The 114,924-nt window shown below is 47.6% G+C and overlaps 3 protein-coding genes across 9 annotated transcripts; all 3 read right to left on the reverse strand.

Moving 5' to 3' along the window:
* Nucleotides 1-1,732: 1,732 nt before the first annotated feature.
* Nucleotides 1,733-30,692, reverse strand: TRIM25 (tripartite motif containing 25). The gene is made up of 9 exons (XM_003272287.4): nucleotides 30,015-30,692; nucleotides 22,114-22,209; nucleotides 17,765-17,998; nucleotides 14,956-15,115; nucleotides 12,686-12,751; nucleotides 9,517-9,543; nucleotides 9,007-9,090; nucleotides 8,831-8,929; nucleotides 1,733-5,440 (listed from the first exon to the last, which is right to left on the reverse strand). The coding sequence occupies exons 1-9, from the start codon at nucleotides 30,609-30,611 to the stop codon at nucleotides 4,911-4,913; spliced, it is 1,893 nt and encodes a 630-aa protein (XP_003272335.1). The 5' UTR covers nucleotides 30,612-30,692; the 3' UTR covers nucleotides 1,733-4,910.
* Nucleotides 30,693-40,905: 10,213 nt separating this feature from the next.
* Nucleotides 40,906-50,002, reverse strand: LOC115838323 (TBC1 domain family member 3G-like). Of its 7 annotated transcripts, none has more exons than XM_030827691.1 (13): nucleotides 49,933-50,002; nucleotides 49,688-49,770; nucleotides 48,357-48,396; nucleotides 47,803-47,883; nucleotides 47,251-47,358; nucleotides 46,810-46,919; nucleotides 45,512-45,560; nucleotides 44,866-44,986; nucleotides 44,057-44,151; nucleotides 43,037-43,136; nucleotides 42,515-42,667; nucleotides 41,097-41,535; nucleotides 40,906-41,056 (listed from the first exon to the last, which is right to left on the reverse strand). In XM_030827691.1, exons 1-13 carry the CDS (start codon nucleotides 49,999-50,001, stop codon nucleotides 40,918-40,920), a joined length of 1,587 nt encoding a protein of 528 aa, XP_030683551.1. In that variant the 5' UTR covers nucleotide 50,002; the 3' UTR covers nucleotides 40,906-40,917. The 7 variants fall into 7 exon arrangements, with proteins under 7 accessions (XP_030683551.1, XP_030683547.1, XP_030683544.1 ...); XM_030827687.1 differs by adding an exon at nucleotides 43,600-43,671 and having other exon boundaries at nucleotides 40,906-41,535; XM_030827684.1 differs by adding an exon at nucleotides 43,600-43,671 and having other exon boundaries at nucleotides 40,906-41,535; nucleotides 48,357-48,579.
* An 18,253-nt stretch (nucleotides 50,003-68,255) lies between these two features.
* On the reverse strand, nucleotides 68,256-90,263 carry COIL (coilin). Its single transcript, XM_003272288.4, has 7 exons — nucleotides 89,984-90,263; nucleotides 80,208-81,315; nucleotides 80,000-80,086; nucleotides 79,706-79,753; nucleotides 76,762-76,831; nucleotides 72,077-72,165; nucleotides 68,256-69,200 (listed from the first exon to the last, which is right to left on the reverse strand). The coding sequence occupies exons 1-7, from the start codon at nucleotides 90,226-90,228 to the stop codon at nucleotides 69,117-69,119; spliced, it is 1,731 nt and encodes a 576-aa protein (XP_003272336.1). The 5' UTR covers nucleotides 90,229-90,263; the 3' UTR covers nucleotides 68,256-69,116.
* Between the last annotated feature and the right edge of the window lie 24,661 nt (nucleotides 90,264-114,924).

The following is a 114,924-nucleotide window of genomic DNA, read 5'->3' on the forward strand; positions in this document are numbered from 1 at the left end:
TTATGTATTGGAATTGATCTACAATAAAATACAGGTAGACTGCAACTCCAAGGTCAATAACGGTTGGAGATCCATCGGTTATTCATGATGCTATGGCATTTCAAGACCGCCTGGGAACTGATGAGAAAACAGATGTAAAACCTATGAGCAAGTCCAAACTTAGCCCATGGGTCACTCCAGCAGACCACAAATGACTTAAAAACCACACACGCGTGCACACACACGCGTGCGCGCACACACACACACGCACACACTCCCAGCTTGCCTTTAGTAAGGAGTCACAAATTACCATCCTGAACTTTTTATTGGAAAAAAAAGTGTCCCCGGACAGTTGAAGAGTCATCTCTGAATAGAAGGACAAGTCTATTACTGACATACTGAGTATTTTTATGGTTACAGTGACAGTGAGGAAGAAAAAACTACAAGAGGGGTTGGGGATGAGAGAGAACAAAATTCAGGACAGTAAACCAAGGGGACTTCACACAGGTGAGAAGAAACTCGAGAGCCTCCTGTGAAGAGCAGTGTGTTTTGTCCCAACCGGCTGGTGGAGAAGGGCTTACTCAAGGTGTGCAGATCCCACCGCCTGTTCTGACACCACCTGGTGTACCGCACCACAATTCTAACAACGACCAGCAGAGTTAGATCAGATGCCACCAGCGAAGGGACATAGTCCCCAGTGGGGCCACCCTCACTTCAGACACCAGCCCCACGTGGGGATCCCAGGCCACCGGCGCTTGTGACCAACTGGCTACAATCCCAGGAGGGTACCATGACCTTCCTCAGGTTCAATGATTCACTAAAAATCACAGAACTCAGGACTATACTTATGATTAGTTTTATTATAAAGGATACAAATCAGCTCCACAAGCCAAGGAAGACACAGGGAAAGGTCTGGAAGAGTCTCGAACACAGCGCTCCCATGCCCCCTCTTCGTGGAATTAGGGCACACTGCCCAGCCAGCATAGCCACAGCTTCACCAACCAGGAAGCTATGCTGAGCTTTAGTGTCCAGAGATTTTATTAGGGTTTCATGATGTACTGATTAAAGCACTGGCCAGATGATTAAACTCGGCCTCCAGTCCCCCGCCCCATAGGTCAGGCTGACTCAAAAAGCCTCAACCCTCTAATCACACGGTCAGTCTTTCTGGTGACCAGCCCCAGCTCTGAGTCATCCCACCTTTTAGCATAAGCTCGGGTGTGATCCCATGGCCTCACAAATAACAAAGACACTCCTATTACCCTGGAAATGTCAAGGACTGAAAGTCTCCCTCCCAGGAAGCAGGGACAAAGCCCAGTCCAATTCTTTTTTTTCTTTTTTTGTTTTTTTTGAGACGGAGTCTTTCTCTGTCCCCCAGGCTGGAGTGCAGTGGCGCGATCTCGGCTCACCACAACCTCCACCTCCTGGGTTCACGCCATTCTCCTGCCTCAGCCTCCCAAGTAGCTGGGGCTACAGGCGCCCACCAACACGCCCGGCTAATTTTTTGTATTTTTAGTAGAGACGGGGTTTCACCGTGTTAACCAGGATGGTCTCGATCTCCTGACCTCGTGATCTGCCCGCCTTGGCCTCCCAAAGTGCTGGGATTACAGGCTTGAGCCACCACGCCCGGCCAGGCCAGTCCAATTCTTTAGACAACCTCCAATCCACACCTCCTGGAACTCCTACCCCAAATGAAACAAGGATAAAATCCACTGAACACGGAGGGCCCATTGCTGGCCTGAACTATTTCTGTTTCTTTTTTTTTAAAGCTTTTTACTATAGACATTTTCAAACATATACAACAGTAAAATGAATAATATAATGAACCCTCACACCTCCATCCCTAGTAACTGATTATCTGTGTGTGGCTTACTCTTTGATCCATACTCCCCCACTTTCCCCTAGCCCCCACAGTTAGACTGTCCCGCAGCAAAGCCCAGACAGACATCCTATCTATCGGTCTGAGAATTCCTTATCAAAAGCTTTCCGAAGAGGAACTCTATCTAGGGCAGAACTAAGTGTGCTGGCTATAGGTCTGCAGAAATCTCAACCCTTGGGAGCCCCTGGGTGGGGCCTGGGCAGGTCCCTGGGCAGTAGCCGTCTGTAGTGGGTGGCTCATCTGTTGACAACAGTATGACGAACAAATAGCATTTTCTACCTGCACTACAATGCGGGAGAACGCCACGCACCGCTTTATTGCATTCAAAGCTTCTAAGGCACGTCAGCCAGCCCTGGCCTTGTCTACAGCTGTGATTATCTCCTTAAAGAGTTAACTCTAAAAAAATATTAAGCTCAAGAAATAACAGTTCAAATACTCCTAATTAAAATCAATAGGGAGAGGCAGAATATGGTAAAAGATAACATATTAGTATTATTGATCGCAGATCGATTTCAGAGTACTTAAAACAGGAATAATCAGCTACCATATCTTGAAAAATACAAAGACTTGATCCTAACCTTTTATTTATCATGCCACACTGACTGAGACAGTCCCCAGTACCTGGGTCTAGGATAGTTATTTTATGATTGCGTTTCTAGGAATTTCCGATACTTCCCAGTGTATCAGAGTGTTCCCCTCACACATGCTAGCAGGCATCTCCTAATGGAACAGCAAGAGTGGTGAACAGAGTGATCCTCTACTTTCTCATCATATTCCGCAAAATGAGAAGTCAGATGGATACAAAGGTTCCTCCAACTCTAGGACTCCAGGGTTGTATGGTGGCCCTGCAAAGCTAGGTTATGTAAGGTCTTACCATTGCAAACAGAATGGTTCAAGACAGCAAGGATGCACTCCTCAATTTACAACTCCAAAGCACCTTGCACAGAGCTTGGCTTTGGTTACCTACTTGACTCTCCTTTAAACAGAGGGTCTCATGCTTCCCTATCCTGAGCTGCACATTGGTCAGGGAAGTGGCCTCACTGTTGCCCTCATTTCTGCAGAAGAGAGCCAGAGCAGGAGCCATGGATTTATCTCTGGCATTCTACCTCCAAGCCCAGCTGTTTCCCAAGTATTAATTGGTTTCAGACAAGGCTTTCGTTTCAGGAAATCAATGAAGATGCTTTTGATAATCTTCAAAAGCAGAGAAGAATCACCAAATAACTTTTCTTCCAAGTAGTAAAGGAAGAAAACTTCATATCACCTATTGCAGTGACGTCTTTCCTACAAAGATTATTGCTCTCCTGAGGAATTGAAAATCCTTGTTAGGAGATGACACCGATCAGGTATGTACCTGCATGTCAGGTGTGTACCTGTCAGGAATATCAAGTGTTCTGAGCCTGCCTAGAGTGCCCTAGAGTTCCAGCACGAGGCCTGAGATGCATTACATTCTCAAATATCCATATGAAAAGGTCTGGGGTCTCGCTTCCCCAATGGTGACTTCTTTTCATATTATAAGAAGCCTGACGGGAGCTCTCCTCTAAGCAAAGCCCAGAGTTGGACTCATTTCACTGTAAGAGGCTAAATTCCTCATACATCCTGACATCAGGCTATAAGGAGCTTGGGGAAAATCCAGCAATCCATTCACTCCCGCCCCTTAGTGAACTGGGTTATTTTCACCGCACAGAAACACTGCAGGGAAAATAGCCACTTGTGTGACCCTCTTTAGCTCTTTCTGTCCCTCCCTGACCAACGTGAGCTTATATAATTTGCTCAAATGAGGAAGGCAGTAGAAGGGGCTAGGGCCAGCCCCAGGCTCTGATTCACGCAAGGGCCAGTGCTGGGTGTGCAGCCTGTGGCCAGGGATGCACAGGAATGTTCCTGCTCCCCATGAGGTTTGCTGAAAGACCCTTTTGGTGGTAGGCTGATACCCCAGCAAGTGGCCTAGTGTGGTCCCTGAGGCAGCCACATAGCCTGTCTGCATGATAGCAGGCTTCAGGGATCCAGCTTAGCTGGTGGCTTGACTGTGCTAGCCTCAGTGGTACCTGCACTGTCATTCCATACGTCACGATCCAGGGGAGAGAGGCTATCACCGAGGAGAGCTGTCAGTAAGAAGGCAGGACACTCTAACACGAGCAAACCCACCAGGCTTCTGTTGACCCAGGGCAGCGTCCCCCTCGCCTGGCAGAGTTCCTTGCCCCACAGCCAAGGCTATGGGAAGCAAGGCCTCCAGCAAAGCTCATGGCTGCCACCAAAGCATCTCTGCCAAGATGCTTCTTATGATACTTAGGAAGGATTTCCACCCAAACTGCATCAGGGTCACCGTGACCTTGAATCACAAATACAACACAGGCTCATTCCAGTCATGGTTTGAAGCCTTAGCTGAAAAGTTTCCTGTTTGAAAACCATCAATGGAGGGGCGATGAGTGTGCAGGGTAGGAAGGGAATGCACTATTTTCCAGTGGAGGAAGAGGGCATGCCTCTTTAGGAAACTCTGTTCTGGGAAGAGACTGCTGTGGGTGTTTCCTCAAGCACAGATAATAACCAGGAGATCAAGCCCCAACATGCGGGTAATGGAGGTTATGTAATATTGAAATTCGGTGACTTTGGAATTTTAAAAACATCTATAGTGAGTAATCAAAACACCAAGACCTGAAGGCTACCCCAGAGAGCAAAGGGGCAGCCTTCAGATCCAAGTGGCACAAGACAGAACCTACAGTAGCTATGGATTTTCTCTAAGAGGAATCAGGCACTCATGACTTCACTCCCCAGAGCTCTACCCAGCTGCCCAGCAGCCTGGAGATTTCCAGAACAATGGGGAGTAGGTCACCCTGCCCTGATAGGCACCAGGGGGTGGAAATGCCTCCTCGCCCACAACACAATCACTCTCACCCCTTTCCTGGCTAAATCCCAAGTCCCACCCTCCCGCCAGCTCCGCTCCCACGCTCCCAATCCTTGGGACCTCTTGGGGAATTATCCAAGGAGAGTTCTGCCTGCTGTATTTTCACTAGGGTCTTGGGACTTCTGCAGGCAGTCAGCCCAAGTGTCTACAGCCTGCCTACTTGGGGGAGCAGATGGAGAGTGTGGCACCAGCAGAAAATACCCAGAAAGCCGGGTACAAAGCCTCAGTAAACTCCACCCTGAACTTATACATCAGGTGGACCTTGTCGGCAACAGCGAAGAAGATGACAAAGCCGTGGTCACAGTTGAGAAGCACGCCTACCCGCGTGGCCTTGGTGGAGGGCAGGGTTTTCTCCACGTTATTGTGCCAGACAGAGATCTTGGTGTTGAACCACTCCACGCACCAGGAGGCGCTGTTGCGGCCGAGCCTGCTCTCTGGGCCCTGCCGGTTCATGCTGCCGTAGCAGATGCCTACCCCACAGAAGTTGTTCTTCTGCAGCTCCACCTCCCAGTAGTGGATCCCCTTCTTGTAGCAGTGCAGGCCCAGCACCTGAGAGCAGTATGTGAACCTCTGGGGATGCGGCCGGTAGTTCTGAGGCATCTCAGCCACAGAAGCTACTGTATAGCACTCTGACAGAGCCACTTTATTGTGGGCGGTGTTGTAGTCCAGGATGACTTTAACGTAATCTGAGAAAACATCACCCCAAGGAATTAATTACAAGGGGCCCAAAGTGCTCTCACTTTTAGACCTTTGCCAAAGTGGTACTATTTATTCACTAGTTTTATACATCCATGCACCCATCTACCCACTGGTCCATCCATCCACTCATCTATCCGTCTGTCTGTCTATTCATCCATCTATCTGTCTATCCATGTATCCATCAATCCATCCATGTATCCATCCATCCATCTATCCATCTACCCGTGTATCCATATACCCATCTATCTACCTATCTATCCATTCTTCCATTCATCTATCTATCCACTTATCATCCATCCTTCTGCCTTTCCATTTATCCATTCATTCATTCATTAATCTATCCACTCATCTATCCATCTGTCCATTTATCCATCCACCCATCTATCCACCCATCCATTATTCATCAGCTCATCTATCCATCCATTCATCCATCCATTCTGTCCAGCCAGCCAGCCATCTATCATCTATCAGTCATCCATATGTCTGTCCATTCATCCATCCAAAACCATTTACCAGGCACCTGACTGACACCAGATTCTGGCACAAGATGCACAACCATGAACCAGAGAGACAAGGTGCCTGGCCTCATGGAGTTCACCCTCCAATGAGCAAGGCGAGTCCATCAGTAACGACACCATGAGACTCACACTCTGCCGAAAGGGTAGGCACACACTGTAGGGACACAGAGACAAGGCAACTGATGCTACAGTTGGGGAACATTTCACTGGCAGGCTGGAATTGGAGCCAAGTAACAGAAGATGAGAACTAGACAGAGGAGAACAGAGAGAGAAAAGCTGTTCCAGACAGAGGGAACGGTGAGGGTGAAGCCACGGAATGCCAAGAGGGTTGGCATGTGCCGGGATCGGGGAAGCTGGGTGGCTGGGAACACAGATGCAGCAGGAGAAGGGAAACATGTTGGGGCTAGAAACGGAAGGGCTCAGGAGTCTAGACTTTAACTGGTGCGCAGCAGGAAGCCGAGCGAGGTCTGTAAGCACAGACATGGCCTGACTATATTCTTGGTGTGACACTAGCATGCCCTCCCCACCCTTCCTGCCATTCACAAGCAGTTCCAGGACATCTGAGGATTAAGCTCCCCTTAGTGTCGTCCCCATACTCAATCTCCTCTGCCTCCGCCCTCAAAAGCGATCCTGGACCCATGGGAGACAGCTTACGGGGCAGCAAGGCAGACAGGGACAAACCCTAGCTTGGGAACTTGGGAACCAAGAGACTTGGGCTTTCACTCTAGTCTCTTTTGTCCCTACTCACTTGCTTGGTGGCTCGGGGCATGACACTTTTCACTGGAGCCCGAGTTTCCCCCCAGGCAAAATGAATAAGCTGGGGGTGGAAAGGCCCTAAGTTGATAGAACTTTACTTTCCCTGTTTATGCGGCTGCCACAGAGTGCACAGCAGCTCCTGAAACACGTGGCTCAGCACCGCCGCTAGCAGCTTGGGCAAGTTAGTTGCAGCCCAGGGCTGGTCTGGGCCTCTCATGGGGGGCAGGGACAGTGGAGGGTTACAAGAAGGCCAGCCCTGAGAAAGCAAGGGACCCACAGATCCCCACCAAGCCTGCTGCAGCTGCTTATGATAAAGGAAGGGCTGTATTTTTCAGTGATTGGCTCTGGCCACCACATGGAAGTGGGTACCACTGGCAGGTGCTGCCTGGAGTGTTGCACGTGGGTGCAGAGGAAACAAGACGACGGAAAGTGGGAGGGCCCTAGGCCTGGCCTTGACAACAGAACTCCACCCACTTCCAGGTTGGACGAGCTTGCAAAGGAGGGGTGGGTGGAAACCCAGGGGGGTATAGCGGCTCAAGCGGCAAGGGGAGAGAGTGTCAGAAGGAGCAGGAATGCCACTGACAGATGAAGCTAAATAAAAGCTGAAAGGCGTCCCTTGGATTTTGTGACACGGAGGACACTGAAGACCTCGGAGCTGCCTGGGTCAAGAGCAGGACAGAGGTCAGAATGGCAGTGGCATGAGGATTAGACTTCAGGCTCCCACCTCGGCCCCACATTGCAACCCTGGGCAGCCAAACACCAAGATTCTGAATGAACCAGTCTGGGGGACAGCCTGGGCATCGGGGATTTTAAAAAGCTCCCCAGGATTCCAACACACAGCCACAGTTGAGAGCCACCAATGCAGAAAACCTGCAGAGCTGCTTTTCCTCAACTGTCCTCAAAAGGATCGTGGAGGAAATGAGCTAAACATACAGCTTTCCGTGCTTGCCTGAGTCTGATCTTGTAGGACTAGAACAGGGCCCAGGAATTTGTTTTTTGGGGTTGTTTGTTTGTGTTTGTTTGTTTTTTAAGACAGAGTCTCGCTCTGTTGCCCAGACTGAAGTGCAGTGGCACAATCTCAGCTCACTACAACCTCCACCTCCCAAGTTCAAGTGATTCTCGTGCCTCAGCCTCCCAAGTAGCTGGGATTATAGGCATGTGCCACCACGCCCGGCTGATTTTTTGTATTTTTAGTAGAGATGGGGTTTTGCCATGTTGGCCAGGCTGGTCTTGAACTCCTGACCTCAGGTGATCCACCCGCCTCGGGCTCCCAAAGTGCTGGGATTACAGGCACGAGCCACCACACCCAGCTAGTAATTTGTATTTTTAACAAGCATTCAGGTGAAAGGGAGGCAGGAAACAGAGCTGCAGCTGAGACAGTTTTGCTGGGTTTGTTTTTGTGATTTGGAGAGATGTAAACATGCTACAGATAGGCAAGCCTAGGTAGAGACGCTGAGGGTGAACAGATGGGAATGGAAAGGCCTAAGAGAGAGCAGAAGATTCCAGAGAGCATGTGGGGAGCAGACTCCAGAGCCCAGGGCCAGGCATAGTCTTGGGAAAGGGGCCAGGAGGCAAGGAAGGGAGCATGGTAGATGCAGATGCGATGATAATAACAGAGCAGGGGGAGCCCCTTTTACAGTGTCTGTCTTTTCCGTCAAGCAGAAGGTGGGCAGGACAGGGAGAAGGCTGGAGCTATGGCCAGTGGGAAGTCTTGGGAATGGTGGCTCTGGAGAGTGGTGGGGAGGAGACAGGAGATGCAGGGCAGGCGTGCCGGCAACGGGACGCCCGGTGAAGGCCGGTGACCACGATCGCCCTGCCTTCTCTGCAGGGGACATGCAGGTGCCGACCCACAAAGAAAGGTGAGCTCAATTGGGCCAGACTAGATGGCAAAAGGGAGACACAAAGGACCGATTGTGAAATCTGAGCTGGTTAGGAAAAGTAAAGGCACTGATGACTGGGAGAAAATAAGGCAGCAACAAAGTAGAGGACAAGTGAAGGGGAGTGGCTGATATAGCCGGCCAGCTGGCCTCACAGAGAGCTGCACAGAGCGGCGCAGGAGAGACAGAACCAGCAGAACTGCACACCAGCCCCGAAGCTACTCACATTCCAGGAGCTCGGGTCTGGACTTGGCCAGGAAGGTCTCCAGCACCTTGGCCTTGAGAGATGCTGAGTTCGGATGCGAGCTGGTGGCTTTGGCTGCAGCTGGGAGAGGAAACAGAGCGATTTGCAGAACAAACTCAGAGTGGACACCCCAAAGCCCCTTGCCCACGATAACTTACCCTCCGAGCCAGCTTGTTTCAAATCCACTAACTGTTCCGGGGGTCCAAATGTGGGAAGCTTGCTGAGTGAGGCAGGGACAGGGGCTGGGGGTAAGGAAAGGGAAACATGATACAGAGCAACGGATGGCCTCTACTCCCTTTCACACTGATTAAGAGCCGGGAGGCGGAGCTTGCAGTGAGCCGAGGTCACGCCACTGTGCTCCAGCCTGGGTGACAGAGCGAGACCCTGTCTCAAAAAAAAAAAAAAAAAAAAAAAAAAAAGCTGCTTCTACAAACACATGCCTGAACAGCAGGGCAACACAGGGGACAACAGGCAAGGCTAAAGTCACCTTCTTCATCTCATTTATGCTTGTCCTCCCCTCCAGCCTCAGGCCTGCTGCCATTACAGAATGGAATCATATAGAACCCATCACAGAACCCTGATGAGAGAGGTCAACTCTTACTACCAGCATTTAGTTCTGTGCTCGGGCAGTCTCAAGAAACGAACAGTTGCAGAAATGCATAACTTACGAGGTTTCCTGGATTTCTTTTCCTCTTCTGCAAAAGAAAGTTTTCAGAATTAAGATCTTTTAAGGCACAACACAATGCCATTTTCAAAATAGTAACATTCATGTGCACGAATTTGACCCAGACAAATAAAAGGATGTTTTAATTTGAAAAACAGGAGTCAGCAGGCAAAATGAATTTACAGTGATAGAAACCAGCACGAGCGGTCGTGGGGGCAGGGACTGACTAATAAGGAGCACGAAGGCATTTTCTGGAGAAAGGGAAATTCTTTATCTTGATTTGGACAATGGTAACACATGTATGCATTTGTCAAAATAGATCTAACTGCACATTTAAGATGTACTGCAGGGAAAAAAGAGATTTACTGCAGGTAAATTATATCTTTCCATACAGGAAAAAACATAAATAAAAACCAAACAGAAAATCAGAAAAAAAAAAAAAAAAAGCTTGCCAAGGGCTGGGCGCACGGTGGCTCATGCCTGGAATCCCAGCACTTTGGGAGGCCGAGGCGCAGGAATCACTTGAGTTCAAGCGTTAGAAAGTAGCATGGGCAACATGGGGAAACCCCATCTCTACAAAATCAAAAAAAAAAAAAAAAAAATACTAGCCAGGCCTAGTGGCACGCACCTGTAGTCTCAGCTACTTGGGAGCTGAGGCAGGAGAATTGCTTGAGCCCAGGAGGATGAGGCTGCAGTGAGCTGTGTTCTCGCTACTGCACTCTAGCCTTGGCAACAAAATGAGACCCTGTCTCAAAAAAAAAAAAAAAAAAAAAAATGCTTGCCAAGTCTTTTAAAAATATCTGGAGTGTCTACCTACAGGAACTGAGTTTGGCTAAAATAGTCGTTCTCAAAGTCTGGTGCCCAAGCCAGCTGCAGTGGCATCACCGGAGAACCCCTAAGAAATGCAAATTATTGGTCAGGCACTGTTTACTCCTCTAATCCCAGCGATTTGGGAGGCTGAGGCAGGAGAATTGCTTGTGGCCAAGAGTTCAAGATCAGCCTGGACAACATATCAATATCCTGTCTCCTCTACACACATACATACAAAAATTGTTTTAATTAGCCTGGCTTGGTGGCACATACCTATAGTCCTAACTACTCAAGAGGCTAAGGCAGGAGGATCACTTGAGCCCAGGAGTTCAAGGCTGCAATGAGTTCTGTTCGCACCATTGCACTCCAGCCTAGGCAAAAGAGCGAGACTCTGTCTCGTAAAAAATAGTAAATGCAAATTCTTGGGCCCCAAGCCAGAGCCACTGAATCATAAAGGCTGGGGGTGAGACCCAGCAATCTGTGGTGTACAAGCCCTCCAGGTGAGTCCAAAGTCCACTCAAGTGGGCTAGAAGATCCCAGCTTCCTTCTTTGCCACCTTCCACAACACTGGAACAAAAAGGGGCATTTTTGAAATCATATCCCTGCCCACCTGCAGGACACCTGACATTACAGATAAGCCCCGCTCTCTCCTATTACCCTCTACCTCCCCCAGACCTCCGTCACACCATAAAGCCCCCTTGCTACCGCTTCTCCTACTTTGAAGTCACATCACTCACAGTCGCTCACTCTGTCCCATTTCCTCCCCTTCTGCCACTTTCCCACCCACTCCCTGTGGACCAGCATCTTGGGAGGCCCAGGCTGTGACATCAGTCTAGGGCACAGGCACCTCCCTCATCACCTACCCTTAGACATCTCTCTGCACTGGGACTAGTCCATCCCCCCTCCCCTATTTCCCCATTTCAGCCTAGAGGAGCCTCGATTCATTCCCAAACTTTATTCTCCAGGGTGTCATTCTGCTGTGACAGGAGGACCTCACCTCACCGGGGAATACACCTGCCTGCTGGCTGGCATCCCCACCTCATTCATACCAAGAAAGGAGCTTTCAGAGGAAGGTGACTGGGGAAGGACACAGGTCAACAGTACTTTTCCACTTGCTCTTTCACTTCCCTTTTCACACAAAGTACCCTTCGAGGTTTTCCAGCCCAGCTAAGGGCTCCCTCCTCCATCTGCACCAGGCATCCCAGCCCTGACTCTGTTCTATTCGGGCACCGATACCACACTCTGCCTGCTACAGGTGACCTGAACACTAAGCACAAGCAACAACAACGAAGAGCAAGCCCTGGTTCTCCCATCCCCCCAACACCAGCAGTGTGCAGCCAGCCCTCCTGAGTTCACACCGACTTTTCAGGGAAGCAATGACAGCTAACATTTCAGCGGCATATGGACATGTCAGCGGCATATGGACATGTCAGCGGCATATGGACATGTCAGCGGCATATGGACATGTCAGCGGTATATGGACATGTCAGCGGCATATGGACATGTCAGCGGCATATGGACATGTCAGCGGCATATGGACATGTCAGCGGTATATGGACATGTCAGCGGCATATGAACATGTCAGCGGTATATGGACATCTCAGTGGTATATGGCTCATAAAGAGCTCTCACAATCAGTGTCCCCTCATCACTCAGAATCATCCTGTGGCCTCGATATTGCTATTGTCCACATTTGCAGAACAGGACCACTCTTCTCCTCAACCCCCATGTCAATGGCAGGTGCCTGCCCAATGAGGGGGATAGTACCCCTAGGAGGGCAAAAATGGATCCTTGGGGGAAGGGGAGTAAAAAAGATTAATCTTTTTATGTGTGAAAGCACAGAACATAAACAGTTATGCAGTAGATGGGTGGTATTAAAATTTCATGGGTTGTAATTAGGAAAAAAAAATTTCTCAAATGGTTCTGGGGATGAAGCAGGAGGAGGGTAACAGTGAGAAACCAAAAAAAAAAGGTTGAGAAACATGGTAATAGCAGAAGCCCATTACAACCCAGAGGCTGAACACTGTTGAGATGCCAAGGAGGTTTAGCCTCCGCCCTTCCCGGACCGCCATCAGTCTCCTCACCCAAGGCTCTGCCCAAGGACTTGGGTATAGCAAATATTTCTCAAAACAAGCCAGCCTCAGGCATCTTGCTGTTCCAGGCAGCCCAAACATGCAATGCTGATGGACAGGGGAGCTTCTGCCACAGCCCTACAGCCCCCCATGGTGGGGACTGCTGCCAACTTCTTTCCCACTGAGGTCCAGGCCCCACAGTGACTCAGGATGGGCCGGAAGTGACTTGGCCAGAGCCCGGGGAGGCTACAGCCATGCTGTTGCCATGGAGACAAGGGTGGGGCTACTTACTGGAGACCTTCTTCACAGGGCGTGTGGATTTGTGTGTGGACGCTGGGTCATGCTCTGCAGGGTCACCTGTGTCAGAGAAGAAGGGCTCAGTGTGTGCGGCTCCTCTCACTGACCCTAGCAGCCAGCTTTGCCATGGGTCGGTGGGCAGGCAGAGGGTTTACACAGACAGCCATTTCCTCCGACCTTCCCCATCCCATCGTTTACAAGAGCTACAAACAAGGTGATCTAAGAACCAGTTTGGTGTGTTCCCTCTTTTCTCTGACTTAAAATGTAGCGAGGGTCAAGTCTTTTTTCCACGAGCACCCAGCTCTGTGGCCTCTGAGACTTCTCTGAGCTTTGGTTTCTTCGAGCACACAACGGGGATGACTTCACCTTGCTCATGGCTGATGTGACTCCTGAATGAGATCAAGGTCATGTAGCGGAGGCTGGGTCACTGTTCTTTCTCTCCCCTCCTCCCACATGCCAGCCACCTATAGCTTTGCGCCCACGCAGCACTTCCACAATGGGGCTGCCCCGCCACCGATTTCAGAAGCCCTTCTGCAAGGACACTCGGCAGGCCAAGCTGAGATTCAAGCCCAATCCTGGACTACACAACAGAGATTTACTATGGGCCAGGCTCTGTGCGAGGCACTAGGGAAATAGAAATCAGACAGGCCAGGCACAGTGGCTCAAGCCTGTAATCCCAATGATTTGGGAGGCCAAGGCAGGAGGATCACTTGAAGCCAGGAGTTCCAGATCAGTCTGGACAACTTAGCTCTACAAAAAAAATGTTTTAAGCTGGGCCCGGTGGCTCATGCCTGTAATCCCGGCACTCTGGGAGGCTGAGGCAGGCAAATTACTTGAGGTCGAGAGTTCGAGACCAGCCTGACCAAAATAGTGAAACCATGTCTCTATCAAAAATACAAAAATTAGCCAGGTGTGGTGGCACATGCCTGTAATCCCAGCTACTCGGGAGGCTGAGGCAGGAGAAATGCTTGAACCTGGGTGGCAGAGGTTGCAGTGAGCCGAGATTGGGCCATTGCACTCCAGCCTGGGTGACAGAGTGAGACTCTGTCTCAAAAAAAAAAAAAAAAAAAAAAATTTTTTTAATTAGCCGGGCATGATGGTGTGTATCTACAGTCCTAGCTAGTCGGAGACTGAGGCAGGAGGATCGCTTAGGCCCAGGACTTTGAGGTTACAGTGAACCATAATCATGCCATTGCATTCCAGCCTGGGCAACAGAGCAAGATCCTGAATAAATAAATAAATAAGCCACAGCCCCTGACCTCGTAGAGATCACAACCTAATGAGGGAGATCTACGGGGATCCTGAGGAAGAGTGCGACACTACCCATGCAAGAGTCCCAAGAGGATGATAAGGACCCTGGGCCCAGTCTGAGGAGTGGGAGCAGCGGCAGGGGAGGCTGGCTATAAATGTAAAGTTTTGGTGATCTTTGAAGGGTGAGAGGAGTTAATTAGTGAAGACGGTGGAGTTCAAGCCTTCTGGAGAGTGGGGAAGAGCAAACCCAAAGGCCCTGTAGCAGGAAGTTGTGCATATTTGAGGAACTGAATGCAGAGAGATGCACCAGAGGAGGGTGGGGGGGCACCTTGGGGCTGAAGAGAGACCAACAGGGCTTGACCTGGCATCTAGACCAGGTTCAAGGGTTTGGTCTACATCAAGCAGTAATGGGAAGCCTAGTGAGAGGGCAAAGCAGAACAGGTCCCAGGACACGAGCTCTGTATCATGAAAATCCCTCTCTGGCTGCAGTGGTAGATGCAGAGGGTTTAGGAAGCTGCCACCGTCATGGGACGACAGCTGATGGCAATGGAGAACAGGAAAGCAGTGCTAGGATCGGCAGACTGAGTCAGGAGATTGAAAGAAGTGAAATTTGGCAATGGATTGGATATGGGGTGATGAAAAGGGGGTGTCAAAGAGGAATTCTAGATTTCTGCCCCAAACGAGCCATTCCCCCACCAAACACAATAAGAAGCCCTAGCCCATTCAAAACCCATCCAAGTTGGCCTCAAGATCACAGGCCAAAAGAGCCTATCTGTCCAGAAAGTCCGAGCATTAACATCAAGTCCCCAAAAATGCTTTAGGAAAGATCCTAAAATGTCAGGATAAAGCAGACTCCCCACTGGCCTCCAGACAGAGGGCAGATGTTTCAGGAGCCCTGAAACTCAGGCCCCAGTGCTCAGGATCACGCCCCAATCTCCCATCCCAAAACATTGAGGGGACCCATCGGGTTGCAGGGCTCCACAGGGGGCAGCATAGGGGGCTGCTAAGGTCACCTGAGCTGGGGGTGGACTCCTGGAGCTGCCCGATGCACTGCTTCAGCTCATTTTTGAGGTCTATGGTGCTCTGGTGGATGCCTTTTATCAGCTTGTGGTTCAGTTCCACCTCGGGGATGTAGACTGGCTTTGTTGAGATTCCTCGCAGTTTTGATGCTTTCTGGAACATGCCAGGGGGTTAGTGCAGGCAGCTCTGGTGAAACGGGGACCTGGACTCAGTCCTCACCAACCCCAGGAGGCTCTCCTCTATGCCCATGAGTGCTAAGTCCAATTGGCCTTCTCAAATTACAGGCCAGAGGTCACCAGGAGTTTAAATGACACTTGAAGACAGTAATCTGGAGCTGGAAGGGACCCCAGAGGTCACTTATCTTACAGATGGGGAAACTGAGGTCTAGACATGGCAGGAACTCCGCCAGCTAGGGGTACAGACACAGCTGGGACGGAGGTCTTCCGATCCCCCAGGACAATGTTCTTTCCACTTTTCCAGCTGGGGGTGGAAAAGCACAGGAAACTCAGGACCACCCCAATCCTAGGGGAACAGCTCTAATCACACATTCTGGTAACAGACAGGGACATCTCAAGGGATGTGGATTCCAGCTAGGGAATATCTTATCAGAAGGGAGGGTCTTCCTGGAAGTCCCAAACTTTGAGAAAAATAGGGTTGTACAGTATCAAGAATCCTAGATGTGCACTCAGATCCTTCGAGAGCTCGGGGCAGCTGCTCCAACAGACAGGAATGAACACTTGGGACGAAAGTTAACACCATCCAGACTAGGCACGCGTCAGGCCTCAGTGCACAGAGAGAAGGTTCCCACCTGATCTGAACAAGGAACCTGGGCCTTTCAGGTAGAGCTGCAGGTCACTCAATCAATGGGGCACACCACTATATGCCAAGCACTCTGCTATGTGCTGGTCAGATTGGCAGAAGGATGAATGGGGGTAATAAGAGATGGGCTTACAGTCAAAACAGCCATGAAAAAATGCACGTCTGAAACAACATCACCCAATGCTACTGTAGAAGCAGTGTGGCATGCTTGGGAACACTGACACAGCAGGGCAATGGGATCCAAGGCCCTGGAAGGATACGACTCACCAGGCAAGAATGACGGGCATGGCATCCCACCCGCACCCACTGTGTCTGGGGAACAGTGAGTGCATAGGGCATGAGCCAGGGATGGGTGATAAGAGATGAGGCTGCTGGCACAGGCACGGCCCAGTCACCCAGGACCCTGCAGGCCGTGCTAAGGGACATGAGGCCAGAAACAGCCGGGGGCCCATGCTTTAGAAAGATACTTTGATACAGTCTGGATGTTTGTCCCCTCCAAATCTCATGTTGGAATGTGATTCCCAATGTTGGAGGTGGGGCAGGGTGGGAGGTGTTTGGGTCATGGGGGTGGATCCCCCATGCATGGCTTGGTGCCCTCCCATGGTAACAGGTGGTTCTTGCACCAACTGGTTGTGTAACGGAGGCTGGCACTTCCTCCTCTGTCTCTTGCTCCCTCTCTAACCCTGTGACATGCCTGCTTCCAGCTTCACCTTCTGCCATGAGTAAAAGCTTCCTTCCTCACCAAAGGCCTCACTAAAAGCCAAACAGATGCTGTTGCCATGCTTGTACAACCTGTAGAACTGTGAGCCAAATAAACCTCTTTTCTTTATAAATTACTCAGTCTGGTTGGGCGCAGTGGCTCACACCTGTAATCTCAGCACTTTGGGAGGCTGAGGCGGGTGGATCACCTGAGGTCAGGAGTTCGAGACCAGCCTGGCCAACATGGTGAAACCCTGTCTCTACTAAAAATACAAAATTAGCTGGGCATGGTAGTGTGTGCCTGTAATCCCAGCTACTCGGGAGGCTGAGGCAGGAGAATCGCTTGAACCTGGGGGCAGAGGGTTCAGTGAGCCAAGATCACACCACTGCACTCCAGCCTGAGCGACAAGAGCGAAACTCCATCTCAAAATAAATAAATGAAATAAATAAATAACTCAGTCTTAGGTACTCCTTTATAGCAATACAAAAGGGACTACTAACACACACTTCCAGGAGCTGCTGGAGGAAGGATGGGAGGAAGAGGTGGAGTGTGTGTGGTAGGCAACATTCTAAGATGGCCCTCAAGCCCTCGACCCCGACTGATGTACATACCCTATACAGTGCCCTCCCCTTGAGTATGGGCAGGATGGTGAATGAAATAGAATATCACTCTTGTGATTAGGTTATGTTATATGGCAAAGGGGGTGGAATATTGCAGGTGTAATTAGCATCTCAAATCAATTGATTTTGAGTTCATCAAAAGGGCAACTATCTGGGGTGGGCCTGACTTAACCAGGTAAGAGCCCTTAAAAGAGGGATTGCATCTTTCTAGAGGAGAAATTCTCATGCTGGCCTTGAAGAAGTCAGCTATCAATCTGAGAGACAACCAGCAGGAAATTGCAGGGGGCCTCAGTCCTACAACCATAAGGAACTAAATTCTGCCAACAACCACATGAGCTTAGAAGACAACCCTGAGCTCCAAAGGAAACAGCCTGGCCATCCCTCACAGACTGTAGCCTGGTGAGACCCTAGGCAGGCCACCCATAAAGCCATGTCCAGATTCCTGAGCCAGAGAAACTCTGAGAGAATAAATATGTGTTTTTTGAAGCCCCTACATTTGTGGTAAGTTATTGCCCAGCTCAGAAAACTAATACAGCGTGTGTCTCAGGGATGCTTCCAGTGACCTCTTCCAGTCCCAAGCTCCTTGAGGCCCCATCATCAACAGCATGACATCAGGCAAAAAAAAAAAAAAAAAACATTCAACAATGCCTAGTGGCGACCCACCTCCAAAAACTCGAACTCATCCCTCTTGGTCAGGCTCTGTTCAATCTCCTCCTTCAGGGTCTGGATCTCACTCTTCTTCTTGAGGAGAATCTGATAAATGGTGTCAAACTTGCTGTTGACCCTCTTCTCCTCTTCCTTTATCTTCCTTGTCGAGGTGGTCTCTGAGGCGTCCAAGAGAGCCTTCATTTCCGTGTATTCTTGTCGTAGCTGCTCCACCTTTCTGTTAGCAGTCATCTGAGAGGGCCAAGGTAAAAGGACGCTCGTCAAAGGGGCAAAAATGCTAAGGCTGCAGCCCCGAGCGTGGGTGAGATGTGGAGTTCCAGGAACTCTTATCTGTACTTTGTGGGAGAACAAATTACTGTGGGGGGCAACTTGGCAATATCTAATAAACTTGGAGGTGCTCATACGCTATGACTCAGCAACTCCAGTCCTAGGAATATACGCTACAAAAAATTGCAGCCACCTGCCCCTGAGACACACATAAGAATGTTCACAGGCAGCATTGTCTGAAGTAGCAAAAACCTGGAATCAACCTGAACATCCATCAGAAGAAGACTTGATGCAAAGACTGGGAGGTATTCATAGGATGGAATATTAAACAGTTATGAAAATTAATAAACTGGAGCTATGCCTGGATAAATCTCCATGACAGAAAAACAACTTGCAGAAGAAGATCCACCATATGATGCTCTTTCAATAAAGCTTAGAAACAAACAGAATGGTTATACGCACAAAGAAATGCGTGGGAATGAATAAATAAATTTAGGAGAGTGGTTACTTCTGGAAGAGAGGAAGGGGGATAGAATAAGGGAGAAACAAATGGGAGGGGCTGCATTGATGATATTTTATTTCTTAAGCTAAAGGTGGTTCATGGGCAATTTTTAAAAATAAAAGTCAGCAAGAGATCAAGACCATTCTGGCCAACATGGTGAAACCCTGTCTCTACTAAAAATACAAAAATTAGCTGGTTGTGGCAGCATGCACCTGTAGTCCCAGCTACTCAGGAGGCTGAGGGAGGAGAATCGCTTGAACCCAGGAGGCAGAGGTTGCAGTGAGCTGAGATCGTGCCACTGCACTCCAGCCTGGGAGACAGAGCGAGACTCTATCTCTAAAATAAAATAAAATAAAATAAAATAAAATAAAATAAAATAAATAAAATAAAATAAATAAAATAAAATAAATAAAAAATAAAATAAAAAAGTAAAATAAAGTAAAATAAAATAAGTAAAATAAAATAAAATAAAATAAAATAAAACAAAACAAAACAAAAAGTCAGGATGCAGCTCTGGAAAATGTCTAGAGAATATCATGCTCTAGAACTGTACTTTCCAATAACATAGCCACTTGCTACATGTGGCTAATGAGCACTTGAAATGTGGCTAGTCCCAACTGAGACTTGCCATGAGTATAAAATACATACTGGCTTTCAAGGGTTTCACACCAAAAAAAAAGGAAGAGTAAAATATCTTAAAACTTTTAAATTGATATGTTGAAAGAATGATATTTAAGATATACCAAATTAAATAAACTGTAATATTAAAATTAATCTCAGTCAGGTGCAGTGATTCATGCTCATAATCCCAGCACCTTGGGAGACTGAAGCAGGAGGATCACTTGAGGCCAGGAGTTCAAGACCAGCCTGGGCAACATAGAGAGACTGTTTCTCTACAAAAATAAAAAAAAAAAATTAGATGGACTGTATTCCTGGATAGTGGGGGGGTGAAGGGGGGTAGGCTGAGTCAGGATGATTACTTGAGCCCAGTTCAAAGCTGCAGTGAGCTATGATTGTTCCACTGCACTCCAGCCTGGGTGACAGAGTAAGACCTGTCTCTAAAAAAGATAGATAAATAAAATACAACAAATCTCATGTACTATTCAAATTAACTTAAAATGACATCTGCACCCCTACTGTATTTCTGCTGGACAGCACTGCTTTAGTAGCTGCAATTTTGTTTCACATCTTGGGTAGCCTCAATAGCTGCTATGGTTTGAATGTCTCCTCCAAAGCTCATGCTGAGATTTAATTGCCACTGAGGTGATTAGATCACAAGGGCTCTGCCCTCATGAATGGATTCATGTTCTTATCACAGGGGTTTGACCTCCTTTTTCCTGTCCCGCTCTCCTGCCTTCCATCCTTCCGCCATGGATGATCCTCACCAGATGCCGGAAGCACGCTCTTGGACCTCTCAGCCTCTAGAACTTTGAGCCAAATAAACTTCTCTTCTTTGCAAATACACAGTCTGTGGTATTCCATTATAGCAGCAGAAAATGGACTAAGACAATAGCTCAGAATCAAACATAACAAAGAGAAAAACACACAAGAAGGACAGTAGACTGGAAGAGAGGAATTCAAGTATTTCTTCACCAATCTTTTTTTTTTTTTTTTTTTTTGAGACGAAGTTTTGCTCTTGTCACCCAGGCTGGAGTGCAATGACATGACCTCGGCTCACTGCAACCTCTGCCTCCTGGGTTCCAGTAATTCTCCTGCCTCAGCCTCCCGAGTAGCTGGAACTATAGGCATGCATCACCACACCCGGCTAATTTTTTGTATTTTTAGTAGAGATGGGGTTTCACCATGTTGGCCAGGCTGGTCTTGAACTCCTGACCTCAGGTGATCCACCGGCCTCAGCCTCCCAAAGTGCTGGGATTACAGGCGTGAGCCATTGCGCCCAGCCTTCTTTGCCAATCTTTTATTGTGCAACTTCTAATGTGACTACAAGTGTCCCCCAGTGTTCATTTTCCCTTTTGTCCTTTTGGTAAGAGAACATCCCTGGAGCTTCATCTGGGTGTGTGGCTACTCATACTACATTTCCCAGCCTCCCCTGCAGCTAGACTAGACGATGTGACAAAACTCCTTCCAGTGACCCATGCCCAGGAGTAATATGTGCAACACTGTGTCACTGGTGTAAAGGAAAATTGCTTTTTGTCCTCCACTTCCTCTTTGTCCCTTTTCTCACAGGCTAGAACAAAGATGTAATGGTAACCCAGCTTCAACCAAAGAGGTTGGGACAATACCTTCTGGAATAGTAGGGTAATAAGAAGGGAGAACCCTTAATCCCTGAATGATCACATGAACCCTTACTCTGGGTTACTCGTGTGTGGGTTTGGACTGTCAGTTGGCAAAATAAACTTCGATCATGTTTAAGCCTCTGAATTTTGGTGTGTCTTTGTTACAGCAGTATAGCCTGCTGTCTAACAAATACGGGTACTTTCACGTGCATTCTTTCATTTGTCTCACAATCATCTTCAGAAAGAACTTGTGATTCCATTGTGCAAATTGGGAAACGAAGGTCAAAGATCTGTCAACATGACCAAAGTGACATAAACTAGTATGCGACAGAGCTGGTATTCTAACCTAGATCTCATCTAATTAAACCATAACTGCTGCAATAAAACTGGGTGCTGCAGCTCTGAAAAAGGGTAAAAATCTGATCTTTCCATTTAAAAGCAATTTAAACGTACTGAAAATCTGAAAAACCGGGGGAACAAAACCATTCCTAATTCACCACTCCAACACTTACAATATGATCCTTCTATAATATTCCCTTTCAGTTTCTTTCCATGCTCTCTGTAATGGGTTGAATGCTGGGCCCCCAAAAGACATGTCCATATACCAGAAACTGTGACTGTAATCTTACTTAGGAAAGAAGTCTTTGCAGATGCAATTAAAGACCTTGAGATTCGATCATCCTAGATTACCTAGGTGCTCCTTAAATCCAATGACAAGAGTTCTTATTGGAGATGGAAGACACTAAGGGATGAAGAGACTGGTGTGTGAAGACAGAGGCAGAGATCAGAGTGATACAGTCAAAAGCCAAGGAATGCCTGAGCCACCAGAAACTGTAAGAAGCAAGGAAGGGTTCTCCCCTAGAGACTTCGGGAGTGTGGCCAAGCCAACATTTACATTTTGGACTTCTGGCCTCCAGAACTCTGCCAGAATACATTTCTGCTGTTGTAACCCACCAAGTTTGTGGCAATTTGTTACAGTGGCCCTATGAAACTAATATACTTCCTTTTTGTAAATAGATGCAACCCTAGGAGGTATATACTTTTGCTTCCTCTTTTTCTCCCACTTTATATCATAATGATTTTTCTGAATTACTACTTTTTAACCCTAATTTATAATGATTTCCCCCACAGTTGGGCTTATAGGTAATTTTTGGTTTGGGTTTGCAAAGGATCTCTCTCAGACACACAGCTGTCTGCATGCTTTGCAAGGCTGATGTTTCATCCTGACACTGTGAGTGCACCCAACACCAGCCTTGTCATGGTCAGAGCCACGCCTGTCCCGCCTAGAGGCCGAGGGAAGCCACAGGGCAGGGCTGGCCTTGGAGAGCCCTGCCACTCACCCGCACATCCTGCTGCCTGTTTCTCACATCATCCAGCGCTCTCGACGCCCCGTTGATCTGACCGTACATGACAGTTAGTTTGTGCCTCAGGGTGGCCTGCAGGGAAAACAAATGAGGTTGAGAATGCACCTCTTCAGCCCAGCCCCACCAGAAGCCATCCCTGGATCTACCCCACAGGATAGATTCCTTCCTCTCCCACTCCACCCAAGTCTTGCCACCCCAAGTTCTGTCATCCGAGTCTTGCCTGCTTGGAGCTTTTTGAAGCATTCTAATACTTACTACCACCCTTCATCCTTTTCAGGGGACAGTACAGACCAGGGTTCCAGTCCCAACTCCCAGCTGTGCAACCGTGTCCTTCACCTCAGTTTTCTTGGACACAAAATAGATACAACTGTACCCAGCTCACAGGGCTATTGGGAGGATTAATTGAAACAATGTAAGTACTCAGCCCAATGCCTGGATCTTAGGAAAAACATACTGAATGTCAGCTTATATTATTATGAGTTTTTCTCTAATTACCCATTTTGCAGCCAATGAAACTCAAGCAAGGAGGACAGAAAGGTGGCCAAGCTCACACAGGAACAGAACGAGCTGGGACAGCTGCTTCGGTAATGGCAGGTGGGGCCACTCAGACCAATCCTCCCACTGCAAACAGCCAGGAAAGCAGTCCAAATAACGGGGAGATCTGCTAAAAGATGCTGGAGAGCCAATCAAGCAAAGGATTAAGAAGTTAAGGTCCAGGAGAAGGGAGAAAGGGGCCCAGAGATAAGCCTGATATCTAGGATGTTCTCTCCAGAGGCATCTGCCAATCCCAGCAGAAGGCTGCGAGCCTTTGTCAGCCTCACAGGGCAGGGAGACAGAAATCAGAGTCCAAGGCTCACTGCAGACTGGGATCACCAAGGGCTGGGAATAAGATGAATCAGCCAGCCAGGCACAGTGGCTCATGCCTGTAATCCTAGCACTTTAGGAGGCCCAGGCAGGTGGATCATTCGTGCTCAGGAGTTCGAGACCAGCTTGGGCAACATGGCAAAACCCTGTCTCTACTAAAAATACAAAAATTAGCCAGGCGTGGTGGTGCACACCTGTAGTCCCAGCTACTTAGGGGGCTGAGGCAGGAGGATCGCTTGAATCCGGGAGGTTGAGCCTGCAGTGAGCCAGGATGGCATCACTGCACTCCAGCCTGGGTGACAAAATGAGACCCTGTCTCAAAAACAAAAAAAAAAAAAAAAAAAGATGAAGCAGCTCACAGGGGCTGAAGCCCAGCTGCAAATCTGCTCAGTCCTAGCCACCTCCAGAAACAAAGGCAAACTGTATATGAAGGAAGCTAATATTCTCATCTGATTTCAATTAGTTTTCATAATCAATATCTGAGTCTCCTACCTCCCTGCTCAGATGAAATACTGGGGCACAGAAATGGGAAGGAAAATCACCACCACCGTAACAGCAGCAGCTAGTATTTATTATGCACTTACTGTATGCCAGGCACTGTTCCAGTGCTTTACCTGTATTAACTTACTTAAAGCTAAGAACAACACTGTGAGGTAGGAATTACCCAGCCTTTACAGACAAGGACACTGAGGCACAGAACAATTAAGTGACTTGCCCCAGCTATACTACCAGTAACTGGCACAGCTAAGATCCTGATATTAAAATCATAGACACATGCCCAAACTGAGCATGCTGGAGATTTCTAGAAAAAAACCAACCTTCCTTCCTTCCTTCCTTCCTTCCTTCCTTCCTTCCTTCCTTCCTTTCTTCCTCCCTCCCTTCCTTCCTCCCTTCCTTCCTTCCTCTTTTCCCTCTGTGGCCCAGGCTCCCATCTACTCGGCTCGCTGCTGCCCCGCACCGTGGACTGCCTGTGACTGCCGGCGCTCGCCGCCTGCTTTTTCTCCTTTCCCTGTAGGCGCGGTTTCGCCATCTTGGCCACGCTGCTCTCCAGCTCCTGACCCCGAGTGCTCTGCACGCCTCCCGAGGTGCTGGGACTGCAGACGGAGTCTCGCTCACCCGGGCTGGAGTGCGGTGGCGTGGTCTTGGCTCGCGGCAGCCTCCGCCTCCCAGCCGCCTGCCTTGGCCTACCAGTGTGCTGGGATTGCAGCCCCTGCCCGGTCGCCGCCCCGTCTGGGAGGTGAGGAGCGCCTCTGCACGGCCACCCATCGTCTGGGAAGTGAGGAGCACCTCTGCCCGGCCACCCATCGTCTGGGAAGTGAGGAGCGCCTCTGCCCGGCCGCCCCGTCTGGGAAGTGAGGAGCGCCTCTGCCCGGCCGCCCCGTCTGGGAAGTGGGGAGCGCCTCTGCCCGGCCGCCCCGTCTGGGAAGAAGTGAGGAGCGCCTCTGCCCGGCCACCCATCGTCTGGGAAGTGAGGAGCACCTCTGCCCTGCCACCCATCGTCTGGGAAGTGAGGAGCGCCTCTGCCCGGCCACCCATCGTCTGGGAAGTGAGGAGCGCCTCTGCCCGGCCACCCATCGTCTGGGAAGTGAGGAGCGCCTCTGCCCGGCCGCCCCGTCTGGGAAGTGAGGAGCACCTCTGCCCGGCCGCCCATCGTCTGGGAAGTGAGGAGCGCCTCTGCCCGGCCACCCATCGTCCGGGAAGTGAGGAGCACTTCTGCCCGGCCACCCATCGTCTGGGAGGTGAGGAGTGCCTCTACCCGGCCGCCCCGTCTGGGAAGTGAGGAGCACCTCTGCCCGGCCGCCCCGTCTGGGAAGAAGTGAGGAGCGCCTCTGCCCGGCCGCCCCGTCTCGGAAGTGAGGAGCGCCTCTGCCCGGCCGCCCCGTCCAGGAAGAAGCGAGGAGCGCCTCTGCCCGGCCGCCCCGTCCGGGAAGAAGCGAGCAGCGCCTCTGCCCGGCCGCCCCGTCCGGGAAGAAGTGAGGAGCGCCTCTGCCCGGCCGCCCCGTCTGGGAAGTGAGGAGCGCCTCTGCCCGGCCACCCATCGTCTGGGAAGTGAGGAGCGCCTCTGCCCGGCCGCCCCGTCTGGGAAGTGAGGAGCACCTCTGCCCGGCCGCCCATCATCTGGGAAGTGAGGAGCGCCTCTGCCCGGTCGCCCATAGTCTGGGAAGTGAGGAGCGCCTCTGCCCGGCCACCCCGTCTGGGAAGTGAGGAGCGCCTCTGCCCGGCCACCCATCGTCTGGGAAGTGAGGAGCGCCTCTGCCCGGCCGCCCCGTCTGGGAAGTGAGGAGCGCCTCTGCCCGGCCACCCATCGTCTGGGAAGTGAGGAGCGCCTCTGCCCGGCCACCCATCGCCTGGGAAGTGAGGAGCACTTCTGCCCGGCCACCCATCGTCTGGGAGGTGAGGAGCGCCTCTGCCTGGCCACCCCATCTGGGAAGTGAGGAGCATCTCTGCCCAGCCGCCCCGTCTGGGAAGAAGTGAGGAGCGCCTCTGCCCGGCCGCCCCGTCTGGGAAGTGAGGAGCGCCTCTGCCCAGCTGCCCCGTCTGGGAAGTGAGGAGCGCCTCTGCCCGGCCGCCCCGTCTGGGAAGAAGTGAGGAGCGCCTCTGCCCGGCCGCCCCGTCTGGGAAGAAGTGAGGAGCGCCTCTGCCCGGCCGCCCCGTCTGGGAAGAAGTGAGGAGCGCCCCTGCCCGGCCGCCCCGTCTGGGAAGTGAGGAGCGCCCCTGCCCGACCGCCCCGTCCGGGAAGTGAGGAGCGCCTCTGCCCGGCCGCCCCGTCCGGGAAGTGAGGAGCGCCTCTGCCCAGCCACCCATCGTCTGGGAAGTGAGGAGCGCCTCTGCCCCGCCGCCCCGTCTGGGAAGAAGTGAGGAGCGCCTCTGCCCGGCCGCCCCGTCTGGGAAGTGAGGAGCCCCTCCGCCCGGCCACCCATCGCCTGGGAAGTGAGGAGCGCCTCTGCCCGGCCACCCCGTCTGGGAAGAAATGAGGAGCACCTCTGCCCGGCCGCCCCATCTGGGAAAAAGTGAGGAGCCTCTCTGCCTGGCCGCCCCGTCTGGGAAGTGAGGAGCGCCTCTGCCCGGCCGCCCCGTCTGGGAAGAAATGAGGAGCACCTCTGCCCGGCCGCCCCGTCTGGGAAGAAGTGAGGAGCACCTCTGCCCGGCCGCCCCATCTGGGAAAAAGTGAGGAGCCTCTCTGCCTGGCCGCCCCGTCTGGGAAGTGAGGAGCGCCTCTGCCCAGCCGCCCCGTCTGGGATGTGGGGAGCGCCTCTGCCCGACTGCCCCGTCTGGGAGGTCTACCACGGAGGCCAGAAGCAATGTGGGGGCTGGACGTGGTGGCTCACGCCTGTGGTCCCAGCACTCTGGGGGGCCGAGGCGGGTTGATCACTTCGGGCTAGGAGTTCGAGACCAGTCTGGCCAACATGGCGAAACATGAAAAATACAACAGACAAACCAACCAACCAACTCAGTGACAACAAAACAGGTCTACCCTGGAGTCATACTCTAATTTTTTCTATTTTCCTCCCTTTCTGATCCTTCATCCCACTTTCTTTTTCTTCCTCTTCCTTCTCCTTCTTCTTTGTCAAATAGAGGATTGAGTTATTGTCACTGATGCATATAAAGTCCCTCTCTCATTTATTTTAATTCCCACCCCCATTTCTATTCCCCGACTTCCCATGTGCAACCTTCCTAATATGTTTGATAAGCATCTTTTTGTTTGTATGTATTTTTAGAAAATGTTTATTGTTTTGTGTGAAAAAAAAAATTAATAAAAAAGAACTGTCTTACAAAAAAAAAAAAAAAAAGAAAAAGAAAAAAACCATTTCCTTCCCCTAACTAGCAGGCTCAACATACCCTGGCCCTCTCTTCCACTTCCCAGACTCTTCAACTCCACCCAAGATATTCTGGGCGGAACCTGATCTTGAATCTGGATTTGAACAACCCAGTGATAGTCACATGTAGGGGTTGGAGGCAGGGACCAAGGCCACACTAACTCAATCTGAAAAGCCCAAGCTGCTCATGATGTTTCAAACTTGACCTCTGTGACACTGCCCTTCGACCTGGCCTCTAACAGTGGCCAAGATAAGGTGTGGGCCAAAGACCAGGCCTACATACATCCGGCCTTGCTGGCCTCAGAGCAGGAAGAGACCTCAGAACACCCCAAGGCTGCCAACTACTTCACTTTGAAGAGCTGCTCATAGCACTACACCCTGAGCCCTATATTTTGAAAGATTTGATACACCATTAATCAAACACATGCGGCAGTACCCTCATCATGAATGGTGCCCACATGACTCCAGACCAAAGGAAAGTGACCCAAAAACTTTGGTAGCAGCAATAATCCCCTAATCAAAGGTAAAGGACTTTTTGAAATTCTGAGGATCCCTTCACAGACTGGAGACTTGGGTCTTCTACATGGGAGGCACCAGAGTCTCAAGTCCATCCACACCAGTGGCCAAGATAACCCAGCCCCTGAGGCTAAGGGCATTGCCCAGCTGAGACTGGCTCTGCCAACAGTGATGAGCAGCAGTAGCAGGGCTCAAAAAGCAGACCTGTTATAGGACTCAGCAAGTCAGGACAGCGGGGGCAGGCGTTGGCAGAGGAAGGCCTGTTGTCAGGATTAAACAGCAGAGTTTAGGCCAGGTTCCTGGCTCACGCCTGTAATCCCAACACTTTGGGAGGCTGAGGCGGGAGGATCCCTTGAGGTTGGGAGTTCAAGACCAGCCTGGACAACATGTGAGATCCCATCTCTACAAAAAATGTTTTAAAATATTAGCTGGGTGTGGTGGCGCGTGCTTGTAATCCTAGCTACTCAGGAGGCTGAGGCAGGAGGATCACCTGAGTCCAGGGTTTAAGGTTATAGTGAGCCATGATCATGCCACTGTACTCCAGCCTGGGTGACAGAGTGAAAACCTGTCTCTAAAAGAAAAGATTAAAAAATATATATATATGGGCCAGGCGTGGTGGCTCACGCTTGTAATCCCAGCACTTTGGGAGGCCGAGGCGGGTGGATCACAAGGTCAGGAGTTCGAGACCAGCCTGGCCAATATGGTGAAACCCAGTCTCTACTAAAAATACAAAAATTAGCTGGGCATGGTGGCGCATGCCTGTAGTCCCAGCTGCTCGGGAGGTTGAGGCAGGAGAATCGCTTGAACTCGGGAGGCAGAGGTTGCAGTGAGCCGAGACCGCACCACTGCACTCCAGCCTGGTGACAGAGCAAGACTCCATCTCAAAAAAAAAAAAAAAAAAAAAAATCTGATTTTATACCCAGGCCCCATGGTAGCACACCTGTAGTTCCAGATACTCGGGAGGCTAAGATGGGAGAAGCATTGAGGCAGGAGTTCAAGACCAGCCTGAGCAACATAGTGAGATCCTGTCTTTACAAAAGAATTTTTTAAAACTTAGCCAGGTGTGGTGGCTCACATTTGTAGTACTACCTACCTACGCAGGAGGCTGAGGCAACAGGATCACCTGAGCCCAGGAGTTTGAGATTACAGTGAGCTATGATCACCCCACTGTACTCCAGCCTGGGTGACAGAGTAAGATCCTGTCTCTAAAAGAAGAAAAAAAAAGCCAAGTTTATAGCCAGGCATGGTGGCACACCTGTAGTCCCAGCTACTCAGGAGGCTGAGATGGGAGGATCCCTTGAGGCTGGAAGTTCAAGAACAGCCTAGGCATCATAGCAAGACCCTGTCTCTAAATGAAAAGAAAAAAAAAGCCAAGCTTATGTGCTACACAAAGCTGGATGCAGACCCCCAACTCTGACCTTGCTCAGGCTACTGTCTCCTTTGACAACACGAAGATGGGTCTTGTTCTCCCTGAAGGTGCTGTGAGAATGAAATGAAATCAGGCCATGCTTTGGATCTTAGGCTGATATAACAAAAGGTGGTTTGATTTCAGCCTCTGCTTTGAGTCCACAAGAGGAAGGTATGATACCCAAACCACCTAAAAACATTGCAGACCTGAAAGGCCCTTAGGAATCCACCTAGTTCCACGGCCTCACTATACTGGTGAGGACCCAGGTCCAGGGGCCAAACCCCATGCTCAAAGTCACACGGCCAGGACGGAGGACATTATGGTGCAAGAGTGTTGGCTCTCCCTGTGGCTGATCCAGTGATTACTGGGACGCTGCCCACCCTCCCTCTTAGGCCTCTAATAACAACCCTTCCTGATCACAGGAACTCTCCGGCCCACCAAAGGCTTTTGCTTACATGACCTCAAGCTTCCTGGACTGTTTGGTTCTCCCGACTCTACGGACCTGGATACGAGGCTGGTCCATGGGGAGAAATGCAAACTATGATATGAAATCGAACCAACCCGGGTCGCAGTGCCTGCGTGGCCATTTACTGCATTAGGTCAGGCTAAGTTCATTTCTCTGGACCTCGTATCCTCAACAGTAAAATGAAACTAAATCCTATCCACCGCCTGGGTGCCACCAGGACTTCGTGAGGCAACAGAGGTAACCTCCAACGTTCATAGTTGACATTCAAAACCCTCTACTAAACACCACCAGATGGTGGGGCGCAGTGGCGCACGCCTTTAAGCCTAGCACTTTAGGAGGTCGAGGTGGGCAGATCGCTTGAGCTCAGGAATTCGAGACCAGCCTGGGCAACATGGAGAAACCTCATCTCTACAAAAAATTAGCGAGCCTGTGGTCCCAGCTACTTGGGAGGCTGTGGTAGGAGGATCCCTTAAGCCCGGGAAGTCGAGGCTACAGTGAGCTGTGATTCTGCCACTGCACTCCAGCTTCGGTGAGAGGGACGAGACCCTGTCTCAACAAAATAAAAATAAACACCATCAGACAATGACAGGCTTATGGCAAGCAACCTAACCTGTCTTCATGGATGATGGGAAGGGACTATATAATCTCCCAGCCCCTTTCTACTCTGACATTGGAGATGCCCCGGCCTCGAATTCAGGGCCATCTCCCCAGGGCGTCCAGAGTGTGGCAGAGAGGCCCCCGGTGGCCCCTCTGCACCGCCCAGCAGGCCAGGCTGCCCTCTGTACCCTCCCGGGCCATTCCCTACCTCCAGGTCGGCGCTGGCCTGGCTCAGGGACGCGGGAGAGCAGGCCTTATGCTCCACCAGGCAGATGTGGCAGATGCACTCGCTGTGCTCCGGGCAGAAAAATTCCCGCAGCCGGTTGTGCTGGGAACATTTGCGGCGCAACAGGTCGCGAACGGGCGACTGCAGCGGGTGGTCCTGGAAGGCGGGGCTGTCGAAGTGGGGCTGCAGGTGCTCCTGACAGAAGGAGGCCATGCACACCAAGCACGTCTTCACGGCGGCCTCCTTCAGGCAGTGGTCGCAGGCCACCGGGGCACCTGGGCTGGGTGCAGAGGCGCGGGCGGGCGGCGTCCAGCCGTCGGCGGGTGTCTCCCGGGCCAGGTCGGCCTGGAGGAACTGCTCCACCACGTTGCACAGCACCGTGTTCTTGTGCAGCTGCGGTCGCGCCTGGTAGGCGGCGCGGCACTGCGGGCACAGGTATGGCGCGCCCTGGACTGCCCACGTCTCGTTCAGGCAGGACCCGCAGAAGTTGTGGCCGCACGGAGTGGTGACCGGTTCCTTGAAGGGCTCCAGGCAGATGGAGCACGACAGCTCCTCGGCCAGCGGGCACAGCTCCGCCATGGCGCTCCCAGGGGTCGGGACGCGACTGCTGCACCCGCACTCCGAGGCGGCGGAGGAAACGAAACCTAGCCTGAGAGGGGCAGTCCCTGAAGCCGTCAGGAAGTCACGTGGGGCGCGGCGGGGGGCGGGCGGCGAGGACTGGGCGGGTCTCGCGAGGTCCTCCCGGGAAGTCCTGCGGGCACCGCAGTCCCAGTCGCCCACGAGCTGGCGAAGGTCGGCCGCGCTTCGATCCCCGAGAGCTCCCGCGGGCTGGGCGCGGGACGCCGGGCTCGGCCTTAGCCCCCGGGATTTAGAGCATCCTCGCGACCACCCGGAGGCTTCTGGGGGCCGCTCTGCGGATGAGGAAGCTGACGCCTGAGTGCGGAACCCGGGACCCCCGGATTCAGAGCCCAGGTCCAGCCGCGCTTCCGCACAAACCTGCGCCGGGGGCAAGTCCCCTCCTTCCCAGCGCTCATCTGAGACCGGAGGTGTCCCCACCGTCCCCGCGAGCAGCGCTGGTCATATTATGGGCCACCCTTAAAAAAAAAAACAAAAAAAAGGAACTGTTAAACCACAGTGCTTTTTTTCTTCTTCTTTTTTCTTTTTTTAATCCTTCCTCTTTCCTCGTCCGGGATTCGGACATGCGGACGTACAATCCCGGAAGCCTGGAGGCCGTAGTCACACACTCAGATTTAAACCTGGTGATTTCTTTCCATTCTACTGATGTATCATGCTTTTATAAAAATTCTCATCTCTACTTTCCTGGGATTTGGAGTTACCCAGTTTAACAAAGGCTTTCTCTCTCCTCTCTCTGTCTCTCTCGTTCGCTCGCTCTCTCTGTCGGACACACACACACACACACACACACACACAATATTGGAACTTAAATATTTTTCTCAAAGTTATTGATTTAAACTTATTTCCTTTAATATTTTCTTTTGCTCTGTTTTCCCTCCTCTGGCTTGACTGCAGGACATATGGGTGGACAGGAGAGTAGACGTGTTCAAAAGAGGGGGGATGGTGGCAAAGAGAAAGATGGTGTTTCGGAAGGAGTTAGTTGGAGTTTGCTTTGGGGACAGAGTGAGTAGCAAAATGAGGAAAAGGTAAATGTCTTAGATTACCTTGTAATAGCTACTATTTATGGCGTACCTTCTGTGTGCCAGATAAGTCACATGGTTATCTCTTATAATCCTTATAAACCCTGCAAGAATGCCAGTCCATTTTAGGAATGAGAGTCTCAATTTATGCAAAGCAGGACTGGGATTGCAGCTCAGGATCCCTGACCTCCCCATTGTCACTCACTCCTGGTTCCCCTAATTCTTGTTCTGCAGACTCCTTTTCCCCTAAAACCTTTTACCATTTACCTTTTATGTATTCCCTTTCTTTCTTTTCCTTTCTTTTCTTTTCTCTTCTCTTCTCCTCTTTTCTTTTCTTTCTTTCTTTCTTTTCTTTTCTTTCTTTCTTTTCTTGACAAGGTTTTGCTCTGTTGCCTAGGGTGTGGCACTCCTCCCAAGTAGCCGGGAATACAGCCGCGTGCGACCACACCCAGCTAATTTTTAAAAGCATTGTTTTGTAGAGACAAGGTCTCTCTACGTTGCCTGGGTTCATTTTGAACTTCTGACCTCAAGCAACCTTCCCACCTCAGCCTCCCAAAGTGCCAAAATTACAGGCGTGAGCCACCATGGGCCTGTCCCACATCTTGTTTGCACGGAGAGGAGGAAGACAGAAGGATGAGGGGATAGGAAATGAAAGCTATGCACAGAATGTCATTTCACCAAAAAAAAAAAAAAAGTTACAGATGAGAAAACTGAGGCTTAGAGAAACTAAATAACTTGTCTAAGAATGGACGGACATTGGCACACGGCCCATCTGCATTCCGAAGCCAAGAGTTTCCTACCGTAAAATACTGCCTCCAAAGGGAGGAGTGGAGCAGTTTCCAGGAAACACTGTGAAATCCCCTCTGACCTATTTATCATGGGTGAGGTGGCCTGGTGATTCAAGCCAGAATGTGGAATTCACTTTCCAGGCTGATTGGTTTAGAAGGGCTTGTTAGACCAATGCGGATGAATAGGAGGGCCATACTTCATCAAACTCCATGCAGTAGATATTTACTAAGACCTGCTGTGCAATAGGCATGCAACAGACTGAGTGCTAAGTGAGTAAGATGTGAGTCAAACATGGGCCTGCCTTCTAAAACAGGAAGAAGACGACAGCATAAAGCAGTAAAGAGGAATATGGGGAGAAGTCAGGTCCTGCTAGAGGTATGGATTCCTCATCTGGACAGTAAGAATCCCAATAATACCTTCTTCATGGGATGTTGTAGAATAAAAATGAAACACATGAGCCAGTCACGGTGGCTTACATCTGTAATCCCAGCACTTTGGGAGGATGAGGCAGGTGCATCACTTGAGGTCAGGAATTTGAGACCAGCCTGGTCAACATGGTGAAAACTCCGTCTCTACTAAAAATACAAAAATTAGCTAGGCATGGCAGCGGGTGCCTGTAATCCCAGCTACTTGAGAGGCTGAGGCAGGAAAGCAGGAGAATCACTTGAACCTGTGAGGCAGAGGTTCTAGTGAGCAGAGATCGTGGCACTGCACTCCAGCCTGAGCAACAGAGTGAGACTCCACCAAAAAAAAAGAGAGAGAGGAAGAAAGGAAGGAAGGAAGAAGGAAGGAAGGAAGGACAGACACACGTAAATCAAAGCAATTTTATTTAATTTTGAGACGAAGTCTATCTCGGTCTTGCCCAGGCTGGAGTGCGGTGGCGCCATCTCGGCTCACTGCAACCTCCACCTCCTGGGTCCAAGTGATTCTCCTGCCTCAGCATCCAGAGTAGCTGGGATTATAGGCACACACCACCATGCCCGGCTAATTTTTATATTTTTAATAGAGATGGGATTTCATCATGTTAGCCAGGCTGATCTCGAACTCCTGACCTCAGGACCTGCCCACCTTGGCCTCCCAAAGTGCTGGGATTACAGGCATGAGCCACCGTGCCCAGCTGTGCCCGGCCTTGTTTCTTTTGTGTTTTTTGTTTTGTTTTGTTTAAACACACATAAATTACAGTAATACAGGCAGGATTGGGGCATCATGAGTGTTAATCCTTAAATGGGCTTTGGAGGTCCAGGGACTGTCCCCAGGGCTGGAGGGTGTGTTTATCATCAGTAACCACAGTAGAACAATGTTGTCAAGTCAAATATGACCCAGCTAGTCAAAAGGGAGCTATATGGCCTAATCCAGCAGATGGCTGGCTATCTTAATCAGATTCTCACTCTGCATCTGTAGGCTGGGAAAATTAGGTGGAGTAATAAACTTTATTTGTCTGCAAATATAATCTGCCAATTATTTCTACCAAGGACAATTCATAGAATTTAAGGTCAGATTGTGGGTGTGGTTCTAACACCCAGTGCTCCAGTCCTCAATGCTTTATGAAGGACATCTGTTCTTTTTCTCATTTGAAAGATGATCAGAGAAGTCTAAATGACCTACGATCACACAAACGGCCAGAGACAAAGTCCTAGGATCATCATTCCTGAGATATGGAAAAGACTATGGTGCCTATGTCCCCACATGATGAAATTTTAAAACTAGCACACAAACAAAAATCTATTCTTAACCATAAAATAAGTGTAAAGAGTTCTAACAAAGTTTCTATCTTTTCCATAATAACTATGATCATTTTGTTGTTGAGGTACTCTCCTTTATTTTATCAATACTTTTCTAAACAACAATGATCATAGTTTTTTTCTTTCTTGATTTGGCCAATATGGTGAATTATACAAATGAAACATCAAACCAACCATGTATTCCTGAAATAAACCCCTTGGTCATGATGCATTATTGTTTTATAAATTGCTGGATTTGATTTGTTGGTATTTTGTTAAGGGTGTTTACATCTGTATGCATGAGGGATGGTAGTCTAAAATTTTCTTGTAATATCCTTGTCAGGATTTGCTATCAAGGTCATGCTGTCTGCATCAAAATGAATTGAGAACTGTTCTTTCCTTTATTTTCTGAGCTTGTGTAAAATTGGCATTATTTCTTAAATGTTTGATAGAATTCATGGATTCTGAACCTCTTGGGCTTGAACTGGTCTTCTTTGTCTTTTTGCTCTGCCTTCTAGGAAATTTCCTTAACTCTCTCTTCTATTAAAGCTATCCCGGGGCACATGACGTCAGGACCTCCTGAGGCTGAGTCACAGTCATGTGTCCTTAAAAACAAAAACAAAAACAAAAAAAAAACTATCTTGGCCTGGAATTTTCTTCACAAGAAGGTTTTAAATTACTAATTCAGTTTTTTTTTAACTGTTATAGGAATATTCAGAATTTTTGTTTCTTCTTTTGTTTATTTTTATTTAGTTTTTACCTTCCTGGCTGAGTGACTTTTATTTCTTCTTGTGTCAGTTTTTGGTAAGTTGTATTTTTCAAGGAATTTGTTCATTTTCTTTAATGAATTTATGGCCAAAAGATTGTAATACTGCCATATTATTATTCCTTTATTTTTTTTTAATCTGGCTCATTACTGACAGCCTTTTCCATTATTTTGTATTTTACATTGTATTTTGTATTGAGATATGATTCATATATGATAAAATTCATATTTTAAGTGTACAATTTAATGTGTTTTAGTATGTTCAAAAGGTTGTACAATCATCACTACTATCTAATTCCAGAACATTTTCATTATTCCAAAAGAAATTCTATACCCATTTAGTAGTTATTCCCCATTCACCTCTGTATCCCAGCCCCAGGCAATGACTAATCTACTTTCTGTCTATATGGATTTGCCTATTCTGGACATTTCATATAAATGGAATCAAACATTATGTTTTGTTATGCCTGGCTTCGTTCACTGAGCACGTTTCAATGTTCATATTGAACATTGAATATGAACATTCAACGTTTATATTGAACATTCATGTTTCATATTGTAACATGTATCAGTAATTTGTCCCTTCTATGGCTACCTAATATTTGGCCCTTTTACGGCTACAATCATAGATATATCACATATTTTGTTTATCTGCTCATCCGTTGATGGACATTTGGGTCGTTTGCACTTTTTGACTATTATAAATAATACTGCTATGAACATTTCTGGTTTTGTATGAACATGTGTTCTCCATTCTCATGGGGATATATACCTACGTGGAAATGCTGTGTCATGTGGTAATTGTGTGTGTTACATTTCCAGGAACTGCCAACTGTTTTCCAAAGCCAGTGTACTATTTTATAATCTCACTAGCAGTATATGAGGGTTCCAGTTTTGCAACATTTGTTATTGTCCATCTTTTTTAGTATAGTTCTCCTAGTGGATGTGAAGTGTTACATCATTGTAGTTATGATTAGCATTTTCCAATGACAATGAGTAATGATGTTGAGCAACCTTTCATGTGTATGTTGGGCATTTGTATATCTTCTTTGGAAAAAATGTCTGTTGGAATCCTGTGCCTTTTCTTTTTTTGAGACAAGGTCTTGCTCTGTTGCCCGGGCTGGAGTGCAGTGGTGTGATCACAGCTCACTACAGCCTCAACCTCCTGGGCTCAACCTCCCAAGTAGCTGGGACCACAAGTACTTGCCAACACATCCATCTAATGTTTTAGTTTTTTATAGAGACAGGGTCTCACTATGTTGCCCAGGGTGGTCTCAAACTCCTGCCTCAAGCAATCCTCCTGCGTCAGCCCCCCAAAGCGTTGGGATTACAGGCATGAGCCACCACACCTGGCCTCTTCTATGAGATTTATAGTTTAGCTCTTCCATTTAGGTCTTTGATCCATTTTGAATTAATTTTTATATGTGGTGTGGGGTAGGGGTCCAATTTCATTCTTTTACATCTAGTTATACAAACACCATTTGTTGGCCAGGAACGGTGGCTCACACCTGTACTCCCAGCACTTTAGGAGGCCGAGACGGGCAGATCACGAGGTCAGGAAATCGAGACCATCCTGGCTAACACTGTGAAACCCCGTCTCTATTAAAAATACAAAAAATTAGCTGGGCGTGGTGGCAGGCGCCTGTAGTCCCAGCTACTCGGGAGGCTGAGGCAGGAGAATGGCGTGAACCCGGGAGGCAGAGCATGCAGTGAGCCGAGGTCGCGCCACTCCACTCCAGCCTGGGCGACAAAGCCAGACTCCCTCTCAAAAAAAAAAAAAAAAAAAAAAAAAAAAAAAAAAAAAAAAGAAGAAGTAGTAAACTGGGTATGTGCCTTTAGAGGTGGTGTACATTTTCAGCATTATAAATGAATATAAATGAGTGGCAATAATTTCTTTGGTCCACAGATTTTTGGTATCTTAACTAGTTTTTGATCTCTTCCACTAAAGGGATTGCCTGTTGAATGTTGTTAGGAATATAAGTACTGAAGGCAAACTGCCTGGGTTTGAATTTTGTTCTGTCCCTTGCACCCTGCCTGGCTTCAAATCCTAGCTCTGCTTATTAAGTTCTTTTAAGGGGATGATCTTTGAGCAAATGTCTTAGCTTCTGTTTTTCCCACGTAAATGGACACAATAGTTGCTACCTTGTGAAGTATTCATGCAATTGACCAGCATTTACCAAGTAGCATCAGTGTTCAGTTTCAGTCATTGGTGATTCTGCAGTTGGACTGTGAGGGGGTGTTGGGGTAGGGGGTGGGTGTGTGTGTGTAGCACTTAATTGCATGGAGAAAAGAAAAGATACTTTTGATAACTGACAGGCAACTTTTCTCTGCTTTTGTGTCAAAAGGGAAGAAGGGAGTTTGGAGAGGGAAACAAATTCTCTGTAACACTAAGCTCTCTTCCACAAAAACAGAGGTACATAGAATGTGTAATAATTTATAGAATTTCTAGACTTCAACAATCTGATTTTTTTTAATTTACTTTTATTTTTTCAGGTTGAGACTGAGCTAAAGTTAATCTGTGGCGACGTTCTGGATGTACTGGACAAACACCTCATTCCAGCAGCTACCACTGGCAAGTCCAAGGTTTTCTATTATGAAATGTAGGTTCTATACTAACAAGTGTACTTTAATAAATTTAAACATTCTCAGGAATAATTGGCTTTGTTTCTTTTTTTCCTTAGACATTTCATATTATTTTCCTTGTTAAATATAACCAAAAATCCCACAGAAATTAACTGAGGAGCCACTAAATATCAACAAAAGTTATCACTTGATAGACTAGAATTAAACAAGCAAATGATTCTAAGAAATGGCACAAGTGTATTAATCATAAAATAAAATTTCTACATGAAACATTCAGCCATTGTAGACCATTTCTGTCTGTGCAGACTCATCTTTTCCTGTGTTTTGCAAAGCTCGGCTAGAGCAAGCAAGTTCTTCCCAATGGGTTTTTCCCATCTCTGGTTGCTTGGCTGGCTGGGCTTTCCCTACAAACCCCCTTCCTTTCCCCTAGTCAGGGCCCGGTGTCCCCATCCTGCGGAGTTGAGCTCATGAGGGCATCTGACCAGGAGTAGCTATTCCTGGTGCTATTGTCATTGTCCTGTTTGATGTGTGAACATGGCTGCTGGCTCTACAGAGATTTGGCAGGTAGCAAGGAGGTTTCTTTTCAAACCTTCCTTTGGAAGTCAGACTTGGTGAGGATCTTATGCCCACTTTTTCCTAGCTCTGTGGTGTCAGGCAAAGTCTCAGTTTCTGCAAATTGGGGTTAAGAATTCATACCTCACAGCAGTCTTTTGATAAATAAATAAGATCTTAAGTGTCAATTATTCCACTAGAAATTGCACAATTACTTTGGTCTTCATCCTGGAGGTCCACTGACAAGCCTCATGCAAACCTGTGGCCCTGTTCATAAAGTGTTTTGATTCATACTTTCAAATGGCCTCAGGAGACCTTTTATAAAGTAAAAATGTTAGGCAGCCACATGATATCCATTGACCCAGTGAGGCTGTTTTGCTGGGTATAAGAGGTTTGACCCAGCACTTTGGGGGGCGGAGACAGGCAGGTGACTTGAGGCCAGGAGCTGGAGACCCGCCTGGCCAACATGGAGAAACCCCGTCTCTATTAAAAATACCAAAAAAATTGCCTGGGCATGGTGGCACATGCCTGTAATCCCAGCTACTTGGGAGACTGAGGCACCAGAATCGCTTGAACCCAGGAGTCAGAGGTTGCAGTGAGCCAAGCCGAGATGGCGCCACTGCACTCCAGCCTGGGCAACGGAGCAAGACTCTGTCTCAGGGACAAAAAAAAGGGTGAGGGGAGGGTTTGAAAAAACAGTAGCATGTAGTTATGTTTCTACAATATTTGATATATATAAGGATTTACCAACCTCTTGCATTAGCTGCTATCCCCTACAGCAGTTGCTGTAGGAAAAAAACATCAAGTTCTGAGCTCCTACTGTTTGCCAGGCATATTCTGAGATGATCACGCTTAAATCTCAAGAGTTACCCTGCAGAGTAGTCAGAGTATCACTGCCTGACAGATGAAGAAGCTGAGGCTTACAGCAGTTAAATGACTTACCCTAGGCCACACAGATAATGAGTGGGAGAGCCCAGGTCTGTCTGTGAGGTATAATGAAATTAGCATAAACCCTCCACATTGGCGCCACTTGCATAAATTAACATATATTCTCTCACAGAAAGTATTTTATTGGGCATAACATTTTGTATCTTTTACCATTTAACATTAGTTGTGGATCTTCCCATGTCACATAAATATGCCTCATTCTGTCTGGACAATATGATTACTATTAAATGGATTTACTATCTATTCTGTCTAACAGGCAGGTTCCTCCTCTGTGCATTAACAATGGCATGGATGCCTGCTTTGCAGGGCGCTGGGAGGGGAGAGGGAGGTGTATGCTGGAGAGCTCCCCACGGGCAAGGCCTGGCTCTGCGTCACTCACTGTCAGATCCTCAGAGCCCGGGGCTGGCCCAGCATGTGGCCACCATTCCCTAAGAGTTGGATTGGATCCGTCAGTGCTGAAGGCAGGGGATAGAGCTTAGACAGACCCTGTGTGTCCCGTCTTCTTTATCTGCAGCTTACTCATCCTTGCCCCTTTCACATGCACCCGGCAGAGCAGGTGTTCACTGAGCTTGAACAAAATTCAAGCTACAGCAGCTGATGGATATTGAGGCCTAGATCCACTGTCAAAGTGTCTCTCAAAGAGTGCTCTCCGGAACACCATGGAAAACTCATTTACTGTATAAATTTGAAAATCCCTGCCCACAGGTCTATCCTTGTGTATGAGCAATCAGCTCATCAGGTGTGTGTTTGCTGGACCATCTGGAGGAAGCTGAAGAGACATGAGCTGAAGGCAGAGAGTGAGTCCCAGGTGGGATCTTAGGACAGGTATGAGAAGTTAGGCAAAAATGGGATAATTCTAACCTTCATAACCTTAGATAATAGTTCACATTATTATTTAGTTAATAGGATTTAGTTAATATGATTGTACCCACTTCTTAATTTTTTTTAAGAGATAAAGTCTCACTCTGTCACCCAGGCTGGAGTGCGGTGGTGCAATCATGGCTCACTGCTTCCTGGAACTCATGGGCTCCAGCAATCCTCCTGCCTCAGCCTCCTGACTAGGTGGGACTATAGGCACACGCCACCGTGCCTGGCTAATTTCTTTGACTTTTCTCTAGAGACTGGGTCCACCTATGTTTCCCAGGCTGGTCTCAGACTTCTAGACTCAAGTGAACCTGAACCTCCCGCCTCGACCTCTCAAATTGCTGGGATTACGGGTGTGAGCCACCACACCCCGCCTAAATTTCTTACGTGCCATGCTACTACAAAACGTCATTATGAGGGGAGGTTGGATGGAAGGTGTAGGAGGACACTGTAGCGCCTTTACAATATTTCTGTATATCTAAAATCATTTCAACAGGAAACATTTATTTCAAAACGTGAAGGTTTTGACGACACCATGAGCCTGCCTTTGTACTTTAAACTCATGGAAGGAGAACCACCTTCACGTTTTGAAATAAATGTTTCCCGTTGAAATGATTTTAGATATACAGAAATATTGTAAAGGCGCTACAGTGTCCTCCTACACCTTCCATCCAACCTCCCCTCATAATGACGTTTTGTAGTAGCATGGCACGTAAGAAATTTAGGCGGGGTGTGGTGGCTCACACCCGTAATCCCAGCAATTTGAGAGGTCGAGGCGGGAGGTTCAGGTTCACTTGAGTCTAGAAGTCTGAGACCAGCCTGGGAAACATAGGTGGACCCAGTCTCTAGAGAAAAGTCAAAGAAATTAGCCAGGCACGGTGGCGTGTGCCTATAGTCCCACCTAGTCAGGAGGCTGAGGCAGGAGGATTGCTGGAGCCCATGAGTTCCAGGAAGCAGTGAGCCATGATTGCACCACTGCACTCCAGCCTGGGTGATAGCGTGAGACTTTATCTCTTAAAAAAAATTGAGAAATGTAACATGAGTACAATCCTATTAACTAAATAATAAGGCCCTGAGGTGGGAGTGCACTGCTCCTCGTCCCTAGCTGCGAAGGAGGTGTCCTGGTTGGAATCAGTGCTGGGTGCACTGCAGGGCCCGGAAGTGCATGCCCACATTGTTCAGTTCCGCGAAAGCCAATCTCACTCCCTCGGCAGAGTGTTCAGCCTGCCAGCAGGTGGCCAGCTGGTCCTCCTGGGATATGGCACGGACCCAGCAGCTCTGTTCGAAATCATAATGGGGGAACCAAGGGCCCCCTACGTCCAGGTCCGTCGGGAGACGGGGCATGGAGTTCCACTGCAGGAATCTCCAGGAACCCTGAGGTCCTCCCTGAGCCAGGGCCGGGCTGGGCACACCCTGAGTGCCCACAGGGTAGGTGTCTTCCCGGACAGCCCCACCAGGACAGGGTATGGAAGAACGAGGTGCCAGTGGCGGGGAAGCTGACCAAATGGGCCGCTGGAACCGGGCTGGTGGGCCTGGAGGGGCCTGCCTGTCCCCCTTGCAGAGGGTCTTCCCGCCACGTGAAGCCGGCACAGGCCTGGGTGCCGAGGACCCTTGCTCGGCTTTGGCTGAAAGGAAAACAGACGTGGTCAGCGTCTCCAGGGAGCCCATGCAGGCCTTTCCGGGCTGGGCCCCACCTGCCTGCGCCTCTGTAGTCCTCGGGGTCTCTGTGTGGCCCCCGTGGCCTGACACTGAGGACAAGCCTGTAGTCTGCTGATCCCAGAGGGAGGGGTATGTGCTCCGTGGCGTGGGGAAGCTGTCGTGGCATGGCGGGTGGCTCCTGGGACTGCCCCCAGGGTTGGGACTGGCTGTGGGTTTCCTGCCACACACATTCGTCCCAGGGCTGTTGGGCCTGGGATACAGCCCCCAGTCAGAACTCAGGTGGGAGGGTCCTTGGATGTCACCCAGCCCCTTGCCACCTCACATGGGGACCTGTCTCTGCAGTGGGTTTTTGGGCCCGGACGTCGGTCACCCTCTGCCCTCCTGGGCTGCCCAGTCCATGCCAGGACTGACTGTTCCTACATCGGGCTGAATTCTTGGTCCTGGCTCTGGGCCCGGGGTCCCGCCTGTGCCCTCTCCCTGAATGCTCTGGGGGTCAGGGACACCAATTCCCTTGTCTCCCTGGCTCAAGGCTTGTTGTCCTGGCAACCTTGGAGGAGCGTGCAGGAGTGAGGGGCCTCTGCTGCTCTCTGAGGCTGTGGGTGCTTGCAGGGAGAGGCAGGGTCTCCCACAAATGGGTCTGGCTCCTCTAGTAACTTTGAGGGCCCTGTGAGGGGGAGAGCGAGACACCGTGGAAAGTGGGGGGGGCTTGAGGGAGGGTCTTGCCCACATCCCCCTCCTGTGTGCACAACACGTCCAGTACACAGGCACTGAGTGCCTGCCCTGAGGACCGGTGGGCCTCCTGTACTTTCTTAGAGTCCAGGAGGAAGAGGAGGAAGAAAAGGTGAAGAGGAAGGCCCAGGTAGTAGGGTTGCAGGTCCCGGGCCTCCCCCACTGTTGACTGCCCCAGAGGGTTGACATGGGAGGGGACACAGCACTGGAGCCCACCTGGGGGTGGCAGGTCCCCTTGCTTCCTCGCTCGTTTGTTCATAGAGGCCCTGAGGTGCTTGAGCACCGTGTCATCATCCCTGGCCCAGTGACGGCACAACCGGCTCCGAAAGCAAGCCCACAGGCCAGAACTGGAGGTCTCCTTGAGGCGCTCTAGGGACAGGGTGGACATCAGGCCAGGAGAGTTCCCTGGGAGGGAGCCAGCCCATACCCCATGGCCACTTCAGCCTCTCACTGGGTGGTGCTGGATCCTTTCGTGGCCACCCCAGGGGTCCAGATGTGCACAGGAGGTTGTGACTGGGGGGCGACCTGGACAGGGAAGTGCCCGCCACACTCCTGACTTTCATCTGGGTCATGTGGGGGATGGGCTCGGTGTCACAGTGCCCTTCCCGGCCCACCTGGCCAGACCTCCCTCTGAGCCAGAACAGGGGATCATGAGGACAGTGTGAGGAAGCTGCCCTCGAGCCAGTCGGGGTCTGACCCCGGGGCTCCCCAGGCCCCATTAGGCACACGTAGACTTACTCTTCTGCACCTCGAACGCAATGCTGGTCATGGGCATCAATGCCTGTTTTCCTTGTAGCAGGTACACGTCCCACAGGCGCAGGGTCAGCCCGAGAGAGATCTGTGGAGACAGCAGGCGTGGGAGAACCTGGCCCTTCCAGGCTGGGGCTGGTGGCTCGAGCTGTGCCCATTGGGGTTTCAGTCCCCAGAGTCAGTGACCTTCCCCATGAGCGTCGCCTGGGCCCTCCAGGACGCTGGGTCAGGCAAGGTCTTGCAGCTCCTCATGGGGGGCACTCATATGAGTGGAGATGTGGCTCCTGGAGAGAGGGGCTTGCCCAGCACTTGAGGCTTCCCTGAGCCCTCTCAAGTCGGGTCCTGGCCCAGTCTGCCCATGAGGCTGGGCCTGAGCCCCAGCCATTGCCCTGGGATGACCCCTCTTGGGCAGAGGGTTTTGCTTGCGTGTCCTTCGGGGACCCACCTGAACTTCCTGTGGGCTGGGGGTGAACCAGACTGCCGGACTGAGGAAGCAGGGCACTGCAGGGCAACGAGGGTCCCTGAGCCAGGGTCTCCCTATGCCACCTTACCTTTATTAACGTCCGGAGAAGCCAGCCTAACGAGAGAGGCTGCCCGCATAGACCAGCGTCTATGTCCTGGTCCTGATGGGAGCAACAGAGGTGCTCAGGCCACTGGGCTGCCCTAAAAACCTCCCTCTCCCAGGGCCTCTGAAGAACCTATGCCTAGTGCAGAACACTGGGCAGTGTCCAGGGCTCCCCGCGACACCGTCCCCTTCCCACACTCTCGGTGGACACACTGCCCTTTGCCCTGCTCTGCGGGAGCTGGGGCCCCATCCCTGTGCCTCTGTCTCCTCCAGGGCAGGAAAGGAAACCAACTCTCAGCCCATGGAGAACCCGGCATCCCAGGTCAGGCCCTGGCTGAGACTCAGCCAGTCACCAGCCCCACAAGGGGCTCCAGCCCCCCTGCTCCTCCAGCCCCACGGGATGCAGGGCCTCTGGGGAAGAGCCGAGGGGACCATAAACTCACCAGATGCCACATGGTCTTGGGTTGTGACGTGGGTACCACATGCTCCTGATGGTCTTGGAGCCCCTGGACTGTCCCGCCATTTGGGCTGTGGAATCCTGAGAAGCCCCCAGCCCATCATGAAATCAGAGCCTTCCCCCAAGATGTGGAGCCATCAGCTGCAAGAGCTGGGCAGCTTGAGAAGCCCCCAAACCCCAAGGCCTCCCACCTTCCCATCTGGTGACCCCACCTTGCGGCCTTTACCCTGGGGAGGTGGGGCGGGAACATCCCCTGGAGCCTGGCTGGAGGTTCCCCTGGAGGCCTCCTGGGCCAGGGTGCAGAAGGGGCAAGCCTGACTTTGAGGCCACAACAGGGCGGCCAGAACAGTGTGGGTACTGGGCTTCCTGGTCATCTCCTGGAAGTGGGGTCGGGCCAGGGGACACGGGATGGGGAGATGCTGCCACCTGGGCTTGGTCGGCCCATTCGTGTGCACCAAGGGCGGCGAGAGCCCCGGCAGCTGGAGGGCAGGAGGACTCTCAGGGAGGGGAGAGTCAGCTGCACAGAATCAGAGCCGGAGGCCGTGGCTCCGGGACACAGAGGGTGGCCACGTGGAGGATGAGATGCCCTCTGCTGATGGGGTTGAAAGGTGTCTGACTTGGGCTGTGGGGGGCCAGCTGCGGACTCCTGTGGGACCCTCAGCAGAGACGTCCTAAAGGCTCCCAACGAGCCGGCGACACAAGGAGGGTGCCTTGGCTGAAAGCCAAGATCACCTGGCCACGGTGGCCGTCCCCAGGTCTGGCTGCGTGAGGCCCCAGGGGCAGCTGTTCACCTACCCTGCAGGGAGTGCCTCTCACTGGCCAGCAGCTGCACCAGTGCCCAGAATGCGTCCTCCTCAGGCAGATACAGGAGGAACAAGGCGGCGATGTGGCTCAGGCTCCTGCGGTAGCCCACCTCCTGCAAGAGCCAGAGTCACCATGGAAGGACATCAGCTGGGAGGGCTGAGGTCACCTGGGAGGACTCATGTCATTGGATAGGGCAGAGGTGACTGGACAGGCTTCCTCTGAAGAAGAGGCTTCCTCAGGATGCAAATTCATTTCATGACAAGAGCCAAGTCCATCAGGCACTTCAGCAGCTTGTCCAAAATGTCTCCTGAGAGTACCATCCTGCGTGTGACGCTGCCGAGCTCCCAGGCTTTGGGGCAGCCCCAGGAGGAGGGCGTCATTTCTTGTTCTGAGAAGTGGTGGTCAGGCCCAGGTGACACCAGGAGTCCAGGCCCCAACTCCTTTGTGTCTCAGCTTGACCCCTTGAGACCACCCTCTTGCTTGGAGGTTTATGCCAGCGGGGAGCTGGAATCCTACCTCCTATAACCTGGTGGGTCACAAATATCAACTTTAAAAGAAGCAACGACACCCCCACCAGACACCCACTCCTGTGAATATGGAAATACGGCCCGGGAACCTCACTGCCGGGAATACTCACCGGGTTATACTCCGCATATGCCAGGAGTATGTAGAAGAGTTCCCGCTGCCTAGGAAACAGAGAAAGGGGGCTATGGTTTGGTTTGTGCAGATGCTGTTAGTTTCACTTTGTCTACAAATCCTAATGACAAATCCCATTTCAGGTTCAGATGATTCACCAGAAAAGCAGTGAGCTCTTCAGGGCCTGAGACTGTTGAAGAAATGTTTCAGTAAAAGCCACATCTGTGACATGCAAATAGCCCAGTTGTACAGTGAGTTGACCGATCCTTTTCACTCTGAATGATTTTTTTTTTTTCAGTTTGCACACACGCCAGTTCAGTCTCTGGGTGTACAGTTCCTCCACGGTTCCAAACCAATGTGCGGAGTCTCCCGGCCACCGCTCCAGCCCCTCCTGGAGTGACTCCTTCATCCTCCAAGTCTCCAGAGTGGCCCCTATGCACCCAGCCTCTCCCCGATTCGTCAGCCCCTGGCCACCCAGACTGCTTCTCAGTCCCTGTGGTTTGGCCTTTTCCAGAATGGCCTAGGAATGGGAATCCTACTGTGGTAGCTTATTGGGTCTGGCTTCTTTCCCTTAGCAAAATGCATCTAGGATCCACCCACGTCCGTGCGGGCATCACTGGCTCGTTCCCTTTTCTCGCTGGGTCTTCCGTTTGAAGGGAGGACCAGCCTTGCTCTCCCCATGCCCGTGTTGAAGGCCGTCCCCGAAGGCTCGGTGTGTGAGTGACGGTGAATCAAGCAGTGAACCTGGCATGCAGGTTTCATGTGGATGTCAGTTTCCAAATCAGTGGGTTCAATATCTGTGACACCTTGGGGACACGTGGTTCAAGTCCATTGAGCTTTGTGAGCCACTGCCCAACTGGCTGCCAACGTGGCTGTGCCGTGTCATGTTCCCAGCAGACCTGGATGAGAGTTTCCAGGACCCATAATTCTCCCAGCGTTTGGTGCTGTCAGTGTTGTCTGGGGAGGCTCATGGGCCCTCCATCCTGCCACCCTCCCGTAGGTCCTACCACGGGTTCCCGTGGGTCAGGGAGAGCACCTTTCACCATTGTGCATGATTTTCTTTGCTGTCTTCTGTCTCCTCAGGATCCTCCTGGGCTCTGGCCCCACATGTTCCAGCCTGGCCCAGGGCTTGGAACCAGGGAGGTGCTCGGTTCATGGTGCCGGCTGCTCCCTGGGCCAGGAGAGCTCTTGGTGGCTCTGTCATCCCTCCTGGGTGACCCTGGCTTCTGCTCCAGGGAAGTCCCCATCCCTCTCATTCACCCCATCTCCGCTGGGACCCTGTGGCTCCCGTAGGCTTACTTGGTTCCATATCGATGCCTGAAGAAGATATGGTTCTGGAGAGTCCTGCTAACATCCCGGTCGATCTGATGGATGTGTTCAGATGACCTCTTGCCCTTCTCCTTCATGAGCTGTAGGGCAGGGCCAAGAGGAGGAAGCAGCCTCAGAACACATGGAAGACTCCCTGCCCCAAATGGCAGTCAGCCCACAGTCAGCACTTCGGGAAGGAAGGAAAGAAGGAAGGTTTCCTTCTGCAGAAAGCTGCTTTTTGGCTTGTTATTGAAGCCAGGGAGGGTCACCAGAGCCGAGTTTGTCTGTGGTGACTATGCCACCGTCCATGCCCAGGATGTGCATCTACCATCCTCCCCCATGCCCCCCAGGGTGGGTTTGATGTTCCCTCCAGCTGGAGACCTGGGCCCCTGACACGGCCTGTCCCGTTTGTTGTGCTCTGGCTGAGTGTACCTTGTATTTGCCGGGGTTTTTTGATTTGATTTCCTGAATGTTCAGGAGGACTGACCATGCCCGGCCCCGGATGTTCCTGGGAATCCCCTTGTATGTGCGATCTACGAGCTGTGGGCAGAAAACAGTCTGGTGTTACAGGCCACGGGGTGACCCCAGTGAGGACCAGAGCCCGGGGATTCTGGGAATTGTCGGTTTTGGCCTCATGATTCCTCAGTAGAGGTGAGATTGAGCTGGGACAGGGTCTCCCTTCCCAGGACTGAAAGAGTGGATGGACACTCAGAGTCAAAACTCTGATCTGAACCTTTTTCTTCCTTCGGGTCACCAGGGCATCCCTAGCCTTCAGCTCCAGGTGGTCCCAGCCCTAGATTCAGATTCCCTCCCAGCAAGGTGACGCTTGCACAAACAGGCAGGCAATCTGGCCTGCAGTCCTCTGGGCGAGGACAGTGTGCCACGCGCCCTCTGAGAGGCTGACGATGCCAGGCCACAGCCATGGGTGCCTGTCCCCTGTCTCTGCAGAGAGTGCTTCTGGGGACCTCTCCCTCCGCACATTACCTTTTCGCTGTTCTTGTACTTCTCCCATTTGCCCAGCATCTCCAGCCACTTGCTGGTTCTCCTTATCTCCCGCCGAATTCGCTGTCAAATGAGGAATGTTGGAGTTAGTGGAGCTGCTGGGCTTCCCAGAGCTGCCCGTGGATGGTGGGTCTTGGGCTCTGGAGCCCTGGTGGGACCCAGCTGGAAGGAGCCAGGGAAGGGCAGACCCTAAGGGCTGACAGCCTTTGAGCAAATGAGCACCAGTGGGCTGGCTTTGGGACCCCGGGATGTGCCATCCTCAGGCCACAGACACACCAGTCTTAGGTCCCAGCCTCTAGGTGGGTTCCTGACACAAGCGGGAAGCCACCCCCAAGCCAGGACTGTGGTTCTCACTTTGGAATTTTATCAAACTGCCAAAGTTAAATCAACCTGGGGTCAGGTCTCTGCTGCCCCTCCCAGTGACAGAGTGTTGCCCTCACCCGCCACCGCCCAGGCCAGCTGCTTCCTCTGCCTCACTGCCCACCCGCCCAGTCCCTACGTCCCTGAACCAGCCCCTCCATGCATCAGGCTCTTACCTTTGCCTCCCGCGCAGTCAGAGGAGGCAGCTCCGTCTCACTGTAAGGCAACCCAGGCAGAGCTGAGGACCTGCACAGGGCCTGGAGCCGCCCCAGCCTGGGAACCGACCCCCAGAAAGGACTGGCTCTGTCCCTACCCAGCTCAGGGCTCAGCCCGGGAGAAGGCACAGGGAAGGGAGGACAAGGGCCTTCCTGTGGGGCTGACTCCCAGGAGGGCCAGGACCTGCGAGAAGAAGGAGTGCAGGGACAGCCTGGCCGGGGTTACCGGGGCCCCTGGCATGGGGGGTGGTCAGGCTGCACAATGGGGCTGCCCATCCTGGACTCGAGGTGGTGCTTTCTGCTGGAGCTGAGAAAGGTCAGCCCTGAGATGGGATGGGGGCCGCCCAGGGTGGGCGACCGGGCCCTGACAGGAATCCCTCAGGGATCGACCACATCACCCCGCCAGGGTCAAGGGAGGCTGCCCTGAGACCTGCCCGGTGTACTCTGGGTGCACCAGGGGCCCATCCCACTTGACAGCCCCAAGGCTCTTGCAGGCTCTGACCTCCCAGCATCCACCTGCCTCTCCCTGCATCTGAGCCACACACCCTGCATTTCAGAAGTGGCATGGCTCATCAGCTCCCTCCCACCCTACGTCCCCTGGGATCCGCTATCTCTCTATCCTCTGATCCCTGAGGGATGGGCTCCAGGCTGGGCTCCTCTTACCTGGCCCCAGATCCCTTCCCAGCACCAGACCCAGGGTCTTTAGCCACAAGCCCTGCTGCCTCCCCGGCCTCACCCTGAGATGCCCAGAGCGGGGCCCTGCCCATCTTCTCCCCCATTCTCTTAGGGCCAAAGCCCCGACTGTCCCCACACCTTTCCCCCTTCCCCATGGGGACAGTGAGGGCTGTAACTCTAGGGAAATGGGGGAGGACAGGGGCAGATGGGCTCTGAGAGACCTGCTGGACAACAGCCCCGAGGCTGGGCCAGGTGTCTCCTCACCCTGTGGCCACAACCCTTGGATCTCACTGGGGTTGTCTCCTGGTAGACAGGGCCAGACCCTCAGGCTGCCCCGCTCCTCTTGTGCTGACTTGCCGACAGAACTGCTGAGAGCCCAGGGGCCTGACCTAGCCCAGTCTCCATTCCCACCGGCTCCCTAGATGGGCCTTGCACCTCTGGCCTAACAACAACCTCGGGCTGGACCTGCATGGGAGCCAGGGGGGAGTTCTGACCCTGGAAAGGAGGTTGACCCGAGCTGGCAAGACATGTCCTGTGTCAGAAAGGTCTTTCTAAAAGAAACCCATCCCTGAGCTGAGACAGATGTTTTAGGGGTGAGGGGAGCACAGAGGACTCACTGAACAATCCCAAAGTCATCGATGTTGCCATAGATCCCAACAGGCGCAGGCCCCTTGTCCTGTGGCAGCCCAGCTCGGTGCCCCTGTAACCCAGAGGGAGCCTTGGTGAGGGGTCCAAGGTAAAGGGTGCAAGGGCCTGGGGGTATTGGCCACCCGTCCCTGCCCTGTGCTCCTAGGGAACCCAGGACCCTTTGACCAGGGCGCACTGGAAGAGGCCTCCCTCCAAGAAGCAGACCGAACTGTACCTTTGCATATTTTCTGATGATGTCCTCTCGCTCCTGCTCCCGCCAACTATCCGCATCCTCCACGTCCATCCTGTGAGACAAAATTGTCTAAAGGTTACACTGTACCCGACAGCTTCAGAGAACACCTGAAGCGCTCCCACCAGGCTCCCAGATGCTGGTTGGTTGTGTAACCTTCATTCCACCACTGCACTCTGGTAAAAAGGGGCCAAACCCCGTGGCCCACACCTCCATGGGTCTCTGCAGTCTGAAGCTGCAAGCAGGGGTGAGCATCTTCCCAAGGACTCGAGAAGAGTGGGACCTGGACAGAGAATCCCATTTTCCCCTTATGCCATGAAACGGGCACATACCTGCCCTGGCGGGTTGAATGGTGTCCACCTGCCAAGGGTGAAGGGCCTGTGATGGTCTATTCCGGGGTTGTGGATGCGAACTGGGGTCAGGCACCAGAGGTCTCTGTACGATCGGCCTCCTAGGATACTCAGGGCCACAGAGATGCCCAGTTTCCTATGGGGAACAAGATCTCTCCTGACTGCTCCGTTCTACCTCGCTCATCACTTGGGCTACTGTGGCCCTTCGGTCTAACCAGTGAAGCTGCTTTAGGAATAACGCCATTTGAGCAGGAGTGTGTTTGGTTTTGGGGATGAAAATGATCTACTGTCTCCAAAGCAGCCACTGCGCTCATGGAAACCACATCTCTCGGGGAGGGACTGTGGACTCCACCATTCTGAGCTGTCCCTATAGGAGGGTCTTCATTTTCCTGGGTCACTGATGAAGAACAGTGGGTCCTTGCTCCTGGAGAACATCTAGATGGACTGTCCCTCCTGAGAATACTCAGAGCAAAAGGAAAGCGAGGCCAGACAGAGTAAGAAATATTTGGGGAGAACCCCAGTGCCTGGACCCCTTTGAACACAAGGGAAGATAGTCTCCCCTCAGCCAGCCCTCCAGGGCTCCTTCACTTTCCACAACTGCCCAAGGGCAGAAGGCTCCCCACGCCACTCCCAGACAAGGGACCGTGTGTGTCCAGTGGGTCCCACAGTGACCATCAGGACCCAGCTTAGGCCCCAGGTGTGTTCTGAGGACCCTTCCCTTCTCCCCACCCACAGTGGATCCATCCCAGTGTCTCTGCCAGGGCCAGGCTCTGCCCCATCGGGTTCGGAAATCTGGGCAGATTTGGGATCTAGAGCAGGGAGGTCACAGGGTTGAGGCCTGAAGTCTAGCACGGCACACAGCAGGGCTGAGAGCAAAACCCAGGGTCATGTCTGGATTTTGGGGCCGGTTATCGCCTCTCTGACCCCAGACGTCTCACCTGTCGAATGGGTACATTCGGAAACAGCACCCACTCTATGAAGCCACCGTGAGGAAGAAAGAGAAAATCATCTACACAGGCAGTGTAGAACGGGCTCCCTGTGAGTGCTCAGGGATGACCCTCCTCCTCAGTAGCTGCCCAGAGGCCAACACCGCCCGCACCATAGCCACTGTCCCCAAGTCAGCCTGGAGGGAAGAGAGCAGGTCACACTCACCTGATGCTGATCAGCTGGCCTGGGTTATGTCTGCCTCTCAGGGGGAAAACCTCAGGGAGAAAACCAGAAAACTGCTGCTCACAAACACCACTGCCTGTGAGTAACTGCCGTAGAACACAGAGGCAGGCCGGACAGCGGATAGGTGCTAAGCACCAGGGGCATTCTGAGGTCATGGCACGCATCACAATGGGGCCTTGCCCGGGTCAGCAGGGCCCAGAGTCAGGGTCCTCCGCTGCCTGAGGTGTCAACATGCCTGCCTGCAATGTGTTTGTGCACGTGCGTGCACACGCGTACGTGGGTAAACACGTCTGTGCACGTGTGTGTTGCTTCTCTGGCCAGGCCCGGCTGCCCCACTCATGTGCGCACCTAGTTCCTCATCACTGTCACCCCCGAGGCCCAGGGCCGGCATCAGAGCATCCGTGGGTGCTCCCTAACCTCAGCCCTCCCCGCCCAGGGTGGTCCTGGGATACACATAGGGGTGGAGGGAAGTGACTGCTGCTGTTGGATCTCAGAATACAAATGCTAATACTATCACCTAATGGTCTTTTGAGCGTCTCTAATGGTATCGCTTTTTCATTTCTGACATTTTAACTGCGTATTTCTCTCCATGACCCTTGCCTATTCTAGCTAGAGGATCCTGTGGGGAAAGTGCTGGGCACACAGTAGGGGTTCACTCTTTTAGACATGTTATCTAAAACCTGGCTCATCTGTCCTTCCACCCAGGGCCTAAAGGATGCCAAATTCCAGGGGCCAGAAAGAGCTTGGGATAAAATGAACCTTCAAGGGGAGGGCTTTGACCTGGGCTGAGTCTGCCTGTGCCATCCAACTGGAGTCTCAAGTCCTGAGGCAGGATGTCCAGATGCCCCAGTGCAGGGCCCTCCTGATCAACACCTGCTCCCCTGTACTCATTAGCAACCTCACCCACCCTACTCTCAAAGCACGCTTGGCTCTCGTATCCAGGAGCTCTGCATCTGTAGATTCAGCAACAGCAGATGGAAAATATTCAGAAAATAAATTGGATGGTTATGTTTCTATTGAACATGTGCAGACTTTGTTCTTGTCATCATTCCCTAAAGAATACAGTATCACAACCATTTATGTAGCATCTGCATTGTATTACATATCATAAATAATCCAGTAATGGTCTAATGTATACGGGAGGATGTGCATAGCTTATACGTAAGTACTACGTCATGTTATATCAGAGACTTGAGCATCCATGGATTTTGGCATTCCCGGGGACCCTAGAACTAATTCTCCATGGATACCAAGGGATGACTGTATATACTCACTCAGGAAGGCTTCTCATTGGAGGAAGGGCCCGGTTCAGGACAGACAGGGACATCATCCCTGGACTACTGTCCATCCATCCACTCATCCATTGGCACCACCCTCTAGGACTGTCCCAATGACAGCCCTAGCAAGTGGAGACAAGAAAAAAGACTGGCTCAAAAGGTACAGCTTTTTGAGGTCTTGAAAGAAGTTGCACCAGCATGAGAATAGTGGGTCAGTTTTCTCCAGCATCCAGAAAGCATATCAGGCAGGCTCGGGGAGGGGAAAGGAGCCCGGCCTCTCCAGCAGCCACACAGGCCTGCAGCAGGATGGGGCTGGGGCTGGTTTGGGGTGGAGGATAAGTGACAGCCAAGGTTTGTCAGCATGCAGAGGGGTGGCTGACTCATGGACTGGGGGCTGCGGAGCCCAGTGGTTGCCCTTAGTTCTTGGATCCTGGGAGACTTCTGGAGGCTGGATCTGGACAGCCTAGGGGTAGAGGTGGTGAGGGGCAGGGGTGGGGGTGGGAGGAGAGGCCTTGCGTGACAGGGTGCAGGGCAGGAAGCCAGCCAGGGACTGCTTTGCAGTGGCTGCTCCCATCGCCCTTGCCACCCCCAAGCCCACCCCTACCCCCACCCTGGTGCAGGGTCGGTCCTGGGCAGGTGTCCTCTGCTTTGGCCTCAGCAGATCCCAAGATGGAAGCTGGCAGCCACGCGGGCATGTCACTTGCGCCAGCCTTGTCCTGCAGTTTCTGCTTCCTGGAGCGTGGGGTACCTACCCAGGAGAGCATGGCACACCCCACACCTCTCATTGAGGGTTCTGGGAGGTGGGGGACCAAGGTCCTGCAGCCCTGTGCCCTTGCCGTGAAAATTAGCCTAGGAGTCTTGTGTCCGCCCATCCACGTGGAGCCCCAGGAGCCTGAACAGTGGCATGCAGCGAGCTGAGGAGGGAGAGAGAACTGGAAAAGGAGAGAGAAAGAGGGATGAGGAGAAGGGAATGAGAGAGAGGAAGAGAGATGGGGAGAGAGACAGAGGAGGCTGAGAGGATAAGGAGGGACAGAGATGGGAAGAGAGACAGAAAACGCGAAGAAACAGAGAGAGACGTGCATGACTAGGAGGTCGAGTTACTCTTGATCCCAGTTCCCAGTGAAAACTGTAGGTCGCCATCACCTAACCACACATGCAATAAAGTCTGCCTGCTGCTTAGAGCCCTGAGAACCCCTTCTCGTGGAGCATAAAACCTTTGACTACTGCCCTTCCTCACTGCATTTTTGTTGTCTCTTCCAGTGAACTGTGTTGTCTATTGCCTTCCTGGCCTCAAGCATCCATCAAAAACTGACGCTTCTTTTGGGGAGGGTCTGCAGTGCCTTCCACTCACTGGGCTCCCCAGGAAACTTGCGCACTTGGCTTGGGCCCTAAGCAACTGGGTACAGCTGGGGCTCTGCTTCTCTCTTTCAGTAAGAAGGAGAACTAAGAAAGAGACTGAAGCATGGTCTACGGAGAAGGCACTTGTGCAAACACCAGGAGAATGAGGGGCCTGAGTTGTCTTCGTTTCTCCTAAAAGCATGCATTCCCGGCTGGGCGCGGTGACTCACACCTGTAATCCCGGCACTTTAGAAGGCTGAGGCGGGTGGATCACCTGAGATCGGGAGTTCGAGACCAGCCTGACCAACATGGAGAAACCCCATCTCTACCAAAAATACAAAATTACCCGGGTATGGTGGCACATGCCTGTAATCCCAGCTACTCGGGAGGCTGAGGCAGGAGAATTGCTTGAACCCGGAAGGTGGAAGTTGCAGAGAGCTGAGATTGCGCCATTGCACTCCAGCCTGGGCAACAAGAGTGAAACTCCATCTCAAAAACAAAAACAAAAACAAAACAAAACAAAAAACATGCATTCCCTCCCAGGCCACCCTAGTGAGGGCATGAAGCACAGCTTGTGCGTGTGTGTGCATGTGTGTGTGTGCGTGTTTGTGTGTTGCAGGGGTCACAGTGGACAGGATGTGGGAGGGCAGCTGCAGCTCCAAGCTGCAAGTCTTTCTGATAGAATGCTTAAGATTCCTTGGACCACAGCAAGAGACTGTTTTCATTTGCACCCATTTTTACTAGCATTTAACCCTGTATTTTTTGTAGCATGTAAACCTTAAGCTGCTTAACTATTGCTTGAAGCATTTACACCAGCGGTTCCCAACCTTTTTGCTACCTGAGACCAGTTTTCTTGAAGACAACTCTTCCACGGACCCGGGAGAAGGGGAAAGGATGATGCGGAGATGATTCAAGCCCATTACATTTATTGTGTGCTTTACTTCTATTATTAGTTCACTGTAATATATAATGAACTAATTACACAACTCACCATAATGTGGAATCAGTGGAAGCCCTGAACTTGTTTTCCTGCAACTACATGGTTCCATCTGGGGGTGATGAGAGACAGTCACAGATCATCAGGCATTAGGTTCTCATAAGGAGCATGCAATCTAGATCCCTGGCATGCGCAGTTCACAGTAGGGTTCATGCTCCTATGAGAATCGAGCGGCACCGCTCATCTGACAGGAGGCAGAACTCATGCGGTAATGCGAGGGATGGGAAGTGGCTGTTTCTACAGATGAAGCTTTGCTCACTGGCTGGCTGCTCACCTCCTGCTGTGTATGTAGCCTGGTTCCTAACAGTTGGGGATCCCTCATTTACCCAGCAAGATAAATACATATTATGTCAATTGAAATTCTTCACCTTGAACCACCCCAAATTACCTTGCATACCTCACCCACCCAAGGGTCCCGTAGCACACTTTGGGAGCTGTAGACAGTAAGCCTGGAGCTCCATGGAGCATTCCATCTCTCCACCATCTGTGGACTAACAGGCTGTGTTAGCTTCCTAGGGCTGTTTTACAGTACCACAGACTGGGCACCTTCAACAACAGAATGTTACTGTCTCGCAGTACTGGAGGCCATGAGTCCAAGATTAAGGTGTCAGCAGGGTGGGTCCCTTCTGAGGCTGTGCAGGAAGGCTCTGTTCCAGGCCTGTCTCCTCATGCGTGGGTGGACGTCTTCTCCCTGTGACTCTCCATTAACGGTGATTCTGGTGAGGGCTCCAAAGAGGAGACTTGGGCAGAATGTTGGTAGATAAATGTGTTAGTGGAAACCAGAGGGTAGACACAACTCCATCCATGCCCAGGGCTTTCTGGGGACAGACCTGTCCAAGCAGCAGCCATTCCCAAGCGAGTTCTGTTTCTGGAAAGCCAGGCAACAGCTGGGGCTGGGCCCTCTGGGATTTGTTTAGTGACCCGATTATGTGGGAGGCCTGGAGTGGGTGGTTGGGTGGGGGGTGGTACCAATGCAATGATGCCCAACCTCATTGCATCACTCACTTCCCAGGCCCTGCCCTCAACCCCTCCTGACCAGGCCCTGTCCTGGTTCTCAGCCACCCTGTCCCAGTGGGTGCTTCAGCCCACTCACTGACCAAGTGAGGGACTGACTCCAGGTTACAGAGTGCTGTGTTTATGTGACCTGAGAATACATGTGCACAGACTGTGCCCGCAGTGTCCTTGTACAGTTGAGCATGTACGCGTCCTGCCCGTGTGTAGGCAGCCTGTCCACACATGCCTAGGAGTGTGACTCCGTGTCCTGGTAGATGGGGAAGGAGAGACGGAGTTGTGCCCAGGGTCCCATGATTACTTTTATGGGTGCATGTTTGTGCGTCTTGTTAGGGGTGCTTGGGGGTATGGAAGATTCTGCCCTGGGTGCCCTTGATCACGTGTGTGTGGTGTGTGTGTGCCCGCACGCGCGTGCATTAGGGGGTGTACTGTGTTACAGCATCCTCGACCAACTCTGTATGTGTGCATATGTTTGTGTGTGTGTGTGTGTGTCCTACAGGTGTGAGCGAGTGGATGCTTCCACTACGTGTCTGCACATATGTGTGTGCACTTGCATTGTCCTTGCACACCTGCGTGTGTCCCGTGAGAGCGAACGGAGCCTAGCATGTGCTGGCACCTGCAGGAACGTCTGGGTGTGCGTTCTGTGGGTCCCTGTCCTGATGGTTCTCCACTTGTCCCGAGTGTCACGACGACGAGGATGGGGACCATATCTTCGAAGCCTGAGGATCCAGCCCAGGTCCAGCCCTGTGCAGCCGCCCGCCAAGCCGCCAGAGAATAAGCCGGACGCCGAAGGCTACGAGTGGACGATTGCAGTTAGTTTCCAACTCGCCGACTTTGCGCCCCTCCACTGGCTCCGACTTGGGTCCTAGTGGTCCCGGCTTCGGGGTGCCCTCGGTCCCTCCCCATCGCGTCCTCGCGTTCTCCCTTGGCATAACACACCGCCGCGGGGCCGCAGACCCCTAAGAGCTCCATGAGCTCTCCGCGCCCTGCCCACCGGCCCGGCCCCGACCCCTCCCCCGACCGAACCAGAGAGGTGGGAAGTTTGGGGGCACCCGCTGGGGGTGTCCCATTTCCGGGGCTGGCCTCCGGGGAGCCGGCGCGGCGCCCGCTCTCTGCCCGCCAGCCCTTTGGGAGCTCAGGCGCGGGCAGCTGCTTTTGTTCCCGGGAAGGGAGGAGCTGCGTCCCGGGGAGACACGCGTTGCAGCCGGCAGCGTGGTCGCTCCCCGCTGGCCGGCCGCTCCGGGAGAGCCCCGCAGCGGAGGGTCGGGGCTGGGGCGGTCTGGGGAGGGGGCCCAGGGCTGGGGCCGCTTCGGCCTCCCGGGTGGCGCGCGGGCCGAGGAACTAGGAGGACCGCCGGGCCGGGCCGCTTGTCCTTTGGAAAAACCCTGGCGGTTCCTCCTCTGGTGTCCGTGGACCCCGCCGCGGCGTTCTCCAGGGCCGCGGACCTTCGCCCACCGATTGCGCCAGCTGTCCTGGAGCAGAAAGGACCCCCCTCCTCCCCTACCGAGCCCGGAGCCCCGAGCCCCGAGCCCCATGGAGCAGGCAAGCGCCGGAGTCCCGGGGCTGAGGCCCGCCCGGCGGGCTCTCCGGCACCTTTTCCCGCCCCCGAGGGTGCCTGTCCGGTCCGGCCGGGACTGGCTGGGAAACCGAGGCCGGAAGAGGTCGCAGTCTAGCAAGGAATCGGTTTGAGTGGGGTGGGGGTGGGATGGGAGACCCCTCCCCAACCCCACCAGTCTCAGCCCAGCTGTGGCCCCAGCCGTGTCACTCAGAAAACCAGCGTCAAACCCCAGCCCTGCCTGGGATGTGGACCTTGCCTGGGGAGAGTCCCGTTCAGGCTTTTCCAGGGCCCCTCCCCTGAGCAACAGGGGTGTCTGCGCTGGGCATGGGCACTCACCAGGGCCTGCAGGCTGCCAGCCTGGAGTTTCCCTAGCATCAAATGTGCCACCAGAAGCTGCAGGTGGAGATGACCAGTGCCCCCCGGAGCGAAGACCCCCCCATCTCTCCAGGATTGGGGGTCCACTTAGGGGTGTATCCCTCAGGCATTGGAATATAGAGTATAACCAATTAATGAATTAAAGCAAACAGTGGGTTTATTTCTTTTACTAAATATGATCAAATATACAATCTTAACAATGACAAAGCCTCTTGGTATTCAATTCTACTTATCCCAAAGGTTTTGGCTTGTGCGTATCTAAGGAGTGCAACTGACATCTCTTATTCTTCTTACTTTTTGGAATAGCATCTATCATGTCATTTAGTTTGGACCTAATTAAAAATAAAACATATTAAGGGTTTAATTCATTTTACTTTCAAATTTTAAAATCTCTATTTACTGTCTTTTAGAGAGAAGTCTCAAAACAAAACAAAAAACACTGAGCAGTAGGGTGACTCCTTCCAACCTAGAATCCCAAGCTGCACAGTAAGGACGTAAGAGGATCGCCAGGCCCAGCACCCCCACTCTCCCTATGTGAGGATAAAAGTTGATGACACCTCCCAGCCCTGCGAAGGTCCCGCATCCCACTACCTGCCCTCCCGCAGCTCGAAGGGCTGACTCCTGGAGAGGGAGGATTTACCTGAGGGCTCTGACCACCTTAACTGCCCAATGCCTCTCTGGAAACAGTGGCTGCCAGAGGAGACACGGACCTGTTGCCCATCTAGACAGTGTTTGTCAGGGAAGAAAGGGCAGCTTATGCAGCAGCCAGGCAGCACCAGGGCGGAGCTGGTTTTCTCCCGCCTTCCCGTTTGCATCACGCGACTCCGCGGGTCCCAGCGCGGCCCTGGCTAACCCAGATCCGCGCCACTGCCGGGTCACTGAGCCTCTCCAGGACGGAGCCTCGCTTCGCGCAGGAGCCCACGCCATCCTCCCTGCGGAAAGAAGGCGGGGTTCGTCTCCTGACCCATAGTAAATGGACCTGCGCTGGGGCGCGGGGAGCAGACTGCTTTTCTGGGGAAGCCGTGGGGCTCTCCACTTTTCGGGGTGGGGAGGGGAGGCTGAGCAGGACGCAGACCAGGGGCCTGCCACATGGCCTCTGCGCCAAAAGAGCAGAGCCCAGCATGAGGGGCCCCTAGCCAGGCAGACCCAGCCCAGGAGGGTTTGGGTCTTGGGGCCTTGGGTGTGGACTGGTCAGAGATGGGTGCCAAGGTTGGGTGCCACCGGCCTTGACGGGTTCAGGAGATGGGACGTTATGTCTAGACTCCGCCACGCTTTATCGCAAGCCCGGGCCTCATCTAGACCCCAAGGGGCAGCCCAACCTGTTCAGGATTCCCGGGCCTCGTGCGCTTGCCCGCCTAAGGCAGTAAATTGCCATCGTCTCCAAAGGCCGCCCCCACTTCGTCAGCTCCCCACCCGCCCCCAACCCCAGGCTCAGAACCCGCCAGGGCAATCCAGGCCCGTTCTCTAGGTGAGAAATGCTGGCCCTGGGGGCATTCGTCCCTGTAGGGAGGGCGCCACCCGCCGGCCCCGGGGCGCTGTCCAAGCCGCGGTGCTGAAGCGCTCCGGGCCCTGACTCAGCGAACACACAGCCGCCACTGCGTGCAGCCGCCACTCCCCAGCCCGGGCCGGCTCCAGGCCGCTCCCACACCGGCTAATCATCCGCCCGGATGCACGTCTGCCTCAGCAGGCTTAAACTGGAATCGCCTCGGAGGTTCGAGATTCCTGAGGAGGCCCAGAAAGGGCCGATGGTTGTCCCGGGCCAGGCAGCTGGGAGAGTGTGGAGCTCCATTCCTGCGCTCCATCCCGGATTCCTCAAGTACCTGCTCACTCTGCCTGCTCCAGACCCGTCCCCTCCAGTGAGCCCAGGGGAGGGTCCACTCACTCTCCAAGAACGCATTCTTCCCACTGGCATCCAAGCCCAGCAGACCCTGCTACCCATGGGGGGCGGGGGGTGGGGGGAGAGCAGGCAGAGAGACAATCCCTGGAATTGGTCCCGCACACGGCTAGCGGTGAGGATGCCTCTCTGCCTCTCCCTTCTTTCTGGATGCCCCCCACAGCTTCCATGGATGCCCACAACCCCTTCCTCCCTCCACCCTGAATGTCCAAGCAGGCAAAGAAGACCGGGTGTCCCCAGTGAAGGGCTCTGCAGTGAGGGGTCTAGAATCTTGCCCTTGAAGGAGTAAATGATATCCCTCGAGTTGAGCGTGATCATGATGGCAGTGATATTAGGCCAGGCACTAGTCCAGCAAAGAGAGGCCAGAAGGACACCAGAAGGAGCAGCCAGATGGCAGTGCTGGATTCACCAGGTCAACAGGCATGGCTGTCTCGCCCCAGGCCCGCACAGGTGACTCCTTAGAGTTGGCCAAGGATCAGTGCAGGCCAGGAGAGAGACGAGGTAACAGTCAAGGCAAAAGGGTTTTGAAAGGATATTCCAGGGGAGCAGAGCCAGCAGCCAGAACTCATCTGGTAGATACAAATGTCACGTCCTGGTCTCTGGTCTTGGCAGATGTGTTCAAGAACTCAAGTCTGGCACCTCCAACTGCTAGGCAGCTCCAATTCGAGCTGTGGAGAGCATTCTGGCTAGACCCTGTGAGCAGGGCCCCAGGGGACTGGGCTCTGTGTCAGGGATGAGTTCACACTATGGCAAAGAGCAGGTGGTGGCCTCAGGGCTGTTGAGCTGTCCCAGAATCAGGATTCTTTTCTTTCTTTTTTTTTTTTTTGAGATGGAGTCTCGCTCTGTCACCTAGGCTGGAGTGCAGTGGCATGATACTGGCTCACTGCAACCTCCATCCCACGGATTCAAGTGATTCGCCTGCCTCAGCCTCCCAAGTAGCTGGGATTACAGGTGCCCACCACCATGCCCAGCTAATTTTTGTGTTTTTAGTAGAGATGGGGTTTCGCCATGTTGGCCAAGCTGGTCTCCAACTCCTGACATCAAGTGATCCACCTGCCTCAGCCTCCCGAAGTGCTGGGATTACAGGCGTGAGCCACCGTGCCCAGCCCAGAATCAGGATTCTTAAAATGATTGTTCTGCATACTGAATCATGTTGCTTTTGACTCTTGTAGCTGGCCCCCTTCCTTATCTAGGGTGCCTGCTGGTACACCCTGGATGATGTCTGAGACAGATGGTGCTGCTCAGCCCCTTGAGGGAACATTACTGTGTGGGAGTTGGGTGGACTGTCCACCATGGGGCAGGAAGATCCAACTCCCCTCCCTCATGATCCTCACATTGTGGGTCCCCTGGCAATAGACAATAACAAGTGTCACCATGGACATTACTGTGACCCCAAGGCCAGATGTAGTGGCTCACGCCTATAATCCCAGGACTTTAGGAGGCCGAGGTGGGCGGATCACCTGAGGTCAGGAGGTCAGGAGTTCGAGACCAGCCTGGCCAACGTGGTGAAACCCCATCTCTACTAAAAATACAAAAAAATTAGCTGAATGTGGTAGCGCACACCTGCAGTCCCAGCTAAGCAGGACGCTAAGGCACAAAAACCAGTTGAACCCGGGAGGTTGCAGTGAGCCAAGATCGTGCCACTGCACTCCAGCCTGGGCGACAGAGAGAGACTCCAACTCAAAAAAATTTTTAAAATTAAAAAAAAAATTATAATAATCTACTATAAAAAAGTTATGTGAATGTGGTCTCTCTCAAAATACAGTCTGCATAACAACAACCACATATACAATGGTGGTCCCATGAGATTAAATGGAACTGAAAAATTCCTATTGCCTAGTGATGTAATGATGTAATAGTCGTAACATGACAGAGCAATTTTTAAAATAAATTTAGTTTACATTAAGTGCACAATGTTTATAAAGTCTATGGTAGCTGTAGCAGTCCATTCTCTCACTGCTGTAAAGAACTACCCGAGACTGGGCAATTTATAAAGAAAAGAGGTTTAATTGACTCATGGTTCCACATGGCTGAGAAGGCCTCAGGAAACTTTCAATCACTTTCAACTCTGTCACTCAGGCTGAAGTGCAGTGACATGGTGACAGCTCACTGCAGCCTCAACCTCCCAGGCTCAAGTGATTCTCCCACCTCAGCCTCCCAAGTAGCTAGGACTACAGGCATACCACCACACCCAAGGAGCTTCCTTTTAAAATTCAAATGAGAAATAAACTCTGTAAGTATATAATGTGCTACAATTTACTTTTTCACTTAATTCTGCACCTGTTTCTTTATGGGACATAGTGGTTGAGTACAAGTTCTGGAGAAGACAACCTGTGTTTGAATCAGGTTCTTTCATTCGCTGTATTCATAGGCAGGGAGTTTAACCTCTGTGCCTCAGTTTCCTCTTCTGTGAAAGGGAGAAAATAACAGTACCTATCTCATAAGTTATGTAAATGAATTAATACATGTAAAGTGCTTGGAAAAACAGCTGGCACATAGCTACTGTCATTTCTATTCTCCAAAGCTTCCTTGTGATAATTTTGTCTCCAGCTGTGGGTCTCCATTTGGGGCCACAGTGGCAGTGATGGCTTCACCTATGCTGATAGTGGCCAGGCCAACATGATGGTAGGGATAGTCAGGCGCTGGTCAGGGCATTCTGGTCCTAAACTACTAATTCCTTGCCCCTAAACCAACTGCTGTGTTGCAAAGCACTGGTATGCTCAAATGGCTGATATTACCTGCATTCCAAGACTTTGAGCTCTACAGCTCTGCTTACCCCAATGTACCCTACAAATATCATTTTTTTATTTTTTTTTTTTGAGACAGTCTTTGCTCTGTCATCCAGGCTGGAGTGCAGTGGTGCAATCATAGCTCACTGCAGCCTTGACCTCTTGGGGTCAAGTGATCCTTCCACTGCAGCCTCCTGAGTAGCTGAAATTACAGACACACACCACCAAGCCCAGCTAATTTGTTTTTATTTTTCTGTAGAGATGCGGTCTCACTATGTGCCCAGGCTGGTCTGGAGTACCTGGCCTCCAGCAATCCTCCCACCTCAGTCTCCCAGTGTTGGAATTACAGGCATGAGCCACTGCACCCTGTCCAGACATTACCTTAATTGCCAATTTTTTTTTTTTTTTTTTTTTTGAGAGCGAGTTTCGCTCTGTCACCAGGCTGGAGTGCAGTGGCACGATCTAATTGCCACATTTTATATGATGAAACCCTGCCAAAACCCTGTAAATGGTGTCTCTAAATCTGGTCACTTATCATGTGGGTTTGTGTTATTGCAAGGTTAATAAAATGATTGAGGCGAGCATCTGCAGAAGACAGGAGGCGAACACCATTCCCATTATATCCCAACTGCATTCTTCTGGGGTTTCGCTGCGCTTATTTTCCTGTAATCTCTCACTAATCCATCTGTGAATGACTTCTCTCTTCTGTTCAATTTAATAACCCCACAAAACTGGGTTGGGTTTTTTTGTTTTTGTGACAGAGTCTCACTCTGTCGCCCAGGCTGGAGTACGGTGGTGCCATCTCAGCTCACTGCAACCTCTGCCTCCCTGGTTAAAGCGATTCTCCTGCCTCAGCCTCCCGAGTAGCTAGGATTTCAGGCACCTGCCACCATGCCCGGCTAATTTTTGTATTTTTAGTAGAGACAGGGTTTTGCCATGTTGGCCAGGCTGGCCTCATATTCCTGACCTCAGTGATCTGCCCACTTTGACTTCCCAAAGTGCTAGGGTTACAGGCATGAGCCACCGCGCCCAGCCGCTGTTGTCTTAATATAACCTCTTTGAAAGTGGGATCATTTGTTTCAAGTGGTTAGAGCCGTGGGAAGAAAGCTATGTCAATTCAACATCAGAAGACACAATGGTTAGGAGATACTGGATGAATGTAGTCAGCAGAAATCTCCCAAGCCCTACAAGATAAAAGTATCTCTGATGAGAACTAGGGGACCGATTTCCTCCTACCCAAAGATGTAATTAGAGTTTAAATATGGCAGCTATATGAAATGTGGCACACGTCGTTTGTAACAGATGAAAATAAATTTAAAAGGACGGGATGCAAGTTCTGCTGAAAATTTGGAGCAGGACCTTAGGCAACTCACAAAACAGAAACATAAATAATAACATCTCATGCGCACTTAACAACGTACAAGGTCCTGTGCTAACTGCTTTGCATGCATCATCTCATTCCGTCCTCACCACACTACTGTTGGTGGGTACAATGATGAGGAAATTGAGGCTTAGAGGGGTTAGAACTTGCCTAAGGTGAAGTGACTAAGACCAAAGCAGAATTTGCACCTGGGTCATCACTGTGGCAGCCACACTCTAACCACTCACCATCCCTGTGATGTCATCTCCTCTTGAGTCTGTTGTCTCAGAAGTAAAGTGGTGGGTGGGCTTCTTTATTTGGAAGGTGGCTTCTGGTTTTAACATTATAAGACCTTCCAATGGCCACAAGATCGGGTGCCTAAATTCCAGTTGAGAATCACTGTTTAGACCACTGCATTATTTCCTCATTGAGTCCATCAGAACACGGGAGATCCCAGCAGTAGATCCTTAAGCCATTTAATTAAAAAAAAGGAACACGGGAGAGATATATTCTCATGGCTATCACATTCTCATGGGTACACCTGGTTGTTTCATGCACTGGGTATTGATTGCACTCTTATATTTAGGCAGTGAACCTTTAGAGTGAACAACCATTTGAGGCAGGATGCAAATACCCTTTTGATTAAATTAATGTAACTTTTGGAGGCTGGGCGCGGTGGCTTACATCTGTAATCCAAGCACTTTGGGAGGCCAAGGTGAGCAGATCACTTGAGGCCAGGAGTTCCAGACCAGCCTGGCCAACATAGTGAAACCCGGTCTCTACTACAAATACAAAAAAATAGCCAGGTGCAATGGTGCACACCTGTAGTCCCAGCTGCTCAGCAGGCTGAGGCATCAAAATTGCTGGAGCCTGGGAGGTGGAGGTTGCAGTGAGCTGAGACCGTGCCACTGCACTCCAGCCTGGGTGACAGAGCGAGACTCTGTCTCAAAATATATATAACTTTTGCAAAGTGAAATGAATCCATCATAAGAATACCCCATGCTAATAACTCAGTCATTACTTTTTCTGAATATTAATGAGTTGAACTTTATTAATCACCCTCTTTTGAGTCTGATTAGAGGCTTAAGAGTAGATCAATACTGGCCGGGCGCGGTGGCTCACGCTTGTAATCCCAGCACTTTGGGAGGCCGAGGCGGGTGGATCACGAGGTCAGGAGATCGAGACCACGGTGAAACCCCGTCTCTACTAAAAATACAAAAAAAAAAAAAAAAAATTAGCCAGGCGTGGTGGCGGGCGCCTGTAGTCCCAGCTACTCAGAGAGGCTGAGGCAGGAGAATGGCGTGAACCCGGGAAGCAGAGCTTGCAGTGAGCCGAGATTGCACCACTGCACTCCAGCCTGGGCGACAGAGCGAGACTCCGTCCCCCCCCCCCAAAAAAAGAGTAGATCAATACTTTCTGCACATCTGCTGTGTGCCGGGGTCTAGTCTAGCATGATTTTAACTTTTCACTGTAAGTCTGAGCATGGGTTAGGCCCATGCTGCAAATGAAGACACTCACCCTAGGTAACCTGGCTCAGATGTGGACCCAAATCTGACTTCAAAACCTGTTTTCTTTCCACGATGTCAGTGGTTCTCCAAGTGTGGTCCATGGACTCTTGCCCTCAAGACCCTTTTAGGGATCTGCAAGGTCAAAGCTACTATGATTATGTTGTCTTTTCACAGCATTGATGTTTGCTCTGATGGTGCAAAACCAATACGGAACGAACCGCTGCACTTCAGCGCAAATCTGCTAGCCAGTGGCACCACTGGGCCACGCACTCATAGTAAGGGGCAAAGCCAACTGTCCTTAATATCCTTGATAGAGTAACAATTATTAACATTATTAAGTCTTGACCCTTAGAGACACACCTTCATAAGAATACATAAAGCACTTCTGCATTCCATAATACAATGGTTGTCTCAAGGAACAGCACTTATGCAATTATTTGAATTGTAAGCTGAACTAGCCACATTTTTCATGAAAATACCATGTTTACTTGAAATACTGACAGAAAACTTGTGGTCATTCAGGCTTGGTGATTGGTATACATTTTCTTTTTCGAGACGGAGTCTCGCTCTGTTGCCCAGGCTGGAGTGCAGTGACACGATCTCCACTCACTGCAACCTCCACCTCCCAGGTTCAAGCAGTTCTCCCTGCCTCAGCCTCCCGAGTAGGTGGGATCACAGGAACGTGCCACCACGCCCAGCTAATTTTTGTATTTTTTAGTAGAGATGGGGTTTTGCCATGTTGGCCAGGCTGGTCTTGAACTCCTGATCTCAGGTGATCCGCCTGCCTCGGCCTTCCAAAGTGCTGAGATTACAGGTGTGAGCCACTGTGCCTGGCCCATATTTTCTTGACAATAAAGTGAGCCACTTAATTAAAGAACAAACAGTATTTGTTGCCAATGAAAAACTGAGCTTTCAAGCAAAAATTAGAATTTTGGAAAACTTGTATCTGTCATCGTGAGCTGACAACTTCCCGATACTTAAGGCTTTCCTGGTAAGATCACATATTTGGCAATATTAACAAATACAATTTTAAAATATCGCTTAATTAAATGTGTCAACATTTGGAAGATGACAGGTTTCCAGGAAGTTCTGCTGGTGCAGTATCGCGGTGACTCCTCATGTCCTTCAGTGAGGTGGAGCCATGCCTTCCCAAAGGAGTCTGCTCACAGCCTGAGGGCGGAGTGTGGGGGCTCTTCCTTGGGTGTCTATCTCAGCCCCAGGGTAGTAGCTGCTCCTTTTATCTGCTATTCCTGTATTTTGAGTTCTCTTTACTTCTTACTAGCCAGTTCCTCATCACTCCGATCCCAGTGAGAATCAGGAATTCTTTAAACTTTTCCTGTTTGGATTACTATGTGGTTTCTCCCTCCTGATGAGACCTACACTGATATAGCAGGTCTTGCAAGCAAGAGCTGTGAACAGTCAAGTGGGGAGAAAAACAGATCAGTGCATTCATTACAATGAAGGGAAGGGCACAAAAGAGAGGTACATGTTCCTGCCTGTCTTGGTTTGTGAACTGCAAAAGGTTGTCAAGCTGACATTGGGGGAAGAAGGCTTAAGGAAAAAGTTTCCAACAGCTGCTTTTAAGTATAAAGAAGTTGAAAATTAGAACCAAACAGTATCCATGTGTTGAGTGGGCTAGTTCTTTTGCCTGTGAAAAAGAGTTTTTGTGATGTCATCCCTTCGGAACAGTTGAGGGAGCAGAAAGTGAATGACCCAACAAATACAGATTTGGAAGTAGCTAAACAGGAAGGTTAGCAGGTAATTAAGTTACCACCGCAGTGCCCAACAGGAGGACAGCAAAGAAGAGACCAACTGTATCAGTGATATGGTTGGAGTTGGAGAACTTAAGCACTTCAAGAAAACGGAAAAATGGTGGCCGGGCGTGGTGGCTCATGCCTGTAATCCCAGCACTTTGAGAGGCCAAGGCGGGTGGATCACCTGAGGTCAGGAGTTTGAGATCAGCCTGGCCAACAGGGTGAAACCCCGTCTCTACTAAAAATACAAAAATTAGCCGGGGCGTGGTGGTGGGCGCCTGCAATCCCCACTACTGGGGAGGCTGAGGCAGGAGAATCACTTGAACCTGGGAGGCAGAGGTTGCAGTGAGCCAAGAGAGATCATGCCACTGCACTCCAGCCTGGGTGAAAGAGTGAGACTTGGTCTCAAAAAAAGAAAAGCATAGCTGGATGTAATGCACTTTTTGTTTTTCTATTCTATTGTATTTTATTTTTCAAAATGCTGGTCATGGCCCCCTAAATTGACTTCATAATCCTTCTAGGGGACTCTATTCATAGTCTGACAAACACAACAGAGGAAAAAAGTGACTCATAAACTGATTATAATCTGAGGAAAACACACCCTGAGGTCAACATTTTCCTTTGGTCAATGTTTACTAGTTATCTGAATTTGTTTTCCAAACCCTGGAAGGCAACTGTGCTACACAGAACCCCAGTGCCAAGATCCCACCGTTCACATTACTCTCATCCTTTCGGGAGTAATACTTCTCATTACAAATCAATAAATGCACATTTCAAAACACATTCATGTCATGCAAAGTAAAACTGGCCAGCATCTCCACTGGTGCAGTGGCTCCCAGATCAGATGAACTCCACTGGACCAAACTGTGCAACATCAGATTCATCAGTCAAAGCAAACCTTCTTATTACAGAAAATTGTAATCTCTCATGTTATTGTAAAATAAGGCAACAATTTGCAATACTCAACATAACTCGGTAGAGATGTTTAGTTCAATATGATTTTATTTAAAAATGTGTACAGCTGAAGGAGGGATCTGATCTTTTGTTAAATGAAACCAATTTTCACAGTATATATTTGGCCATTTTAGCTTTGTAGTGAGTAATAACAGAAAAGGAAGTTTCTGTTCAAGATCCTCACTCCAGCACACTCAGCCAGGTGCCTGGCAAGATGACACATTTCCTGGTCTGAAGCTCACAGCCAATCCTTTCACTCAAGTGGAACACCAATTCTCCAGGCATACACACACATACACACATCTTATTTTCACTGCTCTACACAGGGCCCTGAGAATCCTTAATTTTAAAGTTGGGAAAAACGTGAAAGGATTCCTTAACTCATTGTCTGTGACAAATCCAACTACCTTTTAACTCTTAACAATTCCAAGTATAAAATACTTGAAATTTACAAGATGCTCCATTTAATGGAACTCAAATGCTAAAAAATTAGGTCAAGTAACATGCTTTAATATTTTTAAATGTTACTTAAAACATTGAGACAAGATAACGCAGCACATTCTTGGTATTATAAACTCCTACTGACGATTGCTACTTGATGGCCAAAAACATTTAAAGAAAGAGAAGAAACCATACTGGTATACAACAATATCTGCAGGGAATGTCATGTTTTACATTTTGTTAACTGAAATTAAACCTGACAAAAAAACCAAAGATCTACAAAACCGACACCCATGTCATCTTAAATGATGAGGTAGATTGTTTCCTATGCAGTAAAGTGAAGATAACAAAAAAATCCATACAACTTCCAAATCCTCTTTAAAAAAAAAAGTTCGGGTTATAGTCACTTTCACAAACAAGACATTCATAAACTATAAGGTGGAGAGGTCATACTCAGGCAGGTTCTTTACTTGATGTGTTACTTGGAGATTCAATAATCAGTCTTGGGTCAATCAACTCTCTCCAAAATACAGTGATCTGAGGAAAAAGACAAAATACCCAGTTTAGGCACTTCATTTTGAGGTCATACAGGTTTTAGTAAGTTAAAATTTTCAGCCAAGTAAATTTTCCATCTGTGTAGAATGATTGAAGAACGGGAATAGTTTGGGTTCCAATAAACTGAGTTCAACTGCAGTATAGTAACTCTTTAGGCCAGGCGCTGTGGCTTGCACCTGTAATCCCAGCACTTTGGAAGGCCGAGGGGGAGAAATGCTTGAGCCCAGGAGCTCAAGATCTGCCTGGGAAACCTAGTGAGACCCCATTTCTATTTTTTTTTTAATTAAAAAAAAAAAAAAAAAAAAAAGAGGCTGGGCATGGTGGCTCACGCCTATAATCCTAGCACTCTGGGAGGCCAAGGCAGGTGGATCATCTGAAGTCAGGAGTTCAAGACCAGCCTGGCCAACATGTGTCTCTGCAAAAATACAAAAATTAGCCAGGCGTGGTGACGCATGCCTGTTGTCCCAGCTACTCGGAGGGCTGAGGCAGGAGAATCGCTTGAACCCAGTAGGTGGAGGTTGCTGTGAGCAGAGATCGCGCCACTGCACTCCAGCCTGGGTGACAGAGTGAAACTCTGTGCTGGGAAAATAAATAAATAAATAAATAACTCATTTACTTAGAATGAAGCTAAATTTTACATTAAACATATTTCATCTTTCTTTAATTAACAGCAGGAGATGCAGGGATTGCAGGAGGGAGTAGCTCCCCCAGCCCCTGCATTTGATTTGCCCTGTGGACAGGTGGCCTGGAGACCTTCTGGGAACTAGATGTGGTCCAGATGGGTATCACTAGGCTGCTGATGCCCTTTTGCGCCGCTCTGTAGTTCTTATCCTACACTACCTAAAAACAGGAACTATTTCACAGCCCACCAAGAGAAAAACGCTAAGGCTTGGTCCTATGAATGAATAATGAGGGCCATCTAGTGTCAAGAAAGGTAATTACAGGCTTTTTGTTTTTGAGACAGGGTCTCACCTCTATAGTCCAGGCTGGAATGCAGTGGCATTCAGGACTCAGTGCAGCTTCAACCTCCTGGGCTCAAGCGATTCTCCTGCCTCGCCCTCACCACCCCCAAAGGTGACTGGGACTACAGGCGTGTGTCACCACTCCTGGTTAATTTTTGCATTTTTTTGTAGAGACGGGGTCTCGCCATGTTGCCCAGGCTGGTCTTGAACTCCTGGACTCAAGGGATCAGCCCGCCTCAGCCTCCCAAAGTGCTGTGATGACAGGCATGAGCCACATTGCCCAGCCTAATTATAGGCTTTCTATTCTACTTCAAGCCTCTGTTTAGGGCATAGAGAGAAAAGCCTCCAAGGTTTAATTTTCCAATGAGGTTTCCAATTTCAACCAAAAAAAACTATTGCAAATAAAGAAATACAGGAGACCAGGCCAAATCTGCTGATCCTACCACAAACACTAAAAATGTGTTTCTGGAATAAATCCCTAAAAGTGTCATCTACCTTAAAGACAAGGTAAAACATACAGTCTGGCTAGGGTTTCTCCAAGTTCACACTTCAGAAAAAATATGTTTGCAATATTGAAACTTACAGAATAATATCTGTAACATTTCAAGTATAAACACCTTAAAAGAGAGCATTTTCTTAAATCTAACTTCTATTTAATGCCACCATAACCTAATGAGCTAGCCACTGCCAGCAACTCTGGTAGGTCTGGCTGCTCAAAAAGGTATAAACCGGCCGGGCGCGGTGGCTCACACCTGTAATCCCAGCACTTTGGGAGGCCAAGGCGTGCAGATCACGAGGTCAGGAGATTGAGACCATCGTGGCCAACACAGAGAAACCCTGTCTCTACTTAAAAAAATACAAAAAATTTGCCAGGCGTGGTGGCGGGCGCCTGTAGTCCCAGCTACTCGGGAGGCTGAGGCAAGAGAATGGCGTGAACCCGGGAGGCGGTGCTTGCAGTGAGCCGAGATCGCGCCACTGCACTCCAGCCTGGGTGACAGAGTGTCTCAAAAAAAAAAAAAAAAAAAAAGGTATAAACCATATACTTCCTAAAATGGCAATGTAAGGATTTAAACAAAGTCAGAGGATGGGATCATCATTTTATGTCACTCTTCAAACTGTTGTGCTATTATAAGTTGGAACTCGGGCCAGGCACGGTGGCTCACGCCTGTAATCCAACACTCTGGGAGGCCTACGTGGGCGGATCACTTGAGGTCAGCAGTTCGAGACCGGCCTGGCCAACATGGTAAAACCCCGTCTCTACCAAAAATACAAAAATTAGCTGGGTGAGGTGGCAAGCGCCTGTAATTCCAGCTACTCCAGAGGCTGAGGCACGAGAATCACTCGAACCTGGGAGGTGGAGGTTGCAGTGAGCCAAGATCATGCCACTGCATTTCAGCCTGGGCAACAGAGTGAGACTCTCTCACAAAAACCAAAAGTTGGAACTGTGGTAACACTTGGGGGATAGTGGTGACTGCAAGGGGACATAATAGAGGCTTCTGGGAGTGGGTGTTATATTCTATTTCCTGATCTGGGTCTGGTTACATGGGTATGTTCATGTGAAAATTGTTCAAGCCATGTAATTATATGTGCTTCTCTGAATGTGTATGCCAATAAAGTTTCTAAATATGCTACCCTTTCCTACTGGAATCCTTATATAGCTATAATTTTAAACAACTGTACATTCTTAAAGAAAAGTTTGTTATTTGTGCATCTTATCACATAGGCTCTATGAGGGCCAAGATAGTGCCTATTTGGCACTTGGCACTGGTATTGCCACACCATAAGAATGCCAGATTCCCCCCCAGGGCCTGTAGTGCAATGTCACCTTCCAAACCACAGGTAATTGGTCAAGAGAGAACGAATGGCCAAGCAACGCAAGAAGAGAAGCACACCTACCTTGCTCTCCTGTGTCACAGCATACTCCACTACCTCGGCTCCATTTTCATTGTGATAAACTAAATCAAATTTCCCAGGTTCTCTCAAGGCTGAAACAAGAAGATAGGGAGGAAAGAGAGTAAGCCATTTTTCAATAGTTAAAAACGTTCCTCTACGGGGAATTTATATCATTAAGAAAACAGCCACAAACAGTCAATTAATGTGAAGGCTGGGTATGTACAGGAAAGCACGGGATGCTTAATACAGGCGGATCCTGAGAAAAACCCTGGACCAGGGGGACTTCTCAGCCATTTATCAGAGAAAATCTTTCCTTCATAAGCTTGATGAACTGTCATTATACTACCAGAATTGCATATGGCACCACAAGATAATCCCCAAAATTAATTATGTGTTTAAACAAGGGAAGGTAATATGAAATGCTGCTCTGTCCTTAGAAATCACATATGCTTCCTACTATTTGGTAACACAGGCAGTCCCCCCTTTTTTTTTAAGACAAGAGTTTTGCTTTATCGCCCAGGCTGCAGTGTAGTGGCACAATCTCGACTCACTACAACCTCTACCTCCTGGGTTCAAGTGATTCTTGTGCCTCAGCCTCCTGAGTAGCTGGGATTACAGGCATGCACCACTATGCCCAGCTAATTTTTGTATTTTTAGTTGAGACAGCGTTTCACCATGTTGGCCAGGCTGGTCTCAAACTCCTGGCCTCAAGTGATCTGCCCGCCTCGGCCTCCCAAAGCGCTGGGATTACAGGGGTGAGCCACCACACCCGGCCTCAGTCCTTGCTTTCTATGGTAAAATGGGATTGGAAAAATGATTGTGCAAACTGAAACCATGCAAAACAATCTTAATAATCAATAGGAAAAATTATTATTGTCTTATGAGTTTTAAAAAATTTTGCCAAAACATTAAAAACCTTTACTACATAGGGAAATTAAAAAATAGTAAAGTAAATACACCGTACTTATGAGTACAATGTAATTACATTAGGAACACTGAGAACTAACTTTCTTTTTCTCTTTCTACACGTTTTATTTCTTTGTAAGAAACTTGTCAAGGGGAGTTTGAACAGTGCTTGTGTTCTTGCCCTGTAACTTATAATACAGAGCAAGCATCTTCTCTCTGCTTTGTACAACTGTTGTACTCTTTTCTAAGTTTGAAACTGCTTTCTACATTTTATCCTTTGAACTTCTAATGTCATGAAATAGCTCAAAGAATTTGTTTTTTACTTTGTAAAATCTTTGTTTTTGCTGGTGTCACTTTGGGGACATTTTCATCCTTTTTGCCACGACCACTTTCCTCATTTATGTCAACAAGTTCACCTTACTGGCAGTGTCAACATTCCTACAGTGAGCTATTTCTTCTACAGACTCTCCTTAAATTCAGTTTGGATGGCACTTTCAGCATCACGACTTTTGTTTCTTTGCTGTGCCTTTATCTTTGTGGGCCAATTCCCTACTTCGATTATACGTGTTGTAAAATGTCATGCAGGTTTATCAGTGAGAGACAAGGAGGCACCACAACTGCATGCTCTGCTCTGTATGTGAAATGAATAACAGATGCACAGTGACCAGTCACTGACGGACTCTGAAAGTACTGACTTGACTGGTAATGGATCATGACGCGTATCTGTTACTTATGTTATACGGTGATATGTGGACTAAAGAGCTAGCTGTACTTTATGCACTTACAGTTAACATATGCAATGTTGCTGGGGGACTGGTATTACTTAACTAAACCAGGGTAACTGAAATTTATGTATATCAGAACCACCACATCAAGGACAAGTGACATTGCTATTAGAGAACAGATAAATCCATTTCTTTCTTTTTTGCTTTTGAGACAGGGTCTTGCTCACTTAGCCTGGAGTGCAGTGATGCAATCATGACTCACTGCAGCCTCGACCTCCTGGGCTCAAGTGATCCTCCCACCTCAGCCTCTCAAGCAGCGAGGACTACAAGCATGTACCACCACACTCAGCTATGTGTTGTTTTTTTTTTTTTAAGACAGAGTCTCACTATGCTGCCCAGGCTGGTCTTGAACTTCTGGGCTCAAGTGATCCTCCCACTTTGGCCTCCGAAGCCATTTCTTTATTTTTTTTTTTTTTGAGATGGAGTCTCGCTGTCGCCCAGGCTGGAGTACAGTGGCGCGATTTCGGCTCACTGCAGGCTCCACCCCCCGGGGTTCACGCCATTCTCCTGCCTCAGCCTCCCGAGTAGCTGGGAATACAGGCGCCTGCCACCTCGCCCAGCTAATTTTTGTATTTTTAGTAGAGACAGGGTTTCACCGTGTTAGCCAGAATGGTCTCAATCTCCTGACCTCGTGATCCGCCCGCCTCGGCCTCCCAAAGTGCTGGGATTACAGGCGTGAGCCACCACGCCCGGCCGCCATTTCCTAATGCCCTAAAGAAGAAAAGTTCTAAGTGGATGTCATCACTATTAATCACCTGACAAGCACTGATCAGGCTGTATGTACAGAATTTCACAGTGGACAAACTTTTCTGTCCACCATTCCTAAGAAAGGGGATTTCTATAAATGAAACCTCATCAGAAGAAAGGTAGGAAACCTGGCCAGGCACAGTGGCTCACGCCTGTAATCCCAGCACTTTGGGAGGCTGAGGCGGGTGGATCACGAGGTCAGGAGATCGAGACCATCCTGGCTAACATAGTGAAACCCCGTCTCTACTAAAAATACAAAAAATTAGCCAGGTATGGTGGCAGGTGCCTGTAGTCCCAGCTGCTCGAGAGGCTGAGGCAGAAGAATGGTGTGAACCTGGGAGGCGGAGCTTGCAGTGAGCCAAGATCGCCCACTGCACTCCAGCCTGGACAATAGAGTGAGACTCCATCTCAAAAAAAAAAAGAAAGGTAGGAAACCAGTGTAAGTTATATATAAACATTTACTTAATATCATAAAGGAACTTTGTTCAAAAACTCTTTTGACTGATTACTGTTAGCTGAATCTTTTATTCAATCCCTTATTTAAAAATAAACAGAAGGCCGGGTGTGGTGGTTCATGCCTGTAACCTCAACACTTTGGGAGGCCGAGGTGGGTGGATCACAAGGTCAGGAGATTGAGACCATCCTGGCTAACATGGTGAAACCCCGTCTCTACTAAAAATACAAAAAATTAGCCAGGCATGGCAGCGGGCGCCTGTAGTCCCAGCAACTCGGGAGGCTGAGGCAGGAGGATGGTGTGAACCCGGGAGGCAAAGCTTGCAGTGAGCCGAGACAGCGCCACTGCACTCCAGCCTGGGTGACAGAGCAAGACTCCGTCTCAAAAATAAATAAATAAATAAATAAACAGAAAACAGGCTGGGCAGGGTGGCTCACACCTGTAGTCCCAGCACTTTGGGAGGCCAAGGCAGGTGGATTGCTTGAGGCCAAGAATTCAAGACCAGCCTGGCCAACATGTCAAAACCCATCTCTACTAAAAATACAAAAATTAGCTGGACATGGTGGTGTGTGCCTGTAATCCCAACTACTCTGCAAGCTGAGGCACGAGAATTGCTTGAACCTGGGAGGCGGAGACTGCAGTGAGCCAATATTGCGCCACCACACTCCAGCCTGGGCGACAGAGTGAGACTCTGTCAAAAAAAAAAAAAACAATTAACTGCTTTAGGATCTTCTAAAGGAAACGGGATCCCCCCTGCCCTCTGGCCAGGGACCCCTACAGTACAGCTCAAGTTAAGCTACATATTATAAAAGCCCTCTTATTCCAGGCATTCAGTTCCAGTAACAGGTGGGGTTCATCAGAGATAAAGCCAGTAACCATTTAAAATGATATGTGAAAGTGTATGTATACACACTTTAGACATTTTGTTTTGACTTAATATACAAAAGTATACTCATTTGACAATCTTTTGAAATAGAGCTGAGTAGGTCTTACGAGTTCACTGAATAGAGCTCTTTTTTTTATAAACCATACCATTGTATTGTCTGCAATTTCCACAATTTACAGTTTTGGGGTTTTTTTTATTTTTTTTGAGACTGAGTCTCACTCTGTCACTCAGTCTGGAGTGCAGTGGCACGATCTCGGCTCACTGCAACCTCCACCTCCCCGGTTCAAGCGATTCTCCTGCCTCAGCCTTTCCAGTAGGTGGGATTACAGGCGCGTGCCATGACGCCCGGCTCATTTTTGTATTTTTAGTAGAGACAGGGTTTCACCATGTTGGCCAGGATGGTCTCAAACTCCTGACCTCAAGTGATCCACCACCCTTGGCCTCCCAAAGTGCAGGGATTACAGGTGTGAGCCACCATGCCCAGCCTGGGTTTTTCTTAAATAAGGCAAGATTGCAAAAATTTGCAAGGCAATCTAAGTGCTGAATCTTCCTCAGTTTTTACAAAATTCCTCCCAATCTTTTATAGCTGACCCACTCATCCATAATTTCATAGCATTTCCTGAGTCAGCATTCAATTTAGGCTTCCCAGGAATAACTCTTATAATCAATTTTCATCAGTTCATATAATCTTTTATGAAATTATATAATTACAGTAATAAGAACCAGCCCAACAGCTTTGGAATATATCCAACATCTCTATGAGCCCCCAGGGCTACAGTGTGCTGAAAGAAGTGGGGAGCGCCAGTTATATGGAGGCCAAGGAAGAGAACATCTCCTGTGTATAAAAGCTATTTATAAACCACTGTAGATAGAGTCTATATTTTCAAATTCTTTTCTAAAAGCGACTCACCAGGTAAGGATGAAAGAATTTCTATATCTACTTGCTGGGTCTCTGGATTGTGGCTTAATATTTTTCCTTCCTTTCAAAAATAAAAGTCCAAGTCAAAATCAACATGTAAAACACCGTGAATATACTAAAAACTACTGAATTGTAGACTTTAAAATGGTTAAAATGTTGAATTTTATGTTATGTGAATTTTATCTCAGTTGAAAAATTAAAAAATAAATCCACATATAAAGAAAATAAAAACAGGTGGACTGATAAACACTTTATGTGAATATACAGAAATATCTTCAGAGGCAAAATAAAACATTTAAATCATAAATGGCAGACGCTACCTTAAATAACTCGATGAAAGTAAAGATTACACCAGGGAACCAAAAGTGACTGAATAAGGGAAAAGGAGAAAAAATCACACCAGGTTGATATATTCAAGTGAGCACTGACCATCACAGCATTCATCAGGAGAGACTAGATATATCCTAATGGTGCAGCCTCGGTTCCTGATGCTTTTAGAACCCTTCTAAAACAGTGATCACAACCCCCCAGGAGAAACCAGAAGGCACTTTATCACTGATAAGATCCCAATTCCCCTTCTCCCAGGTCTCCAGGTGTGTGAGCTGATTTTCTAATGCATCAAGAGGATGCACTGACCATGCACGTGGGCGATGGGGAGACACATGGTAGCCTCCGGGGCTATATACTGAGAAGCCAAGCAACCAGTTCCTCCTGCCTCTACCTAGAATTTCTGAGCACAGTCAACAGTGTTTTTTAAAACCAGACTCAACAGGGAATCAGGGGCTTGGGAGACTACATTTTTGAGTACAGAATTTAACCAATTTAATTTTTGGAGACAAGGTTAATGAATAAAGCAGATGATCAAGCTGGATAACTGCATCTGAGGTCAAAGCAAAAAAGTAGGACCAATTTTCATTCTTAAAATGATTTTGAAAGCAATTTCAAAAATCTTCAAAAAATTTTGCCAACTAAAGTAGGCAAATCACCTTCCAACGTCAATAACTATGAAGACTAATACCAATTTAATATGCAATTTTTTTAAGTCTCGTTTTGTCACCCAGGCTGGAGTGCAGTAGCATGATCTCAGCTCACTACAACCTCCACCTACCAGGTTCAAGTGATTCCTGTGCCTCAGTCTCCTGAGCAGCTGGGGCTACAGGTGCACGCCACCACGCCAGGCTAATTTTTGTATTTTTAGTAGAGATGGGGTTTTGCCATGTTGGCCAGGCTGGTCTCGAACCCCTGACCTCAATTGATTCACCTACCTTGGCCTCCCAAAGTGCTGGGATTACAGGCACGAGCCACTGCGCCTGGCCATTAATATGCAATTTTTAAAAATCAGTATCATCTAGAATTACAATTTATAGAGGTTGTGGGATGTATCAATACAATGTTCATTTCCATTTCCTCATATATCACACAATTAAATTAGTTATCTACGGTAGGATGACAAAACACCCTGGTTTGTTCAAGATAGGTCTGTACATCTTTCCAGCATAACTATTAATAGCACTCCCTTTGACTCACAAGTATCCTGATTTAGGTGATAAATTACATGATCACCTCATCCATAGGAGATAGTAAGTGCCTAAGAAGATAAAAAACAAAACACCAACGACCTAGAACTAACCCACCAGATCCCTTCATTAACTGATTCTTCCAGCCTGCTTTTGAGGAAATATTTTTTTTCTTTCTTTTTTTTTTTTTTTGAGATGGAGTCTCGCTCTGTCGCCCAGGCTGGAGTGCAGTGGCGTGATCTCGGCTCACTGCAAGCTCTGCCTCCCGAGTTCACGCCATTCTCCTGCCTCAGCCTCCCGAGTAGCTGGGACTACAGGCGCCCGCCACCACGCCCGGCTAATTTTTTTTTTTTTGTATTTTTACTAGAGAAGGGGTTTCACTGTGTTAGCCAGGATGGTCTCAATCTCCTGATCTCGTGATCCGCCCGCCTCGGCCTCCCAAAGTGCTGGGATTACAGGCGGGAGCCACCACGCCCAGCCTTGAGGAAAGGTTTTTATAAAGATTTTAAAAGTCTTCCAAGGCATCAATCCAGATTAAATCAAATTCCCTTGTGTTTTATCTATGTTACTATATTAACATTACCAATTATTACCTTAAAAAATGGTCTTACATTCCATATAGTACATCAAAAAAAAGAAAGAATGCAGTTTAACAAGATTTTCAACAAAATTTTGGTGGGTGAAAAAGAAACATGTAATTCTGTGATCCCACTGAGTTAAGCTTTTACTGAACTATGAAAAACCTCGAATGCCAATATAAAGACTCATACAGATATTAAGTAAGTAAATTCCATGGATAATACTTATGAATCACCTGTGGTTAACTGATAATGCAAAAGAAATCATACTAGATCATAATAACCAGAAGTAATTCACAAATATGTAAAATAGATTCCCATGATGAAAATAATCAAATCTTCTTGCTGAGAACTATTTATTTTCTTTCAAAGTTTAGAATCATGAGGGAATGAATACCCAAATAAGTTGGTCTAAACTAATTAGAAAAAAGTAACTAAAAAAATTAAACTGTCTGGGCATGGTGGCTCACACCTATAATCCCAACACTTTGGGAAGCCAAGATGGGATTGCTTGAGCCAAGGAGTTTGAGACCAACCTGGGCAACATAGCAAGATCCCGTCTCTATGTAAAAACAAAAAATTAATATATTTTTTTAAAAAGTAAAAATTAAGCTCATCATTCTCCTACTCTATTCTTCCCAAGTATAAGGTAAATAACACTGGGAGACTTCCCAGTGATACTATTAAAAAGTTGACATTTCCATTAATGTTTTCATTTTCTACTTTCTGGTATTTTTATTTAGTAAAAAAACAAATCTGTATTATCCATACAAGTAGTATTAAATATGACTTTAGTCTTATTAATATACTGACAACTTACTTTTAAATAAACATCCTTACCTTGTAGTCAGAGACATCAGGAGAGTAACTGGATGTTAGTTCCAAAAGCTAAAGAAGAAGAAAAAACCCACAAATACATAAGCCCTCTTATCCTCTCACATTCCCACAGCTCCTCCACCATGCCATGTTGGGGTGTCCACCCCCACCAGTTTGGGAGCCCTACCAGGAACCCATGACAACACTGGGGTTCCAGTGGGAAGGGCTTTTACAAACACATTTAACCTGATTTGCTAAGTAAGTTTACTTGGAAGGGGAATGAACCTTTTTTGCTGTGACTATTGTTTTGAAATATACCTTAAATGCAATCTTTTCTCCAACTTGAGGGGCAGCTGCTAACAGTGGTAACAGACTATAGTCCTTCTTGGGTGTCTCTACTGGATTCTGAAAAACAGTGTTAGTCATGTGACATCATTACTGGTGAGAAAATGTGAATCCATGACATGAACTCCACACACATTCTAAGGGGAAAGGGAGGAGGTAACTTACAAAAAATAATATTTACCTGGATAATAGTAGATGAATTTGTTACCACGTCATTTAATTGCTGTTGCCTCTGGTTGTCGGTGCTTCTATTTACAACACAGGAAACAGGATGCCCTCGTCCTCGACCTCTCCCCCGCATACCCCGTCCCCTAGCTCCCTTCCAAGAAAAAAGGTTCTCTTCTCTACCCCATCCTCTTCCTAAACCAGCAGGGAGAGACACACTGGGAGAAGGACCAGGAGCCTGTCCACCACCATTTGAGCCAGAACGCCTCCACCCAGCAGCACCTGCAGTCTGTGATGACAGCCCTGGGCCTGGACGACCTCTTCCTGCAAAAAGGCCTAGTGTCTTTAAGAAACCCGCAGCACACTCCGGGATGCTCGATGACATCACGCATTGGTCATCTGACTCTGAACTAGAGTCTGAACTAGAAGATGTTGTTCCAGAGGTCTTGCCCTTGCTGGGGGTAAGGCTAAAGCCAAGTTTTATAGCCAGTTTGTCTGCAGTTGTATTTTTGGTAGAGGGTTCTTCCTTTGATAACTCAGTTGGTAATTTCTCTGAGGAATTTCTGGCCTCCAAAGTGACTTTGCTGGGACCATCACTGATAGATTCATCACAAGACTCAGATTCCGAGGAGGAACTGGGACTCTCTTTTGAGCAAACGCTTACACTACCTTTCCTTTTGGCTTTAACAAGGCTGTTTCTAGCAGAACCTTTTGGAGAACTACATCTCTGATTGGCCCAGTCTTTCACTGCCTGTACTTTAGGAGACTTGGGATTCTTGGCCTTTTTTTTATATTCACATTTCTCCTTTTTCTTTGGTGATTTTCTTTTGGTCTCTTCGTTATCATCACCCACTGTGCCACAGGTTGCTTTATTTTTTCTCTTGTTTTTTTTGCTGACAGTCTGATCTGTGACAGCTTTTGGTTCCAGATCCAAGACCTTCTCATTATTGTTATTGTTCTCTTGACTCTTCCAATGCTTCTTTGAATATTTGTAATCTGGTTCAGTTTCTTCATCCTCCTCTAACTGAAATGCCCGCTTCTTTGCTTTTCTAAGAGGTAAATTAGTGTCACCATTACTGATGACTACAGAATTCTCAGCAACTCCTCTCTCTTCTAATTTAACTCTGTCAAAAGAACAAGAGAGAAAGCTAGAGTGAGCAATTTGTAAACACATCTCCAGGACACAGTTATATACTGAGATGACTCTACAAAATGTAACTACCATCAGTCAATGAAAAAATGTCACATCCCTTAAAGACAAAAGACTCTTTCTGGCAAAATGGCCTATATAATAGCATTATTCACAGTCAACTTTCAAATGGCTAGTTTTATTTATTGAATAGCTACTGCATCCCAAATATATTTTATACATTTTTCTCTAAACACCAACACAAAGTAGGTATTTTTAATTTTACAGATCGCAAAATTACAGCTCAGACAAGTTACTTGCCCCAAATCTAGAGCTGGTAAGTAGCAGAAAGGCAATTCAAACTTCAGTCTGTCTAACTTCAAACTCACAATCTTTCTATGATATGCATGTCACCTACCCTAAAAGGTGATAATGCTGATTATCCATTTTGTTTCAGAATGTGGGCTGCTTTCTTTAATAAGATTTTACTCTTGTTTTAAGTTAGGTGAATACTAAACAATTTATGTTCTCTGGGGTAGTGGCAGCCATCTGTACAATTCCATGACACTCTGTGAAGCTTAATTTTATGTATCAATTTGTCTGGGCTATTGGGTGTCCAGATATCTGGTTAAAATTATGCTGGCTCTTTTCATACCACCACAGTGGTGCACATGAATATACTGGCTGATGCTCTCAAGAGCATCAACAAAGCTGAAAAGCAAGGTAAATGCCAGGTTCTTATTAGGCCGAGCTCCAAAGTAATTGTCCAGTTTCTTTTTTTTATTTTAATTTTAATTTTTTTCTTTTTTGAGACGGAGTCCCAACTCCGTTACCCAGGCCGAAGTGCACTGGCGCATTTCTCAGTTCACTACAACCTCTCCCTCCCAGGTTCAAGAGACTCTCGTGCCTCAGCCTCTCAAATAGCTGGGATTACAGGCACCTGCCACTATGCCTCGCTAATTTTTGTATTTTTAGTACAGATGGGGTTTTGCCATGTTGGCCAGGCTGATCTTGAACTCCTGGCCTCAAGTGCTCAAGTGATCCGCCTGCCTTGGCCTCCCAAAGTGCCGAGATTACAGGCATGAGCTATCGCGCCCAGCCCCATTGTCCAGTTTCTAACTATAATGATGAAGCATGGTTACACTGGCAAATCTGAAATCACTGATGATCACAGAGCTGGGAAAACTGTTGTGAACCTCACAGGCAGGCTAAACAAGTATGGAGTAATCAGCCCCAGATTTGATGTGCAACTCAAAGATCCAGAAAAATGGCAGAATAATCTGCTCCCATCCCACCAGTTTGGTTTCACTGTACTGACAACCTCGGCTGGCATCATAGACCACGAAGAAGCAAGACGAAAACACATACGAGGAAAAATCCTGGGATTCTTTTTATAATGATGTAATACATATTTACAAATATATTGCCTCAGTGGAAAAAAAATTATGCTGGGAGTATGTGCGAGGTTGTTTCTGGATGAGATTAACATTTAAATTGCTAGACTGAGTAAAGTACATTGCTGTTTCCAATGTGGGTGGGCCTCATCCAACCCCTGCTGAAGGCCTGAATAGAACAAAAAGACTGAGTAAGGGAGAATTCGCTTCTCTGCCTGACTCTTCAAGCTGGGACATCAGTCTTCTCCTGCCTTCAAACTCGAACTTGAACTAGAAAGATACCATTGGCTCTCCTTGGTCTATAGCTTACCAACTGAACTTAGGACCTCTCAGCCTCCACAACCCTATGAGCCAATTCCTTACAATAAATCCCATGTCTGTGAGTCAGTGAGTGAGTATTTGTGTGTGTGTGTGTGTCTGTGTGTCTTACTGGTAATGTTTCTCTGAATAACCCTACTTCATCCAAAATTTCACTATAGGAAAGCAATTTTGTTCCTCCATCAACAGGCAGCAGCTAATCCTCGTATGTGCAGTCTGATGATGGAAGTCTTGAGATTGTCCTCGATGTTAAGCAAATTGTAAGTACTCAAAAATGCCTGTTGGCCAGGCACAGTGGCTCACGCCTATAATCCCAAAACTTTGGGAGGCTAAGGTGGTAGGGTCGCTTGAGCCCAGGAGTTTAAGACCAGCCTGGGCAACATAGGGAGACCCTGTCTCTCCAAAATACAAACATTAGGCTGGGCGCAGTGGCTCACGCCTGTAATCCCAGCACTTTGGGAGGTCAAGGCGGGCGGATCACAAGGTCAGGAGATCAAGACCATCTTGGCTAACACAGTGAAAATACAAAAAATTAGCTGGGCGTGGTGGCGTGCAACTGTAGTCCCAGCTACTCGGGAGGCTGAGGCAGGAGAATCGCTTGAACCCGGGAGGTAGAGGGTGCAGTGAGCCGAGATCACGCCACTGCACTCCAGCCTGGCGACAGACAGAGACTCCATCTCCAAAAAAAAAAAAAAAAAAAAAGACCATGCATCTACAGCTATTTGACTTGAAGGTATGACCTGTGATTCCTGCAGCCCTACTACCTACTGTTCCCCAAGACATTAATTTCAGTTTTTAAAATATTAAGATTATAAACTGGTGTGGTGGCACATGCCTGTAATCCCAGCTACTCAGGAGGCAGAGGGAAGATCATTTGAACCCAGGAGTTCAAAACTAGCCTGGGCAACACAGTGAGCCCTCATCTGGGAAGAAAAAAAAAAAAAAGAAAGAAAATATTAAGATTGATAGGCAAAATACCATCCAGAGAAAAAGAAATGGTTCTCCTGGGTCTGCTTAGTTACCATTCCTGTCAGGTGCACCTTCCCTGGCAATATTCTCTATTTCTTTACCTGGATTACAGACAAAGAATAGAGCTATCCTTTTACAAACAAAAGTACATGCAGTTGTCCTTTCACAAGTAGAAGTGAATTACCTAGGTCACTAGTGATGAAAGAGAGTTGATTCCAAAAATCTTTAAAAACAGATCTCCACTTTTCTTTTTTCGAGATGGAATTTCGCTCTGTCACACAGGCTGGAGTGCAGTGGCATGATCTGGGCTCACTGAAACCTCCTCCCCCTGGGTTCAAGCGACTCTCCTGCCTCAGCCTCCCAAGTAGCTGGGATTCCGGGCACCTGCCACCATGCCTGGCTAACTTTTTGTATTTTTACTAGAGATGTGGTTTTGCCATGTTGGTCAGGCTGGTCTTGAACTCCTGACCTCAGTTGATTCGCCCACCTCGGCCTCCCAAAGTGTTAGCATTACAGGCGTGAGCCACCATGCCCAGCCATCCCCACTTTTCATTCTAACTCTTTGCAAGGCAAACTAGGTGGTATTATCAAAATGTAAGTCCACCCTTAAAATCTACAATTTACCTTCTAGGATTCTGTTATGCAGAAACGCTGACATGCCCACCTGTCCAACCTGATACCCCCTACCCATTGCCTGCCAAGGCCAAAGTGAATGCCTGGGTTCAAATGCTATTTCTGCCACTGTAATTTTTTTAAAAATCACTACCTCAGCCTTTCTCATCTATAAAAATGGGGATAATGACAATAATTACAGTACTCAGTGAATTATTATACAGAGAGAGCATGCCTGACTCAGAACAAGTGATATCCAAATGTTAGCTCTAATTTTTATTAATACAACGAATGTTGTTAGTCCTATCATGGGTAAATTGGTGAATGTTTAAAAGTTGTACAAGTCTGTATAACTTTTCTGGCAGCTAATTTGACAGTACTTATGAATTTTTATGTGTACCTTCTCTTAGACCAATGAGTATCTCTTCTAAGAATAAATCCAACTGAATCATTTTCCCAGTACAAAAAAAATACAAGAATATTCACTAAAGTACTATGCAGCAAACAGAAAAGAATGACGTACATCACATACTTTACATACTGAGATAGCCCATGATGGGTAAAAAAGCCAGATGCAGAACAGTATGTTATGATATTTGTATTTTAAAAGTGTAAGTACATATGGTTGCACATGTATAGAAATCTGGCAAAGATATACCCCACACCCCAAACCTAACCAAGGATACTTCTGGAGAGTGAGGTGTGGGAAAAAGCATATGATAAAAGAAGTAGGAAACTTTTTCCCTTGGACTATCCAAGGAGCCACTAACTACAGCAATGTGAAATGAGAACTCATCTCTAACATTTTGTTTTGTTTGAGATGGGTCTTGCTCTGCTGCCCAGCCTGGAGTGCAATGACACGGTCATGGCTCACTGCAGCTTCAACTTCCGAGGCTCAAGTGATCCTCCCACCGCAGCCTCCCAAGTAGCTAAGACTACAGGCATCCATCACTCAGCCTGGCTAATTTTTTTGTTTGTTTTTTGGGGGTTTTTTTTGTAGAACAAGGGTGTCCCTGTGTTGCCCAGGCTGGTCACAAACTCCTGGACTCAAGTGATCCTCCCACCTTGGCCTCCCAAAGTGTTGGTATCACAGGCATAAGCCAACATGCCTGGCCCATCTCTAATATTTAATCAATGTGTTTTGTTTTGTTTTGTTTTTTGAGGTAAGATCTCACTCTGTCGCCCAGGCTGCGGTGCAGTGGCACCATCTCAGCTCACTGAAGCCTTTAATTCCCAGGCTTAAATGATCCTCCCACCTCAGCCCCCCAAGCAGCTGGGACTACAGGCATGTGCCACCATGCCCAGCTAATTTTGTTGTATTTTTCTGTAGAGATGGGGTTTCACCATGTTGCCCAGGCTGGTCTCGAATTCCTGAGCTCAGGCAATGGGCCTGCCTCGGCCTCCCAAAGTGCTGGATTATAGGCATGAGCCACGGCGCCCAGCCTTCATCAAGTATTAATTGCCAGAGTTAAAAGGGTCAGGGAGGACAGAATGCACTGTTTCCTTACAGAATTGACTCATCAAAAGGGAGTTTCTCAGGCCGGGGACAGTGGCTCAGGCCCAACACTTTGGGAGGCCAAGGTGGGAGGACTACTTGAGCCCAGGAGTTTGAGACCAGCCTGGGCAACTTAGTGAGACCTCTCTACTAAAAATAAAAAACTGTACCTGTAGTCCCAGCTACTCAGAAGGCTGAGGCAGGAGGAGCCCTTGAGCTCAGGAGTTCGAGGCTGTATAAGCCAAGGTTGCGCCACTGCACTCCAGCCTGGGCAATGGAGTGAGACCCTGTCTCAAAAAATAAGGGAGTCTCTCTGAATCTACTGTAATTCTGAGGGCTGCACGATTAAAAAAAAATTAAAAAATTAATTAAAAAAATTAAAAACCACCAGACACAGTCGCTCACCCCTGTAATCCCAGCACTTTGGGAAGCTGAGGAGGGCAAATCACTTGAGGTCACAAGTTCGAGACCAGCCTGGCCAACATGGTGAAACCCCATCTCTACTAAAAATACAAAAAAAATTAGCCTGGCACGGTGGCAAGCGCCTGTAATCCTAGCTACTCGGGAGGCGGAGGCAGGAGAATCGCTTGAACCTGGGAGGCAGATGTTGCAGTGAGCCAAGATCGTGCCACTGCACTCCAGCCTGGGCAACAGAGTGAGACTCTGTCTCAAGAAAAATAAATAAATAAATAAATTAATTAAAATAAAATAAAAAAACCAAATCTGCCAATACCCTGATCTTGGACTTCTAGTCTCCAAGAGTAAGAAATAAATTTCCATTTTTTAAGCCATACAGCCTGTGGTATTTTGTTATAGCGGCCCCAGCAAACTAACACAGGGGGCCCCAAGCCAATGGAAGCACCGCCTCCTCCTCCCAGGAGAGTTAGAGACCACCTTTAGGAACTCGCTGTCAGAAGTCAGAAACCTGGGGGCAGACGAAGCCAGATTCCTGGGGCTTAAGAGAATGGGCTATGAGGAAACAACAGTGGAATACAAGTGTGTGGTGCATCTAAAGCCTCAAAGGCTGTTTCTCAGGATTCCCACAACCTGGTTCCACTTTTCCTCATTAGACTTCTCAGTACTGCCAATGATCCCAACAGAATGCTTTGGCTGGTCAGACTCATCTTTTTACCAAGTCCAGCCAGCTTTCGTCTCTACAGCTGTGCTTTGATCATCCAACATTTCCCACCCATTCTTCAAGGTACTGCTCCATTCCCTAACCATTTTGTTCCATGCTGACCTCCCTTTTCTCAACCAGCTTCTGCACTTACCGGTATAACTTGGTCTAACTATTCAGTCTAATTGTCTGTATCACAGAAGGTAATATACAAAGGTATGAAACTCATTATTTGGGTCCCAGTCCAACAATATTCGGTACTTTGAGAATAGAGACTATGTTTTCTTCTGTAGCTCTGAAGAAAAGTGAATTTGTCAGGGAAAAACAATGATTGTGGGCATAAAACAACAAAAACAAAGATGAAGTTTCCAGATTCATCTTTTTCTACGGTCTGCCCATTTGCCACTGAAGCCACTAGACAGGTATTTTTTGCCACATGCAGCTATGCATTTGAAGCATTTAGGAAAGATTTGCCTGTCATCGTGTTGTAATTATTACTTATAACAGTTTTCATGGTTTGTTTCTGTCATTGTTAACTTCATTATGAAGAATGTAATGCCCAGATGATTCATTAAAGTATAATTATAGTTAGCTACAAGTTATTAACTCATTAGGCGAGAGACAGTTCAGAAAGTAAACTTAATAAGATGGGACACAATCCTTAGAATTGTAACATTTAAATAATCCTTGAATTGCAGAGAGAATAGAGACCTATTTCACAGTCAATAAAAAGGGGGAAAAAACTCTTTGAAATTTGGATTATTTCAAATTGTCATTTGAAACAGCTGAACATTATTCAATAAATCATAACATCCTGATTTGAAGATGCAGTTACCATTCCAAATTAAATTCCCTGACGTTGTGAAGAAATCTTACGGAATCTGACATGCTTGAGGGTAAGGAATATTCAACGACAAAGGGCAGCAAGAGAAAATAGCCTGGTTCACAACTCTGGAATTAATTCACTGTAGCTGAAGCTTAAAGGGGGTGGGGGGAAGGAAGGCTGGCACAGTGGCTCACGCCTGTAATCCCAGTGCTTTGGAAGGCTGAGGTGAGAGGACAGCTTGAGCCCAGGGATTCGAGACCAGCCTGGGTAACATGGCGAAACCCTGTCTCTACAACAAATACAAAAATTAGCCAGGCGTGATTGCCTGGCCTGAAGTCCCAACTACTCGGGAGGCTGAGGTGGGAGGATTGCCTGTGCCCAGGAGGTCGAGGTTACAGCAAGCTATGATCGTACCACTGCACTCCAGCCTGGGCATGGGAAACCCAGTCTCTTTATTTAGAAAAGGAAAAAAAAAAGGCCTGAATAAATCAGTCCAAGATATGAATCCAAACTGGAATGATCAGATACCATCATCTTACTGTGGCAACTCAACCACATTTCAGCAATTCATACTACAATTGCTTCTGGATACTCACCTCATTATCATTTTTTTAACTTCCAAAAGCATATTTAAGATTATTTTGTGTTTCCCAATTTACAGCCCAAAAGGACTCAAGACACTTATTTGAGAGAACCCCAAAATGTCTGGGTGAGACACAGAATGATACACCACCAGAAGTCTCAGGGGACACTGGGCATATGAGAACTGAGGTTGGACAACAGCATGTTATGAAGAAAACGCAACGATTCCCCTTTGTCAGCTTCCTGCACCTGACCCTGAAGGCCGCCATGGGTAAGGCCGGGTCTCCCGCACATCTGCACCATGGGCACGGAACACAGTCGTACAGTGCCTAGCTAAGCGCGGATGTGCTAAATCAAGGCTGAAAGAAAGCCTGGCCCTGCCCTTAGGCATCAGGGTTTTTCCAAGTTTGATTCTCCTGTCATCAGAAGCATCCCGGGAAGGATGCTCGTTACAGTGCAGATTCCAGCCAGGCGCGGAGGCTCACGCCTGTAATCCCAGCACTTTGGGAAGCCGGGAGGATCACTTAACGTCAGGAGTTCAAGACCAGCCTGACCAACACGGTGAAACCCTGTCTCTACTAAAAATACCAAAAAAAAAAAAAAAAAAATTAGCCGGGCATGGTAGCGCCCGCCTGTAAGCCCAGTTACTCAGGAGACTGAGGTGGGAGGATCGATTGAACCCGGGAGGTGGAGGCTGCAGTGAGCTGAGATCGCGCCACTGCACTCCAGCCTAGGTGACAGAATGAGACTCAGTCTCAAAAACAAAAATAATAGGAGCCGGGTGCGGTGGCTCACGCCTGCAATCCCAGCACTTCCAGAGGCCGAGGCAGGCGGATCAACTGAGGTCAGGAGTTCGAGACCACCTTGACCAATATGGTGAAACCCCATCTCTACTAAAAATACAAAAATTAGCCGGGCGTGGTGGCGGACGCCTGTAGTCCCAGCTACTCGTGAGGCTGAGGCAGGAAAACTGCTTGAACCCGGGAGGTGGAGGTTGCAGTGAACCGAGATCGCGCCACTGTACTCCAGCCTGGGGGACAAAGCAGGACTCCGTCTCAAAAAAAAAAAATAATAATAATAATAATAGTAATAAAAATGCAGATTCCTGAGCCCCAAAGTTGACTACACCAATCAGGATCTCCGGGGTTCGCGAACGTGCATTTTTACAGCCCCACCCCGCTCCAACCCTCGTCCCCTTCCCCATCCCCCATCCCCCTTCCCCATCCCCCATCCCCCTTCCCCATCCCCCATCCCCTCCACTACCAGGTCTAGCGGCCTCAGGCCCGGGCGTGCGCAGGCGCGTCCCCCGCCTGCCGCCCACCCGGCCGTCCCGCTCCCTGCGCCGCGCACCTGAGGCAGTCGTTGTCTCTCACCAGGCGCGCGCTCTCGGCGGGGGGCAGGAGCCCCCCCTCCAGGTAGAGGCCTAGGAGGGCCCCAGAACTGAAGCCGAAGCGCTGGCGGATGAGACTAATGAGATCTGTGACGACTCGGCATCTGTTCAAGTCGACCAGAAGCCAGAAGGCCGTACAGTGCGGGGTAGCTGGCGGCGGGTAATCAAATTGAAGCCGTAGCCTGACCGTCTCGGAAGCTGCCATCTTGTTCGGTGCTCAACGGAAGCCGAGAGATACCACGGGGCTACCGAGAGGCGTGCTCGGGCGGCTCGCCCCTCCCCGGAGCCTTTGGCGTTTGCCACCTAGTGGTGGAACCTTGCTACTACAGGCTGCGTCCAGGCGAGAACTCGGAGCGAGGTTGATTTCATTCAATTTTGTTCACGGCAGGGCTGAGGAAGGGAGTAAGTGAGATGCCTTTATTACATTTCTACTGGGCGCTATGTAGGGTCTCCTAATTAAGGCAAGTCTATGGATAAATAACATTTCTCCTCAGCAGTAGTCTTCTAAGATATTTGCTCATCGACGTGAAAGATTTTTATAAAACAATCGTAACACATTTCGCTGACATTTTTCATCATAATGAGTTGAAAAAGATGTAAGTCCTAGTGTGTTCTCAATGTTGAAATTTTGAAATAACACTGTTAATCATTCTTCCAAATGTATCCAGTGGAATATAAATACCTTAGCCTTTTAATACCCACCACCAAACAAAAATGTCCTTGCATTTCTCACCAAATAAATAAATCAGTATTTACATTATTTCTTCTATTTTTTGAACTAGAATTTACATTTCTCCACGTAATATATATTAACTCCTTTAATTTTCATGACAAAAGTTAGGAATTATGAACTGTTATCCTTATTTAGAGGATTTTAAAAAAACAAGGTTGAGTTTAAGAAGTAACTAGAGGCCAGGAGCAGTGGCTGACGCCTGTAATCCCAGCACTTTGAGAGGCCAAGGTGGGCGGATCACTTGAGACCAGGAGTTTGAGACCACTCTGGCCAAAATGGTGAAACCCCAACTCTACTAAAAATATAAAGATTAGCCGGGCATGGTGGCATGTGCCTATAATTCCAGCTACTCGGGAGACTGAGGCAGTAGAATCGCTTGAACCCAAGAGGTGGAGGTTGCAGTGAGTCAAGATCATGCCACTGCACTCCAGCCTCGGCAATAGAGCAAGATTCTGTCTTTAAAAAAAAAAAAAAAGAAGTAACTTCCCCAAGTTCACTAGACTAGTTAAGTTGTAGATACCAGGGAGTCAGTAGATGAATTGAAAACAAAAATTTTTAATTGAAAATAAGGGTTTTTTGGATTTTCTTTTTTTAGAGTCTTGCTCTGTCACCTAGGCTGGAGTGCCGTTGTGCAATCTCTGCCTCCCGGGTTCAAGTGACTTCCCACCTCAGCCTCCCTAGTAGCTGGAACCACAGGTGTGAGCCACCATGCCCAGCTAATTTTTGTATTTTTTGTAGAGATAGGGTTTTTCCATGGTGGCCAGGCTGGTCTCGAATTCCTGAATTCAAGCAATCTGCCTGCCTTGGCCTCCCAAAGTGGTGGGATTACAGGTGTGAGCCACCACCTCCGACCAAAAGAAAGTTTATTAGAGAATTAAAGGAATAAAAGAATGGCTACTCCATAGACAGAGCAGCAAGCCCATACATAAGTATACTCAGTCAAGTACACTTATAGTTACTTCTTGACTGTATGCTAAACAAAGGATGGATTATTCATGAGTTTTCTGTATCCCAAGGAAAGGGGCAGGGATTTCCCTCAGAACTGAGGGTTACTCCCCTTTTACACCATACAGGATAACTTTCAGGCATTTCCGGCTGGGCGCAGTGGCTCACCCCTGTAATCCCAGTTTCTCCACATCCTGACTACCATTTGGCATTGTCACTATTTTTTAGTCATTCTGGTAGATGTGTTGTGGTATGTTGTGGTTTTATTTATTTGTTTGTTTGTTTATTCTGAGGCTGGGTCTCATTCTGTCTCCAATGCTGAAGTGCAGTGGCATGATCACAAGGCTTACTGCATGCAGCCTTCACCTCTGAAGCTCAAATGAACCTCCCACTTCATCCTCCTGAGTGGCTGGGACTACAGGTATGCACTGCCATGCCCTGCTAAATTTTGTAATCTTTGTAGAGATGGAGTTTTGTCACATTGCCCAGACTGGTCTCAAACTCTTGGGCTCAAGCTATCCTGCCACCTCAGCCTCCCAAAATGTTGGGATTACAGGCATGAGCCACCATGCCCAGCCTCTTGTGGTTTTAATTTGTATTTTCTAATGGCTAATAATGTTGAACATTTTTCCTGTGTTTATGTGCTGCTTCAGTGAAATTCTCTTCAAGTCTTTTACATCTGCTCTTATTAGATTGTTAAATTTTGAGAGTTCTTTATATATTCTCGATAGTAGTACTGAGGCAGGAAAATAGGATCTGGAGGCAGGGAACATAAGGCCAATTCACACTTCCGCTGTGACAGGAAATATCCTCTTCATTTACATAGGGCATACGAGGAGTAAATGACTTTCTAACTTTACCTCATCCTCTCCATTTACATAGGACATACACCAAGAAACCAGTGGAAACCTCTAGAGGCTATTTAAGCCCCCAAAAATTCTGTAACAGAGCCCTTGAGCCCCTATGTTCGGGCCTGCTCCCACCCTGTGGAGCGTACTTTCATTTTCAGTAAATCTCTGCTTTTGTTTGTTGCTTCATTCTTTCCTTGCTCTGTCTGTGCGTTTTGTCCAATTCTCTGTTCAAGCTGCCAAGAACACCCTCCACCGATAACAGTACTTTGTCAGATATGTGGGTTGCGGATATTGTCTTCGACTCTGGAGCTTTTTTTTTTTTTTTTAAATCATTCTCTTAATAGGGCCTATCACAGACCAAAAGTTCTAAATTTTGATGAAGTCCAGTCGATCAATTTTTTCTTCACTGCTACCTCTGCCTCCCAGGTTCAAGTGATTCTCCTGCCTCAGCCTCCCGAGTAGCTGGGGACTACAGGCACCCGCCACCACACCTGGCTAATTTTTGTATTTTTAATAGAGATAGGGTTTTACCATGTTGGTCAGGCTGGTCTTGAACTCCTGACCTCAGGTGATCTGCCCACCTCGGTCTCCCAAAGATCTGGGATTACAGGCGGGAGCCTCTGTGCCCAGCCTGTCTGTTTTTTGCTCTGTTGTCCAGGCTGGAGTGCAGTGGCAAGATCATAGTTCACTGCAGCCCCTACCTTGTGGGCTCAAGCAATCCTCCCAGCTCAGCCCCCCAAAGCAATGGAATTAGTCGTGTGAGCCATAGCCTGAGTTAATTTTTGGGTAAGAGTTATATCAGCGTTCATTTTTGTTTGTTTGCTTGCCTCTTGATGTCCAATTGCTCCAGCACTATTTGTTAATAACACTATATGTCCTCCATTTTGAATCTTTTGAATCTTTGTCAGAAATCAGTTGGGCATATTTGTGTACATCTATTTCTGGATTCTCTGTTCTGTTTCATTGATCTGTATGTCTGTCCCTCCACCAACGCCACACAGTCTTTTTTCTTTTTTTTTCTTTTTTTATTGAGAGGGAGTCTCACTCTGTTGCCCAGGCTGGAGTGCAGTGGCGTGATCTTGGCTAATTGCAGCCTCCGCCTCCCAGGTTCAAGCAGTTCTGCCTCAGCCTCCCGAGTAGCTGGGACTATAGGTGCGCACCACCATGCCAGGTTAATTTTTGCATTTTTAGTAGATACAGGGTTTCACCATGTTGGCCAGGCTGGTCTGGAACTCTTGACCCCAAGTGATCCACCCACCTGGCCTCCCAAAGTGCTGGGATTATGGGCTTGAGCCACCGTGCCTGGCCCTTGTTTTCTTTTAGAGACAGATTGCACCCACACTGCAGAGCAGTGATGTGATCATAGCTCACTGTAGCCTCAGACTCCTGGGCTCAAGTGACCCTCCCACTTCAGCTTTTCAAGTAGCTAGGACTACCGTGCCCATTAATTTTTAATTTTTTTGTAGAGATAGTGTCTGGCTATGTCTTCCAGACTGATCTCAAACTCCTGGCAGATGCCACCACGCCTGGCTAATTGTTTGTATCTTTAGTAGAGATGGGGTTTCACCATGTTGGCCAGGCTGGTCTTGAACTCCTGACCTCAAGTGATCTGCCCACCTTGGCCTCCCAAATTGCTGGGATTACAGGCATGAGCCACTGCGCCGGGTCTCACTCACTTTATTTATGCTTTGCCCTATTTGCTTTAGCTATTCTACTTCCTTTTCCTTTTCTTATAAATTTTAAAATAATCTTGTTTGTGTATATCTCCAAAAAATCTTGCTGCGATATTGGTAGAAATTGTGCTACACCTATATATTAATTTGGTATGAATTGACATCTTTAGGATGTTGAGTGTAAATCCATGAACACATCATGTCTCTCCATTTATTCAGCTTTCTGATTTCTTTCATCAGCGTTGTATGGTTTTAAGCATACAAATCCCATACAGGTGTTGTTAGATTTATATGTACCTATTTCCTTGTGTGTATGTGCATAGATTCCTCGGGATTTTTTATTTACATAATATTATATGCAAATGGGGACAGTTTTCTTTCTTCCTTTCCAACCTGTATGCCTTTTCTTTATTCTTTGCTTATTGCACTGACTACAAGTGCTAGTACTATGTTGAATATGAGTGATAAAAGTAGTGTGAACCCCCAAAATTTGAGACAGGTCTCAGTTAATTTGGAAAGTTTATTTTGCCAAGGTTAAGGAAGCAAGTCCATGACACAGCCTCAGGAAGTCCTGATGACATGTGCCCAAGGTGGTCAGAGCAGAGCTTGGATTTTTTTTTTTTTTTTGAGATGGAGTCTCGCTCTGTCACCCAGGCTGGAGTGCAGTGCCATGATCTCGGCTCACTGCAAACTCTGCCTCTGGGTTCAAGCAAGTCTCTGCTTCAGCCTTCCAAGTTGCTGGGATTACAGGTGCCTGCCACCATGCCCAGCTAATTTTTGTACTTTTAGTAGAGACAGGGTTTCACTATCTTGGCAAGGCTGGCCTTGAACTCCTGACCTCGTGATCCACCCGCCCTCAGCCTTCCAAAGTGCTGGGATTACAGGCATGAGCTACCACATGAGCTACCACACCCAGGCTCACACCTTGGATTTTTTACATTTACGGAGTCATGAGACATTAATTAATATATGTAAGAAGTACATTGGTTCTGTCTAGAAAGGCAGGGACAACTTATAGCAGGGACGGGGCTTCCAGGTCACAGGTAGGTGACAGACAAATGGTTGCATTCTTTTGAGTTTCTGATAAGCCTTTCCAAAGGAGACAAACAAAATATGCATCTATCTCAGTGAACAGAGGGATGACTTTGAATAGAATGGGAGGCAGATTTGCCCTGAGAAGTTCCCAACTTGAATTTTCCCTTTAGCTTAGTGATTTTGGGGGCCCAAGGTATTTTCCTTTCATGGTAGACATTCTTGCCTTATCCCCAAGCTTAGGGGGAAAGCATTCAGTCATTTGCCATTAAGTATAATGTTAGCTGTAGGTTTTCGCAAATGCTCTGTTTTTGTTTGTTTGTTTGTTGTTAGGGTTGGGTTTTCACTGTGTTGCCCAGGCTGGTCTCAAACTCTTGGGCTCAAGCCATCCTCCTGCCTTGGCCTCCTAAAGTACTAGTGTGGCGGGCCACGTCTCACTAATGCAGGCCTCCATAACAACTGTTTCAGTACTGACTGAGGGGTTACGTTAAATATTAAAAGCCAGTGCCCTTATACAAAGGTTGGGATGTAACAAAAGCCCACCAAGAGTTTTGTCCAGGCCTTTCCTGGGCCTTAAAGCATGACAAAATAATGAAGGAAATCTTAACAGACCTATTTAGGACTAAACAAGTTTTATCGTGGATCTGAAGAAGCTCCCTAGGCCTCCACAAACAAGTTTATTGGAGGTCTGAAGGTGTAGCAGGACAAGCCGCAGACAAAACCCCTCAGACACTGAGTTAAAGAAGGAAGAGATTTATTTGGCTGGGAGCTTTGGCAAGACTCATGTCTCCAAATACTGAGCTCCCTGAGTGAGCAATTCCTGTCCCTTTTAAGGGCTTACAACTCTAAGGGGGTCCGCATGAGAGGGTCGTGATTGATTGAGCAAGCAGGGGGTATGCGACTGGGTGCTGCATGCACCGGTAATCAGAACAGAACAGAACAGGACAGGGATTTTCACAATGCTTTTCCATACAATGTCTGGAATCTATAGATAACATAACTGGTTAGGTCGGGGGGTCAATCTTTAACCAGACCCAGGGCGCGGCTCTGGGCTGTCTGCCTGTGGGTTTCATTTCTGCCTTTTAGTTTTAACTTCTTCCTTCTTTGGAGGCAGAAATTGGGCATAAGACAATATGAGGGGCAGTCTCCTCCCTTATTCCCCGCGTTTGAGACTCACCCAATAGTGGCAGTTCTCACTTTTATTTTTACTACCCATGTCTTCTTGCAAGACAGATCGATAGTGATTCATATAGTACACTTGTCCTGAAGCATTTTGGTGAACTAAGGTAGCGATGAAGCTTTTTATCATTTGAAGAAGTACAGGTAGAAAACAAGGGAACAGTAAGCAGGTTTCTATTCCTACTATAACTCCTATTATAAGAGTATTAAATCTTCTTGGCTCTGGGAACCATTTTTCAAACATGGCCCCAGGATCAAATCCATGCCACATTTGCATGGGCACATGTGCCAGTTTTGTCATATTTCTAACTATGTCTTTAACTACTTGCCCTTGATCATCTATGTGTAGACAGCAATTAGTAAGGTTAAATTTCCCACAGACCCCTCCTTCAGCTGCTAGCAAGTAGTCGAGAGCCAATCTATTTCGATAGCATTTCTCATCTGAGTTTTTTGCTGGGCCAGAATAGTCAAGGCTCTGCCAGTCTTATTAGTGATTATTTCTAAGACAGCTTGTAACCGTATGATTCAATTGAGCATGTAAATGGGGGTCCGGTATCCCCACAAGCCGTCTTGTGCCAAAGTAGCAGGTCCATAATATTGTATGATTCTCTCAGGGGGCCATTCATTATTTTTCCAATTTTTTATAGCTATACTTTTTTTTTTTTCATGGGAAGCATAGACAGGGAAGCCCAGGAGTTCGTGTGTCTTTATGGGCAGTAGAAAGAAAGATGGTTTAATAGTGCCAATAACACAACTACCTGCCCACTGGTCGGGTAATCTGGCGTAAGCTCTATGCGCACATATCCAGTATAATCCAGTGGGGGCTGTCCAGTCCCGGTGGGACTCCGGGTGGGTCCACACGGTTTGCAACTTTGGGAATTTACTAAATAGATTTTACTTAGTGTGGTTTGAACTCCACTAGGTGGCTGTTTTCGTAGTACTATTATACAGTTTTTGCCCAAGGCAGCTGAGTCTTCCCACAGGAAGCATGAAGTCCTTCCCTACTCTTGCTATAAAGTATTGTCTAATGCTTGAGGATTTTAGGGCCCAGAAGTTATCAGGGTGATTCTTTTGAGCCAGGAATTTATCAGGAACTGGGTCTGTAGGTACTAATTCTCAGGCTTCCCATGGCCATTGATCTCCCATTACAGTTCCTCCACATACATAACATGAGGTGACATTGAGAGACTGGGCTACATGCTCGACTAATTGCAAAAACAAATTTATTGTTTTTCTTGGAATTTCTGGTACTGGCACATTCAGTTCATCATAGAAGGTTTGAAATACTGGCTCAGGAGAGAGTTTATAAACTTCTCCTCAAACCACGATATTCACTCGAGGATCCAGTCCAGCCCCATCAATTTCTAGGGTTACACGCTCCCCTTTTTTCCAGCGAGGATCAAGGGGGTTGGTTATTACTAGTTCTAAGGGTATTACTAGTTCTAAGAGTCCTGTACCTGACCACTGGTACAGGAAGGGCCACTTTTCCCTTTCTGAAGGTGGACGGGATTCTTTTTATTTTTTATCCAAGTAGCTTGAATGACACAAGACCATTATCTACATTTATTTCCACACAGTCCTAATTCATGACAAATGTACTTATTTTCTGCCATATAGCCTCTTTCCTAACTAAGAGAACCACATCCTATTTCTAACTCATTACTATTAATGACATCACAGGCATCAAATTTCAAGGTGACTTGTTTGGGCACCCCTTTTTCTTCTGTTTTGGCTGACACTTTACTCGTATCGTTTATAAGCCCCCACCAGTCCTCAGTCCTTAATCTTATTTTAAAAACTGTGGTCATGGGAGGCTCAGATGGGTCATAACACACATCAGGTTGGTCATTTCCTGGGCTACATACCTTGTATAGAATAGCATTATAAAAACAGTTTCTTTTTACAGTCCCGGTACACTTATAATAACCATAAAATAATAGGACTGTAGCAACTTTTTCTCCTACCTCAGTGACTTGATGTATACACTGGGAACAGTCCTCAGTCTGAGAAAGGTCAGTTGAAGTCGTTACTGTACAAGTCCAAATTTTAAGGAAAATGAGTCCTGTGATGAGTTTTCTCATGCTTTGGCCGTGCGTGGACCAGTCAGCTTCCAGGTGTGACTGGAGCAGGGCTTGTCATCTTCTTCAGAGTCACTTTGCAGGGGTTTGCGAAGCTGCTCCCGTCCACATACAGCTCACAGTCTACTGATGTTCAAGGATGGTCTCGGAGGTCGGGCCTGCTAGAATCAACTGAGTCCAATACTTCCACACAGTTTTGTTCAGCTGGGCTCTCTGATACCGGGAGCAAGGTGGCAGGGCTTAGAGTGTTGCAAATTTCAATGGTTATGCAGGGATTTTCACATAGCAAGCTTTGGTACTTGGTTAATCTAGCATTTGTTAGACAATGATGTATTCATTAAAGTCACCACAGCATGGGGGGCCTTTAAGTTTAGGTTTTGCCCAAGAGTGAGCTCATCTGCCTCTTCTGCTAGCAGGGCTGTTGCTGCTAAGCACAGGCGCCAACCCTTAGAAACTCCATCTAGCTGTTTGGAGAGGTAGGGGGGCCCCAGCCAGGGCCCTACAGTCTGGGTCAAAACTCCAACCACCTTTTTTTTTTTTTCCTCTCTGACACATATAGTGTACAAGGTTTTGTGAGGTCAGGTAGCCCCAGGGCTGGGGCCAACATGAGTTTTTCTTTTAACTCATGAAAAACTCATTGCTGTTGGTTGTAATAGATGTAGTTTATCCAATCTACATTTTTATTAACTGCCACCCACCCAAAATATTGACTCAAATCCTGTAATTATTTGATTTTGGGCTTTAAATTGATCTGGTATTCCCTGTGGGACTCCAATTGCATCTAAATAGACATGAGAGTCGAAAGACCCATAAGGGGCTTCTCTCGCTTTATGATGTCTTATTTTTCCTCCCTGTGGTTGATGAAATGCCAGGGTGAAAGGGATAGCCAGTTGGACTAAAGTACAAGTGCCACTCCAGTTATTCGGCAGAATGCCCAGTAAAGGTCCACCACAATACCACCACACATCCGCTCGGGGATGAACATGGGCTGACTGATTGATAAGCTCTTGAAAATTCTTAAGCTTATTGCATCCCTTCAGGTCTCCAAGGAATGCTAAGTTTCCTCCCTGTCATGAGAGACATGAGGTGAACTTAGTGATGGGAGACGGAGGCTGGATGGCCCTCAGGGGCTGACCCACAGGGTGTCAGGCTTTGGGATATAGCAGAGAGAGCTTGGCACGACTTATTACTCCAGGCTGTAGAATCCTGGAAAAGAGCTGCCATGCAGCCCACGCCTGATTGACTGGAGGACCTCCTTAGTGGAAAGGGGACAATCTGGGCCTCTGGCCTGCCATGTGCACAAGCATAACAATTGCTTTTGTTTAACGTGTGGACGGAATATTTGATCCATTCCAACCAGGCATTTGCATCTTGGTATCCTGCTTAGTTGCCAAAGTTTGTTTTAAGTCTTTCTATGATCCTCTAGTAAAATGAATGTATGATTTTAGGAAATTACAAAACCCGGTTGGGGCAGTCTATCCTTGCTCTTTAGTGGTCCACAGAACGTTGGACCAACTACGGCATAAAAGCTCTACATCGATGGGCAAGACTCCTGGTTGACACTGGGATCTTTATCAAAATCTCCCTGGATTAAGTAGTCCCAATTTACTAATGCCCAGTCTGAGGAGAGTCAGGAGGGACAGAGGTACTTTTCTGAAGTAGAGAGCTGTCTTTGACTTGGCAGGTCCCCACAGGGTATAACAAGGCAAGCATCAAATGCAATAGTTTGAGGTGAAATTGACTTGTTTATATTAATAACTAGATGGTCAGAAATAGAGTGAGGAAAGAAGAAAGAGTAGTAGAATAGATGAAGGAGTTAAATTTTTCTTAGCTTTAGTTTGGTAGAGTTTTCCCCTGGGACTATGGCCCACGACTCTGCAGGGGGTGGCACTTTCTTGACTCGGGTGTGATGAGTCCATCCCCTTTTCGCTGTATGAACAGCGGCCTTGAAGGTTAACAGCACAAGGTAGGGTCCTTCCTAGGCTGGCTCGAGTTTTCCTTCTTTCCACCCTTTGATGAGAACATGATCTTCAGGCTGGTGCTGGTTTACTGGAAATTCTAGGGGTGGTACATGTGCTAAAAGACTTTTGGTTTTGAGGGAAAGGATAGTGGAAGATAAAACAAGTATATAATTTTTAAGAAATTGACCTTTTGTTTTAAATGTGGGGACATCAGCAGTGGACTTTATAGTCCTTGGTGCCTTCTTATTGAGAAACTTCATTTAGCACCTATTTTTATTAGTTTTTAGACCAAAGAAAGCCAAACACCTTTTTATATTTGACAATGCTTCCATAAAACTTTGTAGACATATTTATTTAATTTTTAATGTCTAATCATAAGGTAAGATTTTTATAGACTTTTTTAACCTTTTATAATTTTTGTTAAAGAGCAGGTTAGTGCTTTAAGAAAAAACCATTGTGTTTTTATTTTAATGTTCAGTTCACAGAAAAACTGGATGATACACCTTTAACTTTAGCCAGTATGTTTACACATAGAATTTTCTTTATAATTAACATTTCAAAACTTGCTTAAACCTTCAAAACAATTTTTTTAACCTTTTAATGTAGGTAAAAATCCACATTCTTATGCCTCTTTATAATCGTTTTACCAAAGGTATATTTTACTTTTCTTATACACCTTGCATATAAACTTTATTCAATAGTTTTACATTCAGGAGGCCTAATTACTTTTAAATTATACATTTCTTGGATAAATTTATTTTTCTAACACACATTTTTTTTCATGACTTTAACAGACAATTCTTCGACATGCCTCAACTTTCTGACTTATTGCAAACCTCCCTTTCTTTAAACAACTAGTTAATTTATTTCAGGATGAGAATTTTCAATATAACATTCCTTTTTATATAAATTCTGCCCCCCCTTTTTTCCTTTTTTTTTTTCGAGGATGATAACCATTCTTTTCCAAAGCGAACTTCTTTTATGTCTGAGGACTAGACTGTCTAAGGCCACAAGATTAGAAGTTACTATAGTACACGTTACACTGTTAACTTTTAGCAAACTTTATTTTTGTTGAAAACTTTGTAAGTTTGGGATTTCAATTATCCTTTGCTATTAACCTTGTTTAGTCCAAATTAACTTAGAATTGGTATAGATGGCTTGTTTTTTATCTTTAATTACCCGGGAGGAACCATCTATCGTCCAGTCCTGAAGGGAGTTCCTCCTAGGTTTGGCTGACCCTTTGTATGGTAATTAAGATTTAGATCCCCTGTTAGGAAACCTGCTGGGTTAAGGGAATTTTCAGTGGTTACTGTTAAATCATCTTTTTTTTTTCCCTCCTTAGGATACTTCTGAACTGGTGAGGTGTGCTCACAATGAGGTTTCCTCTAAAAGTTATTTTTTAAATTTCTTCCGTTAGCAAAGCAGTTGCTGCTACAGATTGAATGCATTTGGGCCATCCATGGGTTACTGGGTTAAGGATTTTTGATAGGAAGTCCTCAGTGCTTTCGGGATACACCCTTGTTTACACTGACAACAAAGTGATATTGGAGTGTTATAGGGTTACAGAGAATACCTTTAATGATCAATTATAGGTTTTAAATTTACCTTGGCTTTTAACAGAATAAGGTACACTTTTTTTTCTTAACTACTTGTATATCTCTTTCTTTCTCTCTTTGATTTTCTGTCTCTTTTTCTCTTTGACTTTCCTTTTGCCTCTCTTTCTCTCTCTCTCTGCCTCTCTCTCTTTCCTTGAATCCCTCTTTGTCTCTCTGTCTCTTCCTCTTTCTCTCTCTGCTGGTCTTTCCTTGCCTGTGCCAGCCACTTATGCTGCTGTTCTCTCAACCACTGTGGGGGGCATCTAAAACCAGTTGTAACCAAGTGTCTATGTACCGGAACTGGTCTGGGTGCCCTGGCTTACAGGTTACCTTGTGCCATACCTTTGAAACAAGGGACCTGTCCAGGATTCCTTCTGAGGGCAAACTCACTTCTAATGCTGGCCAGTCTATTTCACATAAAGTTCTAAGTTTTCCTGGTGTCATAGTAATACCATAATCTCCCTTAAATCCTTTCTTGAAATTGTTCAACATAGTTCCTAGTGGGGTGGGCTTACTTTGTGCCTGGCCCATGCTTCTTTGAGACAAAACACCACGCTCACATCACACGCACACCACAAAACAAAGAATGGGTAAAAAGGGCACACGCACACTTTTCAGTTTACACCAAACCAGAATCAGAACCAAATCAGAGTATCCAGAAATCCAAGCCAGGTCAAAACCAAAACCAAAGTATCAAGCAATCCAAGTCAAGTCAAAAACAAAAACTAAAGTGCCGGTACGGGCACACCGTGGGTGACCAGGCCTCGCTTCCACTCCAATGGAGTGGGCAAGTTCCAAAGACCAGACTTACCAAGTTTCAGATGTCCAGGCTCCAAGTGCCAGTTCCTTCCTGGTGTTCGGCCACTGCGTTGATCCCCCACGGGGGCCTGCCATGCACTGCTCTGATGAGGCGTTCCACTGGGGCAATTGCCTACCAGGGACCGCTCTCAGGATCCACATCACTCAAGCTGGCTGGAGTCCCCCACAAGGATGCTCCACAGGGCAGGCCTAAGCCACCTAAGGGACTGCCTCGATTGTCGGTTAATCACCTCGCTTCCCGGTCAGGGAACCAAGAAATGTAGCAGAACAAGCCACACACAAAACCCCTCAGACACCGAGTTAAAGAAGGAAGGGCTTTATTCAGCCGGGACCTTCAACAAGACTCATGTCTCCAAAAACTGAGTACCCTAAGTGAGCAATTCCTGTCCCTTTTAAGGGCTTACAACTCTACGGGGGGTCCGCATGAGAGGGTCGTGATCGATTGAGTGAGCAGGAAGTACGTGACTGGGGGCTGCATGCACCAGTAATCAGAATGGAACAGAACGGGACAGGGATTTTTCACAATGCTTTTCCATACAATGTCTGGACTCTATAGATAACATAACCGGTTAGGTCGGGGGTCAATCTTTAACCAGACCCAGGGCGTGGCTCTGGACTCTCTGCCTGTGGATTTCCCTTGTGCCTTTTAGTTTTTACTTTTTCTTTCTTTGGAGGCAGAAATTGGGCATAAGACAGTATGAGGGGTGGTCTCCTCCCTTAAAGGAACTCCCCAAACCTCCATGATTTAGCAGAAGACAAAGAGAAGGGTAGTCACCCCAGCACCTAGACCCATTTAGATTAAGTAAATTTACTGAGGCTCCAGAGGAAGGTCTTCAGGATTCAGACCTTAATTATAGATTAAAAGTAGTTAATCACTTATGCCTTTAGATGAATGCACACTTAACATGTAGACATATAGCTTAGAAGGTATATAAGCTCTGGAAAACTTTGTAATTTGGAGTTGGTCTGGTGATAATTTCCAGGCCTTCTCCCTGTAATCGGTTGCAGAAATAAAACCTTTCATTCTCCCCAGTTCATCTGGATCTCGTTATTGGGCCATGAGAAACAGCAGCCCGATTCTCACTCTGGTCTGGGAACAAAATTTGGCAAGCCAGCCAGGAGAGACTGGGATGGTGCTGTGTTCAGCAGCTAGCAGCTTGCAACGAGACAATCTTCAGGAGGATCCCAGCAGCTGTCGATGAGATTTCCCAAGGACACTCTTGAAGGCTGTTTCATGCACAAAATTGCACATCTCTTTCACTACTGGGGAATAATGGAGATCAGGAGGGATGCACTCAAAGGGTGAGTTAATCGCAAGCCTATTGTTTTCCTGTCTCAACTTGTTAAGCCGTTTGTCTGGTACTGCCAAGGGAATTAACAGGGCTCATGCATACACCTGCTTTGAATTTTGGTTGACCAGCTTTTGAGTTGGTTTTGAGTCTGTTTTGCCTGAGTGCACTCCCCATTGTGTTGCCCAAAATTTGTGTCCACTTATTTGTGTATCTGTCTTATTCCCTTTGATATCATATAAACATGAAAATGGGAGGTATTGGGTCCATTGCTGCTGAGAGGCCTCTGGGAAGGAAAAATTTTTTTTTATGAGCTCAGTGGCTAAAAGTCAGCTTAATTAAAAGCTAGCATTCAAGATGTGTATATGTATATGTGCATATTGTATTTAAAAGGCCTTCATGGGCTGGGCATGGCAGTTCATGCCTGTAATCCCAGCACTTTGGGAGACCGAGGCAGGCAAATTACGAGGTCAGGAGTTTGAGAGCAGCCTGGCCAACATGGTGAAACCCCATCTCTACTAAAAATACAAAAAAATTAGCTGGGCGTGGTGGCAGGTGCCTGTAATCCCAGTTACTCAGGAGGCTGAGGCAGGAGAATCGCTTGAACCCGGGAGGCAGAGGTTGCAGTGAGCCGAGATCATGCCACTGCACTCCAGCCCAGGTAACAGTGTGAGACTTTGTCTCAAAAAATAAATAAATAAAAATAAAAGGTCTTCATGTTTTTGTTTTTATGTTTGTTTATTTCTCTTCTAGAACCTTGTCTTTTTGAGCAAAGGTTTTTCTTCTCAGTTGACTAAATTCTGTTTTCTTCATTAATAGCTATTGCAACGGAAGCTATTCTAGGTTTTTTTTTTTTTTTTTTTTTTTGGTGGAGAGTCTCGCTCTGTCGCCCAGGCTGGAGTGCGGTGGTGCGATCTCGGCTCACTGCAAGCTCCTCCTCCTGGGTTCACACCACTCTCCTGCTTCAGCCTCCCAAGCAGCTGGGACTATAGGCACCCGCCACATTTTTTGTTCTTTTTAGTAGAGACAGGGTTTCACCGTGTTGGCCAGGATGGTCTTGATCTCCTGACCTCATGATCTGCCCGCTTTGGCCTTCCGAAGTGCTGGGATTATAAGCATGAGCCACCGCGCCCGGCCTACTCTTGTCTAAAAGTATAATTTAGACACTTTGTTTGAAAAAATATTTTTTAAGTGCACAGTAAAAGCTGGTCACATGGTCTAGCCTCATAAGTCTCCCTTTTGAAAACCCAAGATTAGGTATGGGCTCTGTCCAGAACTCAAAGATCCAGTTAAAAGAGGAAAAAGGAGGTCTTATGAATCTGTAAAATGTGCTTCTGTTGGCATGCCTAATGCATCTATATATTTGTGTCTTGTGTACACCATGTTTCACTACTGAAAATATATAAAGGAGTTCTAATTAATTGGCTCAAAGAAAAATAAAAGCACTTAAATGCTTTAACAGAACAAAGGAAAGACTAGTCAAATGCTTTTTCAAGTTTATGTGACTTAAGTAACATCTTTAATAAATAAGCTAGCTTTAAAAATTATTGGTAAAGTAATATTAGAAATGTCTTAGGAGTTGCCAGTGTACATTTTTGTTTGCATTTATTGATCAAGCAATTTCATACTTATCTCTGCTAAATACTAGAAGGTGTCAAAATTTGGCATAGAGGCTACAAAAGTATGACTCAGCCCAATACAGAATGATCTTTGCTTGTGTAATTTTTAATAAATCAAACATTAATATTGGTTTAATGAGGAAGCTACATCTTGAATTATTTAGTTAAATACCCAAACTTCTAATCTTGTGTTAGGCATCTAGTCCACAGACATGAAGAAAGTTTGTTCTGCAAAAGGACTGTTATCATCTTTGTTTCAAAGTTAAACTATAAACTAAGCTAATGAACAAGAATAGCTTGGAGGTTAGAAGCAAGATGGAGTCAGGTCAGATCATTTTCACTGTCTCAGTTATAATTTTTTTTATTATACTTTAAGTTTTAGGGTACATGTGCACAACGTGCAGGTTAGTTACATATGTATAAATGTGCCATGTTGGTGCTCAGTTATAATTTTGCAATGGCAGTTTCATAACTTTAAATGAAGACTATCACAGTTTTCATGAATAATCTAGGTAAATGATTAAAATACATAATTAGATAAATGTAATGGGATAAATACTCATAAACAAACTTGGCATAATTTAGAATCTAAAGTTATATTAAACAACAGAGATTTTATTATTTGGGTATTTTCCAATAAAAATATATTGTAGGAGCTATTCGGGAGGCTGAGGCAGGAGAATGGTGCGAACCCGGGAGGCGGAGCTTGTAGTGAGTGGAGATCACGCCACTGCACTCCAGCTTGGGCAACAGAGTGAGACTCCATCTCAAAAAAAATAAAAATAAAAAAAATATGGTAGGAAAACATTCTAAAAATTGTGTCCTTTGTAAAGGGTAACTAATTTTTGTCTAATTCAAAACTTATTTAAAGGTTATATGTAAAACAAGGTATTAAAGAAAAGAAAATTTATATAAGAAAGGATCTCGTATGGTAAATTCTTGCCCTAAAGTAAAATAACTGGTTGTTTAAAGAAAGGGCTATTTAGGACAAGTCAGAAAGTTGAGGCATGTCATAGATTGCCTGTGTAAGTCATGAAAGAATTTATGAAAGGGAATTTACACAAGAAATGTTGTACAATTTAAAGGTGATTAGGCCTCCTAAATTTACTTTATTTAAAAAATTGCCTCTATGACTCTTAGCTGTAAAACTTGCCTGCTATACAGCTAGGTAAGGCCTAGGACACATGGAGTTAGATGCTGGAATAAATCAGACTTAACCTGCACTTCTGTCTAGCTTCTAGGCTCCACACTTAGTAGATAATTAAAATCTCAAACTGAGCAAGGTTTTCACGAAAGTAAAGTTTGCCAAGAGTTAAGAGTGTAACATGTATTTAAGACTGTTAAAGAAACAGTTTACATGCAAGCCGTGTAAGGAAAGTAAAATATACTTTTGGTGAAAAGATTATAACCAGGCCTGAGAATGTGGATTTTTGCCTAAATTTAAAGGTTAAAGGATTGTTTTAAGTTGAACGAAATAAAGATGAAGGTTTAAGCAAGTTGTGAAAGGTTGATTGTAAAGGAAATTCTTTGTGTAAACATATTGGCTAAAGTTAAAGGTGTATCATCCAGTGTTTTTGTCAATTGAGCATTAAAATAAAAGCACACTGGGTTTCTCTTAGAGCACTAACCTGCTCTTTAACAAAAATTGTAAAGGGTTTTTTTTTTTTTTTTTTTTTTTTGAGACGTAGTCTTGCTCTGTTGCCCAGGCTGGAGTGCAGTGGTGTGATCTTGGCTCACTGCAAGCTCCACCTCCTGGGTTCACACCATTGTCCTGCCTCAGCCTCCCAAGTAGCTGGGACTACAGGTGCCCACCACCATGCCCAGCTAATTTTTTGTATTTTTAGTAAAGGGTTATAAAAGGTCTATAAAAATATTACCTTATGGTCAAACATTAAAATTGGGTAAATACGTCTATAAGGTTTTACTAAGAGTTGGGTTTAACATTAATAGTACACTACTGTAAAGGTGTAATTGGCTTATTTGGTATAAAAATTATGCAGGAAGAATTGTCAACTATGAAATGGTGTTTGACTTTCTTTGGGCTATATTTGTACAAATATGTTATTGGTATGTGTTCCAAAGTTATGGGAGACTCATAATTCTAATATATCTTAGCGTACATTATCAATAATAATTATAATTGTTATGTTAAGTTATTGTGTACCACAGAGGTAGCAGATTTCCTTGTCAATTGTATCTTTAACTATGGCTACCCTAAAACTTTTTGTTATCCATAAACAATTGTTCTCCTCTTTTGGTCCTCTTTAGAAGGTGGTTTTATAATCAGCTATAAAGCTCTAACAGGTGCTCTTGAATGCAAGTTTCTGATAACTTTGGAGACTGTGACATCAGAACTGAGGAAAAATGTTCAAGACTTTTTTTTTTCTTGAGACAGAGTCTTGCTCTGTCACCCAGGCTGGAGTACAGTGGTGTGACCTCAGCTCACTGCAACCTCCACCTCCAGGTTCAAGCAATTCTCCTGTATCAGCCTCCTGAGTAGCTGGGACTACAGGCGTGTGCCACCACGACTGGCTATTTTTTTGTATTTTTAGTTGGGATGGGGTTTCACCATGGTAGCCAGGCTGGTCTCAAACTCCTGACCTCAGGCAATCTGCCCACCTCGGCCTCCCAAAGTGCTGGGATTACAGGCGTGAGCCACCACACCAGGCCTCAGGACTCTTGAAGAGCTAAACTGCTCATTATTATCAAGCAGGACAGGAATTAACTGCATTAACTGAACTAATAGGAGACTGAAGTGATCTTTTGACTTTTTGCTTAAAATATTGCTAATTCTTTGTTTTGTTTTTCAGAGTCAAGGAAACTTTTCTTTTGAGCTATTGACAGCTTTTAACAATTTAGTATACTCCCATGAACAGAATTTGGAGTATATTTGTTTCTCTCTAGCTGATTTTCTCCAGAATTTGAAAACTATTTGTAAGTATTCTTAATCTATGGCAATATAGTTATTTGGAGAAGTGCAATAAGAATCTGTTTTCTTTTGTAACAGGACACAATTGGAAAAACTGGTCATTTTACCAAGGCTTTGACTGGAATGGTGTGCTTTCCTTTAAGAAATCAAACCTGACTTATGGAGCCAATGGAACCCCAAGTTGTCTTAGAACCTGAAGAGGAGAGAAATTCACTCAACACATAGGTATTTGATGGTACAAATCCATGACTGGGCTTGGCTTTAAAGTCTTATCTCAGATTCCTGCTGTGGAACAAAGTTCCATCAAAGCCAGTTTAAAAGGTCTATGTGAAAAATAATTATTCTTGCTGCAGTTTATGCAAATAATCTGGCCGGCCGGGCATAGTGGCTCATGCCAGTAATCTCAGCACTTTGGGAGGCTGAGGTGGGCAGATCACGAGGTTAGGAGATCAAGACCATCCTGCCCAACATGGTGAAACCCCATCTATACTAAAAATACAAAAATTAGCTGGGTGTGGTGGTACGTGCCTGTAATCCCAGCTACGTGGGAGGCTGAGGCACGAGAATTGCTTGAACCTGGGAGGTGGAGGTTGCAGTGAGCCAAGATTGCGCCACTGCCCTACGGCGTGGTGTCAGACTGAGACTCTGTCTGAAACAAACAAACAAACAAATAATCTGGCCAAGTGTAATAAAGCAAATTGGTCCTATCATGATTTGTCTCTAGTAAAAATGGGAAACTGGAGACAGAAAAGTTACGTTTCAAAAACTATAGTACACTTACTGTTAAATTCTAGTCTTGCCTGATGTTTTTCGGTTTTTTTTACTTTCTACAGTTTGGATTAAATTCTAATTTTTCTGGCTACAGGTCTCCAAAATAATGTTTTCAATTTTTTCCTCTTTCGTTTCCTTTTCCCCCCTTCTTTCAATTGGAAATCACTGAAACTTAAGCTGTGCTTACTTAAAGCCCTGTGAACTGAAGACTAAACAACTTACATTTCAGAAGAAAACAGCAGCAACCTATTTATATGTTGCTGTTACATACTATTATGCTGTTGCAAAGTATTTACATGTGTTGCTGTTGCATACTATTATGTTTCAACAGGCGCTGCCTCTAAGCCCCAAAACAGAGAGTGCTACCAAGAACTAATCGACCTCTTCCACTCCAGTGCTGCATTCGGTGCCCCATAATGACGACCCTCTCTCAGCAGGAAGTAGCCAGAAAGGTTATGATGCCCCCTCTCCCTACAATTCTCGTGACAAATAAATATACAAGCATGATAGATATCATGTGCAAATTGACAGTGGAGATTGTGGCAGGTGGATCTCACGAAAGCAGGCCTCTGTAACAACTGTTTCAGTATTGACTGAGTTGTTAAGTTAAATATTAAAAGCCAGTGGCCCTTATACAAAGGCTGGGATGGAACAAAAGCCCACCAAGAGTTTTGCGTAGGCCTCTCCTGGGCCTTAAAGCATGACAAAATAATGAAGGAATTCTTAACAGGACCCATTTAGGATTAAACAAGTTTTATCGTGAGTCTGAAGAAGCTTTCCAGGCCTCCACAGACAAGTTTATTGGAGGTCTGAAGGAACTCCCTAAACCTCCATGATTTAGCAGGAGACAAGATAAGGGTAACCACCCCAGCACCTGGACGCATTTAGATTAAGTAAATTTACTGATGCTCCAGAGGAATGTCTTCAGGACTCAGACCTTAATTGTAGATTAAAAGTAGTTAATCATTTATGCCTTTAGAAGAATGCACTCTTACACGTAAACATACAGCTTAGAAGGTATATAAGCTCTGGAAAATGTTGTAATTTGGAGTTGGTCTGGCAATAACTTCCAGGCCTTCCCCCTGTAACTGGTTACAGAAATAAAAACTCTCTCCCCAATTCATCTGCATCTCATTATTGGGGCACAAGAAATAGCAGCCCAACCTTCAATTTTGTCCGGGAACACTAGAATTACCAGTGTGAGTCACAGTAGCTTGCCTGTAAATGCGCTTTATCAAGTTGAGGAAGATCCCCTCAATTCCCATTTTCTGAATTTTTTAAATAACAAATTTAAAAATTACGTGTTAAACTTGTGATGTTAAATTTTGTCAAGTATTTTTTCTGCATTGATTTATATGATTATATGATTTTTCTTCCTTTTCCTTTTAATGTGGTTTATCATTTTGATTGTTTTTCAAATATTGAACCATCTATGTTTCCTTATAATAAATTATATTTGGTTATGGTGAATTAATTCATTTTATGAAATGCTGAATTCTATTTGCTAATATTTTATTAAGAATGTTTGCACCTACATCAAGTAGAGTTTTATGGATGGAAATTAAAAGAAAAGAATTTTGGGGCTCAACATGGTAGCCCCTGCTGTAACTGCCCAACAGGTTCACCTTGCCCACTGCCTGGAAAGAACCAATTTATCAAGACAGGGGAATTGCAATACAGAAAGAGTAATTCATGCAGAGCTGGCTGCGCAGGAGACAGGAGTTTTGTTATTACTCAAATCAGCCTCCCTGTGCATTCAAGGATCAGAGTTTTTAAGGATAATTTGGTTGGTGGAGTGCCAGTGAGTCGGGAGTGCTGATTGGTCAGGTTGAAGATGAACTCATAGGGAATCTAAGGTGTCCTCTTGTGAGTCAGTTCCTGGGTGGGGGCCACCAGAACAGATGAGCCAGTTTATCGATCTGGGTGATGCCAGCTGATCCATCCAGCTCAGGGTCTGCTGAATATCTCAAGCACTGATCTTAGGTTTAACTATAGTGATGTTATCCCCAGGAGCAATTTGGGAAGGCTCAGAATCTTGCAGCCTCTAGTCGCATTACTTCTAATCCATAATTCTAATCTTGTGGCTAATTTGTTAGTCCTGCAAAGGCAGTCTAGTCTCCAGGCAAGAAGGGGGTTTGTTTTGGGAAAGGGCTGTTAGTTAGCATTGTTAACTAGTTCCCTCAACCATAAACATCTTGTAACCAAGAGTGCCCAACCCCCTGGGAATATAACCCAGCAGATTTGGCTTTTTCTGGCCTTTATTAAAGATGGAGTCACTCTGGTTAGGTTGCCTGACACAAGTGCACAGAGACTGATATGCTCAAAGGGAAGATGAGATGTGAAGACACATGAGAAGATAGTCACATAATGCCAAGGTTTACCACAAGCGTCTGCACCAAGAATTCGATGGATGTGCCTTTAGGAGCTCCCAACCAATTTCCATTAGCCTCCCAAACCCTTCTCAGAATAAATATATAATTTTAAAAACAGTTTTGAGGTTCAGTACCCAGTATCTTTCTTCCAGTCCTATTGCCTCCTTTGTAGCCGTATTTTATATACATATAATTTTTTTTTTTTTTTTTGAGATGGAGTCTCACTCTGTCGCCCAGGCTGGAGTGCACTGGCACGATCTCGGCTCAGTGCAACCTCTGCCTCCCGGGTTTAAGCAATTCTCCTGCCTCAGCCTCCCAAGTAGCTGGGATTACAAGCACACGCCACCATACCCGGCTAATTTAGTTTCAGCATGTTGCCCAGGCTGGTCTGGAACTCCTGAGCTGAGGCAATCCGCCCTCCTTGGACTCCCAAAGTGCTGGGATTACAGGCATGAGCCACTGCGCCTGGCCCAGTCCTATTATAGTTTTTAACTGCCCCAAGAGGACAGGTTTACATTGTAGAAATGCAATCCACTTCAAATTGAACCACAAGCATAACTTTTAAAAAATGTTCTGTAGCTGACAGCCTTCGCATAAATTCTATCAGTGAGAACGTTATGTCAGTGGGAGAGATCTGATCTCACCAACCCGCATCTTGCCTTTAGCCTTCAAGCTGCTTTTAATTATTCTTGGACTTCTGGGCCAAGCTAACTTTGGGAGGCATTTAGTTTATAGGTTAAATTATAATAGCCCTTCCCCAAACTTTACGCTAAATGACCACCAAGCTAAGAAAATAGAGGAGGCTGAATTCTGCTAAGGATTGCCAGCCATTATTCCTGAGGTCACAAAATATGCAACTTCTCCAATTACTCCTGCAGACACCATCACTATTGTAGAACCTAAGATTGGCCTTTTGAGATGTCTTTTCAGGTTTTTTTGCATGTCTGACACCTGGCTCCACCTGGACCTACCAACTGCTCCTGCGGCCCCACCTGGAAGCAAATCAGTGCAAGAGGACAGCTTCAACTCCCTGTGATTTCATCTCCAACTCAACCAATCAGCAGCAAGCACCCATTGCCTAGCCACCCCTGCTCCTACCCCTAAACTGTCTTTGAAACTACTCCTCAGAGACTGATTTGAGTAATTATAAAACTCCAGTCTTCCTTTCAGCCAGCTCTGTATGAATTAAACTGTTTCCCCATTGCAATTCCCCTGCCTTCATAAATTGGCTGGCTCTATCCGGGCAGCAGGCAAAAAGAACCCATTGGGGGATTACATAGCCCCTCCTCATCGGAGAGATTTCTACTGGCTCTTCTTCCAGCCTCGACTCTCTTTGGCTAATCTTTCTCTCTATATAGCCTTCAGTTCTTTTCATCTTTCTCTCTTCTTTCCTCTCCTAGGAGCAAAACAAAATTTCTCCTGGGCCGCACAGTTTGGCAATTATCTTTTGTTGCCTTGGCTGCAGCTACTGTGCCATCAGCTCCCAACTCCTAACTTCAATGAACCAAGGAGGTGTTTTTCTTAAAGACCCCTCCAACCCTGAAGATTGGAATTTCGCCACTGCCTGTAAGGAGAACAAGCTTTAATCTGGTTTCTACATGTGGTTTTTGTTTATTTTGTTCCTGTGATTATAAACTGTAATGTAAAAAGAAAATGTTACTGTAATACTTGCTTTACCATGTATTTATTCACGTATCCAACCTTCTTTCTATCCTATCCATCAATCCATCTTATATTCTGGATACTTTTCTTTTTTTTTTTAAAGAGACATGGCCTCACCATATAGTCCAGGCTGGTCTCAAACTTCTAGGCTCAATCAATCATCCCACCTTGGTCTCCCAAAGAGCTGGATTACAGGTATGGGTCACTGCACCAGCATCTGGATACATTTCAAAGAAAATTGTATACACTGGTACACCTCCCCCTAAACACTTTAATATGAATATCATTAACTAGAGGTGACATTTATATTTTTTCCTTTTGAAGTCATATTAGCATATTATAAAATGCACAATTTTTTTGTGCGTGTGTGAGATGGGGTCTTACTTTGTCACCCAGGCTGGAGTGCAGTGGCACCATCTCGGCTCACTACAACCTCCACCTCCTGGATTCAAGCGATTCTCATGCCTCAGCCTCCCGAGTAGTTAAGACCACAGGTGAGTGCCACCACGCCCGGCTAATTTTTGTATTTTTGTAGAAACAGGGTTTCGCTATGTTGGCCAGGCTGGTCTCAAACCCCCGATCTCAAGTAATCTGCCCACCTCAGCCTCCCAAAGTGCTGGGATTACAGGTGTGAGCCACCTTGTGCCCGGGCTGTAGTGTTATTTTTGTGGCAAAAAAATTGAAACTCTAAAATTCTGACTGCAGTGGAGGGGTAAGTGTATTTTAAGCCCTAGTGATACAGACCAACTTGGAAGCTTCAGACAGGAAAAGTTTGCTACATAGTTATTTATTTGTAACTAAGCATGTACTTTTATATATCTCCCAAATGGCATGGAACACCTGCTCACTGCAGCCTGGAACTCCTGGGCTCAAGTGATCTTCCCACCTCAGCCTTCTGAGTAGCTCAGACAGCAGGCGCATGTCACCACATCAGCTAATTTTTGTTATTTTTTGTAGAGAGGAGGTCTCAATATGTTGCCCAGGCATTATGGATTTTATGCATTCGGGACCATCCATACTTAAAGCATGACAGAACCCGGTGGCATATTTTTCTCTGCCACAGCTTTCAGCGCAGGGGAACCTCACAGGCAGGGCAGGGTCAAGGCTCTGTCCAGACAATGGTTGCAGAGTAAAAAGCACTTCTATTTATGGGGGTCAAGAGCGAGGGAAGGGAGAAAGGAGCAGGGAAAGAGGAGAAGTGGCCACATGTACTTTGTTTTGTTTTTTGCTTTTTGTTACTGTACTTTTGAAACAGTATTTAGAAGTAGCCTCTCCTACAGCCCCTGCTGTAGCTTGTTTCCTAGCTGTGAGGTGTTATTCAGTACCCTCCAACATAAAAATGACCTTCAGACAGACAGGCACACACGCACAAAGGAAAACATCTCTGTCATCC

The sequence above is a fragment of the Nomascus leucogenys genome, chromosome 14, assembly GCF_006542625.1.
Source record: "Nomascus leucogenys isolate Asia chromosome 14, Asia_NLE_v1, whole genome shotgun sequence".
Classification (NCBI taxonomy): Eukaryota; Metazoa; Chordata; class Mammalia; order Primates; family Hylobatidae; genus Nomascus; species Nomascus leucogenys.

Coding starts and splice junctions, on each gene's coding strand:
- TRIM25 (XM_003272287.4), bottom strand. CDS start 30,611: ATGGCGGAGCTGTGCCCGCTGGCCGAGGAGCTGTCGTGCTCCATCTGC. Junction 22,210..30,014: donor AGGCCAGCGCCGACCTGGAG/GTAGGGAATGGC, acceptor TTTTCCCTGCAG/GCCACCCTGAGGCACAAACT. Junction 8,930..9,006: donor GAAACAAGCTGGCTCGGAGG/GTAAGTTATCGT, acceptor TTCCTCTCCCAG/CTGCAGCCAAAGCCACCAGC.
- COIL (XM_003272288.4), bottom strand. CDS start 90,228: ATGGCAGCTTCCGAGACGGTCAGGCTACGGCTTCAATTTGATTACCCG. Junction 81,316..89,983: donor AGAGACAACGACTGCCTCAG/GTGCGCGGCGCA, acceptor TTCTTTTGACAG/AGTTAAATTAGAAGAGAGAG. Junction 69,201..72,076: donor CTGTGACACAGGAGAGCAAG/GTAGGTGTGCTT, acceptor CTTTTTCCTCAG/ATCACTGTATTTTGGAGAGA.
- LOC115838323 (XM_030827684.1), bottom strand. CDS start 50,001: ATGGACGTGGAGGATGCGGATAGTTGGCGGGAGCAGGAGCGAGAGGAC. Junction 48,580..49,687: donor GATGACTTTGGGATTGTTCA/GTGAGTCCTCTG, acceptor TTCTTCTCGCAG/GTCCTGGCCCTCCTGGGAGT. Junction 43,137..43,599: donor TTCTCCGGACGTTAATAAAG/GTAAGGTGGCAT, acceptor CTGTCTCCACAG/ATCTCTCTCGGGCTGACCCT.